At 50.0% G+C, this 142,668-nt stretch overlaps 1 protein-coding gene and 1 long non-coding RNA gene across 5 annotated transcripts; one reads left to right on the top strand and one right to left on the bottom strand.

The window, feature by feature from the left end:
* Nucleotides 1–78,742: 78,742 nt before the first annotated feature.
* LOC126084101 (uncharacterized) lies at nucleotides 78,743–115,501 on the top strand. Of its 4 annotated transcripts, XR_007518929.1 has the most exons (7): nucleotides 78,743–78,829; nucleotides 81,511–81,615; nucleotides 81,824–82,519; nucleotides 84,170–89,742; nucleotides 89,826–89,993; nucleotides 99,644–99,719; nucleotides 100,040–115,501. It is a non-coding gene; the product is annotated as an uncharacterized LOC126084101 (long non-coding RNA). The 4 variants fall into 4 exon arrangements; XR_007518928.1 differs by having other exon boundaries at nucleotides 81,824–84,280; nucleotides 100,040–115,500; XR_007518926.1 differs by having other exon boundaries at nucleotides 81,824–89,742; nucleotides 100,040–115,500.
* A 10,560-nt stretch (nucleotides 115,502–126,061) lies between these two features.
* On the bottom strand, nucleotides 126,062–140,388 carry RTL1 (retrotransposon Gag like 1). Its single transcript, XM_049897549.1, has 3 exons — nucleotides 136,474–140,388; nucleotides 134,231–134,336; nucleotides 126,062–126,189 (listed from the first exon to the last, which is right to left on the bottom strand). The coding sequence occupies exons 1-3, from the start codon at nucleotides 140,386–140,388 to the stop codon at nucleotides 126,062–126,064; spliced, it is 4,149 nt and encodes a 1,382-aa protein (XP_049753506.1).
* Nucleotides 140,389–142,668: the final 2,280 nt, after the last annotated feature.

Raw genomic sequence — 142,668 nt, 5'->3', positions numbered from 1 at the left:
CTTTTTCTGTGGATATCTTCTTTCTTAGTCACTCCTGTCATTGCTCAGTGGGCCCATGAACAAAGCAACCATGTTGGCAGGGAGGGAAGTCATACATGGTTTCAGCAACACGCACTTCCACTAGCTAAGGCCAATCAGCTACAGCCACTACTGAGTATCAGTCTGCCAACAGCAGAGATCAACAATGCTATGGTACCATTCCCCAGGGTAATAATCCAGATACCTGTTGACATATTGATTACACTGGACCACTTCCATCATTGAAGGGGGTAGCACTTTGTTCTTACTAGAACAGATATTTGCTGTAGATGTGGATTTGCCTTCCCCGCCCTCAATGCCTCTGCCAAAATGAATATCCATGAATTTATAGAATTCTTTATCTACACCATGACATTTCACACAGCATCACTTTTGATGAATGAACTCACTTCATAGCAAATGAAGTGTACCGATGGGCCCATGCTCATGGAATTCACTAATCTAACCATGTTCCCCATCATCATGAAGCAGCTGGATAATAGAATGGTGGAATGACCTTGGAAGACTCAGTTGCAGTAGCAGCTGGGGCTGAGCAATGTTCTTTAGAATGAAATATATATTCTAATCTGTGTCCAACATATGGTACTGCTTCTCTCCTAGCCAAGATTCATGAATCCTGAAATAAAAGAATAGAAATGAGAGTGGCTACTCTCATTATTGTCTTCATTGATCCATTACCAAAATGTTTGCTTCCTGTTCCCATGACTTTAGGCTCTGATGGTCAGGAGGTCTTAGTTCCAAAGGGAAGAAATGCTTCCACCATTGACACAGCAATGGTTCTATTCATCTGGATATTGAGACAGCCACCTGGCCACTTTGTGCTCTTCGTACTACTGAATTAACAGGTAAAGAAGAGGTTACTCTACTGGCTGGAATGATAGGTCCTGACTATCAAGGGGGAAATTCAGTTGCTGCTACACACGGGGGGGGTGGGGTGGGGGGGTGGGGGGGTGGGGGGAGGGTAAGGAAGAGAATGTCTGAAATGCAGGATCTCCTTGTGTGCTTCTTAGTACTTCTACGTCATGCGATTAAAATCCAATTCGGATAAGATCACTAATGGCTTAAACTCTTCATGAATGAATCTCTGGGCTACCCTACAGGGCAAGGAACCATGACTAGCTGTGATGCTTACTAAACATAAAGGGAATATGAGATGGTATTGAAAGAAGGTACTTAAAAATACCAGCAATGACTATATGGCTAGTTACAGAAATGAGGACTGTAATAATTATGAATATTTCTTCCTTATTTTTATGTGAATATATTTGCCTATTGTTATGAATTGAATTGTGTACCCCTAAAAATGATACATAGAAGTCCTAGTTTCTGGTGCATGTGAATGTGACCTTGTTTGGAAATAGGGTCTTTGAAGATGTCAGCAGTTAAGTTAACATGAGGTCATACTAGAATGGGTAGATCCTAATCCAATCTGAATGGTACCTTTATTAAAAAGGAGAAGAGATTCAGAGAGATGAACAGAGAGGGATGACGCTATAGGAAGATGCATCTGAAAGCCAAGGCATGCCTGAGGCTACAAGAATCTGAGAGAGACAAAAAAGGATTGTTCCCTAGAGACTTTGGAGAGAACATGGCCCTACTGACACCCTGATTCAGAGTAGAAGTCTGCAGAGCTGTGAGACAAAAAATTTCTGTTCTTATAAGGCACGTGGGGTAGTGGTTAAGTGCTATGGCTGCTAATCAAAGGGTTGGCAGTTCGAATCCGCCAGGCGTTCCTTGGAAACTCTATGGGGCAGTTCTACTCTGTCCTGTAGGGTCGCTATGAGTTGGAATCGACTGGACAGCACAGGGTTCACAGGGTTTATAAGGCACCAGCTTTGTAGTGCATTGTTATGGTTGACATAGGAAACTAATACAGATTTTGGTATTACCAGTAAGTAGGGTGCTACTCTTTGCACACTCTTTGCACTCTCTGAAACTCTTCTTTTGTACAAAGGTACCACTCAGATTGGATTAGGATCCACCCACTCTAGTACGACCTCATGTTAACTTAACTGGTAACATCTTCAAACAAGATATGCAAAGGCCTGGAGATAGAAAACCAAAAGGCAAGAACATGCTCAGCATTTCTCAAGCTGAAAGAACTGAAGAGAATATTCCATCGTTGAGTTGCAATATTGAAGGATTTTATGGGGAAAATATTAAATATCACAGTAATCATCAAACAAAGATGGAAGGAATACATAGAGTCACTGTAACAAAAAGAATTGGTCAATGTTCAACCATTTCAGGAGGTAGCATATGATCAAGGACCTATGGTACTGAAGGAAGAGGTCCAAGCTGCACTGAAGGCATTGGTGAAAAACAAGGATCCAGGAATTGATGAAATACCAGTTGAGATGCTTCAGCAAATTTATTCAATCTTTATACTGAGAAAATAATCTGAGAAGCTGGATTATATGAAGAAGAGCATGGCATCAGGATTGGAGGAAGACTCATAAACAACCTGAGATATGCACATGACACAACCTTACTTGCTGCAAGTGAAGAGGACTTGAAGCACTTACTGATGAAGATCAAAGACCATAGCCTTCACTATGGATTACACCTCAACATAAAGAAAGCAAAAATCCTCACAACTGGACCAATAAGCAACATCATGATAAACAGAGAAAAGGTTGAAGTCATCAAAGATTTCATTTTACTTGCATCCACAATCAACACCCACAGAAGCAGCAGTCAAGAAATCAAATGGCGCATTGCATTGGGCAAATCTGCTGCAAAAGATCTCTTTAAAGTGTTAAAAAGCAAAGATGTCACTTTAAGGACTTAAAGTGCGCATTACTTAAGACATGGTGTTTTCAATCGCCATGTGAAAGCTGGACAATGAATAAGGAAGACTGAAGAATTGACACCTTTGCATTATGACACTGGCTAAGAATAGTGAATATACTATGGACTGCTAGAAGAATGAACAAATCTGTTTTGGAAGAAGTACAGCCAGAGTGCTCATTTGAAGTGAGAATGATGAGACTTAGTCTCACATACTTTGGACATGTTATCAGGAATGACCAGTACCTGGAGAAGGACATGATGTTTGGTAAAGTACCGGGTCAGTTAAAAAGAGGAAGACCCTCAATGAGATGGACTGACACAGTGGCTGCAACAACAGGATCAAGCATAACAATGCTTGTGAGGATGGCGCAGGATTGGGCAGTATTTCTTTCTGTCATACACAGGGTCATTATGAGTTGGAACTGACTTGAAGGCACCTAACAACAACAATAGCAGGGTGCTGCTGTAACTAATATTTAAAAATGTGAAGGTGGGTAGAGAATTGACTAATTACTAGAGGCCAGATTGAAACCTAGATTTCCTTCAAGAGACCATTGGTGGAAATATGGACATTAAAGGAGATTCCAGCAACGGCTCAAAAAGAAGTGAGAAGAGCTGTAGAGAAAGCTTCTATTGTCATGAACAGAATACTGCTAGAAACAGTAAATGTTAAATGTACTTTTGGTGAGACCTTAAAAGAAAATAACATGTTATGGAACACTGGAAGAAAAGCGATCCTTGTTAGAAAATGACAAAGAACTTGGCTAAATTACGTTCAAATGTTTTGTGAAACATAAAACTCGTAAGTGATGAACCCAACAATAGACAATTAATTTATGTTTTCATAAGCCACCCACTTTGTGGTACCTTGTTATATCTGGCCTAGGAAACTCACACAGATTTAGAATTATCATTGACACAGCAATACTAAAAATGTTAGGTGTGTGACTTATGGATCAAATAGATTATCTTAGAAATGCTGCCAGCTTAGAATAAAGGGGACAGAGATGGGATGAAATGAAGTAAGGCTGTCAGGCCATTGGGATTTTGCAGGCAGGAAACAAGCTGTTGGAGCTCCTCAGCTGTGAATACCTGTTGTTCTTCAAGAGAAGGAAAAGATGCTTTCAAGAGTGATTTAGAAAGACTCAACGAACTTGAAAATAAAGCAGTAGAAATCATCCAGTCTAAAGAACAGAAATAAAGAAAAAAATGAGACAAAATGGACAGAGCCTCAGAGAACTGTAGGACACCATCAAGTGAAAGGAAAAAAAAAAAGTTTGAAGGAATAATTGCTCTGAAGACTTTCCAAATTTTACAAAAAAATCAATCTACACATATAATATGCTCAACAAACTCCAAATATGATCAACTCAAAGACATCCACACCTAGACACATCATAGTCAAAGACTATCACTATGATACATGCCATCAAAGTAAAAAAGAAAATCCTGAAAGCATCAAGATGAGTAAAACGACTCATCATGCACAGGGACCCACAATCAGATTAACAAGTGACTGATCTTCAGAAAAATGGAGATCAGGTGGCAGTGAGATTTCATATTAAAGTGCTAAATGACAAAAAACAACAAACAATCCAAAAAGCAAAACAGCAATTAAGAATTCTATACCCAGAAAAATAGTCCTTCAAAAATGAAAGCAAATAAAGACATTTACAAGTAAATGCAGATTGAAAGAATTCATTGTTTGTAGGTCTGACTTACGAAAAATACCAAAGGAAGTCATTCAGGCTTAAAAGAAATAACACATGAATATACATGAAGAAAGACTACCAATAAACATCATTATATAGGTAAATATACAAAAATACACTATAAATAACTTTTTAACTCTTTTCTTCTCTTAACTGATTTAAAACATTACTACATAAAGCAATAATTATAAAACTGTATTGTTATGCTTATACATTATCAGATCTAATTTATATGACAACAATAGCACAAAGGGCAAGGAAGGGAAGGAAGATATATTATTTCCTATACACTACTGGAATTAAGTTAGTATTAATCCAAATTAGACTTTTTTTAAAAGTTAAGATACGTATTGTAATTCCCAGAGCAACTACTAGGGAAATAAAATACATAATTAAAAAAAGAATTAAAATAGTACAATAGAAAATATCTATTTAACTTGCATTAAACAGAATGTGGTAATGGAGGAATAAAAGGATAAAAAACACATGAGATATATAGGAAAAAACAGCAATATGTCAGATTTAAATCCAGCAGTATACGCAATTACATTAAATGTAAATGGAGTAAACACCAAATAGGTACACTGGATGAAAAACAAAACAACAGCAACAACAAAACAGGATCCAACTCTATGCTGTCTGTAAGAGACACATTTTAGATTTAAAGGCACAAATAGATTAAAAGTAACAGTAGAGAAAAAGATATACAAAGCAAACAATAACAATAGGAGGACTGGGGTGACTACCATATTTTTATGCAAATGATGCGTACTTTCTGCGTTTGTTTAACAGCTGTGCCCTCTCCCTATGGGGCACCCTCACAAGTGCCACCAGGCCAATCCTCTTCCATACGTTGCTGTAAACAAATTAGCACAGCATGCTTACAAAAATACCCCACAGGCCTGACAGGGAACACAACAGAGAATCCCTGATGGGGCAGGAGAGGAGTGGGATGCAAATCTCAGATTCTCATGGAAAGACCAGACTTAAGGGCCTAACTGAGGCTGGAGGGACCCTGGAGGTCATGGTCCCTAGACCTTCTGTTAGCCTAAGGCTGGAAGCATTCCCAAAGCCAACTCTTCAGGGATTGGACTGGACTATAAGACAGAAAACAATACTGTTGAGGGGTGAACTTCTTGGCTCAAGTAGACACATGAGACTATGTGGGCAGCTCCTGTCTGGAGGGGAGATTAGAAGGCAGAGGGCAACAGAAGCTGGCTGAATGGACATGGGGAATACAGGGTGGAGAGAAGGAGTGTGCTGTCTCATTGGGGGAGAGCAACTAGGAGTATATAGTGAGGTGTAAATAAATTTTTGTATGAGAGACTGACTTGATTTGTAACCTTTCACTTAAAGCACAATACAAGTTAAAAAAAAAAAAAAAAAAGGAGGGGTAAAAAAGAAGCTTTGCCTTGGGGGGTGGGGTAGGCTGGGGAAGATTAGAGTAGAAATCAAGAAACTGAAAACAGATTGACAACTCATAAAATTAATGAGACTAGAAGTTTGTTCTTTGAAAAAAATCAACAAAATTGACAAAACTTTAGCTAATTTGATCAAGAAAAAAAGAGAATACACAGATCAACAAAATCAGGAATGAAAGAAAGACATCACATCTGAACCTAATGAACTTAAGAGGATTGTAAGGAAATACTATGAACAACTTTATGCTAACACATCAGGTAACTCACGAAATAGGAAAATTCCTAGAAAGACACAAATCCGTAAAATTTACTCTGAAAGAAACAGAAAACCGGAATATGCCTATAGCAAGCACACATATTTATTAGGAATTAAGTTTCCCCACAAAGAAAAGCCCAGGCCCACATAACTTCACTGAAAACTAATATCAATATTCTGAAAACTCTTCAAGAAAATAGAGAAGAAAGGAGAAATTTCCAACTCATTCTGTAAGATCAGCATTACTATGACACCAAAGCCAAAGAAAGACAGCATAAGAAAAAAAAAATTACAGACCAATATCTCTCATAAATATTGAATCAAAATTTTTCAACAAAATTGTAGCAAACTGAATTCAGCAACATATAAAAAATGCTTTCAAATGTTGAGAAATTTTTAATACACCATGACCACGTGGGGTTTATCCACGAATGCAAAGTTGATTTAACATCTAGAAATCAATTTGTATAAATGAACCGTATTCACAGAACAACGTATAAAAAACACATGATCATTTAAAAGCACTTGACAAAATTCAACATTCATTCCTGATAAAATTCTCGACAAGCTCAGAATAGAAAGGTATTTCCTCAGTCTGGGAAAACGTAGCTACAAAAAATCCTACAGCTAACGCCATACTTAGTAATGAAAGACTGAATGCTTCTCTCCTAAGATTGAGAATAAGACAAAGATTTTTGCTCTTGCCACTTCTATTCAACATTGCACTGAAGGTAGTAAAACTCTTTTTATTCCAGATGATATAATCTTGTATGTAGAAAATCCTAAGGAATCCACAGAAATTATAACTAATAAGTTCAGCAAGGTCATAACATGCAAAATCAATATACAAAAATGAATTGGATTTGCATAACCTAGCAATCCACCAGCAATGAGCAAACTGAAAATGCAATTAAGAAAACAGTGCCATTCAATAGCATTGAAAAGAATAAAATACTTAGGAATAAATTTAATCAAAGAAATACAAGGCTTATATATTGAAAACTACAAAACATTGTAGAGGGAATTAAAAAACATCTAAATAAATAGAAGTTAAATGTTCAGGGGTTAGAAGGCGCAATTTTGTTAAAATAGCAATTCTCCCAAATTGACCTACAGCGTCAACACGATCTGTATAAACTCCAGCAGGCTTTTTTTCACAGAAATTAAAAAGCTGATATCAAAGTTTCTATGGAAATCCAAAGACCCAGAATAGTCAAGGCAATTTTGAAAAGAGCAAAGTGGGAGGAGTTTCACCTCCCAATTCCAAAACCTACCACCGAAGCTTCAGTGATCAAGACAGTGTCATACTGGCATAAGGATGGACATATAGATCAATGGAACCAAATTGTGAGTCCAGTGGAAAGTCCTTACGTTTACCGCCAATTGATTTTTGATGCAGGTAACCAGGCCAACCAATGGGGAAAGAATAGACTTCTCAAAAATGGTGTTGGGACAACTGAATATCCACATGCAAAAAAGATGAACTTAGACCCTTACTTCACCTTATACACAGAAGTTAATCCAAAATGGGCTATAGACCTAACTGTAAGAGCTGAGGTTATAACACTTTTAGAGGAAAACATAGGAGAAAATATTTATAACTCTGGATTAGGCAAATAGGTCTTAGATTTGATACCAAAAGCATTATCTATAAAGGAAAAATATGGTGAATTGGACTATGTCAAAATTTAAAACTTTTGCTTTTCTCAAAAGATACCATTAAGAAAATGAAAAGACAAAGCAAAGACTGAGACAAGATATTCGCAAATCATATATCTGATAAAGGACCTGAAATCAGAATATACAAAGAACTCGATCGGAAGACAAATGCCCAATTAACAAAATGGGCAAAAGATTTCAATAGACATTTTATGAAAAAAGATAAACAAATGGCTAATAAGCACTTGAAAAGATGCTCAACATTATTAGTCATTAGGGAAATGCAAATTAAAACCACCATGAGATACCACTTCACACACACTAGAATGGCTATAATTAAAAAGACAGACAACGAATGTTAGTTAGGATGTAGAGAAACAGGCTACCTTGTACAAGGCTGGTTAGACTGTAAAATGGTAACAACAAAGCCAAACCCATTGCTCGAGTTGATTCCGACTATAGTCACTTAAAAATGGTTTGGTAGTTTCTTAAAAAGTCAAACATAAATTTACTCTAAGACTCACCAATTCCATTCCTAGGTATCTACCCAAGGGAAGTGAAAACATACGTCCCCACAAAATTTGCATGTGAATGTTCCTAACAGTTCGCTTTCTAGTAGCTGAAAAGCAGAAACAACCTAAATGTCCACCAACTGATCAACAGATAAACAAAATGTGGTATATCCACACAGTGGAATACTATACAGACATAAAAAGGAATGAAGTGTCGATACTTTCTACAACATGGTTGTCGTTGTTAGATGCTGTCGAGTTGGTTTCAACACATAGTGACTGTATGTGCAACAGAATGAAACACTGCCTGGTCCTACACCATCCTCACAATTGTTGCTATGCTTGAGCCCGTTGTTGCAGCCTCTGTGTCAATCCATCTCATTGGGGGTCTTCCTCTTTTGCTGACCGTCTACTTTACCGAATATGATGTCCTTTGCCAGGTATTCATCCCTCCTGATAACATGTCCTAACATGTCCAAAGTACATGAAATGAAGTTTCGCCATCCTTGCTTCCAAGGAGCATTCTGGCTATACTTCTTCCAAAAGAGATTTATTAGTTCTTCTGGCGATCCATGGTATATTCAATATCCTTTGCCAACACCACAATTTAAAGGCATCAATTCTTCTTTAGTCTTCCTTATTCATTGTCCAGCTTTTGCATGCATATGAGGCAATTGAAAATACTATGGCTTGGGTCAGGTCGCCTTGGTTCTCAAAGTGACATCCTTGCTTTTCAATACTTTAAAGAGGTCTTCTGCAGCAGATTTGCCCAACGAAATAATTTGTTTAATTTCTTGACTGCTGCCATGGGTGTTGATTATGGATCCAAGTAAAATGAGATCATTGACAACGTCATTATTTCCTGTTTATCATGTTTCTTATTGGTCCAGTTGTGAGGCTTTTTGTTTTCTTTTCGATGAGGTATAATCCGTTCTGAAAGTCATAGTCTTTGATCTTCATCAGTAAGTGCTTCAAGTCCTCTTTACTCCCAGCAAGCAAAGTTGTGTCGTGTATGTCGCAGGTCGTTAATGAGTCTTCCTCCAATCCTGATGCCACATTCTTCTTTATACAGCCAAGCTTCTTGAATTATTTCCTCAGCATACGGATTGAATAAATACGGTGAAAGGACACAACCCTGATGCACACCTATCCTGATTTTAAACCATGCAGTATCCCCTTGTTCTGTTCAAACGACTGCCTCTTGGTCTATGTATATATTCCACATGAGCACAATTAAATGTTCTAGAATTCCCATTCTTTGCAATGTTATCCATAATTTGTTATGATCCTCACAGTTGAATGCTTTTGCATAGTCAATAAAACACAGGTAAACATCTTTCTGGTATTCTCTGCTTTCAGCCAGGATCCATCTGACATCAGCAACAATATCCCTCATTCTTCATCCTCTTCTCAGTCTGGCTTGGGTTTATGGCAGTTTCCTGATGACGTACTGTGCAACTGTCTTTGAATGATCTTCAGCAAAATTTTACTTGTGTGTAATATTAATGGTGTTATTTGATAATTTCTGCATTCTGTTGGATCATCTTTCTTTGGAATGGGTGCAGATCTGGATCTCTTCCAGTTAGTCAGCCAAGTAGCTGTCTTCCAAATTTCTTGGTGTAGATGAGTGAGCACCTCCAGCACCACATCCATTTGTTGAAACATCTCAGTTGATATTCTGTCAATTCCTGGAGTCTTGTTTTTCACCAAGGCTTTCAGTGCGGCTTGGACGTCTTCCTTCAACAGCATCAGTTCTTGATCATATGGTACCTCCTGAAATGGCCGAACATCGACCAATTCTTTTTGGTACAGTGACTCTGTGTATGCCTTTCATCTTCTTTTGATGCTTCCTGTGTCCTTCAATATTTTGCCTATAGAATCCTTCGCTACTGCAACTTGAGGCTTGAATTTTTTCTTCAGTTCTTTTAGCTTGAAAAATGCTGAGCGTTGATGAACCTCAAAATCATTACACTAAGTAAAAGAAGCTAGACACAAAAGACCGTATATTATATTAGTCCATTTATATGAAATGCCCAGAAAAGGTAAATCTATACAGGCAGGAAATAGATTAGTAGTAGCCTGGGGCTGGAGGTTAGAATGGAAATTGACTTTAAACAGGCATGAAGGATCTCACTGGGATGATGGGAATGTTCTAGAATGGATTATGGTGATGGTCATGCAACTCAACAAATTTGTAGAAAATCCTTGAACAGCACTCTTAAAATGGGTGAATTTTATGGTATATAAATTATACCTCAATGAAGCTGTTGAAAGAAAGTTTAATGGGATTTCTTTTGTGTCCCCTGGTAGAAGCATCCCCCTTTGAGAACCAGGACCTCTGTAACTGCAGTGCTATAGTTTCAGGGATTGGAATTCACCAAATAGGTCACTGAGAGGTGATTATAAGCAGGGCCATTTCTACTTCTGCTCCTTCGTTCCTGGAGCCATGTATTTTATCTGCTGGAGGCAGAACAGCATACAGTGGTCAGCAGGTAGGGTATATGTGTCTTGAAGGGTGGCATCCCATTCTTGCAGACTATCATCTTCAAGCTGGCATCTGAGCTGCACCTTCAATGGACCATTCCATCACCTATCAGTTCAGCAGTTCTCGGTGGCATAGTCTGTGACAGAATCAGTAGATCCTATTATGTGCACCTCCTTTGCTGTGCAATATCCCTTTTGCTGTGATTTTATATGGAATCCCATCTTGGTAGACCAAATACCTTCAGATGGTAGGGATCTGTGGGCAGGAAAGCAAAAACTATTCCTGTATATATGTCAATTCCAATCAAGATGAATTTCTGCCTGCCTTTTCCAAGGTGGAAGGATCCAGCGTAGTCACCAAGTGCCTGGTTGGTCTCTTCAAAGAATATGCTATATCAGGAGCTCAGTATTGGTCTCTGTTGTTGGCAGGTTAGACATTCAGTAGTGGCTGAGGCTATATTAGCCTTGGTCAGTAGGAGGCCATGTTGCTGAGCCCATGGCTACTCTGGTCATGTGCCCTGCCTATTCTTAGGTGGCCGATGACAGCCACACTTATGCCACTGGCATCACCTGGTTGAGTCATTTTGTCTACTAAGGTGTGTATAGCCTCTTCTGTCATAGATGCTCTCTGGTGACGATCCCTATGCAACGAAAGGACCTTCCTACCTCATATCCGTTCCTACAGCCCACCCACATCCCTCTTCCTCAGGCCTCCTCATCCCTGACCATCTAACCTTCCTTTTTCTAGGCCCTGAGAAGCCAATCAAACTGTTCATCACTGCTCAACAATTCATTCCAACCTTGGACCGCTTTTCTTTCCACACGAAATGGATGACCAGTGTGCCGCTGAAGCTCTATCTATTGGGAAGGGTCCCTCTACCACTGCATTGACTAATACAATGCAGTAGAAGTGACGTGCGTGACTTCCGAGGCTAAGTCACTAAAGACTGTATTAGATTCCACCTTGCTCACTCTCTCCTGGGATATTTACCTTGGAGTCCTGGGCCACCTGTGGGAAACCCAGCTACTCTGAAGCTATTATGCTGGACAGACTATGTGGACAGATCACATAGGGACCTTTAGAGATTCTCAGGGAACACCAGCTGTCTAGGCTCCCAGCTGTTTTTCCCTCCAGCCCAGGTACCAGACATATAAGTGAGTGAACTTTCAGATGATTCCAGCCCCAGCCCTGACCTTGATGTATTAGATCTGGCTAGTGTGAGAATTCAACCTCTTTCAGAGCTCTGCAATTCTTGTAATTCAGTCCTGGGCCAGATCCTCAGCTTTTTCTGCCTTCTGGCTGCATGAGATAAGAGTCTCTTTCCCTGATGTTGAGGAGAAGCTCTGGTTGTCTTCATTACCCTTTAACTGGTGATTAACCACACTCAGCCTTTTATTGTCTTCCTCCAGTGCTGCAAGTGCCCCCCCGCCCCGCCCCCAGCAATGCCATCCAATTCTATAGCCCTTATGATTACTATTCCCTTCGTTCTCTCAGATGCCTGATACGTTGCACTGTCTGTGCACTCCCACTCACTGGTACACTGCTGCAGTTCACCAGTGGTGAAATTCTTAACAATTGTACCTCTCCACCTCGTGCCAAGGGCTATCAACGCTCCCGTATGGCCAGTGATATAGTTCCCATTACCAGCCATCTGGTGGATAAGCCAGATCCAAAATCCCATTTCAGAAATTCGTGGACCACTGCTGGTCCCACCTTTTGCACATCAGGTTCCTTGGCATTCAGTCTCTGAGATGAAGATTTACATGCAAGTAATTTACTGGGGAAGAGTTCCTGAGATCAACCTACTGGGAGGGAGGCTGAAGGAAGCCAGATATGGCAGAAGTTGAGCTGCAATGCAGTCACAACAAAGGCCTCAGTCATTCCCACAGGGAGATCTGGAGCTAGGACGGCCCTTCAGAGTTGTCCTACACTGGTGAAAGGACGCTCAGCCAACTGGTCATTAGATGCGAGTTGCCCCTGGGAAGGGGGTATAAACTTGGATGAGGCAGGCCTTTTTGGCTGAGGGCAACCCCCAGAGGGGACTCAGCTGAGAGCTGTCAGCCACCAATACTCTCAGCCGTTGATTTGAATGGGTGCTTCAGTCCTGGGGCAGCGGTGGGCACATCTGGGCAGAGCACCATAACATCCACAGCATCAAAGGTGAACTTTCTGTATACATCTGATACCGACTTAAGAGGAAAGGTTTGGACTCTAGGATAAAAATTTAAGATACTTCCTGGAAATCCTAAAATAAATGGTCACGACCCCACCATCTTTGTAATTGGTCTTAACAGGTTTTATGTGCCATGTTCTGAAAGGTTGAGGTTTGCAGTGGTAAAGGCTGTGACTTCTTTTTGATGCTAGGAAAAGATAAGAATCCCAAAGAGCCATAGTCAAGGGTGCTTAAGCAGAAAAAAATAGGGATGTTCTTTCTAAAATTAACACTGTGCACACTGAGTTTGTCAAACCCTGTATTCATTGTTTATCAGCATATGCTTGTCAGCGCCTACCATGTACCTGGCACTGTATTATTAGTGGAAGACATGCTTTTTGAGAGTTGTTTTGACAATCCCACGTCTTCCTTCGGGGAGCCACTCAGTATGGCCTTGTGGGGCTATCGACCACAGATCCCTGCTCCCTCTCCCCCCAAGACAATTACTATCCCCCAGAAATAGTTCAAGGGGTGAACACATGGAGTAAGCTGAGACAATCTGTGCCTGTCTTATTCGTATTCATATATGGAACCAGGGGGAAAAGCAGACCTTTTACACTGGGGTTGTTAATCTGGTATAATGTAAGCCTAGAGTTTCTAGAGGAAGAATCTATATCCAATATGAGCTAACTCAGAGGGAAGCAGAGGTAAAAGAAAGAGAGGGAGGAGAAAAAGAATAAGGAGAAGAAAGAGGAGAAGGAAGGGTTTGAGCCCTTGGATTTCACAGCTCTGTAAAGTCTTAAATTCTCCTTCTTTCTCAAGCTAGTTTGAGTTGTGTTTCTGTTCCTTGCAGTTCAAAGGATCATGATTGGAGCCTTGCATTAGGGTCTGCAGCTGATTCCAGCTGCTGGTTCCAAGCATGGGCTCGCAGTTTCGAGTTTACCAAGAACTCTCAGGCACATGATCTCTTAGTCCTATGGAGTATAATATACCTGCCTCCTTTCACAGATGAGGAGTTTAAGTAAGATTGTTAAAATGTGATGGGTGAGAAAATTCAAAGTAAGCTGAAAAGTACAGTTTACATATTTTATTGCTCCTGATGGTGGGTCATTCATGTTGTCTGTGAAGCTGGGCACCTCGTTCAAAATTCCTCCTGTGTTTAGGAGGCTGTTTAGGAGCACGGCATTGGTGGGGTTGTGGATGTCCATTCTCCAGGGCCCAAGGGTCCAGAACAGAGATGGCACAACAAAGTCAGCCTGACTAAGAGTACAGTCCTGCCTTGGTGAGCCTACAGTCTAGCAGCAACCACTGGATTGGCAAAGATGGGGACAGGGAAGAGGATGCTGAGTGCTAGGGAGGCAGCTGGGAGGCCTAGGCCTAGTCCTGGGTGTGGCTGATGGTGCTGGTTCCATCCAGTTACCTTGGTGCTCACTATTTCCATGGACCACCTGTGACCACTGATATCAGAGTGACCACTTGTGACTCTGCCTGACATGGGTGGCAGATCAGAAATGCTGAGGAGTTAATGCCCTAGAGCAGCTTTTCTTACCCCCTGGGTGGGACGACTCGGAGGTGTATTCTACACTGTCTCCTAGAGGTCCCCAACGGAATCCAGTTCTGGTTGCCCACAGGGGAAACTGCTCATTAAGGCTCCCTATATTGGTTCCTTTCCTTCTCTGTCTCACTTCTCCACTTCCCTACAGGTGCTTCTGGAGTCACTTTCCAAATAAGCTGCCTGCCCTGGAATTCTTGTCAATCCAGAGAGGGTGGACTTTTGAGTCCCTAAGGCTTCTGTGAGGATGCTTTCATTTGCTGAAACCCAACCCAAATGGCTTAAGTAGAAAGAAAGGGGATTGATCAACTCATGTGCTGAAGACCACAAGTATGGTCTTTCTTTCAGGCCTCTGCCCTTTGTGGCTTCATTTTCAGACAAAGTTGCTCCATACTTTGTCTCTCAGTAACTCGGAGCTTATGTTCTTCCAGTTTCAAATCCAGAGGAGAGACAGTATCTGCTTCCCAGAGGTTCCAACACATGTCTAAGCGTTTATCATCCTTGGCTTGGCTTAGCTGCCAAGTCCATCCTGGAACCTCTTGCACTGGCCTAGGGGAGAGGCGTTCTCTGGTTGGCTGGTCCCCAGAAGCTGGGGATGGGGGTCTGGCTCTCAGGCCCTAAGGACCAAGGATAGAGGAGGGTTGGTCTTGCAAAAGGAAAACTGAAGGGTTGCTGGCTGAAGAAAGGAAAGGGAGGCTGAGTAGGCAAAACCAGTAATGTCCAGTACAGATCCTTCCTCACTAATTCACTCAGCAAACATTGACCCAGCTCCATGGAGTGCCACATAGTGGAGATGTGAACCATGCCCAACAGAGCTTGAAGATCAACATTCCTCTGGGGCAGACATGTGGTGCGACAGGACAAACACAGGCTTGGGGGCAGCTCACACCCACATTCCATCTCAGCTGTTCCACTTACTGGATGTATGTTCTCTGAACCTCAGTTTCCTCAACTGTCCAACGGGCAAAATCAACTGAGACCTCAAGAGTATAATTCTTAGTTCTGGACCCGGTACACAGCTGGGGCTCAGGTGCTGCATGTCCCCTTCCTTCTTGCCTTCAAGTGTTTTTGAAAAGAACAAAAGCAGAGACTAAGTGAGGTTTCCAAATGAGCTGCTGGCGAGTGAGGGGGCTGTGGGGGCCCCAAGGCAGCGGCACCTCTCTTCTGGGACTTGCAAGCGGCTTTCTGCTTGACGCAACTCAAGCTGTGTCCGTCATGCTAGGTGCCACGTCTTCCTGCTCTTGACAAGGCTGTCGCAAACAACGGTGCTAACGAACCTCCCACGGTGGGCTCGAGAGTGGTAGGCAGCCCCCAGCACTGTCTTCCAGCCCCTCCAGTTTTCTCCCTGCTGAAAATAACAAGTGCTGAGATACTCCTTCCTGTCAGAAGAAAATGAGACAGTCCTCAAATCTGAGCTGTTTAAAGTGCTCGGGGCACTCCTGCTCAGACACCCTTGAGGAAAAGGGAAAAATTAGTGAAATGTGGAATAATTTGAAGAAATTAGACCTAGTTTGTCCAAGATTAAGAATAACACTTAATTAAGTGGCCCAAGCTTTCTTGCTGGGGAAAAAAAAATCACTTCAGCCCTCAATTTTCTTAAGCATTTCTGTAAGGACGTATGTGCAAAGGCTTCTGGGGGTGTTTATTAGGTCGTTTGATTTAATCACCAGCGGCTCGGCTTGCCAGGAGACACTGGAGAGGTTTCGAGAATTTCTCAATCACCACTTTAGCGAGCTCACCCAGAACCTTCTAGGGGAGTCCATCTGATTCTGCAGCAGGGAGAAAACTTCCACTCCCCTCAAAGCCTTTGGACACCAAAGTGACCCCAGGGTGGGGTTCTGGGTCCCTCTCTGAGCTGGGCCCTCGGATCCGGTCAGTTCCTCAGAGACCCCTCTGATGCTGCCTTGGTTCAGGCACAGCGTGTGACTTAAGAGGGCCTGGAGGTGTCTACAAAAGAGCAAGAAGAGAACAGGCAAGAGGCTCAGAAGAGGGCTGAGAGCAGAAAGAGGGGAGGAAAGTTCCAGAAGCTCCCTAAGAAAGGAGCAGGAGGCCCTCACAGAGGATGTGGGACTGGGGAAGTCGTCTCTGGGGAGGTAGCATATTTGGTGGACATGAAAGATGGGAGAAGGGGACAAGTTGGAGCAGGAGGGTCCTGGGAGAAGGCCCCAGTGAGTTCCAGAGCAGCCCTTGTGGCTGAGTGGAGGAGGACACGAGGGAGGGAGGGGTGAAGGCAAGACAAGGGTGGAAGAGTCAGCTGGGCCAGCTCAAGCAGGTTTTGTCCCACAGCTGGGACTTGAGTTCTTTATTTTTCTTGTTAATTTTATTGTGCTTTAGGTGAAAGTTTACAGCTCGAGTTAGTTTCTCATTCAAAAATTTATTCACATATTGTTTTGTGACATTGGTTGTGATCCCCCCCAAAATGTGACAGCACTCTCCCCCTTTCTACTCCGAGATCCCCATGTCCATTCGTCCAGTTTTCCTGTCCTTTGCTGCCTTCTCGTCTTTGCTTTTGGGCAGGTGTTGCCCATTTGGTCTCATATTCTTGATTGAACTAAGAAGCACATTCCGCACGTGTGTTCTTGTCTGTTTTATAGGGCTGTTTAACTTTTGACTGAAAGGTGGACTTTAGAGCGTCTTCAGTTCTGAGTTAGCAGTGCGTCTGGGAGCCATAGTCTCAGGGGTTCCTCTAGTCTCTGTCAGACCAGTAAGCCTGGTCTTTTTTTGTGAAATTGAATTATGTTTTACATTTTTCTCCCGCTGTGTCTGGGACTATCTGTTGTGAACCCTGTCAGAGCGGTCGGTGGTGGTAGCCAGACACCATCTAGTTCTTCTGGGCTCAGGCTGGTGAGGCTGTGGTTCATGTGGTCCGTTAGTCCCCTGGACCAATATTTCCTTGTGTCTTTGATTGTCTTCATTCTCCTTTGCTCTGGACTGGATGGGACCAGTAGATGTATCTTAGATGGCCGCTTATAAGCTTTTTAAGACCCCAGGTGCCGCTCACCAAAGTAGGTTGTAGAAGATTTTCTTTATGAACTATGTTATGCAAATTGATCTAGAGAGACTTGAGGTCTTATTCCTGAGGTTTTAAGCAGAGGAGTGGCTTCCTCTGGTGCGTGGTTGATATGCCATCGGAGCCTGGGTGGCAGGTGGCAGGAGAAGCTGGGCAGAGTCCCAGTGCAAGGCACTGTGGCACAGCCTGATGGGACAGGGCAGGGAGGAGGGGACAGATGGAGAGAGTTAGATGGAGCTGAATGGAATGGCCATTTTTAAAGGCAGGGGTTACATGAGTTTGAGGCTAGTATCTGGGACGTAGGATGAAAAATTTGGGGGAGTGGATAGATGTGTGTGTATGTGAGTGTAAGAAAGTGTATATGTGTGTTTGTGAATGTGTGTATGTCGGTGAGTGTGTGTGTGTCTGTGTGTGTTTGTGTGTCTGTGTATTTGTGAGTGTGTGTAACAAGGTGTGTACTTGTATTTGTATTTGTGTGAGTATGTATATGTGTGAGACAGTGTGTATGCATGTGAGTGTGTGTTATGTGTTTATATTTGTGTAAGAGTGTGTTTGTATTTGCGTGAGTGGGTGCATGTGTGTGAGTGTGTGTGTGAGTCTGTATATGTGTATGAGGATATGTGAGTGTGTTTCTGTGAGAGTTTGTGTGTGAGTGTGTATGTGTGAGACTGTGTCTGTGTAAGAGTGTGTGTGTGTGTGAGGGTATGTGAGTGTGTGTGTGAGTGTGTATGTGTGAGAGGGGCCCTGGCTGATGGCCTGGGCAGGGAGGGGACAGAGCTGGGTGGAAGGCTAGCCCTGGGTGGGGGAGGGGCATGGGAGGGACAGGCTTTCCTCCACACCCAGGGAGGCCACAGAAGAAGGTGCAGGTGAAGGCTCTCCTCTCAGACACAGGCTCCAGGAGGGCAGGCGGGAAGGGGGAGAGGAGACCAGAGGCAGGCAGAGTGAGGGGTGGTGCCTGGGGGTGGCTGAGGACTGCATGGGCCTCAGTGTCTCGCACCAGGAGGGATGAGGAAGCAGGTGGGGGGTGGTCCATGACCAGCTGAGCCAGGAGGGATAGACAGGGGTCTCCAGGCAGGCTGTCCCTCATGTTACTAGTTTTTGTGAGAGGCCCTGGGATTGGGCTCCCCCCTCTCTCCCACCCCTTCCTTGGCCAGCCAAGGCCCTACTCCAAGCCCCCAGGATGTAGCAGACTGCCAGCACGCCCTGCACAGGCCATCTGGGCCCACTTAGGCCCTCAGCCTGGGGCCAGAGGCGCCCTGGCCAGGAAAGGGTCCCAAGGGGGCCTGGGGGTGTCCGCAGCTCTGGGACGTCTGGGCCGGGCTGGGCCTCCACACGATGGCAGCATGCTCGCACCAAAACCCGCTGGGCCGCCAGGCTGGGCTGGGCCCCAGTACTGCCCTGGGCTCTCTGGCCCTGCTCCCCACTTTCTGGGATGGCCGCTGCTCTGCAGTCCTGAGTGCTGTCTGGGAGATCGCCACATCTCTCCCCTGTTCCCTGAGGTCCCCTGAGCCTGTGAGGCCCTCTGGGACCCAGATCCTTCCCCTGCAACCCATCCCCAGGGAGGGTATCCCGGGTGGGGCAGGGGAGGGCACAGGAGATTGGGGGCCACTGGTGTCTCGCACAGGCTGAGGTCCCCCTGCACCTTCCGGAGTCTTCCCAGCTCCGACCGGCTTGACCTCTGGGGTGCAGTCTGGGGCCACGCAGGGAATAGGTGTTTCCCTGAGGGGTAGGGGACCGAAGGGTGCAGGAGTCACAGGAGAATGGGCTGGTGCACTGGCAGGACAAGAGAGCCCCATCTGGGAGGCAAAGAGAACAGCAGTGCTGTGCCCCTGGCTCTCCTTAGCCGCCCAGCTCCATGGCGGGGTGTGGGCCCTCTTGCCCGACCTGCTTCTCCACCTCCCTCCTCCCCTCCTCTTTCCCCACCAACTTCAGCATCTTCTCCTAGTTTCCCAGACAATTCCACTCCCTCACCACTTGGGTTTCTCTGCCTTTGGGTAGGTTCTTTCAGATTCAAAGACCCTTCATATCCTATAAGACCCAGAACCTTCTGGAGCCTTGGCCAAAATGTCGTGCAGTACAGAGAGCTGTGGGTCACCAGACATAGGAGGAGCTCCCAGCCAGGGGTGGTTTGGCCCCCAGGGGACATTTGGGGATGTCTGGAGACATTTTCAGTTGTCACACATTGGGGCGGAGGTGCTACAGGCATCTAGTGAGGGATGCTGCTAAACACACACAGAATGACCCCCACCATGGACAATGATTCGGCCCAACGGACCCACAGACCTGGAGACTGAGGCTCAGAGCGCTGGTGGCCCCAGGGTGTCTTAGTCCAGCAGCCTTTCCTGGTCCATTCCCAAGAACCAAAGGCACTTTCTTATCCAGCAGGAACTGGGAAAGGAGCTTCCTCCCCCCTTTCCCACCACTTGAACCCTGGGACCCCAATTCTTTGCCTGTACTCCTCTGCTGGGCCTAACTGGAGGGCTGGTGAGAATGAGACGTGAGGACACCTCCGTCCTAGCTCCTGTGCTGCTGTGAGCACCTCTCACAACCTGTCCGGGCTCAGGTTCTCTCCCTATAAAAGGAAGTGCATGGGGTCAGGGCCCTGGCATTGGGCCCCTGCCAACCCTGATGCCCAGCCTGTAATTATAGATGTCAGTCTGGTGGAGGCCGTTCATCACCACCAGGCCCCCACAGCGCTGACATCAGCACCCGGTGGCCCCGAGAATGTGCTCTGTTGATCCGGGAGGCACCCCCCAGGAATGAGCCCCATGAGCTATCCTCATCTTATTGATAGCTGTCACACAGAAACAAGAGGCCAGGAATGCTTAAATGATCAGGTGTGTTCTGTTCTAGAAGATGCCTTACACATAGCAAGGCTATTTTAGGGTGCTGAGCCACCTGCAGGAGAAGGGTGGGGGGCTCTTTGCTGATCTGGTTACAGCTATTTGTGGGGATAGCAAATGCCACCATTTCTGTCCTGTGGTCTAACAGGAGAAGTGGCCTGGCTCTTGCCCTGTGGGCCTCCCTCTACAGCCCCCCCACCACCAAAGGGATGGAGGGAGAAGGGAGCGAGCGGCTACTGGCAGGAAAACCCAGAGCTCTTGAGCAACTTTCAGTCATTTCCGCTTGGAGCTGTGGCTACCCCACCCAGTAGGCCCAACTCCCAAGCAACCTGGAAAGGACGCTCCAACAGACAGCTGCCAGGGGAGAAGGAGGTGCCTGCTCTTTCCTTCAGCTCTTTCTGGGAGGGGGGACACCTGCTAACTGGGGCCTGGTCTAGTTACCTTACTTCTTGGATAAAGCCAGGGAAACTTCGACCCCCTCGGGGGCTCTTTCCGAAGACAAAATGATGGATTTGCATTTAGGGGTTCAGGTCCTTCTCTCCCTAGGAGTCTAGGACTCCAGGAGCCCCGGTGGTGGTGAGCTGGGTTCCGAGACAGTGGGAGTGGGTAGCAGATGTCCACTAAGTCTCCCCTGAGCACCTCCTTGACCTGTCTGTCTCTCCGACTCTACCATATTGGTCTTTCACTTAACTTGCTCTCTCTCTGCACACTTGAACCCTCCCACTTTCTTCCCCTTTAGAAGGAAACAGCTCCCAGTGAGCCTGGCCAGACCCGCCTGTGCTCAGCTGTGCCAGGGCAGGGGCATGAGGAGCTTGGGGGTTCCTGATGAGGAGTCCCCACCGCCTTGGGCTGGAGGAGGTCCCTGAGAGTGCATAGAGCAGGGACATTGCTCTGTGTGGTGGACAGGTGGGGGGACCAGGGAGGGGCATGCCCTGCGTGGTGGTGGGGTCCCAGTGGGCAGTCACGAAGTGGCATAGCTGATCTATATGTGGTACCTTCACACCTTGCAGGATTTCAGTTTTCCGGAGGCCTGTGTAGAGAGGGCTGGCAGGTGAGGCGGCCTTTTGAACTCATTGCCACCTTACAGGTACAGTGGCCAGCCCCTTACAGTTATAGTGGTCAGCCCATTACAGGTGTAGTGACTAATCCCTTCAAATACAGTGTCCAGCCCCTTATAGGTATAGAGGCCAGCCCCTTACAGGTACAGTGGCCAGGCCATTACAGGTGTAGTGGATAGTCCCTTACAGGTACAGTGGCCAGCCACTTACAGGTGTAGTGGCTAGTTCCTTACAGGTGTAGTGGTCAGCCCCTTACAGGTATAGTGGCCAGGCCCTTACAGGTACGGTGTCTAGCCCCTTACAAGTGTAGTGGCCAGCCCCTTACAGTATAGTGGCCAGCACCTTACAGGTACAGTGGCCAGCCCCTTACAGGTAAGGTGATCAGCCCTTATAGGTATAGTGGCCAGCCACTTACAGGTACAGTGGCCAGCCCCTTATAGGTATAGTGACCAGCCCCCTACAGGTACAGTGGCCAGCCCCTTGTAGGTATAGTAGCCAGCCCCTTACAGGTACAGTGGCCAGCCCCTTACAGGTACAGTGGCCAGCCCCTTACAGGTACAGTGGCCAGCCCCTTATAGGTACAGTGGCCAGGCCTTTTACAGGCACAGTGGCCAGTCCCTTACAGGTATAGTGACAAGCCAGCAGGGCTAGGACCTGGTTCCAGCTGTGCTGTTCAGACGGCAACCCAGGGGACTGAGAATGTGGGGCCGCAAATGCATAGAGGCAAAAGTCTATCAGTGGTTAGGAGGCACTGCTTGAGGGGGACTGAGTTTCCATTTGGGGTCAAGAAAAACTTTTGGAAAGAGAGAGTGAAGATGGTGACATATCAAGGCAAATGTAATAAATGTCACTGAACCGTACGACATGCGGAAATGGCAAATGTTTTGTTATATATATGTTTATACCACAATTAAAAAAGGAAAGAAGCAAAAGGAGAAGAAAAAAAATGTTAGAACAGCCAATTTTGTGATACATACATTTCACCACACACACAAAGAAGAATCCAACACCCCTCGTTTCAGCTGGGCCAGCCTGCTTGGAGTCTCCTGGTCCCAGTCCCCAGGAGTGTGGCCTTCTTCCCCAGGCTGAGCGCTGGCCAACCCCCCTCCCCCCCAGCTGGAAGACACACACACACACTGCCTGCCCACAGGCAGAGCCTTTGTCCCAGGATAAGTGGCTCTGGTGGCCTCAACTCTTTTTCATGTGACGCAGTGTCCTTCCTACTTCTCAACCTAAGAGTGCCAAATTGTTGATTTTCTCCTTACAACATGGGGTCCGGGAGGGGATGGAACCAGGGCTTGGGAGTGTAGGTCCTCCCTCTCCCCTAGGGGAGATCCTTTCCCACTTGTCACGCAGCCTAGGGTTGAACCCACCGTCAGAGCCACAAATCCTACTGGGGCCTGTACTAAATTCACTGTCCCTTAAAACACCAGAAACCCTCATGTCCCCATCCGGCTCTTGTGGCCTGGGGTTTTGTTCCCTTTCATTTTGTTCTCTGCCTCCAAAAATCTTCTGGGTTGCCCCAACGGTTTCTCTTGGTCTCGCGGCTGTGTCCCCCACATGGGCAGGGGCGTGGGGGAAGAATCGGAGGCTTGGACTCTGAGGCTATTTTTCACCCTGGAGATGCAACCAGTTAGGGAAACCACCCAGAACGGGGTCACTGTCTTCATCACGAAGACGACGTCTCTTCTGCATCCAAAGCATAGCTCAGGCTCCCTGTCATCTATTTTAATTTTCTTGACAGCCATCAGACCTAAAACAGATCTGCCGTTGGAAGGGGAAAATTCCTCCATGTTTTAATTTGCTCCATCTGATGGGAGCCAAAAAAGCCATGGGCTTGTTTTTTCCACCCCCCGCCCCCTGGAAGAGAGGCTGTACTAAAGTTCATCTCGAATACACAGCACCGCCCATGCTGGTGACCCTGCGGGGCTTGGCTCAGCACACTAAAGAGCCTGACATTCTCCTCTTCTTGGCTCTTCCCAAAGCAGCATCTCTCTTGGGCAGTATTGCCTTGTAAGGTAGAGGTAGGTGGCGGGCTGGGCCAAAGAGCATGCAACCAGATCATGTGGGACGGGGACAGGGACAGGGACAGTCATAAACGGCTACAGGGATTATCCAGGCTCGCTGAGAGTTTGGGAGTGGGGAGGAATGAGAAGAGAGTGCCAGGAGAGTGAGAGGTGTTGGTGTGTTTTTCGAATGCCAGGACTATAATTAAGGGGTGAGAAGGTTCATGCTAACCCGTAACCAAGGCTGCAAAAGGAATCATGAAATCCAATAGCCCCAGGAGTCCGGGTTTGGAGCCTCGCGTGGCATAGCTTTGAAGCCTATTCTGGACGTGGGCACATTTATCATGGGGTGCCCGGCTCCGACAGCGTCAGGTGGCATGTGGCCGTCTCGTGGTGCCCAAAGTAGCTCTGGATCTCTTTCAAGCCACCTGTTTCGTGACTACCTCACAAGACTTAGAGGGACTTTCCAGACAGCCCTAGGAGGGTGTATGTTTGCGGGGCGGGGAGGGGGTGTCTTCTCTGAGCAGAAGGTTTTCCAAGGGCACGGGCCTGAGGTGTGGAGGAAGTTTCTAGAAGAGACCTGAACGGGGTCAAGGAAACTTATGTGCAGTTGGGCCCAGGGTGTGAGGGGAGGGGGCTTTCTCGTCCCTTGTCTTGAGCTTAAAATGTGGCCTCCAAGTGTGGCAAACTCCCAAGTGCTGTTGAATCTGGGGCAAGGATGTCTGAGAAGCTTTCAGTTCTCTCTACCTTTGTGTACGTTGGAAATTTTTCACAATAAAAAAGTAAAAACAAACGGACAAAAAAAGTTGGCCCTGTCTTCCCTCAACCTGTGGGAATGCCCACGGCACCTCAGCCCCGCCCCTGGAAGCGGGGGAGCCGGGCCTTCCACGCCTTCCCTCCATCTATGACCACATCCTCTGAGACAAACGATTCCTGGAGAATCCACACACACAGACCCGGTTGTGGCCAAGCCATGTGGTCATGTTGTTGCCACAGGCGTTGGCCAGAGTCCTTTCTTAGAAAGCCACGGGCTTGGTGTTCCCCTGAAGCAAGGCGCAGCCCCGCCCAACACGGCGGCAGCTCAGCTCCCTTTCAGGCCGTTTCTTGGGGAAACGGGACTCGGAGGGTCAGCACTGGGGTGGCTGGAGCAGGAAGTGAGCCGAGCGGGGATGCTGGCATTCAAATGACCCCAGTATAGCCAACAGTTGGGAGCGTGGGAGCCAGGTTTGGATGCAGCCCGTGCGGCCCAGGGTACCCATGCTGCTGCCGGGACAGCGAAAGCATGAACTTGCAAAGTCTCGGCTTAATTCCTGGCGCTCTGAAGTCCACCTCCTTCCTGAGGCTGGTGGTTACTGTGCTAATCAGCTAGGCCGCAATGGCAATTAGACATGACTGAGCAGGAGGCCTGCCAGCCTAGCGTCACTGCGGGCCACCCCAGCAGGCTCGCTGGCACCAGGCGCTCCCAGATGGGCTGGGACCACGCTGAGCAGTGAAACTGGCATGCAGGGGGCAGACCTGCTCCCCCTGCTTCCAGCTTTGGGGGTCCTAACCAAGGAGCCCTGTTCACACCATATCCCCGAGGGGGGCAACGAGGCTCACCCGCGCCAAAAGGGCCCGTCCACTGGTTGGGAGGCTGGGGCCTGGAACCACCAGCGGCTACAAGACAATGACGTTTCAGGCTGATCCAATCTGGCACTTTGGCGGCCCCTCTCCCTGACCTTGGCCTCTGCCCCTTCCCCTGGACGTCGGTCTGCACAGCTACCCAGGGCTGCTCCTTGGCCTAGACTTGCTCTCTGGAATATTCCCTTTGCACACAGCTGCCATGTCAGTCAGCCCTTCGATCCACCCTCAAATGAAACAGATACTCAGCTCCATGGGGACCAAGTCCACCAGCCCAGGCTTCTCTAGGCTTCCCTTTGGAAGGTAGAGACTTGGCTTAGCAAGCCCCCACTGAATCAGGGCCATTTCCAGAGAGGAGGCAGTTCCTGTACAAGACCACAGAAGCACCTTCCAGAACCTTCTGGAGAGCTGGCCCTGCCCTGGCTGCTTCGCCCTTCTCCATTCTCTTCCTTCTGCTTCAAGTAAAGCCTCTGGGTCTCCTCCTGGGAGAGGCCTTTCTGACTTCAGCCTCCTTTCAGCACTATGTCATGGGGTATGTTCAAGGTGTGGCTGGACCAGGTACATTGACCGGTCTGCTCTGAGTGGATGTTGGTTGGTTCTGACTTTGGTGATACTGAGTTGTGCTGCTGTGGCTATTCTCGTCCGTATCTCCTGGTGGGCACTGGGGTGCATTTCTGTTGAGCGAGTCCTATCCTTTCCACGGCACAGAAATGTACTTAGATGCCCACCCAAATGGCTCTATCGTTGCAATGAGAGTTAATCCCGGGACTCCTTGCCCCACTCTGTCTCCTCTCTAGACCCTGCCGTGGGCCCGGCGCCTCCACAGTGCTTGCTGGGGTCGAAGCATATAATTGTAGTGATTGCTATTGCTGCCACTGCCTGCTGTCACAGTGGGCATGTGATCCCCATTTTACCAATGAGGAAACCGAGGCTCAGTCCATCTGACCCCAGACTTTTATCCCACTGCCTCTCACTGTCAACAAACACCCCGTCCCAGATGAGTGAAAAATCGGGAACACAGGACACAGCCAGCCCAGCATGTGATGGGAACCGAAGGCTAGTCCCAGCACCTGGGGCCCACTCCTCACACCCATGGGGGGATAGCTCCCAATGCCAGGTCTTCCTCCAGGGCCCATTTACCATAGGAAATTTTCTTCCTGCCTTCCCAAAAATCCAAACCAACTGTTCCTGTGGCCCGAAGATGCACACCAGCCACCCTAGTTGAGCTCTCGGTGCCCAGCCCAGATGGGGCTCCTTGAGGGCAGGGCTGGGTTGTGCTGTGAACCCCCAAAGGAACAGGTGAACAGGTGAACTTGGGGATGAAGTGCTCAACCCCAGGGAGCTGCCAGAGGGCTGTGGGAGGTTCCTGCTGGGCCAGCGGGAACAACAGGCGAGGTCCAGCTTGTCCTCTTACCGCCTGTGGCTCTGTGGGCTCCAGTTTCCTCCACAGGGAACATGCGAGGCTTCTGGGTGGTGATGTTCGGTTTTGCCATTTGGGTGTTGGTTATAGTCGGTGGACATTCACCAGGCTGTCCACATTTGGTGTGCGCATTTTCTGTTGATTACATTCCAGTGAAAGCTAACGGGCGGCAGTGGGAGTAGCTACTTCCCAGTCCTGGTGTGGCTCCTGGAGCTGTACCCCCAGCTCTGGTGGCACGTGGAATGGCATCCGACATCTTGCATTCCTCCAAAGACCTACAATGCTCCACGGGGTTTTCGACGGCTGATTTTTCAAAAGTAGATTGCCAGGCCTTTCTTTTGAGGTACTTCCGAGTAGACTCGAACCTCCAACCTTTTGATTAGCAGCTGAGTGCCTTAACCATCTGCACCACCCAGGGACTCCCCATTTTCTGTTACCTGCCTCCAGTTGGGAGGGGGTATTCTCACCTCAGGGTTCTCTGGAGTCGTGGCTACCAGACTTCTCCCCAGCACCCTCACTCGGCTCAGGCTCTTACACCTGAATGAACACAGTTCTGCTTTTAGAGGCTTCCCTCTGGCAAGTGGCAGGCTCGTTAAGCTCAAAGGAGACCCTTGATGAAGTACTTGTGATGTTTCTGGCATTCCTGGGGTCAGGACCAGGGCTGACCGTGACAATACAAACAACGTTTGGTGCATTTCCACTCTAATGTGTGGGCAGCCTTGCCTGGGGGCCCAGTGTTGAGTTCATGGTTCTGCATTTTGCTCTTTTCCAATGGCCGTGGGAACCTGTGGCAGCCATTAGTTGTGACAAGAGGGGGGTCCATCATTTGTCCAAGGCTGGAATTCCATCTGGATGATGTGAGAGGTCCCACTCTTCCCTAAAGGGACCCTGAGAATGAGGGACCAACATGTTGGTTGGGGTCTGTTCCATGACTGGGGATCATTGCCCCATAGTCCCCACCCCCAAACTTCAAGGCCGCTCTCCCGTGGCCAGGCCACAGCCCATAGCACAGGGCCCTGGGGGGCAGCCCAGAGGCGCTTGACAGGTCCCCTGCTCCCTTCTTTGACCCCACCCAGCCCCCTCCCCTTGGGAAACTTAGCAGAATGGGAATTCTGGGGAGCTTGAAGCAGTAAAAACAGCATGGAGGTCGGGAGGGATCAAGTAAAAACCCTGACATTCATTCCCTCCTTCATTCATTCAATAAATATTTACAGAGGGCTGTCCTGTTTCCAGGTGTTGCCAGGCCTGTGGGGGACTTGGAGGAACAAGACAGAACTGGTCTCATGCTTGCTGTACCCCTGGAGAAGGTGCTGAGCAGACAAGATTGGGTGGGATAGGCAAGTTATTGGGTTACAGGGAGCAGCTGGGGCAAAGGCAGGAAACTTGACGGAAGACTGACGCCCGGGCGGTGGGCGGGAGGGTGTGCAGCAAGGAGAGGAGGGAATTGAGGTAAAGGTGGAGCCCCAGAAGGGAAAGGTCACGCAGAAGGGTGTGGTGGGTAGAGCCATTGTTAGGCAGAGAAGTTCATGGCCAGGTTCCCCTTCTGGGGACCACCTCGGAGGGTGGACCAGAGACAGGGCCACCGGAGCAGAGGCCCTGGTGAGAGACAATGGGACCTGAGCCCGCCTGGGAGAGAAGGGGTGGGGAGGCAGTGCGGAATGGGGGTCTTTTTCTAAGCTGGCCTGTGTAGTAGGCCTGGGTGGGTGGAGAGGGTTGGAAATGGCCCGGGATTGCAGCTGAGCGGCTGAGTGGCCGATAATGACACCATTATCCCAGATGCAGGGGGGGATAATGAGTTCAATTTGGCCGATTTAATCATTTCTTCCCTCATGAATTCAACAAACATTTCTGGGTCCATTATGTGCAAAGGGCTGCCTGGATGCCTGGCAAACAAAGCCGGGAGCCAGGTCCTGCCCTGCACGGAGCCACCATGTAAACATGGGTGATAACCCTGGAGATAGAAGTGGAGTCAGAGAAGGGAACAGACAAGTTTTCAAGGAAAGAGAGGGAAGAAAGAGGCTTGCTGGGTAGGCAGAGGGGAACATTCAGGCCCGGAAAGGACAGACCTCGCCCCAAAGATCAGGGACTAGCACGTAGATGCAGTGGGTAGAAGGCCGGGTGTGTGAAGGAAGAGGCAGGGAGAGAGGGCCAGGAGGGAACAGGCTTGAGATCTTGGGGCCTTGAGAGCCAGGCCGATGGGTTAGACTTGACCAAGGCAATAGAGAGCCATAGACTGTTCAAGGGAGAACATTGTCACATGGGGTAGATGCCTGCGCTGGGGTGTAGTTAGGGAGACTTGGTGAATGGGCTGGGGGAGAGGGGTACAGCCAAGGCCATGTCAGAGGATGGCAGGGGAGCAGAAGGCTGGGGTTCTTGCTGGAAGTTCTCTGGCTCAGTAGTGCTGATGGGATGCACTGGGGACCAGTGCGCTCACCACCTGGCTAAGGGGGGCTGCTGCCTGCTCACGGCCCCTCACTGCACCTCCAAGGATTGGGCCCAGTGCAGGAGGGGTGATTCTGGGAGGAGGCCCAGCTCCAACCTCCCAACAGGGTGTGTTCATAGGCTTTCGTCTTCCCTCTGTGCCTTCTGTTGACCCAGAGCAGTGGCAACAGCCTAAAGGCCCGTGGGAGTCCCCCAATTTGAGCTGGAGCTATGATTTCAGGCCCAAGCCCAGGAGGGCAGGCCCTGGTGAAACCAGGGGAAGGGGGTGGCGACAGAAGACCTGCCTGTGGGGTGCATGAAGCCCCGGTCAACTGGGTCTGGGCCGGGGCCCCATGTGCAGGGTGGCCCCCGCCTGCTCTGAAATGGGTCTTGAGGGTGTGGAGGTGAGTGGGTTCCCCTTGGGCGGCCGAGGATTAGCTGATTCAGAGTGGATCAGGTGCACAGGGGCTTCGTTCAGACCTGCTTGCCTTTTGTCCCCCGCCTGCAGAACACCCCGGCCGCATGATGTCATCCCAGGCGCATTAAGCTGGAACAGCCCGAAATTGAATAATTAATTACACTCGGCCTCCATCCCAGTGACTAATTGATCAGGGGCTGCCAGCAGACACCTGGATGGGATTAGCTACCCACAATGAGGGCTGTGGGCAGGTGGCGTGGCCTCTCCAGACCCCAGCCCCGTGTGCCTCTTCATTAAGACTGACTTGATTTCTCTATTCTTGCAGCACTCCCAGGCAGGTCTGGCCCCATGGCCAGGGGCTCTTGTGGGCTGGGTTGAGGACACATATGAGGGGCCTGGGGTCTGGGAGGATGCCCACGCCTGGACCCTTGATTACGGTCATGTTTTGTTCCACACCTTGGAACAAAACCTCCACTGACCATGAGTGCTGCAGCCTTGGACAAGCATTTAATCTCTCAGAGCCTCAGTATCTTGTCTTTTAATTAGGTTGTCAGCATACCTCCTTGCAGGCTGCTGGAGGGGTCCACACTGCATTATTGTGTTCAGTGCCACGTACGCGCCTGAGCGTAAGCTGCCTTTGCCACTGGGACAGTGGGCCTCCCCGGAAGATGACCCTTGCTCTGGCCTCCCTTGCTTGGCTGTGGCTGGAGGCAGGTGGTATCCTGAGGTCTGTGCACCAGCCCTGCAGCGTCTCACTCACTGCCTGCAGAGAACACAGCCTCCACTCAAGGACGTCCCCACCTCCTCACTGTCCCGTGCTGTCTTCTGTGCACATAGCAGCATCTGACTATTTAGGGGCTCGTGGTCATGCCCCCCACACCAGGCATAGCTGTCATCCTGGGGGGTTCCGCAGCCATGAGAATGGCACATCCAGGTCCCAAAAAGGGTCAGCACATACTACTGGGCTGGTTGTGCACTGTGCAATTCAGACTACAATGTAAATGGTACAATACACAATTGTACAATGGTATACACCAGCCCTGGATTCACACCACGGGGCTTCTTTCCCTGTCTCCTCAGTTTCCTGGTTTTCCCAAATCCGATAACCTCTATCTCCACCCACCTTAGCCTCACCCCAAGAGTTGTGCCCCAGGGCAGAACTGCCACCCAGAAATCCCAGACCCCAACACCCCACCTTCTGGCTGCCCTGCTCCCAGGTCCTGCATTTGACTCCATCTACTCTCTCAGAAAGAGTCTCCATTGCTCAACTTACTTCCCTCCAAACCTTCTTTGCTTCTCTGCTCCCCATTCCCCCTGATTCTGCCCCTTGATCTCCCAGCCCTGTAGTCATTCAGTGGACACTCTCAGTTCTTGCCACATTTGGAGAGCCTGTAGCCCTGGACACTGCAGCTCCTTTGCCTCCTTGCAGCTCCCTCCTTCTGGAACTTGCCTGCAGCCTCCTTCCTCCCCTCCCTGGCCTTTGTCGTAACCATATTCTTTCCTCCCTGGCCTTTGTCTTAACCAAATTCTTTTCCCTCTGAAAAATGGGAATGTCTGGGGTATGTGGCTGGCGGCATCTTTTGCCCTCCAAGGTGGACCAAGCTGAAGAGAACCAGCAGGCTACGTATGCATGTGGGTGAGTGGTGGTGTGGAGACAGGACAACAAGAACATGGGTACAACTGGGGAGACAGCATGGCTATGAAGAGGGTCCCAGGACACTCTGCCCAGATTTTCTTGGTGGGGAATTTCAGGAACTCCTCAACTACTTCTGGTGCCTGCCTTGGGGTCCGTGGCACTTCTGGAAATCCAGCCTGCCCACATTTCCCTCCTCCTTGCCTTCACTTCCAGAACATTCCACAGCCCCCGGGCCCCAGTAGGCTGGAGTCAGGCCTTTGCTGAGTCTGATGCCAGGAGTGACACAGAATTCGTACCCTTTTCTAGGCCCCCAAGACTGGGGTGCCTTCTGCTTTGGCGCCATATTGGTACCCCCAGGTCCCAGTCCCCCATCTAGTCCTGGTGATTGCTATAGCCTCCCTGTTCCTGCTCTCAGCACTGCCTGTGGGGCATGTCGGTTCACTTTCCCTTTGCTTTTATGGCAAAAATCAGAGGTTCCTGAGTGTGAATTTCTTAAGCTAGAGGGAGGAAGAGTCCGAACAGTCTTCCTCCAACTACGTGTCTTTTTCATGATCTGACGCCCCTGTGGATGGCTGCATGAGAGCACAGAAGGCACAAGCCACCTCTTATGCCCAGACAATGGGGTCCATTCTCTCTTTCCAGGGGGACCTTCCGAGGCATCTGTCCTTGCAGTCTACCCGCTTCCAGAAAGAAGAGAAAGGCTCAGCCAATCTAAACAGATACGGTTGTCACAGGACGCTATCTTGCCATTGCCTGGCCCAACAAGCCAATAGCGGTCCACTGAGCTCTGAGCCTATGTCCAGCACTTGGCGGGGGAGGGGAGTGCGGGGGAAGCCTCCAGGCTGTCTGTCCCCAGGGCCAGACATGTGGTCACATGCTGGGGGCATGCTTCAATGCGGTTGCTCAGATGCTGGGGGTATGGGGGCGGAGATGGGCATGTGGCCAGAATCCACAGGGCAGACATGGCACATTCTCCTGAGCCGTGACTTTACCCCAGTAGTAAGTAACGTGTTTGAGATCTTTATTCTTATATGACAGAAATGGCGCTGGCTTGTTATAACACATTCAAGTACAGAAGAATGTAGCTCCCCCAAAGTAGCCCCTGCTCACTGGTTGCTGTGGCTCCATCCAAATATTTTTTAGGCATATACAGTCATTTAACTAAATATGTACATACACACACCTTTCTTTCTTTGAATAAATGGGATCATCCAGTATGCTGGTTCTTTGGCTTGCCTTTGCCCTCACAACAAGCTCGGGTCTCTCCCTGCCTGTACACGCTGCTCGGCTCCACTCTGTCCATCAGCGAAGAGGAAACTGGATTCCTTAAACGGATGTCATCATGGCCCATCCAGCCATTTCTCTAATGATGGACAAAGAGGTTGCTTCCATTTTTCATAATTACAAATAGTGCTGGAAAAAAAGACCCCTCCACACATCCATTTCAGCAGAACTCAGTGAAAAGCCATTTGAAATGTGGTTTCTAGAAAGGTTACGCCATTCTACACTCTCGATTACGGTGTGTGATTTTTTAAAATTACATTAAAACAAGACAGAATAGAGCATACACAGAAAACAGAATCCACATACACTTTGTAGAGTTAATATCAGACTTGGAGGGGGCAGGCCCCTTGCCTCTTCCACTTGCGGCTGCTCTCCCAGGTTCTTTGGGGACTGGAGGCGGGTTCTGTGGTATAATAACTCCAAGTGGCTGTGGCCCCCATCTATCTATGTCGGAAGGTCCTGCTCAGCCCTCTGACTTCTCATTTATCAACCCTCTGGGCAGAGCTGACCCCACAGGGTGGCTTATTGCATTTCTCAAAAGACTGTTTTCAAGTAAGGTAATAGATCTGGGGTTTTGGGAGGTGGGTCTCGTCAAGAGGCAATGCTGCTAACCTTTCCGGGAAAAGGGAACAAAACTTTGCCCCACGCATCCTCCCCTCTGCAGCCCCCATCCTGATACATCTCCTCCTGGGGGAGACCCTAGGAGGACTCCTCCTGCTCTTTGCAGACCCTCCCTTTTTGGAAGCATCTGGTTTGCAGAAGTCAGGCTCAGCAAGGTAAACAGGAAGAAGGGTCTGCATTCTTCTAGTTGCCAGGCCCATCGCCAAGCATGCCCAGAGCCCAGGGAGAGGGACATAATCCCCCAGACGTGTGGCAAAGTGGCATGGTAGTCTGCCACCGAGGCCACCCAGGGCGAACTTCTCAGCCTCTCTGGTCACCTACAGAGCTCTTTCAAGCTAAGTTCTCAGCTTGAAGCAAGGATTCACCGGAACCTCTGCCCTGGAGTACTCCAGACAGAAGTAAAAAAGCCAGCTGCTGTTGAGTCAATTCTGACTCACGGTGACCCCAACTCACGAGGACCCCAGAGTGTCAGAAGAGAATTGTGCTCCACAGAGTTTTCTTTGTCGTAAAATTTATTTTACTTGTTGTTGTTGAGAAGATACACAGCAGAACATATACAAATTCAACAATTTCCACATACACAGTTCAGTGACATTGCTTACATTCTTTGGGTTGTAGCAGCCTTTCTCACCCTCCTTTTCTGAGCTGTTTCTCTGCCTTTAACAGAAACATACTACCCCTAAGTTCCCTATCTAATCTTTTGCGTTGCTGATGTAACTTTGATCTCATACAGATAGCTCTTAAAAGAACACAATCTTCAAAGCAAACATTCCTTACTAGTTAAGCTAATCTTGTTTGGTTTAAAGAAAACTTCAAGGGATATTTGTGGTTTAAGGCTTAAAAATTATCTCAGGGTAACAGTTTCCGGGGTTTATCCAGCCTCAATGGCTCCAGAAAGTCTGGAGTTCGTGAGAATGTGAAATTCTGTTCTGCATTTCTCCTTTTTGATCAGGATTCTTCAATAGAATCTTCAATTAAAGTGTCCAGTAATGGCAGCCAGACACCATCCAGAGTTCTTCTGGTCTCATGGCAAAGGAGGCAGTTGTTCATGGAGGCAATTAGCCACACATTCCATATCCTCCTCCTATTCCTGTCTCTCCTTCTTCCTCTGTTGCTCCAGGCAAATAGAAACCAACTTTTGTAACCTGGACGATTGCTTGCAAGCTTTTAAGACCCCAGACACTACATGGCAAACTAGGAGGTAGAAGAAACATTAAACATGGTATTAGGCTAAATTAACTGGGATGTCCCATGAAACCACGACCCTAAACCAAGGAACCAAATCCCATGAGGTGTTTGGTTGTATATAAGAACCTCAGCAGCTGCTCTTTTTTGTTGGTGTTTTAAATAGACATATCATACAACTTTTCCCAATTCCATTTTTTATAGGTGTACAATTTATTGACAACTATTACATTTTTGTTTTTATTACATTAATCGGCTGCGTAACCCTTACCCTTAATCAATGTGATTTTTCCATCACTGTTAAACATCCTTTTCCCCCTCCCTCCCACTCCTGCTAACCACCAACAAACTTCGGTCTCTATACATTTGCCTTTTCTTATCTTTTTATAGGAGCTCCTAACCACTGAGCCACCAAGGCTCCTCTTTTTATATAAGTGGGGTCATAAAATATTTGGATTTTTTTGATTGACTGATTTCACTCAGCATAATGTCTTCAAGCTCTATCCATATTGTAGCATATACCAAGACTTCGTTTCTGGTTTCTTGAAAGTAAAATAAATCTGCAAAACTGAAAACAGGGAACCAGAGACGTCCATCTGTAAACAATGATGACTTCAAAACAAAAAGGGGGAATAAATGATGTAGTTACAGAACTTCCATATGGAATGGAAGTCAATGTAATATCAAGATATCACAGACTATTTACTATTTAGGAAGATAAAGGTAAATTTCAGAGTAACCACAAAGCAAATTAGTAGCTAGAAAAAAAAAAAAATTTTTTTTCTAGTTACCCACCAAAGTAGAGGAAGAAAATAAAAGGGACTTAGTAAAGAGAAAATCAAAAATATTGAAGGGTACAAAAAAGAAAATCCATAAACAAAAAGCACTCAGTACAGAAAATTAAGTGAAACCAAGAAACCATTAAGACCACGAAAACAAAGCATAACAAAATGGCAGTGGAAAATTCATACCTATTGATAACCAGACTGAATGTAAGTGGCTTAAATGCACCAGTCGAGAGACAGAGAGTGGCAGAGTGGATTAAAAAAAAAAAAAAGACCCATCAATATGCTGTCTACAAGAGACACACCTTAGAAAGAAAGACATAATTAATATAAAAATCAAAGGATAGAAAAAAATGTCAGGCAAACAGCAACAAAAAAGAGCAAGAGAGGCAAGCTAATTGCAAATAAAATAGACTTTAAGACAAAATCCACCATAAAAGACAAGGAAGGACATTATATAATGACTAAAGGGACAATACACCATGATGACATAGCCTTAATAAATATCTATGCATCCAATGACAGGGCTCCAAAATACATAAAACAAATTCTAACAGCACTGAAAAGAGAAATGGACAGTTCCACAATAATAGTAGCAGACTTCAGCACAGCACTCTTGGCAAAGGACAGAACATCTACAAAGAAACTCAACAAAGATACAGAAGATATATAGGCCATGATCAACTGATTCAACCTCATAGAAATATATAGAACACTACATGCAACAACAGAAAAACATGCATTCCTTTCAAGTACACACGGAATGTTCTCCAGAATAGGCCATACCTTAGGCCACAAAGCAACCCTCAACAAAATCCCAAACACTGAGATAATACAAGCATCCTCTCTGATCACAGTGCCATAAAAGTAGAAATTAATAACAAGAAGAGCAAGGAAAAAAAAAAAATCAAAGACATGGAAACTGAATAAGACCTTGCTTAAAAACCACTGGGTAATAAAGAAAGCCAAGATGGAATAAAAAAATTCCTAGAATCAAGAGAGAATGAAAACACATTGTACCCAAACCTTTGGGACAGAGCAAAGGCAGTTCTCAGGGGTCAATTTTTAGCAATAGATGCACACGTTAAAAAAAAAAAAGGGACAAAGTCAAAACGTTAGCTTTACAACAACAATGAAAAAAATAAAGAGAACAGCAGAAGAAACTGAAAGACTCCACAAGAAAACTATTGGAACTAATAGAAAGACTCAGCAGAGTAGTGCGATACAAAATAAACATACAAAAATCAGTTAGATTCCTATACGCCAATAAAGAAAACTACAAAAAGGAAATCAGGAAAACAATACCATTTATAACAACCCTTAAAAAATAAAATACTTATGAATAAATCTAATCAAGGACATAAAAGACCTATACAAAAAAAAATACAAAACACAACTGCAAGAAACCAAAAGAGACACGGTGGTGTTGTGAGGCAGCACCCAGCTGGTTCCGACTCACAGTGACCACATGTACAACAGAAGGAAACACTGCCTGGCCTTGCAGCATCCCCACAATGTTGTTATCCTTGAGCCCATTGCTGCAGCCAACGTGTCAACCCATTTTATTGAGGGTCTTCCTTTTTTTTTTGCTCACCCTTCACTTGACCAAGCCTGATGTCCTTCTCCAGGGACTGATCCCTCCTGACAACAAGCCCAAAATACATGAGACTAAGTGGAGTCATCCTCGCTTCTAAGGAACATTCTGTATTTCTCCCAGGACAGATTTATTCATTCTTTTGGCAGTCCATAGTATATTCAATATTCTTTGCCAACACCACTACTCAAAGGCGTCAATTCTTCTTCGGTCTTCCTTATTCATTGTCCAGCTTTCACATGCATATGAGGTGACTGAAGACACCACGGCTTGGGTCAGGTGCACCTTAGTTCTCAAAATGACATCTTTGCTTTTCAACACCTTAAAGTGATCCCTTGCAGCACATTTGCCCAATGCAACGTGTCATTTGATTTTTTGACTGTTACTTCCATGGGTGTTGATTGTGGATCCAAGTAAAATGAAATCCTTGACAACATCAATCGTTTCTCCATTTACCATGATGTTGCTTATTGGCTCAGTCGCGAGGATTTTTGATTTCTTTATGTTGAGAAGTAATCCATACTGAAAGCTGTGGTCTTTGATCTTCATCAGTAAGTGCTTCAAGTCCTCTTCACTTTCAGCAAGCAAGTTGTGTCATCTGCATATCACAGGTTGTTAACTGAATCTTCCTGCAATCCTGATGCCGTGTTCTTCTTCAGATAGTCCAGCTTCTCTGATTATTTGCTCAGCATACAGATTGAATAAATATGGTGAAAGGATACAACCCTGATGTACACCTTTCCTGACTTTAAACCACACAGTATCTCCTTGTTCTGTTTGAAACAACTGCCTTTTCATCTATGTACAAGTTCCTCATGAGTACAATTAAGTGCTCTGGAATTCCCATCCCAATTATCCATAATTTGTTATGATCCACACACAGTTGAATGCCTTTGCATAGTCAATAAAACGCAGGTAAACATCTTCACAATGTTGAGTCTACCTATCCATGAGCATGATATGTTTTTCTATTTATGTAGGTCTCTTTTATAAAAATGGTACCGACAAAACTGGATATCCATCTATAAAAAATGAAGCAGGACCCATACCTCATGCCATACACAAAACTAACTCAAAAGGGATCAAAGACCTAAATATAAAACTAAACATGAAACCAAAACCTATAAAGATCATGGAAGAAAAAATAAGGTCAGTGCTATGGGCCCTAAAATATGGCATAAATAGGATACAAATCATAACTAACAATACACAAACACCAGAAGATAAGCTAGATAACTAGAATCTTGTAAAAATTAAACAATTATACTCATCAAAAGACTTCACCAAAAGAGTGAAAAAAGAATCTACAAAACTGGGAAAATTTTTTTGGCTATGACATATCTGACAAAGATGTAATCTATAAGACCTGTAGGAAAATCCAACCACCTCTACAACAAAAAGACAAATAATCCAGTTAAAAAATGGGCACAGGATATGAATAGACACCACCAAAGAAGACATTCAGGTGGCTAACAGACACAGAGGGAATGCCATTAGATCACTAACCACTAGAGAATGCAAATCAAAACTACAATGACATATCATCTCACCCAAACATTACTGGCACTAATTAAAAAAAAAAAAGCAAAACAGAAAGTTAGAAATGTTGGAGAGGCTGCTGGGAAGTCGGAACTCTTATGCACTGCTGGTGGGAATGCAAGATGGTACAACCATTTTGGAAAATGATATGGCACTTCCTTAGAAAGCTAGAAATAGAAATATTATATGACCCAGCAATCCCACTCCTAGGAATATATCCTAGAGAAATAAGAGCCATCATACGAATAGACATATGCACACCCATGTTCATTGCACCATTATTCACAGTAGCAAAAAGATGGAAACAACCTAAGTGCCCATCAACAGACAAATGTATAAACAAACTATTGTACATACACAAAATGGAATACTATGCAATGATAAAGAACAATGATGAATCTGTGAAGCATCTCACAACATGGATGAATCTGGAGAGCATTATGGTGAGTGAAATAAGTCAATCACAAAAGGACAAATACTGTATGAAACCACTATCATAAAAACTCATGAGAAGTTTTACAAAGAGAAACAAGCAATCTTTGGTGGTTACGGGGGAGAGGAGGGATGTGGAAGGAAAAACGCTAACTAGACAATGGAAATGGACAAATTTCTAGAAACACACTACCTACCTAACCTAACACAAACAGAGGCAGAAAACCGAAACAGAACCATAACAAAAGAAGAAATCGAAGATGTCATTAAAAAAAAAACTCCCATCCTGGCCCAGATGGCTTCACTGGAGAGTTCTACCAAACATTCGGAGAAGAGTTCACACCAATTCTACTGAAACTATTCCAGAACATAGAAAAGGAAAGAATATTTCCTAATTCATTCTATGAAGCCAGCATAACCCTGATACCAAAGACAGGCAAAGATATGACAAAAAAAGAAAATTACAGACCAATATCCTTCATGAATATGGATGCTAAAATTCTCAAAAAAATTCAAGCCAACAGAATTCAATATCATATCAAAAAAACAATACATGACAATCAGGTGAAATTCATACCAGGGATGCAAGGGTGGTTCAACATTAGAAAATCTAATCAGTTTAATTCACTGCATAAATAAAACAAAGGAAAAGAGTCACATGATCTTCTCAATAGATGCAGAAGAGGCAATTGCTAAAATCCAAAACTCCTGATAAAGATTCCCAGCAAAATAGGTATAGAAGAGAAATTCTTCAATATAATTAATGGCATATAAACCAAACCAACCCAAGAGCCAATGTTTTTCTCAATGGAAAAAAATTACAAGTATTCTCCTTGAGAACAGGAACAAGACAAGGATGCCCATTACCACCACTCTTATTCAATATTGTAGTAGAAGTCCTAGCCAGAGCAATAAGGCAAGAAAGGGAAATAAAGGACATCCAAATTGGTAAGGAAGAAGTAAAACTATCCCAATTTGCAGATGACATGATCCTGTACATAGGAAACCCCAGAGATCCCACAAGAAAGTTACTGGAACTAATAGAACGGTTCAGCAAAGTGGCAGGGTACAAGATCAACATACAAAAATCAGTTGGATTCCTTTACACTAACAAGAAGAGCTCCAAAAAGAAAATCAAGAAAACAATACCATTTACAATAAACCCTCAAAGAATAAAATACCTAGGAATAAATCTATCCAGGGACATAAAAGATCTATACAAAGAAAACCACAAATACTGCAAGAAACCAAAAGAGGCCTACAGAAATGGAAAAGCATACCATGATCATGGATAGGAAGGCTTACCATTGTGAAAATGTCACCAATACCCAAAGCAACCCAAATCCCAACATTCTTTAATGAAATGGAAAAACTAATCTCACAGCTTTATACGGAAAGGAAAGAGGCTCAGAATAGCTAAAGCATCATTGAAGAAGAATAAAGCAGGAGGCCTCGCACTTTCTGATCTCAGAACTTACTACACAGCCAGGGTATTCAAAACAGCCTGATATTAGTACAATGACAGAAACATAGACCAATGGAACAGAATTGAGAGCCCAAGAAGTAAATTCATCCAGCTATGGATAGCTGATCTTCAACAAAGGGCGAAAGTCCATTTAACAAATGGTGCCGGCAAAACTGGATATTCATTTTCAGAAAAACGAAACAGGATCCATGCCTCAGACCATACACAAAACTAACTCAAAATTGATCAAAGACGTAAATGTTAAATCTAAAGCTATAAAGTTCCTGGAGGATAACATAGGGACAAATCTAGGGGTTCTAATTTATGGCATAAATACACTATCAAACATAACTAAAAATGTACAACAACAGAATACAAACCAGATACCTGGAAACTCCTAAAACTTAAATACTTATGCTCATCAGAATATTTAACCAAAAGAGTCAAAAGAGAACCTATAACTGGAAGGGCTGACTCATTAGGGGGAGAGTAAATGGGAGTATGGAGTAAGGTGTATATAAGCTTATATGTAACAGACTGACTTGATTTGTAAACGTTCACTTAAAGCTCAATAAAAATTATTAAAAAAAAAAAAAAGGAGGGAAAAAAAAAGAGAACCTATAGACTGGAAAACAAAAGTGGCAACAACACTTTTGACAAAGGTCTAATGTCTGAAATGTATAGAAAACTTCGACACCTCAACAATGAAAAGACAATCCAAAAAAAAAAAAAAATGGGCAAAGGACTTGAACAGACATTTCACCAAAGAAGGCATTCAGGTGGCTAACACATGATGAGATGCTCAAGGTCATTAGACCTTAGAGAGATGCAGACCAAAGCTACAATGAGATACCATCTCATTGTAAATCAATGCAAAAATGGCATTGATTCAAAAAAAAAAAATGCTGGTGAGGTTGTGGGGAAATTGGAACTCCTATACACTGCTGGTGGGATTGTAAAACGGTACAACCACTATGGAAAACGGCAGGACACTTTCTCAAAAAGCTAGAAATAGAAATACCATATAATCCAGCAATCCCACTCCTGGGAATATATCCTAGAGATATAAGAGCAGTGACACGAATAGACATATGCACACCCATGTTCACTGGAGCATTATTCACAACAGTAAAAAGATGGAAACAACCTGAGTGCCCAGCAACAGATGAATGTATAAACAAAACGTGTACATACATACAATGGAATACTACATGATAATAAATAGTAATAATGAGTGCATGAAAAGTGGTATCACATGGGTGAATCTGGAGGACATCATGCTGAGTGAAATAAGTCAATCACAAATGGACAAACTGTATGAAACCACTTTATAAAAAGTCAAGAATAGGTTTACACACAGAAAGCAACGTTCTTTGATGGTTACCAGGGATGGAAGGGGGAGGGAGGGAGAATCACTTACTAGATAGTAGACATGTGTTAATTCTGGTGAAGGGAAAGGCATTACACAATATGGAGGAAGTCAGCATAACAAGACCAGGGTAAATGAAGAGACTGAGAGGTATGCAAGAATAAACCACAACTACGGTAAATGCTATAACATATACAATTTTGCAACAACAGTCAGAGCAACCAAAAATCTGTGACAGGTTACATAGATGTGAACTCTCTGTAGATGTGGGAGGGTGTATGGTAATATATACACATGCATATGTAGGTATACCAAAAACCAAAAACCAAATCCATTGCGGTTGAGTTTATTCTGGCTCATAGCAACCATATAGGACAGAGTAGGACTGCCCCATAGGGTTTCCAACAAGCTGCCAGTGAATTTGAACTGCAAACCTTTTGGTTAGCAGCCAAGCTCTTAACCAGTGTGCCACCAGGGCTCCTATATAGTTGGGGGCATATGAGACCAAGTGGGCAGCATTTGCCCAAAAGCAAAGATGAAAAGGCAAGGAGCGGCAGGGAAACTGGAGAGACAAATTGGGAAGGCAGGGTGGAAATGGAGAGAGTGCTGACACATTGCAGGGATAGCAACCAATGTCACAAAACAAATTGTGTATAAACTGTTGAATGGGGAACTAATTTGCTGTGTAAATTTTCACCTGAAACACAATAAAATATTAAAAAAAAGACTTCATTTCTCTTTCTGGCTGAGTAGTATTTCACTGTATGTATGTACCACAAGGTGTTTATCTGTTCACCTGTTGATGGGCATTTAGGTTGTGTCCACCTTTTGGCTATTGTGAAAGTGCTGCAATGGACTTTGGTGGACATATGTTTGTTCCCATCACTGCTTTCAAGTCCCTTGGGCATATTCCTAGCAGTGGAATTGCTGGGTCATATGGTAGTTTCCACAGGGTTTTTAATGGCTGATTGTTCAAAAGTACATCTTCAAGCATTTCTTCTAAGGAACCTCTAGGTGAACTTGAACCTCCAACCTTTTGGTTAGCAGCTGAGAGTGTTAACCGTTTGTACCACCCAGATTCTCCAGGCAGAAGTCAAAGGTCATTCAGATACATTTCCTACTAGTTCTGGGTGGTGAGGTAAGGCTGAGTCTGAAGCAGGGCATATGTGTTGATGGAGGGTTAAGCGGCACCTTCTCCTCCCTCCCACAACACATCCCAAGAATTTTCTTCTTCTGGGAATAAGTATTTAGCTTTCAGCTACCAGGACAAGTCCTGCTTCAGTTTTGTATCTAGAGAGCAAGGCTGATGGTGCACATTTCATTTACCCAAGGCCTGGGCCAAGGCCAGTGGCCATGGAAGTAGACTCACCCAAGTCCTGGGGCAAGGCCAGTGGCCATGGAAGTGGATTCACCCAAGGCCTGGGGCAAGGCCAGTGGCCATGGAAGTGGACTCACCCAAGTCCTGGGGCAAGGCCAGTGGCCATGGAAGTAGACTCACCCAAGTCCTGGGGCAAGGCCAGTGGCCATGGAAATGGATTCACCCAAGGCCTGGGGCAAGGCCAGTGGCCATGGAAGTGGACTCACCCAAGGCCTGGGGCAAGGCCAGTGGCCATGGAAGTGGACTTATCCAAGGCCTGGGGCAAGGCCAGTGGCCATGGAAGTGGACTCACCCAAGGCCTGGGGCAAGGCCAGTGGCCATGGAAGTGGACTCACCCAAGGCCTGGGGCAAGGCCAGTGGCCATGGAAGTGGACTTACCCAAGGCCTGGGGCAAGGCCAGTGGCCATGGAAGTAGACACACCCAAGGCCTGGGGCAAGGCCAGGGGACGTGGAAGTGCAGCCTGCTCAATTTCTAGTTGCTTGTCAGTGGTAGGACTTGAGCGATAGCCAAGGCCTTGTGTATCTTGGGTGTCCTTCCCCCTGCACCATATCACCTAGTAGCACCTGGTACAATCACTCAATGCTAAAGGAAGGAGGGAACAAACCCTAGGACCTGCCCACCTGGAATTCCTGAGTGGTGCAAAAGGTTAATACGCTAGGTTGCTAACCGAAAAGTTGGAGGTTTGAGTCTACCCAGAAGTACCTTGGAAGAAAGGCCTGGTGATCTCCTTCTGAAAAATCAGCCATTGAAAACCCTGTGGAGCCCAGTTCTCCTCTGACACACATGGGGCCACCATGAGTCAGAATCGACTCAACAAGCGACTGGTTTACCTACCTCCTATTTGGTGGGCTAGTCAAATCCATCAGGTGCTCCTTGAAAATCCTATGGGGCAGTTCTATTCTGTCCTGCAGGGTCGCCACGAGTTGAAATCGACTTGACTGCTATGGGTTTGGATTTTGGTTAGCCTGTGGTGAAGATGAAGTTCCCCACAGAACACCTGGCAGGGCCTGTGACATGGACAATGGCAGAACATGTCACTGTCACTACTACGTGCAGCAAACACAAGGGTGCCAGGAGCATGTCAGCTGCTGAATGGGGGCACATCAGGAGTCCCCCACTGACTAACATATAAGAAAGGTTTTTACAGATTCTATGCGAAGTTGTGGCAGGGAGGGGTTCAAGTTCATCTCTGCACCTGAACGGAACCCACCGCCCTGGACAAGCCCAGTCCGGCCCTAGCATCCAGCTTTCCTATGTATTTATTTAAACCCTGCCTCATTCCGGAGAGAATTTAAGGCCTCACCATGAATACTATCTTTGTGTAGCCTTCCAGCGCCAAAGGCAGGGAAACCCAAGCCAGGCACGTCTGGAGGCGGGACGTCCATATGGCCAGAAGGGCTTAGCCAATCACCCCAGGCTGCTGCAGGGTCCCCATTTCCATCTGTCCTTCAGGCCCTTCAGGGAGAGGGCCTCCCAGCACTGCTGGGCCCCTGCTGTGTCCTGGCACTCCCTTCCTGGGCCTACCCCAAACCCCTTTCTGGGCCATTCCCCACCCAGAAGAAGCACATCTTGTCCGATTCCTTTTATGGGAAGACAGAGCAAATAGGCGTTCTCTTTAAAACCCATTTAGGAAGCCAGCGGCATCTCAGTGTCAGCATTCAAAGGTCACACTCCTGGGCCTGGCGAGGTGAGCACAGGGATTTGGGGAGGCCTGCTCAGGGTTCCGGGTAGGCCTGCAATCTCTTGGAGGGAGGCCTGGCGCTGGGGCCAGGCAGCCCAGGGCAGATCTGCCCACATGGCCACTTTCGCCTGAAACCCATGATCCAAGTCCCTGCTCTCATGAGTGGCGTAGCCCTGCCTGATTTTTGGACGTGATGCTATTAGGTCTCTAGCAGCTGTTCCTTCTGACTAGGACCAATCGAGGTGGCCCACCATATACCCCCCTGGCTGTGCCCTGGGGTCCGTGGTTGCAGCCTAAGGGGCATCTGGGATGATGAACTCAGGTACCTCTGTATTAGGGGCTGGAGGTGTGTAGCCAAGATTTACATGTCTCTTCAAAAAAAAGTTTTTTAACTGTGGTGAAAATATGCATAGCGAAACATGCACCTTCTCAATAATGTCGACATGTCCAGTTCTTTAAGCTGAGCACCTGTGCTTGCTATTCTTTTTCGAATCATTCTATCGCCGTTACCGTAAACTTAATGCCCCCTAAGCATAGATTCCCCCTTCTATTTCTTCAAACTTAAAGGGAGGTTTCAATGTCGAGGGTCCTGTGGGAGGATGAGCCCGGACCCAGGAAGCCTTCACCCAGGGAAGGCCCTTGCCCTTCACCCCCAAGTGGAGAGAGGGGCTGTGAGGTCAGGAGGGGTCGGGTGGCCTTCCCCTCAACCCCTGGCTGCAAACATCTGAAACGCTGTACTGAAAGACCTGCCATCCTCAAAGAGAATTTTCCAGGCTTCAAAGACTTTCTGCATGAAAAGAAAACTTCCAGAAACCCTCAGGCCTGGAAGACTCCCCGCTGCTCGCTCCCTCTACAGCTTCTGATGGGAGAGTCGAGAGGAGCCTGCGATAGAGGTTCTCAGGAGCCAGGGACGGCTAGTTATTAATAAAAGGCCAGATACACGCAGGTTCAAGGAGGGGAGGCAGTGCTGAAACCAGACTCCGGGCGCGTCCACATTCCACCACGCCCGCTCTGTCCGCCCCCCGCCCGCTTCTGCTCGTGGTCGGGGGACATCTGGGTGGTCCCGCCACCTGTTGAAAGTGCTCGCATGCCTGTAACCCAAGCAGGGCCTGAAAATAGCCCAGGACAGGGCACACCACTTTGGTGCTGCCCTTGACCGCCTGCTAGCAAGGCGCCAGCTCCAATGTAGGCTTTGAGAGGCGGACATTTCTGAACCCGAAAAAGAAAAACTATGGATTTTAGAGGGGAGCAGACCTGAATTCAAGTACTGTGGGCACATCCCTTCCCTTCTGGGCCCAGGCGTCCTCTTCCGTGGGCTGGAGGCAGGAGGTCTTGCCTGCAGGTCTGTTGAAAGCACTGGGGACATACTACTTCAAGACAGCATGCACTGTCATTCACGGCTAACACATGGTCCCCAGGCCCAGACCCCTGCTCTTCAGCCTCTCAGCTCCTCGGCCCAGCCTGAAAACGAGAACAAATGAGGTCCTGCTAAGACACTCCAGATGGATGGTGTTTGCCCAAAGAGTCACATCAGGGCAGAGTTAACCTCATCAGGCCTCCCAGACAGAGGATCAGCTATTTGGCTGGCTCCTGTGGCCTAAAGAAGGCCACCACTTTAAAGAAACCTTCCGGAACGATCCAGAGGTTACGGGCCATGGGCAGAAGGTCAGAGAATGTCTCCAGGACCTGGGCTTCCAGCCGCCTGAGTTTTTCCAGTGGCAGGGGATCTCACATGAAGACCAGTCCTCCTTTGATCCCCCACCCACCAGGGAATGGGAGAGGGGCTCACGGTGGGTCAAGGAACGCTGGCAGGCAGGAGGGACTTGCCTGTGGTCTTGGCCACGTGTTAAATGTGCCCGAATTCCGGACACCTAAAATAGCCCAGGACATGGGATGCGGCGCCAGGAAGCTCTCGTTCAACATCTCGGCAGCTGGTGGCTCCGGGGCTGAGAGTGAGGAACCGTTATTAGCAGTTCCTATGGCTCTGGTGGGGGGACCCCATGTGTTCTGGACTGAGACTGAGACAGAGCCAGGCAAAACGGTCAAACCTGAGCCTTATTGGTTGTGTGAACTTTCAGCCAGCCACTTCCTAGCTGTGTGCCTCAGTTTCCTCAGTTGTAAAAGGAGGATAGCTTAGCTCTTGTAGGTTTCTTGTAAGAATCAGGCCCAGACGTGCACACAGTCTGCAGTCAGTGAAGACCCCTCCCCAGCCCCTGAATCAAGTCCAAAATGATGAATTGTGAGCCCCAGTAGGAAATGCAGGACAGCTGGGGACATTTAAAACCTAACCCAGGACAGCGGCTTTAGGCAGGAGGAAATCGCAGACTTGAGAATACAGGGTGAATTTGGGCGTAGTGGAATTCCTGGTGTCCTGGGGAGATTGGAAGGATAAGTGATGTCAGTGAGACTCTGAGAATCAGAAAGATGGCAAATTAAGGCACTCGGGAGAAAGCGGAATGAAGGGCGGAGAGAAGATGGACAAACGAGAAACATCAGTCATCAAGAACTTAAGTGACTTGTCCCAACCCCACGGTTACAAGTAGCTGAGCAGAAACACAGGGTCAGGCCTGCCTGCTTCTAAGGTGCCCCTTATCCGCCTTGGGCAGTAGGTGGGATTAGCTCCTGCATTTCCGCAGGGAAACCCTACGGCTCATCTCGGAGAGGCAGGACACGGTGTAAATGTTCTGGTCTATTTTCGGGCCATTGCTGAGAGCACAGGAATCCAGGCACATGGGCCCAGGGGCCAGGGCCACCTGTCGGAGCCTTCCCAGCTGAAGTGAGCAAACCAAGGTTGGAACAAGTTGAAGTACCTCCGCTCCTTCCAATTTTAGACCCACACTTCTCCAACCCCAGGGCACAGAGATGAGATATCCTTTTTTGGGCTCAACATGACCTACTTAGGCTAGACCCCTATCCAGGACCCAGCCAGCATCCCCACAGTCTATCTTTAATCGCTTCAGATGTTATTGAGGACTTGTAACTTCATTTTGCTTATAAAACCTGGAAAATACTTGAAAGTTCATTGATTTCCTCACTTTGCACAGACTCAATGAAACAGACCAGAAGTTAGGGTCCGGGGTCCAAGATGCCCTTGGATGCCACTTAGCCAGGGACGAAATTCAGAAAGTAGAAATTTCTAGATCTTAAGGGCAATAAAGGGGCAGATTGTGGCTGGGGTACAGAAAGGCATCATCCAGCCCTTCTGTTTGCTACCATCTGTCATCGGGGCATCTTTGGGCCTCTGGCTCCTAATCTGTAGAATGGGGCCAAGAACCCAACCTTACCAGCCTCTTCTGGAGGATTAACTGGTCCCTTGGCAGCTCCACTACTCAGGCAGTGTGGGGCCTGTGTCAGGCTCCAGGACGTGTGAGGTCCAACCATTCTCTGCTTCAGCCCTGGGCTGGCCCCTCTGTCCTGACCTGGTCCTGCAGGGATAGAGTAGGGGGTTTCAAGTCACACTGGTTTGGCAGGAAGAGAGGACTTGAGAAAGAATGCTGCCTGGGGAGCCCAGCCCCACTCTTCCCCTCTTCCAGAGCTTGTCCCAGCATTAGCTAGAGAAAAAGAGCAACTAGTGTAAACCTTCACTGTTCAGTACTCCACGTCTGTCCCTCTCCCCACGAGTCCCCGCTCATAGAACTGCTGCCTTCTGTGGTGTGCCAGACCTCTTTTTCAGGGCTGCCCCTGCCATAGAGTATTGATGTTTACCATTTTCTCAATACTGTCAGAATTCCGACACTATTTCCATCTAACTGGTCATGAATGACATTGCTTTTTGGCAGTTTTGCTGAGCTGGAGTTTGTGTGCTTGTGTGCCAACAAAAACACCCCCAGGTAACGTGTCTGAAAAGTTTCTTGGCTTCCTGGAGAACGTTGTTGTTGTTAGGTGCCGCTGAGTTGGTTCTGGCTCACAGCGACCCTATGTACAACAGAACATAACACTGCCTAGTTCTGTGCCATCCCCACAATTGTTGCTACGTTTGAGCCCATTGTTGCAGCCAGTGTGTCAATCCACCTCATTGAGCGTCTTCCTCTTTTTCACTGATCCTCTACTTTTTTTTTTTTTTTTTTTCTACTTTACCAAGCATGATGTCCTTCTCGAGAGACTGGTCCCTCCTGATAACATATCCAAAGTACTTGAGATGAAGTCTCGTCATCTTTGCTTTTAAGGAGCATTCTAGCTTTACTTCTTCCAAGACAGATTCGTTCATTTTTCTGGCAGTTTCAGAGAAGGTGAGGGGGGCTTTTTCATAGTCAAACAATGGGAGTTTCCACTGGCAGGTTTTATCCCCCTTATCAAGCTGAATGAAAAACCATAATTAAAGCCTTAGAGATATTGAGCAGGGTGGGCATTGAGGAGGCAAGGAGACATTTAGAAAATGTTCCTGCTGAACTTCTGCTTCTGGTCAAGATGGGGTAAGGAGACCAGGTTTACCCCGCCACATGAACCCACCTGAAACACCAGACAAAATACATAGGAAATAAAATACATATGGGACATCACTGGAAAATGGGAAGCAGTGAGGTGAATCCTACAGTTGTGCCATCTCAAGAGAATTTCCATGCTGCAGCACAGGCAGGGAAATCCAGGAACACGGGGCAGACTCCCCAGGTTCAGGAGACAGAGCTGGGAGTCCAAGGAGACCAAGGCAGTTAGAGCTCTTCAAGTACTGGAGAGAAGTGAGCTTCCCAGAGAGAAAATTCTGGAGATCTTCAGAGGACCCCTCTCAAGTGTCCAGCAAATACTGGCCAGCACACATGCGAGAGGTAACTATCTGAGGTCAGGGGAAGAACCATCAGAAAAAGGTTAGAGGTAACAGTGCCTGATGCTCACTTAGGGCTAGGGGTAGTGTGCTTCCACCAACCAGACTGGAAAAACTCATAGTCACAGGGCATTGGGTAGAAGTCTCAAAAAGGTTGTGCCTCAGTAGTGGGAAATAAATACTGCTTTGGACACACCTAACAAATTAAAAAATCCAAAAAGATCAAACTATGTCCAAGTAACGTCACTGCATCCCTGGACAAAGCTCAAGAATATTACAGAAATACAAAAATATCTAGCACCCTATGAGGTAAAATTCACATTGTCTAGCATTCACTCAAAGTTTTCTGGGCACAAAAAGAGGCAAGAAAACACAACTCACAATGAGGAGGATAATTAATTAATCAAAACTGACCCAGAACTCTCATGTATGTTAGAATTAGCAGAAAAGGCCATTGAAATATTTATTAGAAGTGTATCCCATATGTTCAAAAAGTTAGATAGCAATATATAAGATATATATATATATATATATATATATATATAAGCCAAGTTGAACTTCTAGAGATGAAAATTACAAGGTGTGAGATGAAAATTATACTGCTGAGATTATTGGCAGATTAAACACTGCAGAAGAAAAGATTAGTGAACTTGAAGATCTAGCAAAAGAAACTATCCAAGATGAACACACATGGGAGAAAAAAAAAAATTAAAATAGCATCAGTAAGTTGTGGGACAATTCAAGCAGCTTAATATAGAGGTGACTGAAGACCCCAAAGAAGAGTGAAGAGAGAGGTGGATAGAAAGAAATATTTGAAGAAATAACGACCCCCAAATTTCTAGATCTGATGAAAACTACAAACCCTTTGATCCAAGAAACTCAATGAACCCCAAACACAAGAACAATAAATCATTACATCATGATCAAATTGCTCAAAACCAGGAGTAAAGAAAACAAATCTTAAATGCAGCCAGAGAAAAAAAGACATGTTCCTTGTAGAGGGACAAAGATAAGGGTAAATGCAGAAAAACAATAGAGAAACATCTTTAAAGTACTGGGAAAAAAAAAAAAATCACCAACAGGCCTGCGCCTCAAGAAATGTCAAAAAAAAAAAAAACTTCAGGCAGAAGGAAAATAATATTAGATAGAAACATGGATCTACTAAACAAATACTAAAGCAGGTAACTGCATGGGAACATATTTGATTGGTTTTTATTATTTAAATTTCCTTGAAGGATACTTAGCTGTTTAAACAAAAATAATAACAATGGATTATAAGGTTTGTATTAAGTTCTTGTACTAGCGGGAAACGGCGTATTACTGAATGTAGACTGTGATAAGTTAATGAGGTTTACTGCAAATCCTACAGCCATCACTAAAATAACAAAACCGATTATAACTAAAAATCCTACAAAGGAGATAAACTGGAGTAATAAAAATAAATAAATAAATAACAATTAATCCCAAGAATGCAGAAAAAGGGGGCAAAGAACTGGTGAGACAAAAATGATAAGATGATAGGCTTATACCTAACTAAATCAATAATGACATTTACATTTAAATGATATAAACACCCCAACTGAAGGACAAGCAAGATTCAATGTTGCCTATAAGAAATGCGCCTCGAATATAAAGACACAAATAGGTTAAAACTAAAAGTATGGAAAAAAGATACATCATGCTAATGCTAATCAAAAGAAAGATGGAATGGCTATATTAATATTGTTGTTGTTGTTAGGTGCCGTTGAGTCGGTTCTGATTCATAGCGACCCTATCCATGCACAACAGAGCGAAACACTGCCCGGTCCTGCGCCATCCTTACAATCGTTGTTATGCTTGAGCTCATTGCTGCAGCCACTGTGTCAATCCACCTTGTTGAGGGTCTTCTTCTTTTCCACTGACCCTGTACTCTTCCAAGCATGATGTCCTTCTCCAGGGACTGATCCCTCCTGACAACATGTCCAAAGTATGTAAGACAGTCTCGCCGTCCTTGCCTCTAAGGAACATTCTGGCCGCACTTCTTCCAAGACAGATTTGTTCGTTCTTTTGGCAGTCCGTGGTGTATTCAATATTCTTCACCAGCACCACAATTCTAGACAAGTAAATTTCAGAGCAAAGAATATCACCAAGACTAAAAAAGATGATTTTGCGATAAAAAAGGAGTAATTAATCAAGAGGACAAAACAATCCCAAACGTTTATACTTTAATAACAGCTTCAAAATGCACAAGACAAATGGATGGAACTACAAGGAGAAATAGCCAAATCTGCAATTACAACTGGGTATTTTAACACCGCCTTTTAATAACTGATAGAACAATTAGGCAGAAAGTCAGTAAGGGTATAGCAGACTTGAGCAACACTATCAACTGTCCACCACTTGGGCATAACTGACATTTATAGAACACTCCACCCAACAGCAGAGTACACACTGCTTTCAAGTGTACATAGAACATTTGTAAAGATAGACCACATTCTGGTCTATCCAAATAGTCTCAGCAACTTTAAAAGGATACAAGTCATACAACGTATATTCTCTGACCACAGTGGAATTAAACTAGAAATCAATAACAGAAAGATATCTGGAAAATTCTCAAATACTTGGAAACTAAATAACACATTTCTAAATAACCCATGAGTCAAAGAGGTATAAAAAGGCAAAGTAGCCCAGTGTTTTGAACTGAATGAAACTACAAATACAACATATCCCAACGTGTGGGATACCCCTTGAGCTGCGCTAAGAAGGGTATTTATAGTTCTAATGCCTTTACTGGAAACTCTGGTGGTGCAGTGGTTAAGTGCTATGGCTGCTAACCAAAAGGTCGGCAGTTTGAATCCGCCAGGCGCTCCTTGGAAACTCTATGGAGCAGTTCTGCCCTGTCCTATAGGGTCGCTATGAGTCGGAAATCGACTCGACGGCAGTGGGTTAGCAGGTTTAATGCCTTTATTAGAAAAGAAGAAAGCTCAAATCAAAGACCTCTTAGTTTTCAAGTTAAGAAACTAGAAAAAGGACAGAAAATTTAACTCAAAGTAAGCATAGATAGATCAAAACAGAGCTCAATGAACTATAAAACAGAAACAAACCAACCAACCACAACATTGCTCTCCAGTCAGATCTGACTCACAGCAACCCTACAGGACAGAGTAGAACGGCCCCAGGAGGTTTTCAAGTAGCGGCTGGTGGATTCAAACTGTTGACATTTTGGTTAGCAGCTGAGCTCTTAAGTACTGTGCCATCGGGGCTCCTATAAAAAAGAAGGATGGAGAGAAAACCATTGCAACTAAAAGCTGATTCTTTGGAAGATGAAAAAAATTTGCTAAGCCTCTAGTCAGGCTGACTGGGGAGAAAGGAGAAAAGACACAACTTACCAATATCAGGAATGAGAGAGGTTCATCTACAAATGTTAAAAGGATAATAAAGGGATATTATGAACAACTCTATGCTTAGAAATCCTACAACTTAGATAACACGGAAAAATTTCTTACAAGAAACAAACTGTGAAAGCTCTCTCAAGAAGATATGTTGTTATGTGCCTTCAGGTGGGTGGAGGGTCTTCCTCTTCTTTGCTGACCCTGTACTTTACCAAGCACGATGTTCTTCTCCAGGGACTGATCCCTGCCAACAACACGTCCAAAGTATGTGAGACGTAGTCTTGTCATCCTTGTTTCTACGGAGCGTTCTGGCTTTACTTCTTCCAAGACAGATTTGCTCATTCTTTTGGCATAGATTGCTTTACTGCTGAATTCTACCAAACACTTAAGGAAGAAAAAATAGTAATTCTACATAAACTCTTAGAAATTTCAAACAAAGAGATTACACGAAAAGAAAATTACAGACCAATATCTCTCATGAACATAGATACAAAAATTCTTAGCAAAAGTTTAGCAAGGCAAATCAAGCAATAAATAGATAAAAAGGGAAATATTCATGATGAAATGGAATTTATCCCAGGAATGCAGGGTTGGTTTAACATGAGAAAATCAACCAATGTAATTCACCATAGTAATATACTAAAAAAGAAAAAGAAATACGATAACTTAATAGACACAGAGGAAGCATTGGATCAAATTCAACATCTATTCCTGATGAAAACTTCCACAAACTGGGAATAGAAGGGAACTTCTCACCTTGATAAACAGCAGCTACAAAAACACCTACAGCTAATATACTTACTGTACATACTTAATGGTGAAAGCCTGAATCTTTTTCCACTGAGAACAGTAATAAGATAAGAATGTCTGCTTTCATCATTTATATTCAACTTCGTACCAGAGGTTCTAGCCAGGGACATGAGGCAAGAAAAAGCAATAAAAGGCATCCAGATTAGAAAAGAAGAAGTAAAACTGTCTTCCTTTGCAGATGGCATGGTCATATAAGCAGGAAATCTAATGGGATTGACAACAAAGCTACCAGAACTAAAATGTGAGCTAAGCAATGTTGCAGTATACAAAATAAATATAAGAAAATCAATTGCATATAATAGGAACAAGTAATCAGATATTGAAATTAAAAATGCCATTACAATGACACCAAATTACACGAAATACTTAGGGATAAATATGACAAAAGATGCGAAAGATCTGTGCAATAAAAACTACAAAACATTGCTGAGAGAAATTAAAGAAGATGTAAATAAATGGAGAGATACATTTGGTTCGAGGTTCTGAAGACTCCAGGCAGTTAATGTGTCAGTTTGCCCCAAATTAACCTTTGGACTCAACACGACTCCGATCAAAATCTCAGCAGGATTTTTAAAAACAGAAATCGATAAGCTCATTCTAAGCTTATTCCGAAATTCGCATAGAGATGAAAAGGACCTAAAGAAGCCAAAGAAACTCTGAGAAAGAAGAATAAAGTTGAGAGGCTAAAACTACTGATTTCAAGACTTACGAAGATACCATAATCCAAACTGTGGTATTGCGAAAGAGAGAGACAAAAGAGACGAATGGGACAGAACAAAGACTGAGAAACTGACCCGCGCGTATACGGACTCCTGATGTTTGACAACAGAGTGAAGGCAATTTGGTGAAGGAGGAGTACTCTTTAAACAAACGATGCTGAATAACCGGAGCTCCATGTGCAAAAAATCGAAATCTGATTCATGTTGCTGTTAGGTGTTACCGAGTCTACTCTGACTAATAGCGACCCCGTGCACAACAGAAGGAAACGCTGCCGGGTCCTGCACCGTCCTCACAATTATACTTGAGCCCATTGTTACAGCCACTGTGTCAGTCCATCTTATTGAGGCTCCTTCTCTTTTTTACTGACCCTCTGCCAAGTGTGATATCCTTCTCCAGGGACTGATCCCTCCGGATAACATGTGCAAAGTACATGAGACAAAGTCTCGCCATCCTCGCTTCCACGGAGCACTCTGGCTGTACTTCTTCCAAGACAGACTTATTTGTTCTCCTGGCAGTCCATGACATATTCAATATTCTTCACCAACACTGTAATTCAAAGGCATAATTCTTCTTCGGCCTCCCGTATTCATTGTCAAGCTTTCACATGCATATGAGGCAATTGAAGATATCATGGCTTGGGTCAGGCGCACCTTAGTCCTTATCTTTGCTTTTCAACCTTTAAAGAGGTCTTTTACAGCAGATTTGCCCAATGCAACATGTCATTTGATTTCTTGACTGCTGCTTCCATGGGTGTTGATTGTGAATCCAAGTAAAATGAAATCCTTGACAACTTCAATGTTTTCTCCATTTTTTATGATGTTGCTTATTAGTCTAGATCTGAGGATTTTTGTTTTCTTTTGGTGGAAGTGCAATTCATTTGAAAGGCTGTGGTCTTTGATCTTCATTAGTAAGTGCTTCAAGTCCTCTCAGCTATCAGCAAGCAAGTTTGTGTCATCAGCATACTGCAGGTTGCTAAGAGCCTTCCACCTAATCCTGATGCCGCATTCATCTTCACATAGTACAGCTTCTCCGATTATTTGCTCAGCATACAGATTGAATAAGTATAGTGAAAGGACACAACCCTAATGCACACCCTTCCTGATTTTAAACCATGCAGTATTCCCTTGTTCTATTTGAATGACTGCCTCTTGGTCTATGTATAGGTTCATCATGAGCACACTTAAGTGTTCTGGAATTCCCATTCTTGAAATGTTATCCATAATTTGTTATAATCCACACAGTCAAATGCCTTTGCATAGTCAATAAAACACAGGTAAACATCTCACTGGTATTCTCTGCTTTCAGCCAGGATTTGTCTGACACCGGTGATGATATCCCTGGTTCCACGTCCTCTTCCGAATCCGGCTTGAATTTCTGGCAGTTCTCTGTCCATGTACTGCTGCAACCGCTTTTGAATGATTTTCAGCAAAATCTTGCTTGCGTGTGATATTAATGATATCGTTGGATAATTTCGGCATTCTGTTGCATCACCTTTGTTTAGAACAGGCACGAATATGGATCTCTTCCAGTTGGTAAGCCAGGTAGCTATCTTCCAAATTTCTTGGCATAGACAAGTGAGCACCTCCAGTGCTGCATCTGTTTACTGAAACATCTCAGCTGGTATTCTGTCAATACCTGGAGACTTGTTTTTTGCCAAAGCCTTTAGTGCAGCTTGGATTTCTTTCTTTAATACCATCGGTTTTTGGTCACATGCTACCTCCTGAAATGGTTGAGCAGTGACCAATTCTTTCCATTGTAGTGACTCTGTGTATTCCTTCCGCCTTCTTTTGATGCTTTCTGCGTTGTTCAACATTTCGCTCATAGAATCCTTCAAAATTACAACTTGAGGCTTGAATTTTTTCTTCAGTTTTTTCATCTTGAGAAATGCTGAGAGATGTTCTTCCTTTTTGGTTTTCTAACTCCAGTTCTTTGCACATTTCATTATAATGCTTTGTGTTCTCAAGCCTTCTTTGAAATCTTCTGTTCAGATCTTTTTACTTCATCATTTCTTCCATTTGCTCAGCTACTCTACCTTCAAGAGCAAATTTCAAAGTCTCTTCCGACATCCATTTTTGTCTTTCCTTCATGCCTTTTTAATAACCTTTTGCTTTCTTCATGTGTGATGTCCTTGATGTCAGCCTACAACTTGTCTGGTCTTTGATCATCAGTGTCCAATGTGTCAAATCTGTTCTTGAGACGGTCTCCAAATTCAGGTGGAGTATACTCTAGGTCGCATTTTGGGTCTTGTGAACTTGTTTTAATTTTTTTCAGCTTCAATTTGAATTCGCATATGAGCAAATGATAGTCTGTTCTGCAGTGGGTCCCTGACCTCATGTCTGATCCATAATGCACACCAAATACAAAACTAACCTCAAAGTACATATAGACCAAAATGTAAAACCTAAAACTATAAAACTTCTAGAATGCACAGGAGAAAATATCTGTGACCTTGATTTAAGCTTCTTAGTTAAAAAAAAGATCTTAGTTAGGACGCCATAAAAAGAATTTATCAAAAGAATTGATGAATTTGGCTTCATCAAAATTAAAAACATCTTTTAAGAGAATGAAAAGAGAAGCCACACACTGGGAGAAAACATTTGATCAGCATTTTCTGAAAAACAACTCAGTTTAAAAAACTGGGCAGAAGATTAAAGCAGACACTTCGCCAAAGAAGTTATATGTGTGGCAAATAAGCACACAGAAACGTGTTCACCATCATTATTTATCAGGAAAATGCTACTTAAATCACAATGGGATGCCAGTACACACCTATTAGAACTGCAACATTAAAAAAGACTGACCATCTCAAGTGTTGACGAGGACACGGAGGAACTGGAACTGGTGGAGATTGTTGAAGGGAATGTAAAATGGTACAACCACTTTGCAAAACAGTTTGGCTGTTTTCCTAAAAGCCAAACGTCTACCACAGCCATTCCACTCCTATGAGAAATGAAAGCATATATTCACACAAAGATTTGTATGTGAATGTCAAAGCAGCTTCATTTGTAGCAGCTAAACACTAGAAACAATCCAAATGTCTATCAACAGGGGAATAGATAAACTAATTGTGGTGTATCCATACACTGGAACGCTACTCAGCAATAAAAAGGAATGAACTGTTGATACAGGCAACAACACAGATGAACCTCATAATAATTACACTGAATGAAAGAGGCCAGGCCAATAAAGAGAACATACCGCATGTTATCATTTTTATAAACTTCTGAAACATTTTGTGAAACCCTATAAAATTTTATAAAACCTTATTAAATTCAAACGCATCTATAGAGCAGATCAGTGGTGGCCTGGGGAAGGGGAGGGTGGCAGTGTGGAAGGGAGGCATGACAAAAGGGAATGAGCAAGCTTTGGGGCATGATGAGTCTTGAGAGTGGTGATGTTTTATGGTTGTTTACATAAATTAAAACTTATTCCTTGATACTATATAAATATGTGCACTTTATTGTATGCCAAGTACACCTCAATAAAGTTGTTTTAAAAATAGCGCTGTGAAACTTCGTCCTCTCTGATGCTGCTCGGGTGGAGGTAAACAGGTCTCCAGGCTTTCAGTGGGAAAGAAACTTCCTCATAGAGCTGACTTGGGAGTCTTCCATGCTCTCAGTAATCACATGGTGGGATTGAGAACGTTTGGAAGATTCTGTGTGCCCTACCCTGCTTGGGGAGCACATGGCTGGCTAAGTATGGATGGAGGGTAAAGGCCCTCTGTGGCACTATCTCGATGTGGCTCGCAGAGTAGGGGACAGAGGGACAGACTGGGGCTAGTGGCCACTGTTATGTGGCACAGGAGTTTCCAAAGGCATTATCGGTAGACATTCATACATCTTCCATATACGTCACTTCCAGATGCAATTTTGCCTGAAACAGCTCTGACAGGTTCTTCCAGTATGTCTGCCCCTTACTGGGAGAGGATGTCTCAGTGGGAAAGGGGAACTTCTGGAGAGCCCTGTGTCCTGTCCCCTGGAGCCCCTGAAAAAGGAGAAACTGGATTCCGCTGGCTCCAGAACTTTCTTCCTTTCTCCCCCAGGTCTGGACGAATAAAACACTGTTACCATCATAGTTAGAGCTAGAGCCTTTTGCTTGTGCAGGGCAGCTATTTTCACTTTTTACTCAAAGACTTCTCCACTGTTTGCCTTTCTTATAGGCAGGATGAGTTGCATCAGTAAACCATAAATTAAAATTGCACGGCTATTACCAGTTGCCATCAAGTTGACTCCGATGCATGCCGATCCTCTATGTGTCAGAGTAGAACTGTGCTCCATAGGGTTTTCAATGGCTGGCTTTTGGAAGCAGATTGCCAGACCCTTCTTCTGAGGTGCCTCTGGGTGGACTCGAACCTCAACTTTTCAGTTAGCAGCCGAGCACATTAATCATTTGCAACACCCAGGGGCTCCAGTAATAGCAAGTCCTAAATGAGTGATGGTTCTTCCAATCCAAAGCTTGTGCCCAGCACACTGTTGGGTGGGGTGCCTGGCCCATGGGGGAATATCAACACTGGATGGCTCCAACCAAGCCAGTCAGAAGGAAGAGGCATTCTCTTTTGTCACAACCCTAGACCCACTGCTTCACTGGTTCTGGGTCCATTCCTGGCTCTTCACACAGGGCCTAGCCTAGAGCTACCATGAAAGCACCTGTCCAAAATTTTGGCCTCCCTTCCCCATCCTGCTCTGCTTACCCTCAGGTCTTTCTGAGGTGTTGCCTGGTCACCTGGACCAATGGGATTTGTGGTTGGCAGCGGGATCCTGACAGCCAGAAATCCTGCACAGGTTTCAGAACACCCACCCAGAAGACCTGCCCTTGCGCCTGCGCCGTCATGACTCCACCGGTGTGTCTAGTGGTCCTTTGTGATCGTGGCAGACTGATTCCACTAGTCTGTCTATGGCTGCCAACCTTCCCCCTGAGGCCCAAGAAAGCTGTGGGCCCTGGTCTGGACCTTTTCTCTGAGGGGCTCCAGGGGAAATGGCTTCCTGACCCTCTGGGGAAGCTGGCAGTTAGTGTTTCAACATTTTGCCAGCGGGCACCATTTTGCCAGCTTCCCATTGCCTGTTGCCCCCAGGGGATGCAGGAGGGTGGGAAGTGGGGTTTGGGGATCATTCTGGGTGGAGAGGAGGCTAGGAAAGTGGTGGGTCTGGGGTAGAGGAGAGAAGGGAGAGTTGAGGGAGGGTGAGAAATGAGCCATGGAGGAAGGATGAATGAAGTCTCATTTTTTTCCAGACTTTTCCAGCACCTAAGACTTGGCCACCTGCCTGGCAATCTGCTTCCTTAAAGATTACAGCCAAGAAAACCCTATAGAATGGTTCTACTCTCACACATGGGGTGGTCATGAGTCAAAATCGACTGGAGGACATTTTTTTTTTTAAGACCTGGCCGAGGAGCTGGGAATACAGCTGGGAGTCAAATCCCTGACTTGGATATTTGCTCAGCAATGCAGTTTCCACCCAGCACAGCTGCTTTCCTCTCCTCCAGGGGTAAAAGGGAATCTGCAAATCTGCTCACTGGACATTTTGAGGCAAAAGCAGACCCCCTGGGAACCATTCCACCTACTTTCCACCCAGGAGGACTCATCAAGAAGCTATTCACCCCTCCCCTTTGTATTTCAAGAGGGAAAAGATTACAGGGGAGGCAGGCAGCAACGAACTTGCATTCAGAGGGAGTTGTCTCTCCCTGAGAGGCCGCAGTGCGTCCATTTTGGGGTTCACCCTCTTCCCTCTACTCTTCTACCTAAGCTGGCCCAGGAGGGAAGGTAACTGCCTCCATGGAAGGCAGGGGGGTGCCCTGTGTCACCAGCACCCTTCCTGGCCCTTTGATCAGGTCAGGAGGAAACCCTAGATTTGTGTGAGATTTGGAGGGGTGCCCTAAAACTGGGTGTCGCTTGGACATGGGGACGTGGTGCTCTACGGAAAAGAAGCTCTTCCCTCCAGGAGAGCCTTCCTATCCCCACTGGATCTGACAGAAATATCAGAAACCAAACTGGACCAGAGTTACTCTCAGGGATCCCCCAGGGGAAAGGAAGGGAGCAGGGAGTTTAGAAGAGAGCAGGAAATTGCATTGTTACTTCACAGTCACACACCACTGCGTTCTTTGGTTTTTGTTTTCTCTCTTTTTTTTTTTTTTTTAACAAGAAACAAGAATTATTCCTGCGGTTGTCTTAAAGGTTAAAATATTATGACAGTTCTCTGATTGGGCTGTGGGGAAAATTAAACAAGGCGAGGCTCTAGGGAACGCCAGCTCAGCTTTCCGAAGCTTCCTGCCTGCTGCAGCCTGGCTTCTCTGCCCCAGCCAGCCTCGGGGGGCTGTCAGTCCACCTCGGCTTGTCACTCACCAAACCCTGCCTCCCCAGGTCCTGCAGACAACAGATTCTCTCACTGGCTCTCCAGGGACACCCTGCTTCCATCTCTGATGGTGCCTCTTCAGTCTTTGAGTGCAACTTGTGGGCACAAAGTACTTCATGGTTTGGGGATGCCATTTTTATCAGAATATTCAACATCTCCGGACCTGCCACCCTCCCAACCCCAAGCTCCCTTCTCCAACAAGGACTTGTATCCCCTCCCAAATTTATTCCTGGAGCCGCTCCATTGCTGCGCTCACTGCTGTCTTCAGAGCCTTGTGCTTTGGAGCTCTGTGCCCCCAACATCGCCTGAGATAAGACTGGGATCCAACCTTCATGCCTCCCATTGAGGAAATTGAGTGGCTTCATGGCTCTGGCTTGGGCATCTGTAACTGAGAGAACAAAAAGCATACCTCCAGGGACTGCGGCGAGGACTTAATGAAATAAATGCGCGTAAAGACCCCTGAGATCACAGTAAATTGAAGTAGAGGCAGCAACCACATGCCTGGAACCCCAAAGGGCCTCTTGAGAGGTGCTGGAGCACCATTCCAGTGCCTCTTTCGGCCTCAGGAGGCAGCCTTGAGCCTACCCAGCTTCCCGTCTGAGGGGTCGGCTGGCCCCTCTCCCAGCCGGGGGTCAGGGGGTGGTGACAGCCCAGCAGGGAAGTGAGTGGAAGAAACTGCCCCCGGCGAAGGTAGTCTTAGGTCTGAGGGCTGCTCCTTTAAGAAGGGGAAGCCTCCTAAGCTCTGGCAGGAACTGGACAAAGAGAATGCAAGGGTTGTTATGTCCCAAGGCATAGTCTTGCTAATTTGTAAATAGCTGGGCTTGAGGCTGGAGGGCTTAGGAAGGGGGCTGGGGGGCTGGAGGTCTGCCCACCCCCTCCTCCTGCACAGCACCGAGGATGGGTGCACTGGAGTTTTGGGGTCTCCTGGGGGGCTTGGCACCTGCAGGGCCCACCCCAAGACCATCTGACCCCACTCAGGTGCTTCTTGAAGGCCACATTTAACCTTTGGGCAAATAAAGCGGAACCTGGATTCTGTTGGGGCTGCCTGGCCCCACTGGGGAGCAGATGAACTGAAGACCCAGGCCCCCACTCAGTGATTTTAAGTGGTGTTGGGAGCCCGTGAGAAGCAGCTCCCCTGGTGGGGCTGTGGTTCACCCGCTATGTGGGCCGCGGCGCACTGGGGTAGTGGGCTGCGGGACCTGTCATGTTTGCCCCTGGCTCACCAGTTCATGGTCTGGTACGAGTTGTCCCGCCACCCTTCACAGTGCCACAGTCACCAGACCCCCATCACTGGCTGTACTCCACTTCCCTCACGCTGCTCATGGCCCACCGGGGTCCCTTGTGCCACAGCTCTCCACATAGGGCCCCTCGCCCTTCCCCTAGCTAGTCAACCCCCAGCAGCTGCTGTTCTGTGGCTGGGCGGGATTGCTGCAGTCTTTGCCCCAAGTTAAGGAACCATTCTGAAGGGCCCAAAGACCCATGTCCCCGAGAGGTTGCAGTGATCCCCGGATGGTGTGAGGTCCAGAGAGGGAGCGAGCTGGGATTCTGAAAAACTGGAGAATAAATGACCCATATCCTAAGCCCATTGTGTGGAATAATTGTTATGGTCCATAGAAGCACTGTACATGGAGAGTGTGGGGGAGCCAGATGCCGAGGACCCCAAAATCTCTGAAGCACAGAGTGGGGTGTAGGGGGTTGCACTGGCCTCTCTCCAGATCTGGGGGCACGGTAACAATTTAACTGGAATGACATACACAGTGTCACCCCTAAACCTGTGGGGTTCACAGGACATACCCAGTGTCACCCCTAAATGTGTGAGGTCCGCTCTGTGGGGTTCCTTGGGAGATTGGAGAGGGATGAATACGTGCACCCACCACCCCCCAGCCCAACGTGTACGTTTCCATGTTAGAGCTTCCCCTTAAGGCTGCCTGGAGTGACTGCTCCTTTAAGAAGAGTCCCGCACTGAGTCCTGAATTCCTGGGGCACAGCCATCTCCTGCTGCATTGCAAATGGTTGTCTGCCTCAACCTTATCTCTTGGACTGGAAAAGACCCACCTCTATCTTTTTCTTCACACTGGAGACTGTAAAACTGACTTTTGGGGTCCCTGATGAGGTTTGGCACCCGCAGGGTCCCCCCAAGACCTTCAAGGGTGCTGAGGCCCAGGTGCTGGTGGATAGGAAGTGAGGAGGGTTTGCATATCGCACGCCCTAAATGCAGGGTTGCAAAGTTTTTAGGTGGAAAGAAGCAACTTGCCTATCAGTGGCCGGTGGTTCGCCCGTGCCCCGCAGTTCGCGCGGCCCGGGTTCAGGTACCGTAATTCACAGCATACACTGAGGGTTATGCGGATCCTCTTTTCTTCCCGCCCACCCCTGCCAGACTGGGCGGTCTGCCCAGCCATTACGATTTGCCAGAATTCATGGGGTTTGCACAAATTTCTGGTTCTTGGGGTAGCATACGGTCTGGGAGGAACGGCCTCCCCAGAATGACTTTTGCATAGCCAGCACAAAATTTCCTGGGTCTGCTTTGTAAGTCTCCTGCCTGAGGCAAGGGGGTAAGAATAGTAGCAACTGAAATGCCTCCCCTGCATAACCTTGGCTAATTTCCTCTTTCGAGCCTGTTGGGAAAGCTTGTTCCTTTAAGAAGAGGAAGACTCAAAAGGTCCACTCAGTTCCATACTGTTTTGCAAATGCTCCTGGTTGGAAGCCTGAGCCAGAGGCGCTGGCAAAACAGCTTTTGTGTCTGAGTTCGCCCAGCGAATGAGACCCACTTCACTCCTCTTGTCTTTTCAGCCCTGGGGTCTGAAGAATTGGGTTTTGGGGTCTCTAAAGTTTGGTCCTTGCAGCTTCACCCCAAGACTGCTAAATACCCGTTGGACAAAGGAGATCACAGTCTCATGGTGTCCAGGCCCAGGCTGGGCTGCTGGGCAGCTTTAAGGCCCAGGCTAGCTCCATGTCCTGGACCTGTGGGCTGTGAGAAGCGACGTCCCCTTCGGGCTGGGGTTCGCCGGTGGCCCGGGTCTGCGGCACCATAATCCCGCAGTGCCTCGCTGGATTCATCCAGCATCCCTCGGCTTCCTGCCCTTCTTTGCCGGAGGCAATTCTTTGCCCCCAGTTCACTGAGATTCACCTCGTTTCTCCAGGATTTGTGATTCCATGGGTCTCCTGAGACTCAAGTTATGGGTTATGACTGCACATCCCTGTGCCGGAGCAGCGTCCTCGGCAACTTCGTGTTTGCTGAAAGCCTGGGACCTAAAAGCTCCAGCCCTCATCTGCACCTCCCCCACTGAAAGCCTGCATTCTAGAGGAATTGAATCTCAATGCCTGGTTGATCCTCCCCCAAGCCTCTGGGTTTTTAGTGAATTGTAAGTGTCCCAGTCCCGGAAATTTTTGCTTGCGGGCAGGTGGGTGGGGGCGGGGGACTTGGAAGGGGAAAGAAGGGCTGTCTCTTCTCCCCTTCCCAGGCAGCCTCCAGCCCTCCCGGCTGTCTGAGCAGAGGTGGTGGGGGTGCCAGGGGTCCTGTCACTGCATGGGTACAACGCCATGACAGGCGCGGCACTTCTACAGACAACTCTGAGTTGTGTCATGTGCTGCAGCCTCAGCCCGACCCTCATCCCAACACACACACACAGATACACATACATACAGATATAGACACATATACAGATATGTACACAGATACACACACACACACATACACAGATACACACATATACAAATAGGTAAACACATGTACACAGATACACACACATACACACATACACAGACACACGAATACACACATACATACACAGATATACACACAGAGATACATGCACATACACAGATACATATACACACACAGATACATATGTACACAGATACACACACCTACACAGATACACATACGCACACACAGATACACAAATAGATGGATGCACAAACATACATATATATACATGCATACACATAGATACAGATACATGGATACACACACATGCACAAACACACGCACAGATACACGGATATACACACATGTACACAGATACACACATACATAGATACACGTACATAACAGATACACACAGATACATATGCAGATACACACACATACACACATATATACACAGATAAACATACACAGATACACACACATACACAGATGCACAATACATACACAGATACACACATACACAGATACACACATACACGGATACACACACATACACAGATACATACATGGAAATATACACACATACAAAGATACATACATACGCACAGAAATACACACATACAAAGATATATACACAGACACACACACATATACGCAGATACGTGGATACACACATGTACACAGATACACAGATACATGGATACACACACATACACAGATACACACATACACAACTACACAAGTACAGATGCACACATAAACAAATACACACATATGCAATACACATATATATATACATACACACATGAACACATAGACATGTATACACACATAAACACACCTATATACATAACACACATACCTATACGTGCATGCACACACACACTTGTCTGGGGCACTTCACCCCCAGGAGAGGAGGTGGGACCTCCAGTGTCTTCTAGGCCCAAAGTTGCAGGGCCTCAAGCCTGCGTTATTTTTGAGGAGCCGGTCTTGAGTTCCTGTTCTCCAGCACTGGGCAGACCCTGCTCCCTGCCTTAGTAGAAGGCTCAGAGGCTGGAGAGGTGGCCCAGAGGGAAGCCCAGTCTCTGGGGGACCTTTGTTCTGCACCCCCTGAACTGCGTCTCTTACTGGACCGAAGTTTCTGCCCCAGTGGGGTCTATCAAGGTGGAGCGCTCCCCTCTGCCCCTGCCTGTCCTAGGCAGGAACCAAGGCAGGAGGGTGCCCCTTCGGCCTCAGGGCTGCCCTTTTCCTTTTGACCTTCGACTGCTGACGTCCGTCCTCTTGCCAGTGATACCAGAATAGACTCTGCCCCAGGGACCGAGGTCACCGGCTCAGCTCCAGAGGCCCTGTTGCTGGGGCTCCTCTTCTCCCACCATCTCCACTGGACTTGGTGACCTCCCTCAGGGCGGCCCCACCTCAGGCTGCCCAGTTGGGGCGGGGGGTTTGGGCCTGTCACTGGGCCCCCTGGCCCCCAGCCGGGCGTGTGTAAAATTGGAGCATAGGAACTGCAATGGGCAGGATTAGCAGGTAGGAACAACATCTCAACACAGCAGTATGATCCCCCAAATCACAATAACTTTAAGAGGAGGCCTGACTGGATTCCGGAGGACCCCAAACTGCCCCCCTGTGTGAGGTGTTGGAGGAATGTTCCAGCCCCTCCCCAGGTCTGCCCCAGGAGGCAACCTTGAACCTGCCTGATGCCCCCTCTCCCACCCCGGGGCAGGGGTGGTGGTGGTTCAGCTGGGAAGTGAATGGCCCCCCACCCCCCCAGGGGAAGGTGGACTTTGGTCCAAGGGCTCAGAAGGCTGTTCCTGGCTGGGGTTGTTCTATTCCTTTAAGAAGGGGAAGAATTCTCCAGAGCTTGCAGGGCTACAAGATAAACAGAATTCAAGACTTCCGCGCCTGCTCTAGCTAGTTTGTAAACAACTCTGTCAGCTGTGGGGGAGGGGAGGGCTGAGGCCCAGCCCAGCCCCCTCCAGCCCCCTCCTGCGCGCTGAGGGCCATGAATACATGGGCTTTGGGGTCTCCACTCTCAGAGCAGGCTTGACACCTGCAGGGTCTACCCCAGGACACCGAAGCCTTCTGGGGCATGTGTTGCCCTTCACACCCATCCTGTGGGCACCCAGGCAGGGGACTGTGGGATACCCAAGTGCGTCTGGGCTGCTGGCGGCTCAGATCTGGTCCGCAGCATCCAAAACCCAGCATCGCCAGGCCTCCTGGAATCCTGCTGGCGCCACACATAAAGATCCCAATCTCAATGTCAGCCCCTCCTGGGAATTTGCTGGAGTTAGGGTGGGAATTGCTCCTGACCTTTCTTCCAAGTTAGGGAAACCAAAGTCCCAGCTCCTCTGGGAAGAGTCAACTTGAGCTATGCCAGGGAGCAGGGTGCAGAAATGCCCCTTCCCCAGCCAGTCGGGAAGGGGCTCATGGGCCCTTCCACACCTGGAGGGGAACAAAAACCCCCAGATTGGATGGTGGCACCCAGATGACCCTCCAACTTCCTTTAGGGTTCTCTATCACCGAATGGCCAAGAACTCAGTTTGACACCCTGGACCTCTGTGTGTTGCCTGCCCTCCCAGGAGGCAAGCGGGCAGGAGGAATGTGACGCTAAGGACAGGAGAAGTACCTCCTGAGGGAATTCTTCTGTAGGTGCCAGTGGACTCTGGTGAGTGTGACAGGGACCAGCTTCAATGGCCCCAAAGGGTCACAAGCACCTGGGTGCATTGAACTTTCCTAGGACCGCCGGGCTTTGTGCCTCAGTTTCTTCATCTGGGGAAAGGCCGGATAAGATAGCTAACTTGCTCAATTTCTGTACCTATTCTCATCAGCACAGCAGCTGGCCCTGTTTGGCACCAATTCTGACCCCCACTGGTCTGCCCTCCAATCCTGAACTTGAACATCACAATTTAAGACACACACGTGGTATCTTCCCGATTGATTGCTCGGGCTTCTGTCTTGCCTGTGACCTGCTTGAAGTGAGGGTGTAGGGGTGAGGGTGGGGGACCAACGGGATTGATTCCAAACTCCAAGACTCAGAGCAGACAGAAGGAAATCAGATAGAGCCAAAAGTCTGTGCCCTAGCAGAGACTGTGTCTGAATGCCTGGGGGGTCCTATGTGCAGGGTCTGCGGTTGCCTATGGATTAGCCAGAGCTGCAGCCAGGGATCTTTCTGGAGGGTGGTGGGCGGGAAGATGGAGTTCCAAGAGGGAAGCAGGGCCCAAGAGAAGAGCAGCGTTTCTGGTCTTCCTTCCCAGTTGGACTTCTGAGAAGGGACCAGGAGGACAGGGAAGGTGTTTGCTATTGGCAGGTAGGTGCTGCCTATGACCAGCCTGCAATCTCCCACCTTGAGCCACTGGCTCTTTAACCAGCGTGCTGCAGATGACTGCGTGTGCAGCTGCACCATGCACAGAGATAGGCCAGATTGCGTAGGTGCCGAGCCCAGCCCTGCCTCAGTTTCCTTACCCGTAAAGCCGCAATGCTCAAGTACCTAGCTCTTGGTGAGAGTGCTGTGGGCTGAGGTCTGAGCAGCCCACAGGACCCTGTCTGGCATGCAGGAAGTGCACAGCAGGCGTGGCTTCCGGTATGCAGACAGACAGCACTGTGCCCCATATCCTTGTTCTCTGCCCCTTCCACTCTCACGCAGTATTGCGGCAGGGACCAGTTTCCAGTGCCAATGGCAGACCGAGAAATTGGGTCTACACCACCAGAACGTCATCCACAGCAGTGGTACCATTTAGACCGTGGCCACAGTATAAAGTTGATGTGTGAAACTGTGTTTGGTGAGGTGGGGAGGCATTTTTATGGTCAGTCTTCTAATAGTTTGGGGTCCCCGGGTGGTGTAAATAGTTAACGCACGTGACTTGCTAACTGAGGGGTTGGAAGTTCGAGTCCACCAAGAGGCATCTCAGAAGAAAGGCCTGGCAATCTATTTTTTAAAATTTAGCCACCGAATGCTCCATGGAGCACAGTTCTACTCTGACACATATGGGTCGCCACGAGCAGAAATCAACTCTATGGCAACTGGTATGGTACGGGGATGTTGTCTAATAGTTTAGTAAAGGAATAAGCATCTTAAAAGACAAAAAAGCTCTGCAGGGATATTTTGACATGGTCAAAACCAAACTGTTCTCTTTTTGCTTTCCGCAGACCTTCTGTGGGGTCATGCCTACCTCTGGGACCTCGGCATCCAGGGCGTGGGAGGTCCTGGAGAGTCACAAACCTGCATGAGGCAGAGCATGGGCCTAAAGTAAAGGCAGTTCCACGCACTCTTGCTGGGACCCCAGATTCTTGGCAGGATTGGGGGAGGCTGGAGCTTGCACTCCATTTAGAGGGTGGAATGCTGCCTAGGGGGCCCCACTCTGCCTCTGTGCTCTGCTTGATGTAGACTCCCACTTGGGGGCTGTGGACACTGACCTCGGATCTCAGGAGCAGGACCCTGGCCTGTCAGGAATGCATGAGGCCTTTAGCCAGTCAGCCATCTTGACCTGGCTCAAGGGGCTTCCAGAGCAGACGTGAAAGCCATTCAAATGGTGTTTTCTGCCATAAATTGCCTTCCATCGGGGTCATCTGGGTCCTGGAGGCAGGCACAGCATAGCCTCCAGCATACGGGGATGGAGGGCCCAAGCCTAGTCACCTGGGGCCGAGTGGGGAAGAAGGGAGGGTGCAGTTAGAGGCTGACAGCTTTCTGCTCAGACAGACCGTTATACACTTCTGGGGAGGAGCAGGGAGAGGGCCAGTGCAAGCTCTGCCTTTGGGGTGGCCTTCTTGGACCCTAAGTCAGGCTCTTAATTCCTGGGATATGTACCTCTAAAACCTGGGCTGAAGCTTTGGGAGCAGCCAGGAGGGACCAGGGGCTGCCCCTGCAGTTCCCAGGCTCCTCTGATGCCTGGGTACCCCCCTGTGGGCACATGTGAACCCCTGGCTGGGAATGGGGTGGGGGGGGACTCTAAGGGACCCTGGACCAGAGTCCATTGGCACAGCAGAGGGAGGGGCAGAGGGGGATAATTGCTCCCAAGCACAAGTCCAAGTGGGTGCCAGAAGAGGCACCAAATGACATTCCCAGGCACCACAAAAATGAAAGGCGCCTGACTAAGGGCAGCCGGACGAGAAGGGGGAAGGAGTTGTCACTGCTATCAACGTCTCTTCGTCTTGAAATGGGGGGCGGGGTGCAACTTGGAGATTATCCCTGGGTGCTCGTTACCCTTGCTACGCGCCTGTCAGAGTCATACGTGGCTTCTCCTGGCGTGTAGCCCACCAGATGAGACACCCACAAGGCTGTGTGTCCACCAGGTCCCTGGCACCAGCCGTCTTCTGCCTTATTCACTCTCGGATGTTTGCTTTGAGCCCTTCTGTCTGGTGAGTACGACCTTATGTATTAGACGGACCCCAGACCACTGGGATGGAGATGCAGCACGGAAGGGGCTTCTCCTAGGACCTAGCCTTCCTTTCCCCTGTGGGGCCCATCTGTCTTCAGCCACGGCTGTTCCCAGGGTGAGTAGACAGCAGAGCTTTGGGGTCCTCCATTCAAGGTCCTGGGAGGGGAGTAAGGAAACTTCTGGTTTTGGGGGACCCGCTCTTCTCCCTCAGGAGGGCTTGAGGGGCACTGTGGAACCCATCCCAGAGAAGCCAGATCAAGAGGGGACTTTGAGGTTGCTCGGCGCAGTCACTTCACCAGCAGACGCTCATCTTCCTCTCTCTACCTCCTGCCCCACCCTCATCTGGCTTCCTTCGAAGCCTGGTGGGAGAGGGAAGGCCACAGAAGCTTATAGGAGGCCCCGGCCACTCCCCAAAGGGGACCCTCAGCCCCAGGCCCTCTCAGGCATCTCTAGATGAGGGCCCTGCTTTGGGCTGCGGAAACCAGCCAGAAGTCTAGGCCTGGGTCCATGCTGGCTGATCGGGGTATGTCTGAGGGCCACCGTGTGAAACCCCAAAGTGGGGGGCTGGGCTTTACACTGAAGCCTTTCAGGGCCAGCTCCAGCCAGGCCTCCAGATAGTTTTGCTTGGATGTCTGGGGCAGCCACGTGGCCATACCTTCAACGCCCTGCGATGTCTTTGCCCTGAGTCAGCCAGAAAGTGACTTACAGCAGAAAACAGGGCTTACTTCTGCCCCAGGGAGGCCCCTCAGTGTAAACAGTGAGAAGTTCTGGGCAGTGTACACAAGGCCAGACTGTTGGGAAAGGCCATGCGTCCAGGATTCCAGAGACTCCCAGCAGGGCTAGCGGTGCCAGCTTTCCGTGGGCTTCCAGACGCCCACTCCCCTCGAACTTCTTGTTAAACGACAGTTTGCCACTGCTTGGCTTGGAAAGGGTGGGGGTCTCTCACTGGCAGGCATCTCTAGATGTGCACCTGAGAGCAGGTAGAGGGGGGTAGGGAAAAGCGTGGCGCACAGTAGGTGTGCGGCCCAGAGCTTCGTAAGGCAGGCAGGGTGCCCTACCACCTGGCTTCTTCCCCCCAGTACCCAAAACAGTGCCAGCCATAGGTACCTGTGGATGCTTCTAGAACCAAATGAACAGATTCATGAATAAAACAACCTGGAATATTTCTCATTTAAAGTCGACAGATCTCAGGCTGAAGAAGCAAAACCTTAATAACCCACCCAATGCCTTAGCGCCTGTATTTTGGGGGCAGTCAGTTTCTAGGATGCTGGGTCTGGCTCCAGGGCTCCCCAGATCCTGGAGTGGGAATGACTTGTGGATGCCTTCTTGGCATCTGGCTCTGAGAGAGGCCTCCCCCCAGCCTGGAGCCCGCAACAGTGGGACTTTCTCCCCTTTTAATTGTCTGTCTCTGTCTTGAGAGCAAGCCTGTGGCATGAGTATTGATTTTCATATTTTTGCAAGGGGGAAACTGGGGGCTCGGTGGGGTGCAGGGGGTGCCAGAGGCCTCACCCTTCCCTGCCTTCACTGGCGACCCTCCACCCCGTCAGATCACAAAGGCGTCTCTAGGTTGGGGGCCTGTGGGACCTCCAGCGGCCTTTGAAAGGCACCTTTGTTTGCTTTTCTTTATCATCAAATGTGCAAGGGCAGCTCCGTTTACCTAAAGGCAGGCGCCTATCCGCTCATCCTTTCCGCAAACACCTAAAGGGTATGTTGAACATTTGCACCGGGCTCAGAGGGCCAGCGTTTGCACAGCCTAGCCTGGAGACCTGGTAGACGGGGGCGAAGTACTGAGCCCGCGTGACCTGTGGTGTTCTAGAACTACCCACAGTGACCCTCGCTCACCCCCCACGGCCTGTGGGGGTGAAGTGACCCTAGTGGGAGGCAGAGGAGCTTTGCAGTGGTCTGAGGCTGTAACATGGGTCTGGAAGGGGCGAGCAGCTGCGAATGGTGTGGAAGGAGCCTGTGCCACCCTGGGACCCCCTGAGAGGGACAGCCAGAGAGGACCCAGGAGCTTACCCAGAGTTCAAGTCGGCCAGGTGTGGAGTTGCTGCTCGCACAGGAGGCTTGGCCAGACTTCACACTGTGGGGTCCCATGGAGGGGTGGCATTGCCAGGCTTGTTCTCCCTGGGGCAGCGCAGACTATCCACACTTCTGTTACTGAGCACCCACTGGGTGGGTACCCAGGCACTGCTCTGAGGGCTTCACACACATGGCCTCACTGAGCCCTCTCAACAGCCCTGGGAGGCAGGTACTATTATTATCCCCATTTCACAGATGAGGAAACTGAGGCACAGAGACTTCCCCCAAAGTCAAGCTGCCAGGAAGTGTTGGTCTTAGAACTCAAACCAGGCAGTCTGACTTCAGAGCCTCTGTTCTCAATCATCTCGCCACGCTGCCTCCCCTGTCAATGGTTCGGTGCCAGTGGCAGGGGTCCTTGTTCCACCCCATAAGGCTGAGCAGCAGGGAAGAGGGGGGGAGGGGGCAGGCAGCCTTCTGGGAATGTTTTTATCTGGAGGACCTGTTTTCCACTGAGCTTGCAAACAGCAAGAGGAAGAGCCTGCACCAGGCAGGGCTCTTGCAACTGTGGGGGAGGGTGGGCCTGGGGCCAGACCTGCCCTAGGAGGGCAGCCTGGTCCACACAGAGCCCATGATGCTCTGTGAGAAAGGCCAGGAGTGGGAAGGTGGCTCTTTCCTCCCTGAAGGTCTGAAGACTGGCAGGACCCATCCCCAAAATTGCTGGGAGGAGCAGACAAGCTCCTGGGGGCATTTTGGAGATGGCAGGTTTCAAGGCCGGCCAGACCAGGGAAGGGAAGGAAGCAGTCAGGCGCAGGACCACAGAGCCCAAAGGACACAGACCTTTGCTCAGTGACCTAGCTGTTAGAGTGGATTCACTTTTTTTTTTTTTAAATTATAAGATAAATTTGTGCTTCTTATAAAATAAATTCAAACCCCATAGAAAGCAAGATCTCTTCACCCATGCTCTTTGTCATATAGCTGGGGAAGCAGAAGTGAGCACAACACACATTTCTTTCCTCATCTGATCTTCCAAGCAAGAGCCCTGGTAGGGCAATGGCTAAGCGCTTGGCTGCTAACCAAAAGGTTGGAGGTTCAAACCCACCCAGTGACTCTGCGGGAGAAAGACCTGTTGATCTCCTCTCATAAAGGTCAGCCTAGGAAACCCTATGGGGCAGTTCTACCCTGTCACATGGGCTTGCTATGAGTCAGAATCGACTCAATGGCCCACAACAACAATCTTCCCAACAAGAGGAGGTATTTTATCCCCATCTTATGGATAATGAAAACGAAGTTTAGAGAGGTCAAATAGTTACCCCAAGGCCACATAGTGGACTTGTACCCAGCAATCTAATCTCAGAGCTCAAACCCTCAACCACCAGGCAAGACTACTGGTCTACCCGCAAGGGGGACCGAGGATGTCAGCAGTGTTCGCAGTAATGTGATGATGGATCTTGAATCATGTCTGCAGCTGCTTCCCAACTCCAGGCACAGAATGGGCTCCCACCCTGCCATACCATGTGTCACCCATGCCATGTGTCAGCTCTAGGGGGTGGGAGGCCCCATTTCCATCTCACAGGTGAAGACGTGCCCACCGCCTCCCAAGCTCTCATTCCCTTTCACTTTCAGATGAGCTTCTCAGTGGTTCCCTGAGATGCAAGTCATGTGAGTCTGGGTGCTTCTGGCTTTTTGGTGATAGGTTAGGGGCGGGGGTTCCAGCAAGCTTAGGGTCTGCAGGGCAGGAAGGTGCACCTTCTGCGTACTGCGTGGACCTCTGCTCACAGTGAGGCCCCTGGGCCCCTTGGCCCTCCACTAGCTAGCTGGTGACCGCTGAGTTAGTGTTGAGACACAGTACCACCAAGCTGGTCCCAGGGAGGCAGTCTGTGGACTTCGAAATGGTCCAGGCCTTGAATGTTTAAACTGAAAGTGTGCCCAGAATTGGCCCCCTTCCCTCTGACATCAAGAAGATAGGTCCTTGCTTCAGACCTCACTGAAATTTAGTACAAATATCTTCTCTTGGAGCTCTAGGGTGGGGTGCCAGTTTTTTTAACTGTCAGCAACCCTTTAGTTTTTTTTTTTTTTTTTTAAAGCCAACTTTCCAGTCCTGTTCTACCTGGAAGACATTTTCTCCTCTCCCCGCCCCTCCCCAGGCCTCCCTCTGCAGCTCTCTGTCAACAGGGCGAAGGCCACCCCCCTCCCTAGCCGCCGGCGGTTGAATGGAGCAGTTCTTTGCTCCACGGAAGGAAATATTTCCATGGAGTTGTGCCAAGAAAACCCCTTGCTTGAATCTGGGCCTGGCCCACAACCAAAGCTAGGGGGATGGGATGGTGGGGGGGGGGAGGGGTGGGGCCACGTGGCCATCTTTTTCTAGTGCCAAGATGTGACTCCTAAAATGCAGCCCTTGGTGGTGCTCTGGTTCACCAAGACCCCCGTTCTTGGCCTGCCCCATCCGTCCATAAGAAGCCCTGGTGGCACAGTGGTTAAGAGCTACAGCCCTTAACCAAAAGGTTGGGAGTTTGAATCCACTGGTCATTCCTTGGAAACCCAATGGGACAGTTCTACTCTGCCCTATACGGTCGCTGTGAGTTGGAATCAGCTCGACAGCAATGGATTCGGTTCTTCCATAAATGTGTTGCTCCAGGTTCCTCCTGCTGTAGGAATGAAACCATTGAGGTTCACTTTTTTTCTCTTCTTACCAGCTTAGAATTTGTTACTCTTTTTTTTTAGTGACAGGTTCAAGAGAACCCTTCCAGAAGTCTGGCATGGCTGTGTGGCTTCTCCTAGTATCTCCGTACCCACTTCCTGGGGACAAATACCTTTGTCCAGCAACCATGCCTTGGGCTATGCAGGAGGGGCATCCTGAGTCTCTTGACTTTTATTTGCTCATAGGAAAAAGATTCTACATTTGAGGTCCCTAAGGAAGTGATCAATCCTGTTGGACTCTTGCATTTAAAAAAATGCAAATTAAAAAATTATACCTGCCAGTAGAGAATATTCATAAAAGTAAACAGAAAGAAGAAAAACCACCCAGAATCTGTTCACCCAGAACAAGGAAGGTGACCATTTTGGTGGCTAGCCTTCCAGCTCTTTCTCGCAGGCCCTAGTCATGAAAGATATCCCTTAAGTGCAATGCCCACTCTCTCTCCCATGTAACACTGTGTACCCCTGGAGTCAGATGAGGAAAAGGGCGACAGTTTATTGTTGAACATTTCCTACTGGATTACTACTGGCAGTACCGATGGCTGGAAGTTCAGCTAGCTCAAATACTTGTCTGTGCTGCCTTAAAGCCCAGCAGTCTACAGGGAAGTAAAGTTTACCCATGGCCTTTTGCGAAAGGCACTGAGTTTTATTTACCTTTCAGTGTCTACAGTTTGGCAAAGTCCTCTATGCAAGAGTTGAGGCTGCATCCAGAACTCTGGTTGGGGTAGGGTAGAAGTCCAGAAGAGCATAAACGGCTCTGGTGGCCCCATTTCCAAAGCCCAGAGTCCCGGCGTGGTGGGGACCCCAGGCATCCGACTTGCAGGGAACATGTTATAAGTTGTATTAGCTAAGTGACCAGAAATTAAAAGAGAGCCCCTCATGAATGTCCTTGAATGCCAAACTAAAGAAGTTAGACTTTATTTTCAAGGCAAATTCGAGCTGCTGAAGGACTGTTGGCACAGGAGTGACCTTGGTATGGGTTCTGGAAGAGCCTGCAATTCCAGAACCCCGGAAGAGGAGACTGTTGTTTGGTTGCTTGTTTTCCCAATCCTTGACTCTTTGATGCCCACTCTTGTGCTCTCAAAGGTTGTTCCTGGAAATGCCTCGCTTCCCCGCCCAAAGCAGCCCCATGGAAGAACCTCCCTCCCCTCCACATGCTCTGCTGTTTCTCTGGCCGCTGAAGTGCTTGGGGGAACTGGGAGGACACTGACGGACTTGTGAGTTTGAGGGACTTGCACCGTGAGGGGCTTTCGCTGGAACTATATAGTTTGGGTGTGCTCAGCACGCACCGGCTAGCTGCAGTAGCATCGGCTATCATGGTCACCACCTTGGTGAGTGCAGGAGAGGATCCCAGAGATCTCTGGGGAGCACTAACATTTCAGGGCCACCTGGAAGACTGGAAGGCCTGCTTAGAGAGGACAGGCATCTGGGGTATGCTGTTTTATAAAGGGCATCAGTATGGCTTTTGAGAAGAGCGTGCATTTACCTATGCCTGGGCAGTGGATATAGGAGGACCTTGTCTTCATTTCCTAGCTGAGTCTTAGGACGTTTATACACTTGCCCACAAGTACACACATGTGGGTAGGAGGTTGCTCACATGGCTTTTGAGGGTTCATGAGTATGAATTAAAAAAAGAAGAAAAATGTGTGCTTTGAATTAGATCGACCTAAAAAAATAAATAAATAAAAAAGCCAGCTAAGCCATGCGTCTGGTACCTGGCGCTCTTCCAGGCCTCTTCAGAGGGTTGGGTTTCAGCATGTAGGAAGGGAAAGCACTCCGTTTTTCAGACCTGGATTTCTCTGTCTTCTTCTCCCTACAGATACGAATCTGAGCCTTCCAAAGTCCTCTTTGAGCAAGGAACGCCTGCGTAGCGTAGCTTGTGCTGTGCCACAGTTCTGATCCAAATGTTACCATAGGTTTGGCTCCTTCGAGTATTTCTTCCATCGCTTTGGACCAATAAATATTTAAAAAGTTGGGTTCTGAGCTCCGGGAAAGCCAACAAAAACATTTAAACATATGGATATTTTTCCTTATTGTGGTTAAACCATGCTCAGTGGAGATTAGTTGACAGTGTTCTTTCTCTCTTTTTTTTTTTTTTTTTTAATCTTTTTCTTTCTTTTAGGAAGCCAGAAGGCTAAACATGTTGCCATGGAGTTCTGTTTAAAATAAAATACAATGGAAAGAAAAGCAGCATGATGAAGTAACCACATGGATTGCAGGATACACCTGATACTAATTACTGTCATGCACAATGTTCTGGAAGACATTTGACTCGCCCGATGTATACATTCAAATCAAGCAAACCAGGACTGGAAGGCTCCTTGGGGACCATCTTGTCCAACTCCTTCCTTTTCCAGATGAGGAAATAGGGGCCCAGAGAGGGGAAGGGCCTGGACCTCAGTCTCTCAGCTAGGAGGGAGCAGAGCTGGGATTCAAACCCCCGGCGCATCTGTAGGAAACGCATAATTTCCAGGGTCTGTTACCTCGGTCTGTCAGTAAGGCCTTGAGAAACAGGAGTGGGGTTAACTGCGAAAGTCTGAAGAGCGGGTTTGGGAGGCAGGGAGCTGCAGAAAACAGCAAGGAGTTAACTTTTCGCTGAGGCCCAATTTCCTCATGTGAGCCAGGCCTTGAGGAGAGTGACGGCATTGGGCGTCTGAGGTTTCTCCTCCCAGGGCCTCCCAGGGGCCCCTACCCAAGGCCAGGGGCTCCTTTACAGCATCAACTCTCGTCCTCTTGGGCCTGAAGGGCTGATGCCGGGAGGCACCGTCTCTAAGAGCCTCCAGGGACCCTGAGTGCGTGACGGCTGATGCTCTCAGCTTCCACGCAAGCCTCCCACGCGCGGAGGGCGAGCAGGAGCCCCGCATGACAATGCGCACCCTCGCCTCTGCCCCCGGAGAGGCTAGCAACCCGGCCTGCCGGCGTCTGATTGGCCGCCGAGGCCTGACGACAGGGGCTCCTCACCTCTGATTGGTCTCGGCCAGCCCCGGCTGTTTCCTAGCTATTAATACTGAGGCTAATAAATGTTCTCCTGTTGACAGGGGTGCCCCGAGCCATGATTTTTTGAGGCTTTCTTGACGTCTGTGGCGGTGTGGGGCCTCGTGCCCTGCACGTCCTGCTTCCGGGGCTGTAGTCTCTAGGCTCCTGGCCTGCTCTGCGGGCTGTGAGTTGGGTGTCCTCTTGCTCCTACAGTTATCTCGCGCATTAAGTTAGCAACCCAGAAGTCCCCCAAACCCACTTTATCCCATCTCACCAAGAGAGCGACTGTCCACCTATGAACAACGCCCCCGCCCAAGGCTCCATTTCTCCCAGGAGCCCTTGTCGGGGGCGGTGGGCTTAGAAATAGCCTTTCTCCCTTAGAAATAGTCTTTCTGAGCCCGGGAATGTCCCCCGTAGTTTACAGGCACCTGGCCGGCACTGGGCACCGGGGAACCCCCCCTTCTGGAAGACGTGCAGTAGCTGGTCTAACCTGATACCCCCGCCGGCCTCTTTGCCTTTCCCCTTTGGGACTCATTGCTCATTCTCACCCTTTTTCTGTCACCAAGCACTCCATCCTTGCCCTCCCGGCTGCTACCCACCTGTCACCCTAAGATAGATCCTTAGTCCCTTTCAACAGCATTTTGACCTTTGCGAGAGGACATTTGATTGACGGCCCTACCGCTTTCCCCACTCAGTGCCGGGCAAAGCTGCCGGAGGCGCCACCTGTTAAGGATTAACTCTCATGTGCCAAGTCCCGGAGCACGAGGCTGGGCAGCAACACGTGTCCGTGCCTGTCTCCCCAGGACCATGGTGGGGGGGGGGCTTATTCAAAGTGAGTGTGTGGGAAACCACCGCAACTTTGGAGGTGCACCTGGCATCTCCACATGGGACACATACTTCCCTCAAAAGTACTTTTCCTGGAGGGACACTGCTCACAGTCTAGATTCTTATTCCGACTCCGGTTAGGGGTGCCCCCGTCAACGTCGGAAAAAGGACCCCCTCCCTCCCGCAGGGGAAGGGACCTGGCAGGGCTCTGGATGCACAGGTTGTGAGCGGCAGAGCTGGAAACTTATAAAAACCAGGTTTCTGACTTGAAGATGCTGCGCGGGGTCTCCTGTGTTGAAAATAACCAATCAGAAATGGATGGGTGGGTTAGAAGGGGGTGACAGCAACCCAGGTCCCTTTGGGAACCGGTTATCTGGTCCGGGATGTTTTATTTCGAAGCAATGAGCAGAAAGCATCGTTTTCTTTCCCTGAGCCCACCTTTTCTGATAGATGCTCGGATACGGCCAGGTATGTGGTTTGCTGCTCCCCGCGCCCCAGCGTTACCTTCCGCCCGTCTAAGGAAAACCATCCTTCGCCCCCTTCTCCCAGCATATCATGGACACCAACCCGCCTGTCCCTTGAGCAGGACTCATGTAGGGAAGAAGCGCCAGCGACCAGAGGGTGTTGGTCATGGCGGCGAGCGGCATTGCGGCAGAATTTTTTCCTGCCTTCTTTGCTGCAATCTGGGTGCGGCTAGAGCAATTTGTCATAGAATCTGGGGGGCTCATTTTTCCGGCCAATCACTTTTGGAGAAATGAGCGCATTGCAGCAGAATGCGCTGACGTCAGAGACCACCCCTTCTGTGCTTCCATAAAAACCCCACCCAGCCAGCCCCTGGCGCAGACCGCGGAGAGCTGGGATGGAGCGCGCCTTGGCCCGCTGGCCGTGGCTGCAGCTCCTCGGGAGCGCCGGGGCGCCCACGCGAGAACCCCGCTTGGTGAGTGGTTGGCCATCCTTGCCTGAAAGGATGTGCAAAAGGAAGACGACACCCCCTTCTGGGCTGGGCTCTGTCCTCCTGGACACCCAGGAAAGAGCCGCCAGGACCTACCTTCTCCTGAAGGCGGCCACCTCGCCTGGTCCTCTAGCACCGGCAGCGAAATTCTATTGGGAAGGAAAAGGTCCAGGCACATTTTTCTGGGGGGAAATCAGGGCCCCTTCTTGTCCAGTCCTTGGAGGTAGGCTCAGTGGTAGGGTCTTAAATTAAGAGGAGTCCAAGAATCGGGTTCAACCCGGTTGAAATCCAGTATATTGCGGTCTCTGTGGTCCAAAAGTCAGATTTTCTGTATTGGAAGTCGCCTTTAGAGTGTCACGTCAATAGTGGAAGATATGGCGGCGAATGCATTCTGCCTTTCCCGTGATTTAGGGGGGAAAACCCCCCGAAAAAAAGGTTCTACTGGGCATATTTCCCCCGCTAGTTTGAGGCCAGACTCTTGGTGGACAGTGGGCGTGAGGGGTAGCGTTTCCTATCTGCGGGACTCGGAACGCAAGACACAGGTTTAGTCCAGAGCGGTTCTAGGCGAAATGTAGAAAGTGTATTTTCTGACCTGTATCTTCTGGTTCCACCTTGGTCCACCGTTTTAACAGTGGGAAGATATGGCGCCCAATTGCAAACCTGCCTCAGCCTCTAGTAGTGTCCATCCTGTAGCAGAGGAGACCAGCGGGAGAGTCAAGGAATTGGGAGCATGGACAGAATAAAATTAGGGGGGCGTTGGGGTGTAGAGAAGGCCATGACCTTGTGTCTGGGAGAGACTAATCTAGAGAGAAGAGAAATGCAGAAAAGGGGCATGTTGGGGAAGGGGGTTCTGGGCTCTGGGAGCTGCGAATTGGGGGATGGGGGTCTTCTCAGCTTTGCGCGGGACGGTCACTGGAAGATTCTGACGTGTTGCAGGCATTTGACTTTTGGCAAAGTCGCCTTTTGCCATTTCCTTTGTCCCTGTCAAGCCCCCCCACGCCGCCCCCTCCCCACTCAGGGTTGACGGATGGGGGGGGCGCGAGGGGGTTTGCTACGTGGCAGGTTTCTGGAAGGTTTCTTTATTGGCCGCTAGAGGGCGCTGGTGGCACTGCGGAATTTTGGGGGGCGGGGAGGGGAGGGAGGTGGCCTTTGTTCTCCTGCTGGAGGGGGTCCGCGCGGGATTTACTGGTGGATTCTGCATTCATTTCCCTAAGGGAGGAAATGTGTTAAGAACCCCAGGTTGGCTGGGGAGCAGGCTGCAGGGTTTGCTGTGGGCAGAGATGTGGTGATTGGTGTTGGTTTTGTGACTTGGGGTGTTGTGGCCCCAGAAGAGTTTATTACAGTCGGTTTTGGTTTCTGGGGTCTTAGAAAGGTATGACTCATTGGGGCAGGATGAAGAGACCATAAAAAAGATAATTAAGCGCCATGTAAGGAGTCTTGAAATTCTTGTGGGGGGCGAAAGAGGAAGGGGGAGGCTCAGGGGAAAGGTTGATGACTGGGGGCGAAGGAGGAGAGGGCGGGTGGTCCAGAGGATTTTTGGCCACCTGTATATATGATTTTCTGGCGATACCGTATTTTATACCATGTGTCCCGAGACCACAGAAATGAGTGAAACCAGTGTATTGAAGACTGGGTATTCTTATTTTTAATTAAGTTTTAATTGAATATACCGAAGGTCTGAGCCAAGATTGCTGTTTTTTACTTATTAAAAGTAGACTCGAGCTCTGGGAAGACCCCTATGGCGAGTGTTGCCTTAATCTCTTCAAGTCTCTCTGGTGCGGGATGGGTCCCGTGGTTGGGGGGTGCAGAAGGCTACTTGGGCGTGGGGAGGGGGCCTATGTGGTGTCCACAGGTGGACTCCGGCCGATGATGGTGGTCGTGGTGTTTGGGGGACATAGTGTCCCTGTGCAATAGGCTAGGGTGGGCTGTGCCCCCTCCAAGCCTGAGACCTGTTGGGCGCTCCCCCCTCCCCCCCATTTTTCACCAGCTGTGCCTCTGGCAGCTGCGGGCCTGGCGGGGGTGGGGGTGGGGAGCGCAAACCAGCCGCAGGTGTCTGTGCTGTCAGATGGTAGGCGCGGGCCGCGTGCCCCCTAGCGGTTGTGATTGGAAACGGCGCTTCCCTCCCGCGGGCTTTTTGAGTTGCGCATGCGCACACGACCTAACACTTGTGACCTGTCAATCAAGTTATCTTTACCCCCTCCCACTTCTCCCTTCTTCTCCTCCCCTTTCTCCTCCCCTTTCTCCTCTCCCTCCTCCTCCTGTCCCTTTCTCCTCCCCTTCCCTCCTCCCCCTCCCTCTTTCCTCCTCCCTTCTCTCACTCCTTCCCCCCTCCTTTCCTCTCTGACTGCCCCCTCACTGTCTGTCCTCCCTCCCTCTCTGAAAGCCCCCTGTCTCCCCTCCCTCTCTTTCTGAAAGTTCCCCCTCCCTCTCTCCATGACCATCCCCTCTCCCTCCCTCTCCGACTGCCCCCTACCTCTCTCTCTCTCTGACCCCTTTCTGTCTGATCCCCCCCCCCGTCCTCCCCGTCCTCTCTCTATGACTGTCCTCCTTCCTCTCTGACTGCCCCCTCCCACTTTCTGTCTGTGCCCTCCCTCTCTCTGCTGTTCCTGTGCTGGCCATTAGAGGTCATCAAGATGGTTTCTAATCTGGCCCCCTCCATGCCATAGGGTCTCTTCCGGGATGACATCATCAGTTCACCGCCTTGTCTTCAAGGACCACCTCTGGAATGCCAGGCTGCTGCCAAGGGATTTGCTGCTCATCTCCACCTTATGGTACCTCAACCACACCTTTTCGCATTTTATACACAACATGGCAGGCAGAATCCAGTAAGCCTCCACCCCCTTGCACCACCCCGAGACCCGTTAACAATTAAAATATTTTTAATTTTTACTGTTGTTAATTGTAATTAATTAATTAAAATAGTAGTTACTGTCTAGACTTGGCTTTTAACGTGGTCCTCTAATCTCTGATCAATTGCAGAGGGCAACTCGGAGCACGGATCCCAGGATCCCATCAGCCCACAGAGCAGCCACGGGCGGACCCCCAGGACCAAGACAGTGAAGGATGATCAGGACCAGAGCTCACCCACCTGCTGCCCCTCTTGGCTAAATGCTTAAACCAATGCCCTAGTGAGGGGGCATTGGTCGTTAACCCCTGACCTTTGCTGTGCCTTGATGCTTGGATGTTTTCCTGTGTCTTTGCTTGCTTTAATGTGCCAGCGAACTGGAGTGTTTCCCTGCCCAAGGGGGTGTCAATCTTTGCCAACTGACCCTGTTGTTACCCTTACAAGGCCCTAGAGGGAAGGACCCCTTTGGGAACTTCTCAAGAGTGGGACCTGGGCCAATAGCTTGACCAGCATCTTGCTGGCAATTCCAGGGCCCCGCTGGGCTTCTGGAATGAGCATGAGTCCTGACGCCGTGCTGCTGAACCTCCAAGGGCAAGCCCTACCTCTCCAAGTCCTCCTATCCTTATCTGGGGGGTGATAGGAGTGACCTCCCGGGGTTGTTGTGAGAATTAAATGATGCAAAACAGCCTCAGGCAGGGCAGGCAGAGAAGAAAAAGCCAGCAGCAAATGCTTGTTAAAAAGGTTTGGCAGCTCAGCGGTTCCTGCCCGCTCACTTGTCTTATTTATTCTCCAGCAGCATTCCAGCCACCCCTGTCCACACCTGGCACCAGGTAGGGGTCCACTGAGATGGGCATGGGGCTGGCTTGGGTAGGACTTCGAGTCCTGCAGGTGGTCTTTTCCGGAGCACTTTCTCAAGTGGCAGCCTTGTTTATCTAGGAGGATGAGTTTGGTATTGACTTGTACAATTCTTAAAGGGTGGGTGGGGAAGAGGAGCCCACCTCATGGGGCCAGCTTTATCCACATTTACCGTAAAGAAGCTGAAGCTGAAGCAGTATAAGTACTTTGTCACATTGCTGGCAAGAGAAGGGGTCAGGTTGGACCCTGGGTGCCGTTGTAGCTGCCCCTCAGTGCCCTGTTGCCCCCTCCCCGGGAGTCACACTGAGGGAAATTTTATTTCAAATCAGTCCTTTGACAGTGGGACAGTCTGTTTGAAATCCTAGCTGCCCAGGGTGGTCTTGGGGGTCTGGGTGGCCCTAATGCAGATAGCACGTGCTGGCTTCACCTCTTAATAGCGATGTGACCTTAAACAAGTTGCTTAACTTCTCTGAGTTTCAGTTCCTTTAGTGGTCTAAATGGGGATTAGAAAAATAAAAGCAACAAACAAACAAACAACAACAAAAAACCCACGTTTATCTACGCTTTTGAAGACCAAACTATGTAACTGCTCCGAAAGTGCTTTGTAAATGACCGTGGAAATTGCTAGATATTTAACAGCCTGAGGCTGTCTCTCATTGGTGTCCAGCCCTGTCCTCCCTGCAGTAATAATAACCAGCACCTATTAGGTGCTGTGTGTGTTTGTGCCTAATAAATCAACTCCAGGATAAATAAAAACAATTAATTCAGCCAACCTTTTCTGGCGCGCTGACAATATGTGTGGCGCAGCAAGCTAGGTACGTGCCCCAAAGATGAAGAAAACAGTCCCTTGGAAGCTAATTGGGGTCCTCATTTGACCAGCACTTTTCTTTCGTCCCCTTTTAAGCCAACCAGTTTTGTCCAGACGAGACAAAAAGAGCTCAGGCCAGCTTTAGAGCAGCACAGCTTGCTGGAGACAATAGCCCCTGGGCATCTGAAAGGGGCTGATTGGATTAAGTGGCAAATTAAGGTGGAAGGATGACTTGGAAGGTGACAAATGAAGTGGGCGGAGATCTGCTTTGAGTTAATCCAGGCTATTAGGAGGGGACCTTTTGTCTCCCCTAGCTTGGCAGGAGCGTTTACCACTGGTTTTACATCCTTAATGTTCAGGACAAATAATTTATGGCCAGTGAAATTCCCGGCCCCAGAGAGAGTCGAGTGGGCTGTAAAATTGAGTGCTACCCATGAATAAGCAGTGAGTAATCAGAGCCAACAGGGTTCCTCCCAGAGCAGTTTGCAAAACCCTTTTGCATCCATCAATTCATTTGATCCTCACAACACCCCGTCCTGGCTCAGACCGGCCTGCCACCACCCTGGGAAACTGAGGCCATCAAGGGCTCTTCCTACTGGGTTCTCATCATGCATTTGCACCCCTCCTTTGCCTCTTAAGTTTTAGGAAAGAGGTGTCCCCTGTGCCGTCTCCTGCTGTCTCTGACCTTCAGTGATTCCCTCTGAATTTCGAACTCTGCTCTTTCCACCAGCTCGACACAGGGTTGAGCCTTCCCGGGTCTGTCTGTCCTCAACATGGTCCTTTCTAGCCACTACCGTCTCTCTCTTTCCTTTCACAGCCCAGCTTCTCGAAAGGCCTGTCTCCACTTGCTGCCTTCACTTCTTCACCTCCAATTTCCTCTTCAACCCACTGCTCTTGACTTCTCTCCTCCGCCTAATGGCTCATGAAGGTAATGTCTTTTCTGAAGCTTAACGCCTCGACACATTTCCGGCGCATGGACACATGACACATGACACATTTCTATTCTTTCCATGGCTGTTTGGCACTAGTTCACTTCTGCTGACACACGGTTCCCATTGGCTTCATGGAGGCGCAGCTCCCAGCTTCCCTCGTTCCTAGTATCCCCCAGGATCTCCTATACCCAGGTCTGTTGACTTCTGGAACCTGCTTCTTGCCACCTTATCTTGCTGCCTGAAGCACTCTAGAGTAGAACTGACCTGGGTTCGAGTCCTGGCTAAACTTGCACTCAGGCCTTGGGTTAGGTTAGCCTTTCTAAACCATTCTTTTCTCAGTTGCAAAATGGGGTTAATAACTTTTACCTGGCAGGTCAGGTGGGCTATCCTACAGGATACTCTTGGCACTATTTGAAGGGCTTGATATAATGTAAATAAAGTACTCACAAAAAAATATAATTGGAGTCAAGATAGATTTTCTTATGTTCAGTTCCAATGAGTAAGACCAAAGCGGAGGGGCAAGAAGGAAAAAATGGGGAAAGAAATAAGGAAGGAATTGGGAAAAGAAAAAAAGTATTAAAGGCAAAAAAAGAAAATAGGAAAGGGAGACTTATAAGACATTAAAATCGACCCCAAAAATGTGTCCAGCGAAAGATTTTCTCTTGTGTCAGGCTGGGCTAAAAGAAATGAAACAGGAAGAAGGTTTTAAATTGATTAAGCCCTAGGACAAATGCCAGGAAGCTTTCAAATCGAAGGTCCCTGGTTGTTTTTTTTTTTTTTTTGAGTTTTTAACTCCATCCCTCAACTTTTTCCTTTTTACCTCCTGCATCCTGGTGAACCCTGCTCCCTCTCCCCCACGCCCTCCGTTGGTGATTAAATCCCCGAAGGTACACGGAGTATTCAGTGAATGAATGGCCCACAAAACAGCCTTCCCCTCCCCTGGCCGTGTTAGTCTGTTTTATTCCACTGTCTGCCGCCTTTTTCCCTTAATGAACACAAGGCTAATCTCAGGGCTTGTCGGCGGGAAGAGGCTGCGTACATTAACGAGGTAGCTGCTGGATTCCAATATTCATCTCATAAGGAGCCTTCTTTGTCCATGGAGGAAAAGTACACTGATTATCATAATGAGGTGATCTGGTGTCCATAGGGCAGGGGCCACGCAGCTTCTGAAGCCACACGGCTCATTTGGGGCCAGAGTTGATAATTTCATCAGCTTCTCATTTAAGTCTGCCTCAGCAGCTGTTCATGGTTGCTCTGAGCCCGGGTTTGGGGCTGAAGCAGCTGCAAATGGGACGGCTCTAGAGGAGGTGTCTTTCTTTGACCCTGCGAAAAAAACCGAACCAAACCCGCTGCCGTCGAGTCAATTCCGACTCATAGCGACCCTATAGGACAGAGTAGCACTGCCCCATAGAGTTTCCAAGGAGCGCCTGGTGGATTCAAACCGCTGACCTTTTGGTTAGCAGCCGTAGCACTTAACCACTACGCCACCAGGGTTTCCTTTGAGCCCACCAGAAAAAAAAAAAAAAAAACCAAACCCAGTGCCGATGAGTCGATTCCGACTCATAGCGACCTATAGGACAGAGTAGAACTGCCCCGTAGAGTTTCCAAGGAGCGCCTGGCGGATTTGAACTGCTGACCCTTCGGCTAGCAACTGTAGCACTTAACCACTGCGCCACCAGGGTTTGATCCCACACGTAGTTGCAGTTGGCCAGGGCCATCTCACCGGGCTGTCCCAGAGCAGGGGAACAGGGTATTCCCTCACCGGACTCATCTCAGGACCCCCTGAGAGCATTAGAAAAAATTCTTAAGAATTACCAAGTGACAGAACAGGGCCAGGTCATAGACGTGCAGTTCATGGAAGGGTCCCATAGTGAAGACGCCAGGTGGAGACAAGGACAAAATGTCAACAGCTCATCATGGTGGCCTGTTTGGTCGCTGGGTAGGAGTTTACTTTAGAGGTGTCACCACCTCTCCGAGGAGAATAGATCTCCTGCGTAGATGAAATTTGGAGGGGCCGTGGTGGTTCAGTGGTAGAATTCTCACTTTTTATGCGGGAGACCTGGGTTTGATTCTGGGCCAATATGCACCTCACGTGTGGCCACCGCCCATCTGTCGCTGGAGACTTGGGTGTTGCTATGATGCTGAATAGGTTTCAGCGGAGCTTCCAGACTAAGATGGACTAGGAAGAAAGGCCTGATGGTCTCCTTCCAAAAATCAGCCAGTGAGAACCCTGTGGATCGCAACAATCCACAGCCAATCGTGGGGATGGTGGAGGACTGGGCAGCTTTTTGTTCCACTGTGCGTGGGGTTATCACGGGTCGTGGGCCAACTCCCTTAGGTAGCCTGAAACAACGTAGATGGAACTGAAACTCCGAGAGGGCAAGGGATTTGCCAAGATTGCTCAGCAAGTCAGGTGTCAAGAGTGGAGATGAAAGCTCACTTCAGAACCTGTAGTCCCAAGGTTTACCACCGGATAACCCCTCCCCACTTTGTGCTGTGCCTGGCTTATCTCCCTGAAATTCCCCCGGTTCCAGCCTGGGCACTGAATGCCCTGGAACCCTTTAATAATTTTGGAGTGGGCATGTCCTGCGTCTGAAACTTGAGGGCGTTTGTCCTGAGTTCGAAATGTTTCTCACCCCAAGGCAGATCAATCAAGATTAGATCACTCCAGTTTAAACTCCAGATCTTCTGGCCAAGAGAAGAGAATTGAGGGAGACCAGAGGTGGCTGGAGCAAGCAAACTTTATTAGTTGAAAACTTAGGCGGCTTCCCTCCGTTAATGAGTCTGTTGGCTGAGGATTCTCTGGCATCGTGGGTTGGAATTGGATGCCCCTTTCAAGTTAGCGCCAACGACTAGCCCAGCACCTCGATAAAGAGGATGCAAAGGGATGTTCAATTGGGTGGGTTGGGGTGAGAGCCACCCTGTCGGGTGAAGTCCTTTCAAATGATCAAAATTAGATGTATGAGCCTAGGGGGCTGAGACAAGAATGGTAGACCCCCCCCAAGCCTCCCCCTCTCCTGCATGGAGTTATTGGAGAGTAAAATCATGCGGGTGTTTTTGATGTTTTCAAACTTATTTTAAGGGTAAAAATTGCACATGCCTCCCTCTCCCCAATAGACTATCAATCATTAAAAACCAGTTGCCAAAGCCACTGTTAGTAGAGAATCCCCTGTGGGCATTTGAGACTGGGGTGGCAGACCTCGGTAGATCTACCCAGTTCCTGGGTCTTGGGATCTTATGCTCATTTGTGGCTCTTCTGCCACCTGAGGCTTTCAGAGCCCCTCATGCTGCCTCTGACGTGGCAGAAACTCCCCAGGGTGACTTCCACACCAAATGAAACTCTGAGCTCTAGCCAGGCCTGCAGCCCAATGCAAGAAGCCCACTCCTGCCTGGGTTTCTGGAAACCAGTCTTAAACGTTACTGAGGCCACCAGGAGAGGGCCTTGAGTTTATTGACTCCCTTGTGTGGGTGGTCGTTAGAGCCCTCAAGGGTGTGTGTGCACCCCAAATGGATGCAGTTCTTAGCTGCTTTGTACATAGGGCCTCTGCACCCCACTTTTCTAGCTGGGGGTGAGGTGGGCTTGCTGTGCTGAGCCCCAACCCCAAAGCCTACTGAAGTCCTTCCTGGAGGGTTGGGAGAAGATGGGGAGACAGGGCTTAAACCAGATGGAAGCAGGAACGAGCAAGGCCAGGAAGTGGTGCTCCCCCCACTCCTCTCACTTACTTTTCTGCTTTTACTCCTGCGCCTCTGTTCCAGCACCTCCCTTCCTCCTCTTCTCTCCCTTCTCTGGCCCCTCTCCCCCATTTTTTCTGTCTGTCTCATCTCTCCCTCTCTCTGCTCTAGCTCTCTAAGCTCTCTTCCCTTCTTCCTCCTTCCTCTCTTCTCCCTCCGTCTCTGTCTCCTGTTTTCTCTGTCTCCTGTTCGCTGTGTCTTTCCCTCTCCTGTTGTCTTTCTTTGCTCCCCCTCTCTGTCTCTTCTGTTCTCCCTCCCCCCCATTTTCTAACCTGGCTGGGAACCTCCTGGGGTGCCCTAGGCCAGCCCCGCCCCTCTGCTGAGTGTCCCAGACACCAGGCCTGGCACAAAAGGGGCTCAGCGAGAGTATGTGGGACGTCTGCTTGGACGGGCGAGTCAATGAGGAGGCCCGGCGGCGATTCCAGTAGCTGGGCACCAGCGGCTTCAGGGCAGGAGGGCAGAGGTGGGTTTTGTGTTAGTCAGCAGAGGAGTGGGCAAGGCTGGGCAGGGCAGGGCTCCGCTGGCCGTGCCCTCTGTTCACCCGCTGGCCCATCCTGTCGTCCAACAGTGGATCCTCGCTGAGCAGGCCCACGGGCCCGGCCCTGGCTGGGCACCGCCATGCTACTGTGCCCCCGATGGCCTCTGAGTCCGATGGGAGGGCAGGGGGGGTCACTCCTGCCGGGGGTGACCTCAGAGGGCAGGTGAGAGGGGCCTGCATGGTGGCCTGATCTCCTGCCTTTGGCTAGTTGGTCACCGTGACCTTTAGTTCCAACCCGGGGGGCTCATACCTGCCCATCTCCTGGGGTTCGGCCGCCCTCCCCTTGCTACCCTTCGCTCACAAGCTGATGGTTGTGCTGGACGTTTCCTGGCCGAGTGCCCAGGTCAGGTAGGAGCACAGACTGTGGTGCCCCTGGGCTTTGGCCAAACAGGTCTCCCTCTTGACTTGGGTCCGTGACCTGGGCCTGTCCCCCTCCCCCTCCCCCTCCTTCACTCCCTCCTCCCCCAGGGCCTAAATCAGCCCCTTTGCCCCTAGTTCTGGGGCCTGAGGCCAGTGCAAAGGACCAGTGGCTGGGAACCTCCAGGGAGCAGCCGTGGGCTCCCCTCTGCCTGGCTGTCTGCTGCTCCTTGCTGCCTGGTAGCTCCACCTCCCAGGTGGCCAGGTGAATTCCCCACCTGGCACTCTGCCTGCTACAAGTCTCTGGCCACAGTGCCCAGCCTGACCGATGTGCCTGACCACAGAACTCCCCAGCCCTCTGCCAGCAGCCCACTCCTGTAGTTGTCTCCCCCTACCTGCTGCCACACACCTGCCACCTGCCACCAAGTCCAAGCACCACTCCTCAGCCCCAGAAGCCACGCTTCCTGCCCCTTACCCCGCACAGCGTGGGTGTGGGCACTTACCCCAAGTTTCCAATAACCCCCCGGTGCCCACAGCACAGGCCGCTGCTGGCATCTTCATCTCCCAAAAGCTGTCCTCCCACGGGCCTGGCTCCCCAGGGCCGCGGTGATCATGGACTGCAGCATCTCCTGTCCCGCTGGACCCAGAGACCCTTGTGACCTTGCCTTGGTGGCACTGCCCCCAGCCCGCCCAGACTGTCGCACAAGCTTCTGGGATCCTGTGCCTGCGCCGGGGACTTGCTGGCTACTCAGCACGGGTTTTGCCCTTGTTTGCGTCTCTTTTCTGCCATTGCTCACCTCACATTTCCTTACTCCCGAACACCTGCTGCAGGTGAGATTGCGGTCCATCCTCTGTGTGTACGGCCCTCCTGCACACGTGCTTTCCAGTATTTCTAACTCTTTGGCCTTCCCCAGGGTTAGCCTCGTCCTGCGCACGTGGGCTGTGACCTGGCTGGGTTGGCTGAAGAACAGGATCGAAGAGGCTAAAGCACCCCTGAGGCCACCGCCCTGACCCACCCGTCTCATGATCACCTGGCACCTTAACGCCGAGCCCAATGGGTCTTGACTCCTTCCTGGTTTTAGGTGAGTGTCTCTCCTTGCGACACCGTGATCCTTGGGGTCAGCTCATGTCTACTCTTTGTTCAAGAATGTGAACGCTAAATCCGGGGTGCGGGCATTCTATGAAGGGGTGGTCCTCTTCTGTAGCAACACCAGAGGCCTAGGGGCCGGAAGCTGCCTGGAGCAGAGATCCCTGCCACGCTGTAGAGGGTCCAGCCTGGCCGACTGTGCGTGCTGAGGGCCAGGACGGTAAGTGAGGAGCGCCCAGCTCTGGCTTGGGCCAGGGCACATGGTAACCAGTTAGTTGTCAAGTCAATTCTGACTCACAGTGACCCCATGTGTGTCCAAGTAGAACCGTGCTGCATAGGGTTTTCAACGGCCTTTCTTCTAAGGTGCCTCTGGGTGGACTTGAACCTCCAACTTTTGGTTAGCAGCCGAGCGTGTTAACAGTTTGCGCTACTCAGGAGCTCCACAAACACAGTAGGTCTTCAATCAAGCTGTGCTGAACAGGCTAACAGAATGAACCCATGATGTACCTGGCCTCCCAAGCCCAGCCTGGGGGCCACTTTGGAGTTCTGGAAATAGGTCTAGCTCCAGCTAGGATAACGTTTTTCCCTGCAAGCCTTGGCAACGCCACTCCCTGTGGAGAATCTTGGTTTCTCACACACGAGGCTTTGATAACGTCCTTTAATCAAATAGTGGCTTTTGAGTGAGTCCCTTGTTGGGCTCTTTTCCTCACCCCTGAAATTGGAATGAGATGGGCATTTTTTTGTTTGTTTAAATAAAATCAGTGATAGTCGAGAAGCGGCGAGCAGAGGATTGTAGTCCATGATGCCGTCCAGGACTCATGGTTGGTTGCCTTGTGGCTCGCTGAGTCAGGATGCATTAACTGGGATGCCCCAGACCAGGCTTTGCTTAAGGACTAGCAGGTCTACCTGTGCTGCTCTCGGGGCCCCATGTGGTGATGTGTCAGCTGAGCATGGTCGTGTGGGAGCCAGGCGACCTGTGCCAGCTGGGCCCACCTGCACCTTGACTGGCCACCACAGGGTAAAGTCATAGGGGACAGGGTGAGGCAGCTCAGTGGGGGCACTTTCTTTCTTGCTTCGAGGAGCTGGGCTTGTGTCAGGGGGTGGCAGTGGGTTGCTTTTGGAGCCAACTCGCAGGGCAGCTGGTTGAAGGAATGGGTGTAGGCAGCCTGTGGGTGGCCCAGGTGCGGTTGAGGAAGGCCTCAAGGGTGAGGGTGAAGCTGACTTAATTCTGCAGATATCTGCAGGGTCGCAGCACTGGGCCTGGCCCCAGAGGCCCCCACCTCACCCTTGGTGCTCACCCTGGGGCCTTTGGCAGAGGGAGGCCAATGGGTGGAGCCATCACTCTGCACTGGACCCCTCAGGTGCCCCTCAAGCCTGTGTGTGCCACCTGCCATCCAGTGGGCCGAGTGGCCTGGTCCTCCCCTCGCAGGCCCCGGCCTCCCACCCCACTTTGCTGAACCTCTTCAATGTCAACATGGACATCGACAGAGCTCTGAGCCAGCTTGCTCGCAGGCTGCTCTTCTCCCCTGAATAGAAATGGGACGGAAGGTGGTGTTTAAACAAGATCTGTTCATGTAGGCAGAGAGGGGCCAAGGTCTCCAGACAGGGGATTGCTGCCTCTGTCTTGCTGCCTCTGTCGTCTTGTCTTCACCCTCTGGAGAGCTCCAAGCAGGTGGGGGGGTGGGAGTGTGTGCCCAGGGCCGGCTCCAGGGAGGACTGTGCCGGGAAGGCTCTATGCTGTGACATTTACTCCGCAGCTGGCATGTGCTGAGCCACCTGCAAACACGGCAATGCTGAGCTTTGCACAGGGCAGGGTGCTCAACTCCGGGAGGGCTCAGGGTTTCTGAGAAAGCATCCGCGTTGTCGGTTTGAGCCAGATGCCCCTGGCTTCTACATCTTTCCTTAGGGAGCTCTCAGGGCTAGCTCAAGGCGGGTGCAGCCAAGGGCAAAATGAAGGTGAAGGGAAGATCAAACAGGCAGAGCCAGCCCAAAAAGTAGCTCAGACCATTCTCCCAGATAAACCTGCTGCTGTTGAGTCGATTTAGACTCATGGTGACCCCCATGAATGTCAGAGTAGAACTGTACTCCATAGGGTTTCAGGAAGTAGATTGCCAGGCTTATCTGCTGAGGCACTCTGGACGGGCTTGAACCGCCAACCTTTCGGTTAGCATCCGAGTGCATTCACTTTTTCGCTGCCCAGCGACTCTCTCTCTGGATAGCCCTAGCCTGTGCCAGCCTCCCCACATCCCTCAGGAGTTTGGGTTGGAACGACTTTGGATAGGGTAATAGTTCAGGGATGCTTGTGAATGGTAAGTCTCAGGCAAACATGTGTTTTGGGTTTTTTAGGTGGAAAATACATAAAAATGTCAGATTCTCAATGAAAGAAGTTGAAACATAACATAACACAGACCACCATTCCGGGAGTGGGAGAAAAGCCATTATTAAATGTTGAAAGAAATAATCATTTTTCAGAAAAACTCAGATTTAAAAAAAATTTTTCGTTTTGTAGTTGTCGTTGAGAATATACACAGCACACACACCAACAGTTTCTATACGTACAACTCAGTGACATTGATTACATTCTTCGAGTTGTGTAACCATTCTCGCCCTCCTTTTCTGATTTGTTCCTCCCCCATTAACATAAACTCACTGTCCCCTAAGGTTCCTATCTAATCTTTCAAGTTGCTGTTGTCAATTTGATCCCATATAGATAGTTCTTAAAAGAGTGCAAAGCTCAAGGCAGAGGTTTTTTACTAGTTAAGCCAAACTATTCTTTGGTCTTAAGAAGACTTCAGGGAATATTTTTGGTTTAGGGTTTAAAGATTGTCTCAGGGCAATAGTTTCAGGGGTTCATCCAGCCTCCATGGTTCCTTTCCAGAAAGTCTGGAGTCCATGAGAATTTGAAATTCTGTTGTGCATTTTTCCCCTTTTGATCGGGATTTTTTCTATAGAATCTTTGGTCAAAATGAGAAAAACTCAAGTTGTGATGGACTGGCCAATCTGAGCAATAAGTACTGAGATGAGACCCTGACCAGCCAGGTAGTGAGGCTGAGAGGACCCCATTACCTCGGTGGGAGGGGGCTTCTCCACCCATTTGTCATGCTAAGCCATTCCCTGGTGTCCTTGTGTTGGATTCTCCTGGGTAGACAAAGATTTCAGGGAAGAGACGGTGGTCTTGCCCCTAAATCTGAGGGCACCTCCTCTCCCACTACCTCCTGGGTGGGGAGGCAAGTGTGGCTCAAACGCCTGTGTTCGTGGGAAGGAAAATGGCGCCCCTCTGACCCCTGGGTTCTCCCACCTGCAAGCTGCCTGAGGAGGCTGCATGTGGCTTCCAGGGCCCCTGACCTCATGCTTCCTGAGTGCGATTCAACCTCGAACTCTATCTCCAAACACATTTCTCCAAATAATGTCAAAGCCTGGCATAAATTCAGTACAGTGGTGCATGTGTTTTTATTCATTCATTTGCATGAAGTTAATTAAATGTGTTTTCTTATGAGCAGTCTGACTTCCAGAAAAACAAAAAAGCAAAAAAACTCTGCCTGTGTTTAATGAGCTTGCTGAGGAATTTTTCCCGGACAAGTGGGAGGCAGCTTTGCACGGAAGGGAATGTGGAAGGAGACACGTTAAGGCCCCAAAGGGCTAAAGGGCAGTGGAGGATGCGAAGATGGGCACTCTCAGCTAAGCTGAAGGAGGGCTGGGCGCTGGGAGCATTTTTTTTTTCTTTTCAGGAGACAGGGATTTAACAAGTTCTGAGAAAGTCCCAGGCCTATCTCCTTTCACCTCGAGGTGTGGTTTTGTCCTCTTGAGTCCTGTTCCCCCTCCCAAAGGAGAGATTAGGATGGGCAGCCTGGTTTCCCATCCCCAGGTTGAGCAACAGAAAGTTCTGGAAGACAGTTACACCTTCCCAGAGGAGGCCATCTCAAGCCTGGGGTTCTCAACTAGAAAGGGAGAGATGAGTTTGGGATAAGGAAGGCTCTCCTTGGGGTGCCTGGTTCAGACATGATGGCCCTAAGTCCAGGCCGCCAGCAGCTTTGTGAGGTCAGATGAAGGTCATTTAACTTCACCCTTTGGGGAGATGTGAGGGAAGGGGTGCTACAGAGGTACCTCTACTTGGCATGGACAGGGTCAGTGTTCCAGAGCCAGGAGGTATAGATGGCAGAGCCCTGGGGGGCTGGCACCACACTGCCAGCTCACCCCGGAGTCACAATGGTGATCCCCTCTTCCTGTTGGGAGATCCTGAGGCCCCATGGGCCCAGTCTCCAGCCCAGTGGACTGTCATGTCCTCTCCTAGGCCCCCTCTGGGCATTGTAGCAGGACAGAACAGCACCAGGGAGGGGGGTTCCAAGTCCAGTCTGCTCTAGCAAATGTGAATGGAGCCCTTATTTGCGACCAGGCATCTGAGACATCTTTGGGGCATCCAGGCATCCTGGAACTTCTGGTACATTCTGGGTTTTAAACACTTGCCAGGTCCCACCACCAAATTCTCACTTTGCAAACGTGTGGTTACTTTAGCTGGACTTCTTGGGACCAACTGCAATGAGGAGGTCTCCAGACAAATCTGCACCTGTCCTCTCAGTCCTTTCACCTCCAAACCCTTGGCCATCCGTGGGGACCTACGGGGACCGGGGGGAGAGCAGGTGTTGGGTCATTAAGGCTGGTTTTGGCCCCAACTCAAGGGAGGATGTGTGTGAGAGAGAAACTAATTAGGGAGAGAGGATGGTGGAGGGTCTAGCCATGACTCTCTTAATTGCTCTCCGATTTCTTTGGGCTTAGAAAAGAATCCAGATGGACAGTTCTTAACTCCCCTACCCTGAGAGTGGGGAGAAAGGAAGCCTGCCCGCCACCTTTTGCTTAACTTCTTTTTGCGCAGTGAATGGGGTCTTTGGCAGGGGCTTAAGGAGGAGACTCTTAGCCTGGGAGCTCCCAGGCCTGTTTGAGATGGAAACAAAGGCAGAGACAGAAAGGAATGTGGGGGAGCCCCCCACGGAGCACAGCCACCTGGGGATAATTGGGAGAGCTGAGTGCAGATGAGATTTCCCAGGTTCTGTGAATGTGCGCTTTCAATGGACGGTGGCTTTTCTTTGGATGAAAAGAAGAAAACCTCAATTACCTTCCTCTGAAATGGAGTGTGTGTGTGTGTGTGTTCCCTCTGGGGGCCGACATGGGGCCCCCTCGCTGTTGTGTGTTGGGAGCGCTGAGGCTCAGACACAATGACCCGCTTAACCAGCCACCCTGTTAGCGTGACCCCGAGGATGGCCATGCTCTGGGCTTTCTTTTTGCATGTTATCTGGGAGGAGGATCCGGGTGGCTGTGACTATAGACAACAAAATCCTGATCAAGCCGGGCCTGATGCCCGAGAGACAGCCGGATAGACCGAATGGGGCCGTGAGCCAGGCTTGCAGAATGGAAAGTCAGAGATGGATGGAGGACAGTCAGGGTGGCCAAAGGCTGACTGCACGTCTGGGTTGGGTATCCGGATCGCAGATGGGGCTCCCTGTGCCTTTCCAGCTCTTTCTCTGGGCTGTTCTTTAGGTGGAGGTAGAGTCATTCCTTCCAGGTTAGGAAATGGAGGTAAGGGAGGTCAGAAATCCACACGTTGGTGTCTGGCATTAGGGAAGTGGAGGAGGAGGTCAGCAGGGCCCACACAGTTGGTGCATGAGGGGATCCTCAGCGAGGGTTCCCTTTGGGCTGGAGGGGAAGCTATTGGCACTCTCAGGCCCCAGGCAGCCCTCAGGGTTCCGGCCACTCCAGAGGAAGCTGAGACAAAGATCTGCCCTAGAGGAAAGAGGCCCAGAACCCAGTCTTTGCTCAAGTCTTGCTTTGTCCCTGCTGGGTTCTGGCCTCAGTTTCCCCATCTGTAAATGAGGCAGTCACCTCTCAACTCTGCATATCCCATAGTCAGAAGAAGCAAGGGATGTCAGTGCTACAAAGGCAAGGCACCAGAGGAGGAGACCGTAATTTCCTAGGGCCTGGAGGAGGGAACACCTCTGCCCCTCAGGACTTGCTCTGGCCTTGCTGGGTGTCAGAGGAGGGAATTCTCAGTGGGTTCTCTGGGCACAGGGTCAGGCAGAAGCTCTGAGTGGGCTTCTGCAGACCTGGCTCCAGCCCCTGCTCAGCCTCAACCACAGGTGTGACGTTGGCCCCTGTCTCCAGCCCTCGGGGCCTCAGTTTTCCTATCCGTGAAATGGGTGGTGTAGGACCGTAGGGGTCTGAGGGCCTTTGGACCCCTGCCAGTCTGTGGTTCCCCTAGCTACCTTGGTGGCCATCTGTGGCTTGTGTGTGGTTTGCTGGGTCTTCAGAGCAATCGCTGGTCTCCCCGTTTCAGAGATGAGGAAACCAGAGGCCAGAGAGGGCCGGCACCTCGCCCAGGGGCACGTGGTGAGTTGGTGGCAGGTTTGGAATGTGAAAGCCATGGCCAGCCGGCATGGTTAGTGAGTCATGGTCGTTGGCCAGGCCCTCATCTTCCACTTTTTGGGAACACGGAGCTTAGTGCAGGTGGGAGCTCAATGCCTGAAGCAAGCACCAAGGGGCTGCCCAGGGCTGTGGCGCAGGGATTGCATTGTATGGTGCATTCTTCTGAACAGCAGGCCATAGGCCAGGGCCTGGACCGCCTTTGTGGCTGCAGAATGGTTATGGCTCAATGAGGCTGGACCTGTGGCTTCAGCCGCAGGATGGTGTGGCCCAGCTTCACAACCCCCTGTAATCCCTCCCCTGCCCTTGGCCACCCTCTCTCTGCCAACAACTTTCTGAAAAAGCAGTTTGGGTGGCAACTTCTGGGAAGGTGAGTGGTCACCTGGCTGCCCAGGCTGCGGTCAGTGGCCAGGCTCTGCATACCTGCCAGCCCCCTCTTTATGCCTTAGTGTGCGGTAGGTAATAAATAACTCTTCGGAACCCTCGGTGAGACCCATACCCAGTTATCACCATGGTGGGCTGGTGCTTTTGTTTTGTTACCTTGGTTGCTACAGTACCTGCAAACTGCAATGAGAAATCGAAAAGTTGCCAGCTTCAATTAGACCAGCCGGCTGCCTTTCCCAGGCTGCCTCAGCCACTTTATCCATTAACAGTAAACACACCAAATAGGCCCTAATTCCCTCTAATTGCCCACTCCTGAAGCAAAGAGGTGAAATTCCAGGAAGAGGCATATGTAAACATCCCCCATAACCCGCTTGGTAAAATTAGAGGGCTGGCAGGGGCCGGTGAGAGAGAGAAGGGATGGGGGAGGTGGGGGACGGATTTCAAAAGATGTCCCAATTACCTCTTCCATGTTCATAAAGGGCCCCTAATGGCCAGGGCCTGGCCTTCACAAAAGTACGGGAAATTAGCTTTGCAAAGAGCTCACATTTGGAGGGGAAATTGTGGGAGGGTGGTCTCCACTCAACAGGTGGGAAGGATGAGATCTTAGGCAAGGCTTATTAGAGGAAAGTACAAACTCTAGGCTCTATTTCTGGAAACACGACATTGTGATAAATAAAAGTCATGTTTTTACATCGTCCTCAGTTATAAACATTTATAAGTTACTTGTACCCACGACCTGCCCCGTGAACCGTGTCCTATTTGTCTTCAGAAAAGGTAGCTTTTACAATATCAAGATGTGGACCTAGCAGGTTCTAATCCTGGGAAGCTGTGCAGGGTGTTTTTTGGTTGGTCCAGCCATGTGTCCTCTGTGGTCATGAGCTCAGGCCACACGCGTCTGAGGTCTTGGCTGGTGGGTGCGAGGTGAGGTTCGTGGAGATTGTGCCTCTGGATCCTGTAAGGAGCCCTCATGTCTCCAATTGTTAGCTCCGGGGAGTGGTTTCTCTGCGCCCCGCCCCGAAGTCCATGGTGCGCACCAGAGCTGGACACACAGCTTTGAAACAAAGGCACGACTTAGCAGGGGTCATGTGTTAGTAGGACAGCCAAGGGCCAGGCTGATTAAGGACAGTCAGGAGCCCTGAGGGCTCTGGGGGCCGCTGCAGCAGAAAAAGGGAACAAACCCAGATGCCCGCACCGGTTCTCATTTCTCTGCCCCTATTACAGAGCAAAATAGAACAAAACCAATGTGATCAAGTACTGTCAGCCCTTTTCCCTGCGGGCCGTGGTGGTGCCTCTGGTCCTGCTGTGTGTCCAGTCTAAAGTCCCATTAGTACCTTAGGCCCGGGGTGGAGATGAGGTGCCATTCCAGCCACTTGCAGGGAATGACCCCAGACGGTACCCAGAACATAAGGGGGTCCTGGCGCCTTTGAGAACCAAGGCCTGCGTCTTTGTCCATCACTTATGGGAAGGCAGTGTTTGGGGGACACAGGGCCAGGGAAGAAAAAAGGCACTTCCTGGGAGGGTTTGGAATCTCGAGGTCTGTGCCCAGTGAGTAACAGGCTGGGAACGTGGAGGCCAAGGTAGCGGGGATGCCGAGGCAGCTTAAGTCAGGGCAGGTGGGTGCTGGGAAGAGCCTCTTCCTTCCGTGGGGGTCCTGGCAGCCAGCTGGTTGGCAGGATGGCAATAGCCTGTACCAGGTGTCTCCAGGGAGTGGTGCTTTGCCTCCTGAGAGGGCCTTGCTGCCTGCTGCCCCTCTTACCTCTTACCCCCAGTGCCCCCACCCCTCCCATCACCTTCCTCTCTTCTGGGCTGCTTCACGGTCTCTCCGCTGGCCTCCCTGGCTCAGGCCCCCACCCATGGCCCCAGCCAGTCCTCAGGCAAGCCATGCCCAGAGAGGAGGTTTGAAAGTGAGCTCTGGTCCCCTCCCTTTCCTGCCCCAAGCCCTGGCTTCCCCCATCACCTGCCTTACAGTGCTTTTCAAACTTCAGCCATTGTAGACCAACTTTTGGCCATGCCTACTTATCTGCATGAGAATTCACTGAATATATTTAAAAAAATCAACTCGTTTTAAAAATATTGGCAATTTAAGTGAAATGCATGAAATCAGAGGCTTGATGTGCCTGGTCATGGTTTCTCATGGTGCCTGTCAGAACTTGCAGGTGATTGTTAAATAATCTGCCCTTGCATCCCTGGAGCCATCATGCATATCCAGCCCGTGGGTGACCAGTGTGCCATGCTTCTGGGAAATTGCCCATTGAAAGCCCATGATCCTCAGCATGGCCTGCAGCCCTGGCCCTCCCTGATGCCACCCGCTTTTCCAGTCTCACCCAGGGCCAGCTGCCCCCATCCCCCACACCGTAGCACCATGTCGGGCTCTTGGCATCTCCTTGCACACATGCTAATGTGGGCTTGGCCGTGCATTTGCACCGGAATGCCCTTCCACGTGGGGTCTATTTACCCTTTTGGTGTCCAGCTCAGTTCTCTCTTGTGCAGTTGCCTATACTTTTGGGTCCCAAAACACAGCACTTAGCTCCATGGGTAACAATGACCCCTTTGACACGGGTGCAGACCTGAGGGCTCTTGGGTTGGGAGTTATGTCCCATGGTTCTGCGTCTGTAGTCGGCCACTCCATGGGTGAGGATCTTGGGTGGGTGGGTGAATGCATGAACAAGTGAGCTTAGAAAGAGAAATGCTTGGTTTCATCAATTTTACACTTGCTGGGAGTGGGACGGGGGGTGTCCCGGCTTCAAGCCCCCCCTTCCCTGGAGAGCTGTCACCCTTGTCCGCCATTATCTTCCCCTCGCTGCCCTGGGTGAGGGTCTATGTCAGTGACCCAAAGCTCTCTTGTTCCAGCTGAAGCTGTCACCCTGGACTCCTCTGTGGGATGGGACCTCTGGACCTTCGACTCAGCACCCTCCAGCTTTAAATCGTAAGTTGCCCGAGTGTGGGGTCATGTCTGTGGTCTTGCTCTGAGGGTGAGGGGCTTTCACCAGAGCACACGGAGAGGTGAGCTCATGGGAGGGACTGGTGAGCACCGGCCGGCGGTCCCCTCATGGGGAGGCCGGGCCCAGACAGCCACGCGGAGTCCAGCCTCTGACATGGGGGCTCACGGTCTCCTGGGCCGTGTCTGTGGCAGAGAATTCTATAGGCTGCTTCAAGTGCCGTCCCCAAAGAGAATTTCTTCTTTTTCACTTCTCTAAATGAATGGCCCTTTCATTATTGAGTCTCCCTTTGGCTCTTGTGCCACAGGGCAGGCTAGGATGGAAGTGCCCTTGTGAGCTGGGGGGCCTTCAAGGGCTGAGGAGAAACGCAGGCCGAGGGACCAGCCTCTCGCATGGGCTCCAAGCTCCAGTGACCTCCACTCACCCCCTTGAAATGTCTGGAAAACATAATGGACAGATTTTCTGTCTTCAAAGTTTCCGGCTAAACCTCTTCAAGTTCTTCATTGTTTGGGACTGAGACACTCAGCAATGGAATGGGTAGCTCCTTTTGTATTTGCCTTGAAAGGCCAAAATATTTTTATATTGCTGTAGACAAAGCCATCTATTTAAACTGAACTCCATGTACTTCATTTCCCACCGGGGAGACCGTGTACAATGTGTGTGTCTCTATGTATTTGAGGGTCTTGAAACAGGTTTCTCATGGGGATGGCCATTCATGGGGGATCCAGGGGGGCAGAGTTGGAAGTGCCTGCCTTGCCAAGTGGCCTCAGGAATCTGGGCTGTAGTCTCAGATCTGCCCCTGTTTGCCCAGGACATGAGCCCCGGGATGGTGTGGCCGCTCTGATGTTGGTTTGCCTCTGCCCTGCATCTGCCATTTGTATGTGTTTCACGACTGTGGATTGTACACACCTTGACGACTAACTTAAGATCTAAGCTGTTGTCAATGTTCTGTTTTTCTGTTTGGGAGGTGATTTCACTGGTGTCTTTTATACTGTCAAAGTAAGTGGGTGGGGAAATGCATGAGTGACTGAAAGCAGAAGGAATAAATAAACAGTCAAGGAAGTAAGCAAACCAGGCAGAGAGGGTATTCCTTGGACCCATGATGAGAATGTACAGTGAACAAGAGAGTGTGATTAATCCAATCTGATGCACCCAGGAAATCATTAAATAAATCAATAAGATATCAATTCAACAAAAAGGTAGAAAATCAGAGAGGGCTACACACGAACCAATAGTCGGCCATCATGGGCCAAGGCATATGTGCGATATTGAGGTTTGCCAATAAAAGGATAACAACCCAAATAAATGAATGAGTGAGGCACGGAAATGCATAAACTAAGGATGAGGATGAGCTTTGGAGACCCATTCAATGAAAAGATGCAAGAGAGAGGGAACAAGCAGAGGGAAAAGGAGAAGGAAAATGGGTACAAACCAACAAGCAAAAAAAATTAGAAGAAGAAAGACAAAAAGAAAATGAGGGGACGAGTAAATCTATAAGGAGGGCCATAGAAGGTTATTATAAGCCAAGCATTAGAATTCATCCAAATATGTGCTCCTGGAATAGGAAAAGAAATAAGTAACAGAGAAAGAGCTCCAAGGGTAAGTTCAAAAAAGAAAGAGGGCCCAGTAGATCAAAGATGAGGTGTACTTTAACCAAAGTTTAACTCTAGGCACCCAGAGTCTCCATGTAAATCAGTAAATACCAAAATAAAAGAAAGCCCGAAAGAGAGAAAGAATGTGTGGATGGATGGATGAGTGAGAGATGAAGATACATGGGGCCCAGCGAGAGTGTCGCAGGGTGGGTTCCTGGTCATCCAGTCCTGACAGCTGAGGTTTGTTAGAAGAAAGGATACAAAAATGAGAGAAAGAGAGAAAATATCCAATAGAAATCAGGAAATATGGAAGAAAAAGTAGCCAAGACACACAGAAATAAATTAATGCGTGAATAAGAAGTAAATACATAAAAGAAGGCAATGCTGGCAGTAAGGGTGAAGGCCATCATGAATCTGGGGTGTGGTCAATCCAATTCTAAAAACCAGCCCTCTGTCAATAAAATAAGTATCTGAATAAGAGAAGGCTGAGGAAGGGATGCATGCTGGAGTGTGTGGCTGGAGAAGCCGTGGCCCCATGGCCACCCCTGACTAGGGTGTTGGACGCTTGTAATTAATCCCAGCTGGGCACCTGAGGTCCATAAGAAAGTGAGAGAAGAGTGAAAATGTGACAAAGGAAAAAAAAAAAGTGAGAAAGTGAAAGTGAGAAACAGTGTGAGGTAGGAGGAGATATGGAAGCTGTAACAGGAGAGATGTGAACATACAAAGATAACAACTAACTAAAGGGATACATGGGTAGATCCACTAGAGAAAGCTGGGCTAGGACTGATGCTAAGGAGACATCACAAACCATGGGTTCTAAGTGGCCTAATTCTGAGCCCCTAGTTCCATTAATAGAGAAATAAATACCTAATGAAACAAAGAAGGCAAGCAGGATGGAAGGTATGAATGAATGAAGAAAACCCAAAACCAAACCAAACCTGTTGCCATCGAGTCGATTCTGACTCATAGCGAACTTATAGGAAAGAGTAGAACTGCCTCATACAGTTTCCAAAGAGCGCCTGGTGGATTTGAGCTGCCGACCTCTTGGTTACCAGCTGTAGCTCTTAACCACTATGCCTCCAGGAATGAAGGAAAGGAGGGAGGAATTAATGACTGAATGAGAGGTGGAGCTGCATGGGCCAGGGGTGGGTATTTGCGATGGCATTAGATCCATCAGTCCATGGTGACTGAGCTCCAGAGTAAAAGAATGCAAAAGAGAGAGGGAGAGAGTGAAAGAGAGAATAAATGAAAAAATGAGAAGAAACTGAGAACTAAAAGAGAAGAAAGGCAGTATCCTGACAACCAAGCAGATAAACGTGTACACATGTGAAAAAGAACCATGCTAGGAGTAAGGAGAGGGTGCCATGAACCAAGCACAGAGCCTGATTTATGTTCGTGCTCCTGAGATGGGTCAACCACCATCCAACCAAGAAACGGTTCACGGAATAACTGTGTAAGTGAGGCCAAGGAGAGTGCCCATTAGCTAGAGATTAGGATTATCCAATCAGGTCTACCTACAATCTAGAAATATGGAAATAAATATCATATATAAATAGAAAGACTGATGAACGCACAAATGAATGAGTGAGGAGAAACATGGACGTTGGCCCCTGAGAAGGGTATTTCGGAGGGAGGTTGGACCCCTGATCTCCAAAAGAATGAAAGACTGTAAGAGAGTGAAAGAATGATAGAAAGAAATAATGAAGATGGGGAAAAATGAAAGAGGAAATAAGGGAATAAAAACATAATAAATGAGCAAGTTGAGTAATAACTCTGTAAGATAGGGCTAGTTTAGCACAGGTTGCCCTGATTAATTCAAATCTGTGGTCCTGAAGCTTATAAATAACAATAATAGTAACACAAATAAAAGACTGGATGAAAGACCGAATGCCTGAGTTCCATTAGAATACAAAAAAAGGAGATGGAAAGAATTAGAGCACCCAACCCCCACCCCCCGCCAAAGCAAAACCAAACCCAGTGCCATTGAGTTGACTCCGACTCATAGCGACCCTGTAGGACAGAGTAGAACTGCCCCATAGAGTTTCCAAGGAGCACCTGGTGGATTCGAACTGCCGACCCTTTGGTTAGCAGCCGTAGCACTTAACCACTACACCACCAGGGTTTCCTAGAGAAGGAAAGATGTAGGAAAAGAAGTTAAAATAGCCATATGGAAGAAAGAGCACTTAAGTGGTTAAGTGCTTAAATACCATGAACATAGTTTTTCACTAAATATAATAAGTGGTATAAGTTGAGGTTCATCAAAAAAAGAACAAAAATCTAAAAAGAAAGGAAGAAAGAAAGGATGAATGGATGGAGAAATGACTATGAATGAATGAATGAGAAATGAGGATTTTAATGAATTTAGTTCTGCACCTGAGGCTCATAAAAGGATGCAAAAAAGAGAAAGAAAGAAAGGAGGAACTATAGAAAATTATGGCAAGATGTACCTAGGCAATAAACATACATTGGGTAAATAAATAGATACATACATGAAGCTATGAGAGAGAGGGCCATGCTCAAGCAAAATGGTGAGAAGGCATCATGAACCAACACTTACGACTAATCTGAAACTGGGCTCCTGAGGTGGTTAATTAATCTTAAACCAAATCATCATGGCCAGGAATTAATGAACAAAGGAGACCCCACTCGGACCAGCACTGAGAAGGCTCCATGAGCTACAGATTACGGCTAATCTGATTCTGTGCACCTGTGGTTCATAAATAAAAGAATAAATATTGAAATATAAGGGTGACGGAAGGAATGAATGGATACACGAACAACTGAATTGGGAATGGAAATGCCTGGGGCAGCTGGGAGAGCTTCCTCCACGGGCTTCTCACTTACTGTGCGCACTCTGGGCACCTGGGGTCTGGAAGAGTACAAAGATAAAGAAAGAAAGTGTCCGAAAGGGAAAGAAAGAGATAAGGAGAGATAAAATGGAATTAATGAAAGAGAAAGGAAGAATGCAACTAAAAGGTACCCAACTTGTGGGCCTATCTGTAAGAGAGGTTCTGTTAGGATTGGCAGTTAATCCTAAAATCGATGAGATCATCCAAATCCACGTTCCCTGGGGGAGGGAAAATGGAGAAAATAACCAAATAAGCAAAAAAAAAAAAAAGATAACAAACAACCAAAGTAATAAATGAATATTTAAGAGAGGTTGTCTGAACAGGGATTGTAAATAGTTCAAACATGTACTCTTTAGATAGATAAATACATTGTACCTGTCAAAGAGTATATGAAAAAGAGAGGGACACACCTGGCCCAAAGACCGGGCTGCATCTTCCACCATTATCATAAAAACATGTGCAACTGAGGCCCATAAATAAAAGAATACATACCTAGATGTAAAAGTGGCCCAACGTGGGGAAGGAAATATTGCCAGTGCACATACAAAGACCAGTGACATTTATTTTGCACATGGGGTTTTGATTAATACAGTTACATGCACAGGAGACTAATAAGTGAAAGAATACCCCAAATAAGAAAGAAAGGAGGAATATATGAGTGAGTGGAGGAATGAATGAATGAATAAATGAGAAATTGAGTCCTACAGTCCAGGGATGAGGTGTTGCATGTCCGATTCTCATACATAATTCCGTATGCCTGAGTTACATCAAATCAGAATGAACGGATGACAGGAAGGAAGGAAGGAAAGAAGGAAGGTGGGAAGGAAGAGAGGAAGGAAAGAAAGGAGGGAGGAGGGAAGGATAGCCTGTGTTCCAGCCCGCAAGTAAAGTGGTTCCCAGGGAAAGAGGCCATTGGCATGTTGTGAGCTTGTTAGATGCAGTTTTCCTGGCAAGGAGGGGCGGGCTCAGAAGACCTGACCTTGGAGTGCCATTGCCTTGCCCTGGCTGTGTGGGCCATTTCGCTTCATCTCTCGCATTCTCAGTTCCCCCATCTGCAAACCTGGAATGGCATCCGCTCCTTGCTTGGATTGATTATGGGGTAAATGTTCTCATCCCTGTTGGCGATGTCCTGTCTCTAGCTCAGAACAGGAGGGTTGGGCTTAGGCCGGGCCCTGCAGAAGGTTGCATGAACATAGGGTGTTAAGCTGGGTGGGCATCTCGGCCCCTCCCTGGGCGAGGGTCACCTGTGAGCTCCCTATGAGGGAGACTTCACCCGCCAGGGGGCAGCAAAGGGCAAGAGAGCAGGAGGCACTGGGCGAAGTGGGGCTGCCCGGTGCTCCATTCTGGGGGTGGTACCCAGTCGGCATCCAGGGCCCATGGTCCGGAAAGACAGAGGCCAGACAGTGGCCAGGAACGTCCATGCAGAGTGACCCAATGGAGGAACCCAGTGGAGGCTCTGGGTGTCCAGAGGCTGACCACCAGAAATCTTGTTCTTGCAACTTTCTGACATGTGTCCTGGGCCAGTCCCTGATGGGTGGGTGCGTCTCAGTCCCCACTTTGCAGAAACGGTCCCAGGTCCTGGCCCCTGGACATGGCATCTCCAAAGCCCGTTTCAAGGCCTCTCTGTCTTCCCGACTGTTTTGCCGTGTATTCTGTACTTTGGCAAAAAAGTGCTTTTGTACTATGTGTTGAAGTTGTTCTCACTCATCTGACCACCCTCCTGGGGGCTGCAGGGGCAGATCTGGAGAGTTGTTTGTACTGACCACTCCCCCCACCCCCGCCCAGGGACTCAGTGGTCTGTCTGAGTTTCCTTTCTCTGTAAAGTGGACAGGATTTGTAAGGTTATGTGTTGTGTTCCTGTGTTTGTCTGTAAAAAGGAGAACCAAATTCCCTTTCCACTTCTCTATTCTTATTTGGCACATAAAAAACAAAAAAAACAAAAAACCTGGATTTTGGCTAAATGCCCTGAGCAGGGAGGAGCACAGCTTGGCTGGAACCCAGGGAACTGGCAGTGAGCATGTGAGGACCAGGGGAGTTGGGGTGGGGTGGGGGGTTTGCATTTTGTCTTGTAGACAGTCAGGAACTCAGGGATGCTTCATGGGGGTTGGCATGGGAGGTTGTGCTTGAATGGGCCTCTGTGGGATGACTCGCAGACACTGGGCTGGAGGGGCAGTGGCCAGGCTCAGGCTCGGGGTGGGGCTGATGCTGTAGTCCAGGCAGGTGATGCTCAAGGTGGGGAAGGTGGGGGCCGGGCACAGGACTCCAGGTAATGGGCTTTGTAGACAGGATGCAATGGAGGGAGGGAGGGAGGAGTCCTGGGGATGGTTCCTATGTTCCTAGCACAGGCAGCTGAAGGGACGGCAGCCACATTTCCGAAGACAGAGGACATTGAATCCAAGCCACCCCTGTGCCTGGAGCACCAAGTGTCCCGGTCCCTATGAGCAGGGCCACATGGGCAGGAATTCAGTCCTGGGGCCCCAGGGCTCTGCTCTCCTCCTGGTTTGGGACGGAGGCCTTGGACTCTGCCTGGCCAGCCTGAGGCCTGGGGGTGCTAACGAGGGGTCCCTGAAGAGTCTCACTAACAAGTCCAATGTCACATGGGGATGAGGGAGGGTGTGGGAGGGGCTCAGGCCAGGACAAGACTGACAGGTCTTTTCAAGGACAGGCATTGTGGTTGTCTACACAGTTAGCTCTGGCTCAGGGTAGAATGGAGAGGAAAGGAGGGTCACAACCATGGGTCACGTGGAAACAGTGGAGGAACAGGTGATGGCTGGTGGGACCGAAGCAGGCCTCCAGGACAGCCTTCTACCAACATCCAAGGGCCACAAGGGGTAAAACTAGGCCAATGGGAGAAGCCCTGAGGAAGCCCTGGAAGGTGGGGGTTTTGGGGTGTGTTTGGGTCTGGGCTCTTAGAGACTTTGGCTTCTGAGGGTCCCAAATCTGGGTTGTAAAGGTCTTGAGACTCAGGTCAGGGTTCCCGATGGCTGATGGAGGGGGCCATCCCTGCCCGTGCTCCCCACCTGGCCCGTCTGTGCCCTACCCACAAGATCCGTGGTATGGTTCCAGCGCTCCTCCCTGACCAGGGTCCCTCTGGAACGTGCCTCTTTCTTTCCTGTAATTTCATAAAGACAAGGACACATCTTGTCTCTTGACTTTGGCATTTACATGAGCCCCCCATACAAATCTTTTTCCTTTTTCCTGGTGACACCAGGAGTTACAGCTCTCCTGAAACTTCCCCTGCGACTCCCAGCTCCCTCCTGTGGAAGCTTGGCCTCTGGGACAGATGGGCCAAGGGCCCGTGTGTTGCTAATGTCAATGGTGTGGACCTAGAGCAGGAGGAAGTGCACCATAGCTCCATCACCCCGACACATCACCCATCCTTCAAATTCTTTTCCCCTTCGAATTCTTTTCTGTGGGTGCCTTTTTTTTTAGTGAGCATACTTTTTTTTTTTTAAGATTACGAGCGTCCATTTTTTAAATCTCATTGCCATTGTTCACCACATCCACCTTTTGCATTTTGCTTTTTCCATCTCATGCCTGCCATAGGCATTTTCCTTTGTTCTGTGGTCTTTATCACCTCCCTGGCTGCCTTGTGTCTCATCGAATGGCTATGCCATCATTCACAAAACCATTCTGCTATTGTTTTGCATAAATCATTTTGTTTTGCATAAATCTTTTTTTTTTCTGGACATTATAAATGATGCCACAGCTAATGGCTTAGCACACCCACTTTTTTTTTTTCCGTGCTTACAGTTCTTTCCTTACATCAGGAAACTGTAATAGCTTCATAACATGTCAGTTTCTCCTGCTAGATTGTGAGCCCCTTAAGGGCAAGGAGCTTGTTGAGTTGATCTTTGTATTTCCAGTGCTTGACATGTTGTAGACTGTAAATACATGTATGCTGGATGAGTAGATCAAGGGAGAGATATGAACGTGTGAGCAAGTGCGTGAGTGGTTGGCTGATGAGTGAGCTGATGGAAAGATGGAGGATAGAAGGATGGATGGAGGAATGAATGGGCTGGTGAGTGAGAGGATGGAAGGCTGGAGGATAGAAGGATGGTGGAGGAATGAATGGGCTGGTGAGTAAGGATGGAAGGATGGAGGATAGAAGAAGGATGATGGAGGAATGAATGGGCTGGTGAGTGAGCGAATGGAAGGATGGAGGATAGAAGGATGGATGGAGGAATGAATGGGCTAATGAGTGAGCAAATGGATTTCCTAGGAATGAACTTCTTGATTGAAAGACCGGAGATTTTTGTATGAATAGTTGACTAATGTCAGAAGGCTTATAGCATTTTACAATGTCCAGCAGTGTATTAGCATTTTATTAAGATACGCTTAGTTTATCTCTGTTAAAAATGCGTTTCCGTCGATTTAACTTGCCTTCTTTAATTACTAACAAGAGTTGAACGTTTTAACGCATATCTGTTAATGAACTGTATTTTATTTTCTGTGAACTGTTTGTCCATGTCCATGGGGTCATAGCTTTTTGAAGAGACGCTTCCAGGACAGAATGAGCATCCCTGGATGTAGTGAGCCCTCCATCATTGGAGGCATTCAAAGGGTGGCCCAGGCAGCCACTCAGTGAGGGTATTTTTATGGGGATTTAGGAAGTGGGTGTATGATTGGCTGAGATGACCTTTCAGATCTGCTTGACTTTAGGGTTTTGCTTCTTCCTGGGAAATAAGTTTTGGGGACCAGAACACCTTCCATTTTGCAGCCCAAGACATCTAAAGTTGCATCCACTGGGCATGGGGATGTGCACATAATTTATAAACTCTCTCATTTTACCCTCGTGATTCGTATGAGGGACAGGAATATCTCTCGGAACCCCCAAAGTCCAGATTCCCCTGCCTGGCACCTTGCATAGTTAATTGGCAAACTTCTCATTGGTCCATCTCTGACCCCGTTTTTCCTTGAGGAAGCTAGTTCTCTTGGACCTCCATTTCCCCACCTCTGATGGCATACAACAGCAACACATCAAAGGAAATTGGGGGAGACGGCCTCCTGGCCCTTTGCCCTTCCAGTGTTGTATGATCTGTGAGCCCGTGTCCCCAAACCCCAGTCTCAGTGGATCACCTCAGTGATCATCTTTTGGGTCTAATTGATGAATGGAAACTTTTGGATCAGGGCTGAGCTCCGTCGGTCCTGGTGAACGCTCCTTCAGCTTTCCTTCAATTGGGCCAATTAAATTCAGTGGTCACACGAGCAGAGCAGACCCTATGCCTGGCCCCAAATTTGCCACAGCTCAAAGGTCAGCCTCAGCCATTGGAGAGAGGACATCATCGACGGGCCAGTCCCATGGAGGGCTTGCCCCTGCTTCCCAGAGCACCCTCCTGTCTGGGCAGAGAACACCTTTGTCCCCTCAACCCCTCTACTATAGCACTGAGTCCTGTTTGCCTGAATCAGTTAGTCATCCACATGCTCATCACAGTGTTGATGCTTGGGAAGGCAGCGATTATTTTGACATGAATTTAATCCATTCATCCATTCATGCATTTGGCAGACATTTCTTGACCTGGTGCTTCTGGCCTTCCCTTTTTGGCAAAAGCAAACCTTTTCGTTCTGGGCGGGCTGTTTACTGCCATGGGCTGTGGTCATGAAGTGAACACCCTCATTTATGGCTTCCTCCTCTGGAGTCACTGCTCTGAGCACGTCCTAGCTGGAAATCACCTGCCACTGTTACTCACACGCTTCCACCTCTCCCATGGTGCTCCCTGTGCATCCCACACCGCAGCCGTGCTCCAGGGTGGGGGTTGGAGGGTGGCTGGGGCTGGACCCTCTCATCCAGGAGCGGAGCTGTCTTCCCCAGGCCTCAACCTGCCTGGTGCATGGTCCCTGCCATGAGCTTTGCCTTCCGCCTTTCAGCTTCCTCCACTGGACAGCAGTGGTTGTAACTCATTCATTCCTTCCTTCACTCATTCATTCACTTACAGTCAACAAACATTGTTAAAAACTAGCTAGTGCTATACTAGAGCTGGGTCCCAGAACTGGTTCTTCCCTCTTCTTTTGGAAAGGAGAGCCCAGCGTGTCTGCACGGGGCCATGTTTGTGTGTCAGGAGCTAGGTGAGAGTCTCCATGTAGCTCAGTAGGGCTGAGTTCTGGTGAAAGTTTGATTGCCCTTTCCGACTTGGTTTCTTCCAAAACTCTGTAGATTACTAATCAGCAAACTGTGTTCCCTGGGTGCTCAGAAATCAAAGCCCATAGCCTTAAGAGGCCACGATGAGAGCTGGAGGTGGGGGCGGGGGGAGGGGATCAGAGATGAATGGCTGATTTCAGAAGGGCTTGGGCTCTTAAGTCATTAGAACACCCTCATCTTTCAACGCAGGCCATCTTAGAACCATTCCTGTCCCTTTTGAGCTTATTGAATCCTTGACTCCATTTAAGGGAAATTGGGGAGATGATTACTTGTGTGGGTGACGGGCTCACACACTGTGCTGGGCTCTGCATGCAACTACCCATTAGCAGACTTGGTGGCCCAGGCACAAGGGCACTTGGCAAATCTAGACGTAGCCTGAGCGACGGGTGTTCGCTCACTGCTGCCTCCATGACATAGGTGTCCTTCCAGGGGCTCTACCAAGAATTTGGAATTCCCCACATGGGAGAGTAAGTATAGGAGCAAAGCCAGGGCCCTGGAACTGGACAAACGTGTGTGCCTTGTACTCACTGTGAGAGCTTGCGTCTGTTTTTTTTTTTGGGGGGGGGCCATACACCCACCTCGCAGGGCTGTTGTGAGGACCAATGTAACCATGATTTTGAAGTGTGCTTTCTAGAGGGCGGGTGCGCGTGCCCCAGGGGGTGTGGCAGGGGAGTGGGCACCCAGGCCAGGAGGGGCAACCTGACCCAGGCAGCTTAGTAGGAAAATATTTTTTCTAAACAAGTAGGGGTATATTGTGGAATGCTCAATTTGTAGGCTATTTTAAGATGACATTTGAGTCATTTTGGAAGGGACATTCATGCTGAGGGTGGGGAGACTTTTTTGGAAATGCCCTTGGACCCCCTGGGGTACGCATTCATGCTCTACTCTGTAACAGCTGGAAATGCTTGGTGGCACCTCCTAATTGTAGTGCAGTGTCTAGCACTGTCTGGCCTGTGGGCGGCACTTACACCCTCCCCCAAAAACATTTGGCTCCAGCAGCAAAGACACTGCACATTCCCTCCCCAATATCCTCTCCCCTCCGACAACATCTGAGCATCAAATGCCAGCAGCCTTGGTGCCTAACACAGTGCCTAGCCAGTGGTAGGGGCTCACCTTTGACTTTTGTTGGATGGTTGGATGAATGGATGGATGGGGGGATGGGGGGATGGGTGGATGGATGAATGGATGACAAAATTGTAACAAAATGCAAGCAGCGATGTTTATAACCTTTACTAAGAGATTGTATTTTGCTCAAAATTAACCTGTTAACAATTGTTGTGTTGTATTATATGGACTTTTGTATGAAATGTGTTGTTGAAAAACCAGAGTTCTTGTTTTGGGTGTCCTGCAATGGAACTTCAGCTGATTTGTGTTTAGAAAGAGCATAGGTTTTAGAATCTGGCAGACTCTGGGGCCACTTTCTGACTGCCCACTGTTGGGCCTGCCATTTCACCTTTCTGACCCTCAGTTTCCATTTCTTAGACCACAGTAACCTGAAGCCTACCTCACAGGGTTGTTGTGAGGGCTGAGGGGTGGGTAAACTGTACGGGCCGCCGTTGGCTCTAATGGGAGGTGGGCTTATGTTGGGGGTTGTCTCGAGCACACTAGTGGTGCCTTTGCTAGTTCTAAATGAATAAAAAAGTTAGCTCTGAGCTTATTCTAAGATTGTGTTTCCAGCAGTCAATGGGACACATAGCATGTTCATGGGCGGAGCATTCTGGAAGTTTTTAGCGAGGTGGGCCTGGGATAAATATTTGTTTGATTAACGAGTGATGGCTTTTCCTCAGAGGCTTGCTCTCCCTCCATCCGTGTGGCTGGCTGGTATGCTGTGCTTTTTGAGTTTCCCAGGCATGCTGGTGTTAGGAGAGGCCCATCTGCTTGGAGGGGTCTCTGGAAAGCTAAGGAGGAACAGTGCGGGTAAGGGGGCTGCTGGGGAGCCTTTTTGGTGAGCTACAGCTCCTCCTTGCACCCTTTAGCAGAAAGGCCTGAGTTTCTTTCTTTTTTTTTTTTTCTCAAGCTCGTTGGGGTTTTACACACTGTACCCCCTGCTCTAGCTTGGGATGTGGCTGAGGGGCTTGAGGCCCATTTTACGGATGAGTAAGTTGAGAATCAGGGCCAGCTGGGTATCAGAGCCAGAATTGAAGGGTCTTGTGGGAGAACTAGTGCTCTCTCGAGCCCTCCTTGGCTCGCCCCTTCCCACACTCAGCAGATGTACTCTGAGTGGTCCCCACTGTGCACCCCGAAGTCCTCTGGGCAGAGGGCGTAGGGGTAAGAGAGATTGGGTTCAAAGCTCAGTGAGGTTCAAGGAACTTGATTGAGTTAGACAAAAGATTGCCGCTGCCCTGGCAAAGTCTTAAGAGACATTTCAGATAGGGGATCTCTTATCATTATTGACCACTTACTGGGCACCCCAGTTCCTCTCCCAGCCTTTGTCTCATGCACATGAGAGAGCAGTATTCTGCTCAGCACCCCAAGTTCCCTCTGTAGCAGCTCAGCAAGGCCCCAGCAGGGGGTGAGGGTTGAGCTGGGTACCCTTTCGTCCCTTTCCTATCTGCCTACAGGGTGACATGGTCTTTCCCAGACTAGGTGGTCAGCCTTGGCTGGTCTTCATGGCCTGGCTTTCGCCACCTGACACTTGTATTGCCGGGGCTGCACCTCTGTAAGTTAACATGCCCCCTGCCGGGGCCCTGCACAGGTGCCTGGCTCTCCCGCCCCATGGGCTTTGCTGAGGGGGCCTTCGAGTGTAGCCTGCAGGGTTTGTTCCGTGTCCATCCCCAGCCCTTGAGAACATGCCAGAAGCTGAGCGGCTTTCGTGGGTGTTCTTAAGGGTCCCACTCTAAGGGCAGGCAGGGACCTCCTCCTGGATTGTGACTCTGGGCCTAGGTGTCTGTCTCCCCGATAGTTCTCAGGGTCCTCATGGGAGGGGGATGTTCTCAGGTGGGTGCCCCACATTTTCATGCCCACGTTTCTCTGAGGGGGGCAGGCTGGGTTCCTGTATCCTGGGCCAGATGGAAAGCAGGGGTCAGTGAGGTCTTGGCTAAGTGTGAGCCGCCCTTGAGCCACTTCCCAGCCTTGGGACCTGTGCTGCTGGACCCTTTACACCCTTGCTTGCTGCTCTGGTAGGCGCCTAATAGATGCTCACCGACGAAAAGGGCAGGAGTTTAAATGGGTGGGAGGAGCCGAGCTGACTGGCTGCTGTGTACATTGACTCCAGATGTTTCTTTCTAAGGGGAAAGGGTGTGTATCTCAGCAAAGACTCTTCAGGAGAGATCCTGGGATCTCTGCACATTTGCATCCAGAGCACAACTTCATCTGGGGTACGTGGCCCCAGTGGTGGTGCAGCCCAGGGGATTGCTGATAAGGTGCTATTTGGCAATTCCAAAGTCAGAGGGGCATCCTGGCCACAGCTGTGCCTGCTCTGAGGCTGGTTGTGGACCCCAGAAGACCGCTCCCTGGGGAATGGGAGGTTCTTTGCCTGAAAAGTCTTTGCTGCCACCATTGGTGACAATCCTCAGTGACTTGTGAAGTCTGGGCATGGCTTTGGGCAGGGAGCAAATTGAGGGGCGCTTGGACTCCAAACCTTGATTCCTTGCATTGCACTTGCCCACAGGGAGAATAGTCCCAAGGGGTGGGGCTTCAGGGGTCTTGCTGATTTGAGTTCTAGTCTTGGTGGTACTGTTTGGCACCCTGAGCCCCTTTTCCTACCTGTAAAAATGGGTGTCGTGACCGAGGCCCACACGGGGCAGAGTGGTGAGAGGTGAAGGTGGTGGGCTCTGGGTTGCTGCCCACTGATGCCCATGGGCACCAGCAGCTGGCACATGAGCATCAAGGTCTGGGTTGGAGGCCGCTCTATGCCTTGACTCACTGTGTGGCCCCGGGCACGTTTGTGTACCTGTAACCTGGGGATCATCACACCTGCCTGGCATGGTCGTTATGGGATTCAGTGAGAGTCTTGCTGTGACAATACATCCTTTGTGATCTGGTCCTCACATACCCTCGCTCCTTGCCCTCTTGGTGGCCTTGCCAGAGACCTGGGGTCCAGAGAGCCCCGTGCTCTCTAGACTCATGGTTGTCCATGTGAATGTTGCCCAGGGTGGAGGATGTTGAGGGAAGCACCCAGCCAGCTCCAGGAGACAAGGATGGAGGGAAGTGTTTGCTTTTTAAATTCAGAGATTCAATGGGTTGCTGAGCTGGGGGAGGTTGAGGCAAAAGTGGGAGGCTTGGGGTCAAGTTTTAGAAAGCCTAGAGGAGGAGATATTTTTGGAATAACTGGTCAAATTGGTAATGAGTTGTATAGGAGAGCTAGGATCATGTTTAGAAAAGCCAAAAGTTCTAGAAAGTTCTAGGTTGGTGAGGTGAGATAAACCAGAGGTGATTAGGCTGTGGGAGGGGTGCCAGGACCTGAGTTATGCTTTTGGAAGTCTGCAGATGGGGGGAGGCTGGGGGTGACATTTGGGACTCCAGATGTTGAGGTGAGCTAGGTAGATTGGGCAGAAGCTGGCGATTAGGTGCGTCCCCCTTCCCCACAATGGCTGCTTAAGAGCAGGACTTTGTCCCCTAAATGCCCTGGTCTTCTCAGTGGAGAGGACTCTGCTTTCCTCCTAACCTTCCCCTGGGCCTGCCTGTCTGCTTGTGAACTCATACACCTGTGAGGCTGGGAGCAGGTGGCCTTCATCTGCACCTGTGTCTCCCTCAGCCTCCACAGCCATGGACAGGCTGGACCCAAAGACTCTCAGCTCTGGAATCGGGGCTGCCCCTATGAGAAGGGGTGCTCCCTCTCTGGCCTCTTCTCTACACATGTTCCTGACCGGAGGACTGAGCTGACCTGCAGGTCAGATGGATGGGCAGCTTTGGCCACTGCCCTCTCACTAACCCTGAGAACTTGGGAGAACTGTTGGCCCTTTAGGGTCTGCGTCTATGAATGACTTGGACACCTACCTCACAGGGTTGTTGTGAGGAACGCTGTGATAAAGCTGGAAGCACCCGGCCCAGCTTGGCATGGGGTGTGCTCTCAATAAATGTGTTTCTTGTATTAACAAAATTGGTGATGGGTATGGCTACTAATATGAGGAGAATGAATGTCGGACTTACTATTTTCCTGGTGTGTCCCTGACCTTGGGTGGTGGCTCGGGCTGTGGGAAGGTCAGTGGGATGTGTGGGAAGGCGACAAGCGGAACCAGCCCAAACGCTAAGAAGCCACTTGTACCCCACCCCCTGGGCAAAGCTGAGCTCAGGAGGTTCTGAGGTTGATACCTGTTTGAATGAACTAACTCTGGTCTCCTTCTTCTCATGGTCTTGAGATCCAGCTTCTTCCAGAAAGCAGAAGGTGGAAGATGTCTGGCTTTGGAGGCCAAGAGGGGACACTCCCACAGGGCTGTCCTCTTCCTCCCCCTCCTTCACAATCCCCAGGGCATGCCGGGGGCTGGGCCTGGCACTGGTCATGCTTGAGCTGATGTGGAGTGGAGAGCCTAGGGGTCCTGCCTGGCTGGGACCCTGGGCCAACCCTCATTCAACTGCCTATTTGCTGAGCACCTCTTCTATGGGTGCCTGGGTGGGCCCAGAGGTGTTGCCTTGGGCCCAACCCCTGCCCAGCAGGTGGGAACCTCATATTCATGTGACGGTGCTATTGTCCAGGTGACCAGGCAGAGGAAAGTCAGGCTGTTGGTAAGCAGCATCTGGCTGGGGCTGATGGGGGGATTGTGGGGAGCAGGGGGTGCTGTACACTGGGGTCTAGATCGAGTCCTGGAGGCAGTGCAACTGCTTTGCTGGAGCAGATAAGATGGATATGCCTTCAGTAGGGAAGGGCTGGTTATTGTCACCACCTCCTCCTCTTTGCCCTCCCTCCTTCTCTCTTTTCCCTCCTCTTCCTCCTCCTCCTCCTCCTCCTCACAGGGAGGTACCTCAGGAGAACTGGAGGCAAGTCCAGCTGTGAGTGAGCTGGGCTGAGTGTATCCCCCTTTGCTGAGAGGAAAGCAAGCCACATCCTTGGGAAATCATGGCCACAACTCAGCCAAGGACACCTGAGCCCAGCCCGTGATCGAGACAAGAGATGTCGATGGCACTGAGGGTGGTCCTGGAGAAGTGAAATGAGGAGGAGACGGCACTGGTAGTGAACCCCACCAAGATGGGCCCAGACTCAGCCAATAGGGAACTGAGAGCTCAAGAAGGTCCTGGTGTGTGAGCAGCAGCCCTGGCCTCTGATGAAGCTTAGGTGTCCAGAGTGTGGGTCTCCTTGATGTTCCAGAGTCGAGACCTCAGCTCCAGTCTCTGATGAAGCTCAAGTGCTATGTGAAGATCCCCTTGATGCTCCACAGGTGGGACTTGAGCCCTGACCTCTGACAAAGCACAGATGTCCAGAGTCCAGAATGAGGGTTCCCCTTCACGTTCTAGAGGTGGTGCTTCAGCATCAGCATCTGATGACACTGAAGTGTCTACAGTGAGGGTCAGCCTTGATGTTCCAGAGCCAAAACCTCAGCTCCATCCCCTGATGAAGTTCAAGTATCCAACTAAGTGTCCTCTTACATTCTAGTGTTAGGACTTCAGCCCCAGCCTTCGACAGAGCTTAAGAGTCCAGAATGAGTGTTCCCCTCTTCATGTTCTGGAGCAAGAACTTCAGCTCCAGCATCCGATGAAGTTCATGTGTCCAAAGTGAGACCCCTCATGATGTTCCAGAGTCAGAACTTCAGCTTCCGATGAAGCTCAAGTGTCCAGAAAGAGGCCCCCTTGATATTTCAGAGCCGAGACATCAGCCCCAGCTTCCGATGGAGCTCAAGTGTCTAGAATGAGAGTCCCCTTTATGTTCCAGAGCAAGGACTTTAGCTCCAACCTCTGACAAAACTCAGATGTCCAGAATGAGAGTCCCTTTGATGTTCTGGAGCCGGGACTTTAACTCCAGCCTCTGATGAAACTCTAACGTCCAGAATGAGGGCCCTCCTTGATGTTCTAGAGCCGGGACTTCTCCTCTAGCCTCTGATGAAACTGAGGCATCCAGAATGAGGGCCTCCCTTGATGTTCCAGAGCCAAGACCTCAGTGCCAGCTTCTGAAAAAGCTCAGGCATCCAGAATGAAGGGTCCCCCTTGACGTTCCAGAGCTGAGACTTCAGCTCTAGCCTCCAACAAAGCTCAGTTATCCAGATTAAGCCCTCTCTTAATGTTCAGAGCTCGGACTTCAGCTCCAGCTGGGACTACAGCTCCAGCTGGGACTTCAGCTCCAGCCTTCAGTGAAGGATGTCCAGCATAAGAGTCTCCTTTGATGTTCTAGATCCAGGACTTCAGCTTCAACTTCTGATGAAGACGCTTAAGAGTCCAGAATGAGGGTTCCCTTGATTTTCCAGAGCTGGGGACTTCAGCCCTAGCCTCCAGTGAAGAATGTCCAGAATAAGGGTCTCCCTTGATGTTCTAGATCCAGGACTTCAGCTTCAACTTCTGATGAAGACGCTTAAGAGTCCAGATTGAGGGTTCCCTTGATTTTCCAGAGCTGGGACTTCAGCCCTAGCCTCCAGTGAAGAATGTCCAGAATAAGGGTCTCCCTTGATGTTCTAGATCCAGGACTTCAGCTTCAACTTCTGATGAAGACGCTTAAGAGTCCAGAATGAGGGTACCCTTGATTTTCCAGAGCTGGGACCTCAGCTCCAGTCTCCAGCAAGGCTCAAGAATACAGAATAACCCCTTCCCTGCCACCTTGATGTTCTAGAGCCAGGACTTTAGCACCAGCCTCTGATGAAGCCTAGGGTCCAGAATAAGAACCTCCTTGATGTTCTAGAGCTAAGATGTCAGCTCTAGCCTCCAGTGACGCTCAAGTGTCCAAAATGAGGCCCGTTTGATGTTCCATAGCTGGGACCTTAGCTCCAGCATCTGATGAAGCTCAGCTGTTCAGAACCAGTGAGCAAGCATCAGGACCATGGACTTGCTTGGGCAGAGCTGGGTGTAGCTGAGGTTAACTTGAGACTGGAGACGAAAAGGAGGCTCTACTGTCCTCCATGGAGCCTGCAGCCTTCATCATTAGCAAAACCAGAGGTGGCATTTAAACCCCACCTGAAAGATGAGTGCCAGTTGCATAAGGAGAGATGTGACGAGGGCTCACCTGTTAAGTGGAAGAGCACTGGGAAGAGCATGGCCATAGGAAAAGGTCTGCCCGGGGAGCATAAAGTCACAACAACTTGCTGTTTTATGCCTTTTAGTCTTGCTGGACTCATGGCTGGCTGCAGACCAGTCTTGACCCCCAGGGCTGCCAAATTGGCCAGACCCTGGAATGTAACCCAAGCCTGTTTCAGCGGCTTAACTCCTCTCCAAGCGGCAGGTGCTAAATGCCCACTCACCATCCCGGCACCGAGAGACTTCCTTGGGGCTGGTCAGATCTGGTTGCCTCCCTCCAGCAATGAAAGTTAATCAAGGTTGGGACTGGGACTGGGCAGACCATTGCAATGGGTGCAGAGATAACCTAGACAGCAACAGAGTTCCCTAGTCTGCGGGGACATGGACACTAACTTGCCTGATGCAGCTGTGTTTTGGGTGGAAGCCCTGCCCTGTGTACCTTGACAGTACCTTTGTCCTTCAGAGACTTGATTGACACCAGACTGTCCACTGAGCTTGAAAGAGATGACAGTGAAAGAACTGAGGCCAAGAACATTGATTTGCTCAGAAACCACATTATGGCCAGATGCATCGCATGGATAGATGCAATTGAAATAATGGACGTTGTAGGCTCCAGGAGGTGGGAATGCTGAGGGTTATTCTGGACCTGCTGACTCTGAAGTCTCCAGATGGGGGCTTCTAAGAGCCCAGTATTATCAGTTATACCTTTGGACACAGCCGTGATAATATATCCCAGAGAATGGCTTGTTATATGCAGTTGGAATCTGGAGGAAAGGGAGCAGCTAGCAAGAATCCTTGAAAACATGTACTCCTGTCCTAAAGATGCCAATGTCATTTTGGTGACAGTTCCCGGAAATTCCTTAGACTTTGGAGCTATGCACGCAAACACTTTTTTTTATGAGTTACTGGAGCTCAAGACCTGGGAGAGAATGAAGGAGATTCGCCGTCTTAAAGGACTGCCCTCCTCCGCCACCCTCACTGGGCCAAGTTATTTTAGGAGATTTCCAGGAATAGGCAATTATTAGAAGCACTCACTGCTGATTTCGTAGAAGTTCCCACAACACATTCTGAAGCCAAATGCAAAACGGGTGAGCTGGGCTTGTAAAATCTTTGAAGAGAATGTGGAGTCCGTTCCATAAAATTGTCAGCCTTAGGGAGCTGGGCTTAAAAGTAGAGCCATAGCCGTGGAAGTAAGGGCAGAACGGAGCCTCTGCATCACCAGGCAGAGCCCTTGACTTAAGTAGATCAGAGATGAGTATACAGCACCTCTCGGGAGGGTCAGCCTGAGCTCCACAGATGTTTCCAGAAGGACTATTGAGTGCTAGGTATTGTGAGGAGGTGAATTCAATTCAGTCCCTGCCCAGAAATTTCAGGTGGGCTGTTATGGTCGCAGTGTCAAGGGCTTCCCTTCGTTCACAGCTAGTGGTCTCCCAGTCAGCTTGCCCATTTTACAGATAAGGACACAGAGGCTGGCTACTGGATGTCTGTTAAGACCAGACCTCTCTCTGGACGTTGCACACTATTCCCTGCACCAAGCTGCCCCTGATTTTCCCAAGATTCCCAGGAGCCCAGAAGGGCTAAGGAGTGCCTGTGCTTACCTATCTATAGAGCAGAAGTAGGAGGGCTCGGCCCCAGGGCTGCTGCCTCTTTGGGCAGACTGACAGTGATGGCACCTGGCCTCCGGGCGCCCCCCCACCATATTGGAGACCCAGACCACGGTGGGTGAGGATGCCTTGGACCATGTGGGAGTCTGAGAGCTAGGCCCAGCCACAGTTCTTTCTGTGCCTCTTCCCCTCAGGGCCTCGGTTTCCCCATCACTGGCTTTGTCCTTTCCTGCCCAGAGGGACATTCATTCTCTGGTGTGCAGTCACTCCCCCGCGGTTCTCACTCAGCCTCCAAGGTCCTCAAGATGCAGGGCTGGGAGGCGGGTCCTGGGTGACTGTTCCTAAGGTGGGTGAGTCTGAGAATGACCACCACTTGGCAAAATGGGCCTGAGCCAGAGAGGTAGGCGATTCCAGGGGAGAGAAAATAACAACCTTCTTCCTTAGGAGGGGATCAGGGGCCCCAATTTGACGAGCCCTTTCAGCTCAGCTCTTAGCAGAATCAGGGAATGAAGATGGCCTGGGCAGCAATTTTCCGCAATAACTGTAATTTTTCCCTCTTATCCTTTCTGGGGGCTGCCATTTCTGAGCTGGACGCGGGCCACGCACCTAATCGCTCCCTCCCCATACTTCTCAGAAGATACTTGGGCGTCTACCCAACCCTCATCCCAAGGACTGCGTGCAGAACAGTTTACTTGATTGAAGTGGAAATCTGACCCAGGCAACTAGGGCCTCTGGGGAAGCTGGGCTGTGTAGCGGCAAATGCTGTCTCCCATGCAGAGGCTGGACCCTGTGGACAGGTGGGGTGGTGGAGGTGGGTGGGGCAGGTGATGGAGAGGGCAGTGAAGGGCAGGACAGGTGACCTAGAGTTGGCCCACCTCCACCCAGGTGTTGTGTGGTTAATCAGCAAAGAAAAAGGACCTCCTCCCTCATTTATCAGGCTAAGTTTTTATCTACGAGGTTCCCAGACAGCCTGCAGCCCTCTCGCTGACTTCCTGGGCTGACCCCCTCCATCCTGAATGGCCCTGGTGAGTTGAGTCTTCAGTGTCCGCTTAGTTCAGCTCAACAGACCTTCATGGTGATCCTGGGCGAGTCCTGGCTGCTCTGCTGGGGGGCCCTGCGATGACCCTGTGGTTGGGTGGAGCACCGCAAGGCAACTACAATGGATAAGCCAGGGGAGCTGGCTCTGCAGGGTGGTCTGGGCCATGCTAATTGCTGGGCTTAGGGTGGGGGCGGGAGCTGGCTGGGTGTTTGGAGCCTTACCTCTATACCTGCACTTTACAAAGCACTTTATCTGTTTGATTGGTGTTGGCTGGTGGTGAATGTGTGTGTGCAAGCATGATGTCAGTGGGCCGGGCTGTAGTTAGCACCCCCATTCCAGAACCTGCTACTCGGAGGGGACCAAGGCTGTTCTGGGGTACTCACGCATCTACCGGGGTGTGGGATTCACACTCCTAGGGGGGACAGGAGGGATCTTTCCAGGGATGACATGACTGGAAGAAGGTACCCCAGGGACACCTCTTCAGAGGGTGGGGTACTACTGGAGATGTGAGCACTGTGAGTCCCTTTTTTCCCATCCCACAGATCCCCAGCCTGACCGCCGTCTTCTTGGTCTTGGGCGTGGCTCAGAGCCCCCCAGTGCATGCACCCTAGACCTGACCTTCTGGGGGCCTGGGGTAATCGCCCAGACTGGGACTGCCTCCCTTCACTTAGGACTGACTGTGACCTCAAAGGGCCAGGCTTTAGTTAATCCTCAGGCCACCCCTACACCCAGCCCTGGGCTCCCGACACCTGTAAACACTGTGAAGACCCAGGTTCCTTTGTATAGCCTGGGACCCCAGTGGAGGGTTGTGCTCCTACTCCTGGCTCAGCCCTCAGCCCCAGACAGGCTCCCACGTAGCCCTGGGTTAGGTTCGGGTGTGTGTGCTTAGTCCTGGCCTGGGGTAGGGGGTGGGTGTGTGCCTGTGCGTGTGTGCATGTGCATGCCCGGGCTGTGGTGTGTGTGTCCGTGTGGAATGTGCATGTTCTGTGTGTGTATGCATGTGTGCATGTGAGAGAGACATGGTGGAGAGTGACCAACGAGAGACAGATGCCCTGAATGTGGACCCCACGTCCCTTCTCCCCCCAGACCCGTCTTGCCCACCAGCTGGGCTGTGTGCCCGGAAGAGAGGTCCCCAGCCTCACTTTTACCCCTCCGAAGCTCTGCCCAGCCTGCTCAATCGACTTCTGCCTCCTGAGCCCTGGAGTAGAGCCCCCCAAGCCCTTAGCCCCTTGCCTGGAGTTCTGACCAGCTCCTCTACCCCAGCCCCATTCTCCAACTCCCCAAGGCCCCTCATAGTAGATGGTCAGCCACTTCCTGTGTGGAGACACAAAAATGGGGCAAGAGGCATGCCCGCCTTCCCCAGCCTCCCTGGCGGCTGTCTGGTGCATCTGCCTCCCCGCGACATCGGCGGGGGACATCAGGACTAGACGGGGCCTCCCAGACGTCAGCCACTGCACCACACCCACGACAGAGCCTGGAACCCTGACGACAACGCCTGTGCATCATGAGACCCACCCAGCTTCCAGGTCAGTTTCTGCCGTGCCCCTCGCGCCCCCTCTTATTTCATCTAGGTGACACACCTGTCTTAGATTCAGAATCCAGAGTTGAGAGTTTGTCTTCTGATGCATAATAACACGCTTACTTGAGTGGAAAAGTAACAAAACGCCATCAGACTTTTACTGAAGAAAATTGTTTGGCTGATTGATTTGTCAGTGAGGCTGCGACTGGATATGCCCCACAAATTGGAGGAGCTAAATTTGCATTTTTTGAGGTTTTGATAAATCTTTCCTTATCTTTTCTCTATTTTTATCTCTACCTGAACCTATCTACCTACCTGTGTCTATCAGATTTCTCTAGCACTCTCTGTAGCATATGTGCTCTGTTTCTCTGTCTTTCTCTCTCTCTTTATATATCCATCCACCCATCCACCTAAATCACGTATATAGCATATGATATGCCAGAGGTTAAACTTGGTATGAAAAAGTCATGTTGCTAATTAAAAAATGGGCTGAGGGAGATAAATGCTATTTCAAAATTCCTGTACCAGGTGTGCAGGTAAAAATGTTTGCCCAGCCCTGGTCTAGGGTATCCACTGCTCCTCTGCCAAGTTCTCAGGCTCAGTGATTATTCTCCAGTTCACACTATTGATGTTCTCTTAATGGCATGTGGGTGGGGTGGGATGGGGTCTTGAGCTGGGTGCTGGGCAGGATGGCTACTGCAAAGGCACCTACTTCATGCCTTACCTGGATCCAGGCCCAGCTCACAGACCCTGGGTCCTTCCTCCTGTCCCTCCAGTCTTGGGGGGTCCATCTCATGCCGACCTGTCCCCATGAGCTCCATCATCAGAGCTCCCATCACCCAGGGCTGAGTCACTGTCACCTGTGACTGCTGTATCCAGGGGCTGGCCTGTCCATCACCATGGGCTCCATTATCTCAGGCTTCCATCACTTTCATCTGGTCACTGTCACCTGCAATCACCATGTCCAGGGGCTGGCCCATCCATCACCATGGGCTTCATCATCTTGGATTCCCATCACCTCTACCTGGTCACTGTCACCTGTGACCACCGTGTCCAGGGGCTGGCCTGTCCATTACCATGGGCTCCATCATCTCTGGCTCCCATCACCTCCACCTGGTCACTGTTACCTGCTACCACTGTGTCCAGGGGCTGGCCCATCCATTACCATGGACTCCATCATCAGGGCTCCCTTCACCTCCACCTGGTCTCTGTCATCATTCTGGCACAGCATCTCATCCTGTCACTCTGGATCTGGCCTCCCAGCCGCATCACCTGCCTCCCCTCCATCATGCTTCAGGTCTCATTCTGGCCTCCAGGGCCTTGTACACCCTAGGCTTTCATTCATTGCACATCCAGTGAAGGCCTACTGTGTGCCAGGCCCTCGGCGACACACACGCGCCACAGATGCAGTCGAGCCTGAGCCAGGACTGTGGGGCCTAGGGTGCAGAGAGGGGCTTGACTGACTGCTGCGGGGAGGGGTTCGGGAGGCCCAGAGACCAGGCTGCTGGGGCCTGGACAGGGAGGTCAGCTGTGTCATCCTTCCTTTCTGTGGGTGTCATCCTCACTCCTGGCCCCTGCTGGGCCGGGGATTTGGGCAAGGCACCTTGAGCTCTGTAAGTGCCAAACACATACCCTCAAACAAAGAAGGGGCCTTGTAAACTCAGTGATTGTACTATGCCCTCCCAGGAAGGAGAGTTGTGTGAAGTGTTTTGCTGCAGATATTAGAAATCACACCCATCCCCTAGGTTAGGAATAACAGCACCCTACCTCCCAATTTCAAGTGTTTGCTGCTGCGGGGGAGGCCAGAGGCACCTGGTGGGGAAAGGGTGTCAAATCGCCAGAGGTCCCCTGGGAAAGCTAGATTCAAGGGGCTTTATGCTTAATGAGAACTGACCGAAATCAACTGCATCAAGTTGAAGCTTTTACCTGGGGTCACAGTGGGGGCTTGGGGGAGATCTGTGCTGGGCCCAAGACGAGCGGTGGCCTTTTCCTACTTTCGGTGTATGCCCAGGGTTATGGGGAGACGAAAGCTGGTGATGGGGGCTTGGAGGTGCCTTCGCTTTATCTTCTCACTGCTCAACCCTGCAGTGGTTTGAAGGCTGAGATAGCCCGCAGGTGCAACTCAGAGGAGAAGGGGAGATGCTGGGGGCAAAGTGAGGGTGGGCCCAGTCTGTGACGGAGTTCCCAGGGTTCTGGGGCAAAATCAGAAAATGAAGGGCAAAGCAGTGCATTTTTGTAAAGCACAGTTTATTACATTTTTAAAATTCTGAGTTGTGTCCTTGCTACCTTGGGGCTATTAAAATGTGCTTTCGTTCTCTAAAACGATGGTGGTGGGTGATGGTAATTGTTTTGTCTGTTGGTCTTTTGACCTTGCTTAGCCAAGTGTAGAATGTCAGTATCTGTGGTGGGTGTTTATAGGCTTGGAAGGGCCCAGTCTGGGAGCTGCTGGTGCCCACGAAGACTCGGGGTATCTAGGCAGACAGCGCTGGACTTGTCTTCCATGTCCCTTCAGAGACTGGAGTGGACTCGGCACTGGGGGACATTGGCCATCTTCCTGTGGGGTTCCAGGTTTGCAGATTTGAAATTCTGCCTTTGGTGGGTTAACTCCTGTCACTTTCAAGAGTGTTCGGTTGCACATTTTTATTTGCTTTTGATTCAGAATTGGCGTGGCAGGTGGAGGCCCAGGGGGTCTATTGAGATGAGGTGGCCCTGGGTCTCCCATCTTCACCCCTGTGCGAGGGGTGCTCCTCACGGGGCTGTTCACCACGGTGAAAGACCATTCATAGGCTCCTGTGTCCCTCTGAGCACCTCCCCCAGTCCCCCACCCCATCCAGTTCTCCTTGAGGCCTGAACACCGCACCCTGGTGGCTTCCCTCCCTGGGCTCTCTCAGGGAACCTGTGTCACTAGGTCACTTATTCAGCAGATATTTTGGATGATGATGTGCTGGCTTGTGGGCCCACGTGGTTGTGCCTTGATGGAGCTGGTTGTTGGAGAGTGTCAGGTGTGGTGTGCAGAGCAGAGGAACCAAGGAGGCGGTCTAGAAGGGAGTGCAGGAACAATGGAACGTGCAGAGGTCCCAGTGGTGTCTACTACTCTCCACTACGCTGCATAGAGAGCCAGGTTGAGGTAGGGGCACTGGATGCAGGTGGTGTGGTCCATCCAGAGCCTTCCCCTTGCATCCCACCCTGCATGATTGGGTGTCTTCAGGTACCCTGGGGGTCTCTGTGTGCGGGGCCCCTGGAGGAGCAAGGAGGCAAGAATAGGGCAAGGTGCAGCGGGTGCACAGGGGGTGTACTGCTTGGGCTGGCTGTCCCTCGCTGTTGCAGCTCTAACTACTAGCAGCAGGCGTCCCATCTGATGTTCCGGGCGCTTGCCCCAAGCTTCCGGGAGGAGGGTCGCGGCCATAGTCAGTAGGTGGGGGGTGAGAACGGCTTCATACAGGAGTTGATGCACAGTTATCCAGCTCCTATATGATGCCTTTCTTCATCCCCTTCAACCACTCGCAGCCCCCGGACCCTCCTCTGCACCCTGGCTGCTGGAGCGGGTCCTGGAGCTGCCCCCCTGCCCGTCCCGCCTGGCTTGCTGTGGGCTCTCTCTCTCTTCCACAGCTCTCCGAGTTCCTGGAGGGGGGGATCTGGAGGGTGAAGCCTGTCCCCTCCAGTGGGCATGTTCCTAGGCTGGACACACGGCCAACTTCTGACTCCCACAAAATGGGGGCAGCCTGGTGGCTAAAGCGAGCTCCTCAGAGAGGACCTGGCTCCCAGGACAGGCACACTTTGGAGAGAGGGTGCCCTTTGTCCAGGACTGGGAGGGGGTTTTGGACAGAGCAGGTGTGACCCTTCTGTGGCCATAGGAGGAGGGTCTCCTTGAGGGACCTCGGTCTCTACCCAGGACTCTTCATGACCAGGAGGCCGAGGCCCCTCTCAGGCGGCCTCTTACTCTCAACAGATACGTCTCCCATCACCACCACCTTCCTCAGCTTGTCTCACTGGAATCTTGGCCTCTGTTAGCAAGAAGTTCCCGCAGGCACCCCTTTCTGCCCCTTGGGCCAGCCCTGCCTATGCCAGATGCCTTGGGGTGCTAGACCACCGATTCAGGTCCCGTGCATGGTGGGCGACGACTCATGCCATGCCCCTGTGCTAACGGAACCATTAAATTAACCCCACTAACCAGCCCTGGCAGCCAGCCCAGGTGCACATGGTGGGCGGGCAAAGCAGGAAGGTGGCCATGCCCTGGAGCCCCTTCTCTCCTGTACAGCCCCACCTTCTGCCTCTGCTTTTTTACCTGTCATCTGTCATGGTATCAGGATGGACATGGTGGCCTTGTTGAGTTGAGGAAGGCATCCCTGGTGAAGGACAGCTTGAGAAAAGGCAGGGAGCAGTGGGGGTCTGTTGTGTGCTCTTGCTGGGTGGAATGGGGTTGGGGCAAGATGTATGACTGGGAAGACAAGGTCCCATCATAGAAAGATGGTGTCCGGCCAGGGCGACCTTCGTCCTGCTGGGATGCTCAGCCCACACCTATGTCCGGCCGTTTTGTCTGAAGCCTTGATTTATCTTAAGTGTCTATAGATGGGGTATACGCTGCGTAACATCTCTTGTTATTTGATGTAATGTCTACATCAGGATATAACTGATACATACGGTTTGGCACCCAACACCATTGTGTGAACCTGTCACTTAGAGAAGTCCCTTGTCATACTGCCTCCTGTTCGCCAAGACTGGGCATCTTCCCTTCCTCCTGGGACTCTTCCCTGCCTCTCCCCTTCCTCCCTTGCATTATTCTTGCCTCTTCCCTTCCTCCCCTGCCGTTCCCCTGCCTCCCATGCCTCTCCCCTTCCTCCCTTGCATTATTACTAACTCTCCTTCCACCTCTACCTCTCACCTGCCTCCCCTGCCCTCCCCACCACCTCCCTGGCCCCTCCTCTGCCTCTCCCCATCCTCCCTTGCATTATCCCTCTTCCCTTTCTGCTCTGCGTCTCCCCTTCCTCCCCCTTTCCTCTCCTCTGTGTCCCTTAGCCCTCCCCTTCTTCCCTGCCCCTCTTCTCCCTCCCCTGCCTCCCCTGCCCTTCCCTTGCCTCCTTTTCCCCTCCCTTGCCTCTTGCCTTATCCCTTTCCCCTCCCCTTCCTCCCCTTCCTCCCCTGCCTCTCCTCTGTCTACCCTAGCCCTCCCCTTCCTCCCTTGCTCCTACCCTTCCTCACCCCTTCCTCCCTTTCATCATCCCTACCTCTTCCTTGCCTGCCTCTCCCCTTCCTACTTTGCTTTATTCCTGCCTGTCCCCTTGCTGACCTCCCTCTCTTGTTCCTTTCCTTGCCTCTCCCCTTCCTCCACCTTTCTCTCTTCTGCCTCCTCTAGCCCTCCCCTTCCTCCCCAACCCTCCTTTTTCTCCCCTGCTTCCCCTGCCCTTCCCCTGACTCTCTTGCCCTTTACCTTCCGCCCTTGCATTAAACTTACACCCTTCCCCACCTTGCCTCTCCCCTTCCTCTACTTCCACTCCCCTTTCTCCTTGCATCATCCCTACTTCTCCCCTTCTTCCTCTGCCTCTACCCTACCTCTCCTCTGTTGCCCCTAGCCATCTCCTTCCTCTCCTTCCTCCCTTGCGTCATCCATGCCTCTCCCCTTCCTCCCCTGCCACTCCCATTCCTTTCCCCTTCCTTCTTTTCCTCTTCCCTTCCTCCCCTTCCTCTCTTCTTCGTCCCCTGCCTCTCCCTTTCCTCCCCTGGCTCTCCTCTTCCTCCCCTTCCTCTCTCCTTCCTCCCCTGCCTCTCCCCTGCCTCCTCTTCCTCTCCCCTGTCTCCTCTGGCTCTCACCTGTTCACCTGCCTCCCCTGCCCCTCCCCTTCTTCTCTTGCCTCATCTCTACCTTTCCCCTTCCTCCCCTGCGTCTTGCCCACCTCTCCCCTTCCTCCCCTGCCTCTCCTCTTCTTCCCCTGCCTCTCTGCTGTCTCCTCTGGTTCTCCCCTTACTCACCTGCCTCCCCTGCCCCTCCCCTTCTTTCCTTGCATCATCCCTACCTCTTTCCTTCCTCCCCTGCCCCCTTGCCTGCCTCTCCCCTTCCTCCCCTGCCTCTCCCCATCTCCTGTAGCTCTCCCCTTCCTCACCTGCCTCCCCGCTCGTCCCCTTCTTCCCTTGCATTATCCCTACCTCTCCCCTTCCTCCCCTTCCTCTCCCCTTCCTTCCCTCTCCCCTTTCTCTCGTTCCTCTCCCCTATCTATTCTGGCTCCTGCCTTTCTCACCTGCCTCCACTGCCCCTTCCCTGCCCTTCCCTTTCCTCCCTTGCCTCTCCCATTTCTCCCTTGCCTCTCCCCTTCCTCCTGTTCCTCTATCTTTCCTCCCGTTTCTCTCCCCTTCTTCCTGTTCCTCTCCCCTTACTCCCTTGCCTCTCCCCTTCATCCCGTCTCTCCTCTTCCTCTCCTGCTTCTCCCCTTCATTCCCTTCCTCCCCTCTTCCTTCCCTTCCTCTCCCCTTCCTCCCCTCTTCCTCCCGTTTCTCTGCTTTCTCCCCTTCTTTAACCTTTCCTCCCCTTCCTTTCCTCTTCCTTCCCTGCCTCTCTCCTTCTTCCCCTGCTTCTCCCCTTCCTCCTCTTCCTTTCCCCTGCCTCCTCTGGCTCTTGCCTACCTCACCTGCCTCTCCTGCCCCGCCTCTGCCTCTCCCCTTCTTCTCTTGCATCATCTCTACCTTTCCCTTTCCTCCTCTTCCCCTTGCCTGCCTCTCCCCTTCTTCCCCTGCCTCTCTGCTGTCTCCTCTGGCTCTCCCCTTCCTCTCCTGGTTCTCTCTTGCCCCGCCCCTTCTTCTTTTGCATCACCCCTACCTCTTCCCTTTCTTCCTTTCCTCTCCTCTTCCTCCCCTTTCTCTCCCTTTCCTTCCTTTCCCCTTCCTCCCTGCTACTCCTATCCCTTTCCTTTCCTCTCCCCTTCCTCCCGTTCCTCTCCGCTATCTACTCTTGGTCTTGCTTTTCTCACCAGCCTCCCCTGCCCCTTCCCTCCTCTCCCTTTCCTCCCCTGCCTCTTTCCTTCCTCCCTTGCCTCTCCCCTTTCTCCCCTGCCTCTCCCTTTCCCCTCCTCCCTCTCCCTTCCTCTTTCCTTCCTCCCCTTCCTCTCCCCTTCCACCCCTGTCTCTCCCCTCCCTCCCCTGCCTCTCCCCTTCCTTTCCCCTGTCTCCCATGGCTCTCGCCTACCTCACCTGCCTCTCCTCCACTCCCCTGCTTCTCCTCTTCTTCCCTGGCATCATCCCTACCTCTCCCTTTCCTCCCTTGCCTCTCCACTGCCTCTCCCCTTCCTCCCTTCTTTAACCCTTCCTCTCCCCTTCCTCCTCTTTCTCTCCCCTTCTTCCCTCATCCTTCCCTGCCTCTCCTCTTCCTGCCCTGCCTCCCTCCTTCCTCCTTTGCCTCTCTCCTTCCTCCCCTGCCTCTCCCCTTCCACCTCTGCCTCTCCTCTTCCTCCCCACCTCTCTCTTCCTCCCTTCCCTCTCCCCTCTCTCCCCTGCCTCTCCTTTCCTCTCCTGCCTCTCCCCTTCCTCCCTTCCTCTCTCCTTCCTCTCCCCTTCCTCCCCTGCCTCTCCTCTTCCTCCTGTTCCTCTACCCTTCCTCTCCTGCCTCTACATTTCTTCCCCTTCCTCTCCCCTTCCTCCCTTGCCTCTCCCCACCTGTCCCCTTCCTCCTCTGCGTCTTGCCTTTGTCTCCTGCCTCTCCCCTTCCTTCCCTCCCTCTCCTGCCTCTCCCACCTCTCCTCTTCCTCTTCTGTCTCTCCCCTTTCTCCCCTTCCACCCTTGCCTCTCCTGTTCCTCCTCTGCCTCTCCCCTTCCTCCCCTGCTTCTCCCCTTCCTCCTGTTCCTCTACCCTTCCTCTCCGCTTCCTTCTCTTCCTCTCACCTTTCTCCCCTTCCTCCCCTGCCTCTCCCCTTTCTCCCTTTCCTTTCCCTTGTCCCCTCTGGATCTCACCTATGTCACCTGCCTCCCCTGCCCTTCCCCTGCTTCTCCCCTTCTTCCTCGCATTATCCCTACCTCTTCCTTTTCTCTCTTGCCTCTCCCCTTCTTCCCCTTCCTTTTCTGTTTCTCCCTTTCCTCCCCTGCCTCTCCCCTTCCTCTCCTCCCTCTCCTCTTCCCTCCTTGCCTCTCTCCTTCCTCCCTTGCCTCTCTCCTTCCTCCCTTGCCTCTCCACTTCCGCTCCTGCCTCTCCCCTTCCTCCCCTGCTTCTCCTCTTTTTCCCTTGCCTCTACCCTTTCTCACCTGCCTCTCCCCTTCCTTCCCTTCCTCTCTCCTTCCTCCCCTTCCTCTCCCCTTCTGTGCCTCTAGCCTTCCCCCTCTTCCTCTCTCCTTCTGCCCCTGCTTTTCCCCTTCTTCCCCGCCTCCCCGGCCTCTCTCCTTCCTCCCCTGCCTCTCCCCTTCCTCTCCCCTGTCTCCTCTGACTCTCTTCTTTACCTGCCTTCCTTGCCCCTCCCCTGCCACTCCCTTTCTTCTCTTGCATCATCCGTACCTCTCCCTTTCCTCACCTGCCTCCCCCCTTCTTCCGTGCCTCTCCCCTGCCTCTCCCCTTCCTTCCCTCCCTTTCCCCTTCTTTCTTTTCCTCTCCCCGTCTCCTCTGGCTCTTGCCCACCTCCCCTGCCTTCCTGCCCTTCCCCTTTGTCTTCCATTCTTCTCTTGCATCATGTCTACTTCTCCTACCTCCCCTGCCTCTCCCGCCACTCCCCTTCCTTACCTGCCTCCCCTGCCCTTCACCTGCCTTTACCCTTCTTCCCTTGCATCATCCCTACCTCTCCCCTTCCTCTCTTGCCTCTCCCCTTCCTCCTTTCCTTTCTTTCCTGCTTCTCTGAACTTCAGATCTCCAAGGAGATACTCACTTCAAGGGGTGGACAATGTCTGGCACGTAGTAGACCCATGGTTCTCCACCCTCTGCTGGAGTTAGGCCTTCCTGGGGCTTGGGTGGCTAGGGCAGTGCCTGGGAATCTGCATGTTCAACAGCTGCCCTTGATGATCCTGTTACGGGTGGCCCAAGGGCCTCACTCGAGAAAAGCTTTATAGAAAGTGGTCCATGCTTGGTGCTTCCTTTCTGCCCTGGCTCCCCTCTACTGAGAAAGAAGCCTGTTGCCGAGGCCTCCATACTTGTTTGATTCTCTGTCTTTTCTAGGCACCTTCTCTTTGCCTTTGGCCTGCTTAAACAGACCTTCCAGGAGGGCCCAAGTTTGGCCACCACCATGGGGTGTGGCATGAAGGTTTAGTGGCAGCGTTTCAGAACCCTGTTTGTTCTGGAAGACCCTGAGCAAAGGTCAGGATGAGGGTTCTGTGTGGGTCTAAGATTGCCCCTTGAGGGCTTGGGTTGTGACCCGAGTGCCCCTGGCCCAGCACAGGGCCTTGGGGGGAGGTGGGAGCCTGCCTTTTTTTCCCTCACGTTTGGGAGCAGGCTGGGGGCTGCCTGGTGGGCGGGAGGAGATTTCAAGTGATTGATTGGAGCTATCATAGGGGTGTTTGTCAGAGCCAACTGATCTGATCCACAGCTCCTGGAGGGGTAGATCCGGAGCTGAGTGGTGAGTAGTTGCGTTGCCTGGGGCGTGTGCGGCTGAGTGGCTGAGTGCCCAGCAGTTCTGCGTGGCATGGACTGGGCTTGCTGGAAGCCAGCTGACCCAGGCCAGGGCTGGGGGTGGGTGGGAGGTAGGTACTGATCCTTGGGGCTGGGGGTGGTGGTGGGAGGTGGGCGCATTCACACTTGGTTGTGAGAAGGCCCGGCCTGGGCCCATGTGATTGTCAGCCTTTCTGGGCTGGGCCCCACTGTGGGAGCAGCCAGGTGACTGGTCTTCTCACCTCCTTTGTGGTGGCCGTGATGTCATAACCCAGCACGTCACTTAATCTTAACCTCTTCCTTTTTTTTTTTTTAGGAGACTCAAGGTTTGTTTTGTGCTTTTCTCCACTTTTTCTGGGCTAGTAGAAGCATAATAACCCAATGGTTTTGTTCTGTCAGTAGTTCTCCAGGCCTGGGAGCTGCCTCTTTCATTTGTGAAATGGGGATAAAGCCCCCTCTGGCTGGGTTGGTGGGGAGGGGGACCCAGCAGGCAAGGATGCTGCCCTTTGCTAAGGTAGGATGCCGAGACCACTATCATGCTAGGAGCCCACTCCTATGTGTGCTCCTGACCCTGCGAGCATGTGAGTGGGTGTATGTGTGAGCGTGAGAGTATATGTATTGTGTGAGTGTATGTGTGTGTGAGTGCAGGGGGTGTATATGTCTGTGTGCGAGTGTACTACTGTGAGAGCGTCTGAATGTCTGTGAATGTGCGAGTGCATGTATTTGTGTGTGTCTGTGTGTGTGTGCTAAATGCACATGCCTTCGTGGGCATCCTGACCCCGCTGCAGGCAGGGCGAAGCAGGCCTCATTTGACATCAGCCCCCCTTGAGGCCCTCCTGTTTTTGCTCTTCCCCCTGTGAGGGTGGTCCTGGGCTGTTGGGGGCTGGCGCATCAACTAGCTTACCCATCCACCCTCATTAGCAGAGGATGCCCACCCCTAGGCTAAGCAGGGGAGGAGGTTTGCCCTGGAGGCCTAGCCCTGGGACTCCCAGTCTCCTCCTTCATGGGTGTGGCCCCCTCCCACCATTCCGGGCCTCCTCTGGGGGAAAGGCACCTTTATTTGAGCTCACTTTAAGGGATTTGGGGACCCCAAGAAGAGTGTCATTTGGCATCAGAGGGGGGTTTTAGAATCCAAGGTCCTTTGAAGATTGCGTCTTGCCGTCCTTGACCTCCCCTCCCACAGCCCCATTCCGTGGATGGGCAAACAGGCCCAAGGTGGGCCGCCACCCACTCAGGTCGCCTGGCATCTTGGAGTTGGGGCTTGGGACCCAAGCTCACTGTGCCTTAGGGGGACAGACCTTGCTGTGCTGCGTGGTTGGGGGGATGCTGGGGGTCTTGCTACTTAGTCCCTGGCCTTGAAGCAGGAGACCTGTCAGTGATCTCTTGGGGCTGCAGCTGGGGTGGCGTGCTGGGATAAACAGATAGACACACTGCCCTTGGGCTCCAGGGGCCACTGTTATGTCAGCTATTTGGGGGGACCTTTGCTGGGTCCCCTGGCCATAGTTGTGCTCAGGTGTGGATGGAGTGGCCCAGGGTGAGGGGACAGAGACCTCTGAGGAGGGGCCCAGTCTTGGCCCAGGGATGAAGAGCTTTATTAGTGACCCTTGGGAATCCTCCCAGCGGCCTTGATGGTTCCGAGTGACAGATGGGGAAACTGAGGCTTGGAGGGGGCGCCATGCAGCTGGGTGTGGGTGGGGCCGTTGGGAACTTCATTGTTAGGTGGGAGAGTCCAAGAGAGTTACTGGGCCCCTGACTTTGAACCTCGGGATCCTGACCATGATCTCTGGGTACTGCTGTCAGGGGTAGATTCCTTGGAGAGACAAACGGGTGGGCATGTGGCCCATTATCCCTTTGGGACCAGGGAAGGCACAAGGCATAAGGGTGGTGTCAGTGGGACACAGCCGAGCCCAGTGCTGGGTGGCTCTGGGCAGGGCCCTTCTGTCCTCTGGAACCCAGGTACACGCAGAGGTTGGGGTGGGGTGGGGAGGAAGGGGTTCAGGTTCCCTGGGCTTGGGAACATGAGAGCTCTGGGGTCAGTGAGGGAAATAGCTGGTTCAAGGCCATGCTGGGGAGGGGGAGGGGCCACCCTGTCCAGGTTAGTTAAGCCCTTACCTTTGAACTCAGAGATCTGGGGTGATCTCAGGGTGTCTGGTCGGGGCAGATTCTGGCTCAGAGGCAGACCTGCTGTTTGGTGTGTAGGGCTCATGGGCGTGGACCTCTGTGTCATGAGGCCCAAGTTCACACTGGGTGGGAGGGTCCATGTTCCCATCGTTTTGCCCTATTGCAGAGGTGTGCCCCTTGCCCCCTAGCGCAGGTACCCCTCCCAGCGGGGGTGAGAACCAGGTCCTGGGCGGTGTGGCCCCTTGCCCCGTGGGGGGCATGCGTGTGTGTGGGTGCATGCTTGCATGCACACGTGTGTGTGTGGCTTGGTGGGCGTGTGTGACATGGTGAGCTGTGTGAGCTGAAAGTGAGAGCAATGCCCCCTCAGTATGCTTTCCTGGGGACCCCTCTGGAAGACAGGCGTCCATGGGTCACATGCAGGCATTGTGACCCTCTGAAATGGGGACCAGGGCCTTCTCCAGGGGGCCAGGGGGCTTGAGGCCAAGGCTCCCTGGTACCCAAAGACCCAGACTGCCCACCCCTCCTTTCTCCCATGACAAGAACGCCTGCCTGGGCACAGGTGGGGTTGTGGGTCTCAGGGCCCCCTGCTCAGAGCTCTCAGGAAGGACAGCTCCCAATGCCCCCTCTGCATCCCTCCCGAGGTGCTCCTGTGGGGAGCGGTACCAGAGGTAAGCCTCAGGGGGTGGCGCATTCCCCAGGCAAGGGGAACAACCAGAGCCCTGTCTCTGGGGCAACAGGTGGTCACTTTTGTGACAGGCCTCCTGATTGTCTGGCAGTCCCCAGATGGGGACTGTTTTAGAGGACGGCCCAAGGCTGGCCTCTGAAAACCTAGCTTTTCCTACCCCACCTCACCCTGCCTGATCCCCCTCCTGCCTGTGCCTGCCCCACCTGCCCCACCTGCCCCCTGTCCTCCTACTTCACCTGCCTCCCATCTTACCTGCCCCTTGCCCTCTCTATCCTACCTGCCCCCATCCTGCCTGCCCCGCCTCACTGACCCCTTACCTCACCTGCTTTCCGCCCACTTATTCCTCACCCTACCATTGCAGAACAAACCAGAAAGTCAAATACTCTTTTATTTTGTTTTATTTAAGGAGGGCGTGTGTAAGTGAAAAGGTGAGAACGTAGGGGAAGGAGAGAGGGTCTCCTCCTCTTGGCAAAGAGCGGTGGTCAGGTCAGGGCCTCTCAGCTGCTCAGCATGGTCTACTGTGTCTCGGGGTCTTCACCAGAGTCTCTCGGAGCCCCTTCCCCTTTATCCTGGGGCCTGGGCCCCAGGGCTCTCCCTGTTGTGGCAGGGAAGGCAAGTCCCTCAAGGGCAGTCACCCATTCAGTCAGTGTCCTGTGGCCTCTGGGTCCTCGATGTCACGGGAGACGCCATGGAGTGCAAGTCTGGTAAGTGGCAGTCAACACTGGTACGTTGGGACAGTCCTGGAGCATCCAGGTAAGAGCTTGGGCCCACTTTCTCAGTCTCAGAGTTCAGAGCAGGGTCAGAGAACTGAGCCAGGCGGTGGGAGGCAGCTTGCTTTGCAGGGTGGGCTGGGGCGGCAACACAGCACGCCATGAGACTCGGGTGGTGGGTGGGGGAGCAGGGAGCCCAGGGGAGCAGGAACTGTGGCTTCAACACACCAGGAGCACCTGCGACGGAGGTAGAAGTCAGTGGAACACCCGAGGTCAGTGTCCCAGGATGATACAGGGTGGCCAGTGCGCCTGGCCCCTGCTTGCTTGGCTGCATCTGTTGTGCCTGCATCTTCACCTGGCCTGGGGTCATGGGGTCATTCTCTGCTCATCACTGCTTCCTCCTCTCATTGATTACACTCCCAGATGTGGGCCTGGGACCTGGAGAATTTAGACGGTGGGGTTGTGTAGCCCTGAGACTGGCTCTGGGCTTCTGATGGATCATGGTCCATAGCTGTTGATGGTAGTGCTGGTGAATGATGAGTTGCCCTTCACAAGTGGGGTCCCCCAGGGCCAGGAGCAGCAGGGAGGGAGCGCCGGGTCTGAGCTAAGCACGTGGAGGCACAAGGAGGTTGGAGGAGACCCTGGGAGTGTTGGGGGCAGAGGGGGCGAGGCGGCGCCTCCCCGGGAGCAGGTGTTTTCAGTCAAGGTCTGTCTGTGTCTTTGTTGTCATTGGGTAGTTCTTCTAGCCTTGCCTCTTCCCTTGGTGGGCTCGCCCGCACAGTGCTAGGGGGAGCCTGGGCTCCTGCCATCCTCAGAAAACGAATCAGGAGTCTGCTCACCAGCCCCCGGGCGAGCAGGGCTGGCCGTCCTTGGGCAGCTCGGGTGTGGCGCAGGAGGGCGAGGATGGCGGGGTGGGCCTGGCTGTGTCTTGGGATGGGGAGGGCCACGGTGGCCGTGTCCCTCAGCAGGGCCTCTTGCACAGTGCTCTCTTGATCGTCCTGCGGGGTGTCTTGCAGGCCGTCATGCAGGCCACCTTGACGGTAACGTTGCAGGTCGCCCTGCGGGGCTTCTCGCAAGACGACATTCTCCTCGTTAACGATGTGCAATTCCAGGTAGCGTGGCCTGCGTGGGACCGGGTGGCTTTCCTCTCCGGGGGTGACTCTGACACCAAAGAACTCACACAGCATCAACCAAAAGCTGGGGGTCAGCTGCAGGCCTTGGTAGGCCTGGGGGCGCAGGGCATCGCGCTGCCAGTGGCCAGGGCCCAGGAACAGCTCGGCCAGCTCTTGGGATTGGATGACGTTGGTGTCCACGAGGGGCGGCATCTGAATGAGGAGATCAGCTATGGCAGTGGCCATGCCACTGTTGGTGATGAGGGACCAGTCCAGGATGAGGCACACTGGGAGCCTGGGTCGGGGCTGAGCCACTAGTGGGGCTGATGCCATTAGCTGCAGGAACCATGGCCTCAGCTTGAGCAGCAGAAGGATGGTGGTCAGGGTCATGTTGCTCTGCCAGAGCAAGAAGCTCCGTAAGAAGTGCAGAACGACCGCCTTCACCTGGGTAGTACCAAAGTGAATGAGGAAGGTACTGATTATTTGGTCAATTGGTAGCAGAGTCGGTATCTCCTGCTGGACATTCTGCCCACTTGGCTGGCCCTCGTGTAGTGCGTCTCCGTTCTCCCCTTCTTGCCTGGATGCTGACACCTGGCCACTCGGGAATGCCGTGCAGGACAAGAGCAGCAGGGGCTGAGCTTCCAGGCGGTGGCTCCTGTGAGGCAGCTGTACCCGGTGACCATCTTGGGTTGGCCACTCCATGACGTCAAAGTTGAAGTGGGAGAAGAAGAAGACCCAATGCCCGGGGAGAAGTACGGTGAGCCTGTCATTATTCAGAGAGGCTAGATCCTCTGTGTTGAGAAGGATCATGATGGGCTCCTCGGTGTTCTCCAGGTAGCGGCACCACACCGTGAAGGCAGCCCGTATGGGGAGGATCCTCATCTCCAGTCGAGAGTAGTCATCTTCGATAGGCGAGATGTTGCGGGAGTAGAAAGCACAGTAGACCTTCTTACCGGTCTGGTTATCCACTTGGATCAGGGAGGCATATATGGATGTCTTGGTGATGCCGGTTTCTAAGAAGAAGGGGTTCTGGGGCTTTGGGTGGTGGAGAAGTGGTGCCTTCCGGAACGCCCTCTTCAGGCGCATGAAGGCCACTTGTTGCTCGTCACCCCAGTAGAAGCCCCGACGGTAGAGCAGCTGCCGAAGGAGGGGCTCGATGATGATGATGAAGTGCTCCACGAAGTGCCGGTACGGGAAGATGAATTCTATCAGGCGTCGCAGGGACTTCCTAGAGCTAGGGATGGGGTACCCTGTCACAGTGGTGATGATGCTCTTGCTCAGCTTTACCCCTTTGGGGGTGATGATGAATCCCAGGAATTCAATGGTATTTCTGTGGAACTGGCTCCTGTCCAGGGAGCAGTAGACGTTGTGCCGCCGGAAGCGGACTAGGACTTGGCGAACATGGTGGGGGTGTTCCTCTTGACTCATTGAGTAGATCAGGACATCCCGGCCATAAGAGAGCACAAAGTAACCTAGCATGCCCTGAAGGATGTAATGAATCACTCTCTGAGGTATGATAGGGTTTGGGGAGATCGCAAAAGGCTGGTAACTGTTCATGTCTGGAAACTCCAACCCGAATGCTGCTCTCCATACATCTTCTGCTTGGTGTATTTTCATGCTTTCCTCCATGATGGTCCCACGCAGCTCCAGTTTTGTGAACCACGTAGCTCCGTGTAACTGGTCAAACAGTTCTGGAATCATCTGTATGTAGTCCTGTCTGTTGGTCAGCATGTCTCGCGGGTCCCAGTATTCATTGCGCAGCCTGGCTCTGTCTTGCATCCCAGTACCCACAGGTTGCCATGACGGAGTGGAGGGACATTCGTGAAAGACCTCGTCGTGATCACTGTCTCCAGCCTGCTGAAGCTCAGAGGGCTCTGATTCAGAAAGATCATCGGATCCGTCTGAGCTTGGCTGGTCGGAAGTCTCATCATCTGCTTCTCTCGGGTTAAACACGTCGGCCAGGTCGGAGTATGGGGGCAGCAGTCCGGGAAGCGAGCTCAGGCCTTGTCTTTCCAGCGCGATGCATGGCGGGGGCGGGCGGAAGCAGTTCTGCAGGCAGTAGGGAGAGTGGAAGGTGCAGCGGCCTTTGATCCAGTCCACTTCCGGGGTGTGTGTTCGGAGCCAGTCGATGCCTAAGATCATAGAGACGCTGAGTGAAGGAACGATGTCAAATTCGATGTACTCCTGGTGGTTCTGATGGGTGCACACCAGGGGTTCAGTGTAGAGCCAGACAGGCTCGTTATCCATCAGTGAGCTGTCCATGGTTTGGATTTGCCGGGGGTACGGCTTCTGGTAGAGCGCAATGTAGTGCTCTTGGGCAAACCGCTCATCCATGAAGTTGGAGCCTGCCCCAGAGTCCACCAGGGCCTGGACTGCGACACTGTGGTAGGGGCTTACTCTCACCATAAGCAGCAGGAAGATGTGGGCCCTATTGATGGTGGGATGGACTTCAGAGGGCAACCAGCTGCTCACCATCCATCTCTGTGGAGAAGGTGAATCCATCCAGGCTAGGTTTCGTGGGCGGGCTTCTGGGGGCAGCCTGAGTAGTGCTCTTCTCTCTGCCAGCTTCTCTTCTATTTGCAGGATGAGCACAATCAGATTTTCCAGACTGGCTGGCTGAGGAACCCGGAACAGATAGTGCCTGATCTCCTCGTTGAGCCCTTGGCACAGGTGGGCCTGCAGGACCTCATCCGGCCAGCCCAGGATGGGCACCAGGCTCCGGAACTCATTGATATAGGTTGCGGCAGGGCGATTCCTCTGCCTGATGTTGAACATGGCCTCTTCAGCCATTCGCAGTGCCTGCCGGTACTCAAACAAACTGGACATGGCCCCCAGGAAGCCTGAGAAGTTGCCTATCAGAGGGCTGTCATCCTGCAGGAGAGCCTTGGCCCAGTCTAAGGCCAAGCCGGAGAGGTGAGTGATGATGTACCCGATGCGGAGCCGGTCGTTAGAGAACATCCTTGGGTAGTTTTGTAAGATCAGTTGGCAGAGCACAATGAACTCGCGATATTCTCTGCGATCACCAGTGAAGGGTACTGGGAAGGGCAGTTGGCCATCGTGGATCCCGTTCATCAAGATCTCTTCTGCCACTCTTTGCTGTTCTCTGAGGTCTTGCATGTGGTAGTACGCAGAGGCAAAGGAACTCATTGTGGCCCTCGTCTCTTCAGAGACCTTTCCCACGCTTTGTTCATCGGCATCCTGTTCATCGCTAGATTCAGACAGGTCAGTGTCGCTCTCTTGCTCATCCTGGGCTCCACATGGGTTGACCGAAGGTTCTCCCATTCTACCAGATGCTTTGTTGTGTGGATCCCCCATTTCCTGGCGTGAACCGTTGCATGACTCCTCCGTGTCTTGGAGTAGGTCATTGGGTGGATCCTCAATTTCCTGATGCGGGCCACTGGATAGCTCTTCCATGTCTTGGAGTAGATCAGTGGGCAGCTCTTCCATTTCCTGGAGTGAGCCACTGGTTGGCCCCTTTCTTTCCTGGGATGAGCCACTGGCTGGCTCCAACGCTTCTTGTAGTTGGCTGCCAGATGTCTCCACGGTGGTGTTGGATGAGCCCTCGGAGGACTCCATTTGTTTTGATGATGGATTCTTACGCTCCATCATCGTCTCAAATGAGTCTTCAGAGGGTTCTATCATTTCTTCGGATGGAAAAGAATAGATTCTGAAGACTGGTGAGGTGGCGGTGTGTCCCGTCAGCAACTGGGACCACGGAGATTGGAACCTGGGGATGGGGTGGACAGGGTGGGGAGTAAAGGCAGCAGTTTAGGGTCTCAACAAGGTCAGAGTCAAGTTCTCAAAAATCAGAAGCCCAACTGATCAGAACAGAGAGGAATCGGGTCCGAGCCAGCTTCCTCGACTGGCCTCTTGGGAGAGACTGTAAAAATCTGCCAGCCCCTAACCTGGCTCCCAGGACCCCTCTGCCTGGCCTGCCTGGGGAGGTGAGACATTCACAGCCCATAAATTCTGTGGCGTGACCGGCACAGAGTGGCCGCCATGGCAAAATGTGCCAGTGGCTTCATTTCACACTGTCCCGTACGTCCGACGAACCCTTCTTCCCTTTTTGGCCACCCGAAAGCCACAGAGGTCACATCTGAGTGCTAGCCAAAGCCACCCTGGCAAGTCCAGCACTCTGGAGCAAGCCCAGTCTCTGTGTTTGTGGAGGCAGGATTCTCCCTCAGTGATCCCAGCTCTTTAACACGTTCATGGAAGAGGATAAGACGCCACTTGGCCTTTCTCCTGCCCTTTGGATCAGCGGCCCAAAATAGCTTTTATTTCCTTCCCTGAGCTCAAAGTAGGAATTTGAGGGGGAGGTAGAGGTCCAGATTCAGCCTTTTTATTTTGCACTCTTTTTCATGGACACTTAGAAAGCACCTACTATGTGCCACATACTTGCACGTTTATTACTTGAGTCTGACTTGGAATTTCTGCTGATTTCTCTTCAGTTCTTGGATCCCCTCCTAATGCCACATTCTCTCCAGCTCTGAGTTGTTGAGGAGGTCTTCAGATATCTTCCCCACCCAAATGTCCCCCCCGCCACCATAATCTCCACTCTCCCAGGATTGGCCTCTTAGTCCGGGGAGATTCAGGAATTCCAAATGGTTGGCTTCCATCTCATACCTGCAGCCATATTTATGTGGTCCCCCTGTCTTTTCTCCCCAAGCCCCCCTTCTTTATGAGGTGGGTCTGGTTTCGTCACTCTTTGGCAAAGGCCCTTTTCTCTCTGCCACTGATTAGGCACCCCCCCACAATGTAGGGGTGCACTGAGCAGAATAGGGTCCGGGTCTTGTGATGGGGAGGGCAGGTATAAGATATATTTGAAATGTGATTGTCTGGAAAGGCTTTGTACAAATCCAGTGAAGGGGGGTCAGAGTGTGCCGAGACCTCAATTTGAGGAGAGGTCTTGGCTGGGGTTCTTTGCACATTTCTTCTCTGCTGGGGCAAAGTGAATTGATCTCTGACTATTGACTAGATTAGCTCCCTTTATAAATTGAACACCTTTTGTCACCTTTCAGTTCTCTTCTTAGCCACCAAGCCGATCTATAAAAAACATGCATTCCTTTTTGTCAAACTCTTCATGGGCTAAAATCTAAACTCTCCAGCCAGAAACAAAAGCCCGATCTGTTGTTTATCAAAGTTAAATACACCCTTGCTAGGGGGACACTTAAATTTGATCATGATTAAAACCTTCCTTTGTTTATTTACTGACTGCAATATTAAATCTATAAACATTTTAGCATTAAAATATTTGACACGTAACTGACCTAAACCCCTTCTCTGGTTAAAATTTAAAGGCTTTTGGGTAATTCAAAATTCCGATCACTTCATTCCTCAATGTAATATTGCATTTTTTTAATAGTGTGGTATACCAATCAGGTAAAACCATCACCATCTTTATATCGTTGTCACAACAACGTATATATAATATATTGCATACATTAATTCATTTCCTTTCCACAAAAGTCCTGTAAGGTATATTATTATCATACTGTAAAATTCCAAGTCTCTAATGTAAAGTCCTAAAGTTCTTAGTATGGAAGACAAAATTTGACTAAGCAACTTATCTGCAGACTCATCTATTAGTAAAAATCTCACCAAGTCTCTCACCAAAAGTCCATTACTGGCTAAAACTTAGACTCTTTAGCATGATGATTTAAAAAACTAGGTTCTATCCTTAAAATAGAGTCTATACTTCTTTGCATATTTACAAATTCGATCATAGAACTCTGTTTAAATCTTTCAACTTGCCTATCTCCCACCTGAAATCTAAAATCTTTGACATGTCATAAAAACTTGATCTGAAAACTCCTTAATGTGAAAGTCAAACTTTTAACGAGATGCATAAAAGTTATTCCAATAATGCCTCTATTTAAAACTTAACAAAGTTTTCTTTCATTACCTATAATATGAAGTTCTAAC

This window comes from Elephas maximus, chromosome 10 (genome assembly GCF_024166365.1).
Source record: "Elephas maximus indicus isolate mEleMax1 chromosome 10, mEleMax1 primary haplotype, whole genome shotgun sequence".
NCBI classification, from domain to species: Eukaryota; Metazoa; Chordata; class Mammalia; order Proboscidea; family Elephantidae; genus Elephas; species Elephas maximus.
This window is presented reverse-complemented; position numbering and strand designations above follow the sequence as displayed.

What these genes read in the sequence shown, in the direction of transcription:
- RTL1 (XM_049897549.1), bottom strand. Translation starts at nt 140,388, where the DNA reads ATGATAGAACCCTCTGAAGACTCATTTGAGACGATGATGGAGCGTAAG. An exon ending in CCCTGCTCGCCCGGGGGCTG is followed by an intron (nt 134,337 to 136,473) that starts GTGAGCAGACTC and finishes CTCATGACACAG; the next exon opens with AGGTCCACGCCCATGAGCCC. An exon ending in CCAGATCTCTGAGTTCAAAG is followed by an intron (nt 126,190 to 134,230) that starts GTAAGGGCTTAA and finishes CCCCCCCTCCAG; the next exon opens with GAACTCGGAGAGCTGTGGAA.